Source organism: Uloborus diversus, chromosome 7 (genome assembly GCF_026930045.1).
Source record: "Uloborus diversus isolate 005 chromosome 7, Udiv.v.3.1, whole genome shotgun sequence".
Taxonomy (NCBI): Eukaryota; Metazoa; Arthropoda; class Arachnida; order Araneae; family Uloboridae; genus Uloborus; species Uloborus diversus.
The window spans coordinates 92,414,620-92,558,798 of NC_072737.1; the positions used below are offsets into that span (position 1 = coordinate 92,414,620).

At 33.3% G+C, this 144,179-nt stretch overlaps 1 protein-coding gene and 1 long non-coding RNA gene across 2 annotated transcripts; one reads left to right on the top strand and one right to left on the bottom strand.

Annotated features, from left to right (window-relative positions):
* Positions 1 to 287: 287 nt before the first annotated feature.
* Positions 288 to 14,249, bottom strand: LOC129226590 (uncharacterized). The gene is made up of 3 exons (XR_008580801.1): positions 14,215 to 14,249; positions 12,170 to 12,337; positions 288 to 441 (listed from the first exon to the last, which is right to left on the bottom strand). It is a non-coding gene; the product is annotated as an uncharacterized LOC129226590 (long non-coding RNA).
* Positions 14,250 to 17,131: 2,882 nt separating this feature from the next.
* Positions 17,132 to 86,240, top strand: LOC129225523 (serine/threonine-protein kinase N-like). The gene is made up of 23 exons (XM_054859955.1): positions 17,132 to 17,426; positions 21,805 to 22,125; positions 26,619 to 26,731; positions 30,039 to 30,234; positions 33,046 to 33,191; positions 36,091 to 36,353; positions 38,141 to 38,289; positions 38,862 to 38,971; positions 39,659 to 39,802; positions 42,674 to 42,746; positions 46,475 to 46,632; positions 48,453 to 48,569; positions 59,880 to 59,974; positions 61,709 to 61,870; positions 67,285 to 67,371; positions 67,595 to 67,664; positions 69,794 to 69,973; positions 71,013 to 71,164; positions 72,954 to 73,173; positions 77,365 to 77,472; positions 77,863 to 77,943; positions 78,990 to 79,049; positions 85,863 to 86,240. The coding sequence occupies exons 2-23, from the start codon at positions 21,807 to 21,809 to the stop codon at positions 86,004 to 86,006; spliced, it is 3,147 nt and encodes a 1,048-aa protein (XP_054715930.1). The 5' UTR covers positions 17,132 to 17,426; positions 21,805 to 21,806; the 3' UTR covers positions 86,007 to 86,240.
* Positions 86,241 to 144,179: the final 57,939 nt, after the last annotated feature.

Sequence of the window (144,179 nt, forward strand, 5' to 3'; positions counted from 1 at the left end):
ATTATTGTTAAGAGTAAGGATCAGATTTAAGCATGACAGTTCTTCCCACTGACAGTATTTCCATCATAAATGTTTTTGTTCCCTCATTCGTTCATATAAATGATATAATCAAAATCCTTATTTTTTTCTTAATATTTTGGAACAATTTATATATTTACAAGTTCATTGGAAAAAAATTTTTATTCATTTTTTTTTACATATTATCAGCTAGGTAACATGTAAAAAACATACATATTATTTATAACATAAATATGTTTCATTAAAATACATATATATCGTGTTTACATATTATCAGCTTTTTTGTCTTCGTTTCGACCATTCAGTGTCCTTTATTTGATACTGTGAGACCGATGATCCCAATCTACAGCTCCAGCAAGTATCTGCCGATTCTGCGGCTGATAGCATTTGTATTCGCAGCATCCTACTTAATTTTTACACTTGCTAAAGAGAGAGAGAGAAAAAAAAAGCAGTCACTTAAAATATAATTACACTTTTTTTTAAACTCTGCAATGTGCAAAGCAAACACATAGTAAGGATTACTACTGATAACCAACATGTAAATTGTAAACTACATACAATGGACTCTCGTTTTTTGCAGGGGTTACATTCCACAGAAACGTAAATGAAGACTTAACAGTAATGTTAAAATAGGTTAGGTTATGTTCCATTGATAAAAAATATGTACTAATTCCAATACAAATACACACTGGATATGAAGAAAATATGAATTAACTTAGGGAATATGAATAAGAGCTGTTTATGATATTCCTTTGGCAGTCATTTTTCTATGCAGGGCTTTTCCTTTGTGGGGCATGAGCACATCCATGGTCACTTGCATCATTTCCATGATGGGATCTTCCTTTATAAACACAAATCAGAAAGATCTACTGTCAAAATATGGCTCAAAATTTAAATGTGGAAGCTTTTGGTCGAGTATCATCAATGTTGGTATTGTTCTTATTTGTCACTTCTAAAAGCTTTTTTTCAAGCGAGCTATGAATTGTGTGAGTTTAATAACATTACTTCTGAAAAGAGCTCTAAAAATGTCTCCAATGGCTCAAGCTCCCTTATAAGCATGCCAAAATGCAGTTTTCATTTGTTATCTACAATCTTAGAAGTTTGAAATATGAAAATTTTGAAAAACTTTATGCATTTTAATGCTACATCTGCATAAATCAAAACTCATCCATATATAATGAAATAACGGTGTCAAATCTTAAACTGTGTGTGCTGAAATCCATGTAAAATGAGGGTATTGCAAATTAATTGGTAGTTAATCTGACATAAGTAGTGGTGCAACAAGAATGGTTTGAAGGTCAAACTCTCCCCAGAGTTCTTAGCTTCAACATATACTGCTAATTCTATTACTGTAGAAATGGTAGAGTTAGCAATTTGCTACCAATTTGATAAAATTAAACACATCAAGACTATAGACCTCCCCTCCCATTCAGGTAAAAATTCTTGCTGCTCCAGTGGAGATGATTAAAGACTATAAAATTATTTCACTGCTGATTATAGCAGTAACGAAACCTTTTCCAAATCATGTCTCACTCTTTGATAAGACTTTACTTTGGCAAATTTAATTTTTCAAAAAATTTCTCACAGATTCCTACATTTTTTTTTCTTTCTTTTCGGCTTGGGAGGAGGGAAAAGTTCAACTTGTACCCTTTCCTCAAACCGATAAATGACACCACATACAATGGAGATATTTTTTTTACAACAATTATGAGTGATGAAATCATATTGATTCCAAAAGTTTTCTTTGATAAATTTAATTTCAGCTACAAAAATGATTCTGTTCACCATCAACTAAAATGTTTGCAGATCACATGAAGATTGCTCGTGGACCACTGTGGGCTTTTAGTGGTAGCCCCCATTTACCCTTGCAATTATTAGACACTGTAAAATAACTCATATACAAATACATTATCCCTCATATTATTTTAGCAAGTATTTTTAAATTACAAAATGAAAAAATTACGCATAACTTGATTTGCGGATATAAATGATTTTCTTTGAATGGTTGTGTACTTCTGTTGTTGTAAACAGAAAGAGAGAAGACTTATAGGTTCAATATCAAACAAATTTATGTAGTACAATCCTAAGCTAGGTAGTTACAGCAGAATATTTACAGGTGATAGAAATTCAATACAGATTAAATGTATAAGAAAATCACTTTGAAGAAATTTTTATTTTAGATTTAGCTTACCACCATTAAATTTGGATTGAATTAGATAGAAAAAATCTATTTTATCATTAAGTAGTTTATTCTGCATAAATTGTTAATTTTATAACTTTCAAAAATGATCAATCAAACTACTGTTCAATCAAACTACTGTTCAGAGTATGGATTTTTGAGGATCAATACATTTCTTAAATTAAGATCAGATTCCATAAAACTTCTAATTTTTGCTCACAATTTTAATTGTTGTATTTTGCAAGCAAAAAGGAAAAGAAATCCTAGAGGCTTTAGATGCTAATTCTTCTAATTTTTTAAAAAAATTGTATTATTATTTTATAGAAATATTTTTTTATATTCTAAATTATATTAGAATATAAATAATATATTAGAATATTTAGAATATAAAGACATATTTCTAGGCTTGAATAAGTTCAAAATACAATGAGTATTAAAGCAAGTCATCTATTTTCTTTGTCATTCAAATAAAGATACTTCACAACAGGCCCGGACTGGCCATAGACTTGACCGGGACATTTCCCGGTGCGCCCTCTCGAAAGGCGCCCTTCTGTTGTTTTCTTATTTTCCAAAACAATGTTCTAGCAATATGGAAATAAATTATGTAGAATCAAGAAGTGATTTTGTATGTGAATATTTTCACATGCAAAAACAATGTTCTTCTTCTTTATATAAACGTTCCCTTTTATTACCCTCATAAAAGCAATTAGTCCCCCCTCGTTTCGTAAACGGTCTGCTCCCGTTTGTGGCTTATCTTTTGCTCCAAGGTTCAATTCTGAGGACAAAAGCGGACCCATGGTGTTTCCTCAATAAAAAAGGGATGTGAGGGTGAAAGTGACAGCACACATATCTATGGTCAAGAATGGTTTGATTTATTGACTGTCCTTAAGTTGCTGTCAGAGTGGATAGCTGGCATGACTCCCTGTTCTGATAACGATCATGAGTGCAATAGAAGCAAGTAAGATTACAAATAATGTCAATTTTTGAAATCGGCGCATTAAAAAAAGTGTTATATCGAAATAAGCCGCATAAAATCAATATTTTAGTGGATGGATGCACACAATGACAAATGTCGCATTTTTAGTCGCTTCAAAAAAAAAAAAAAGGACAGGACTGTACGGTGATTCCTATACTTTTCGAGTCAAGGCGCCCTTTTCGGAACTCGGATTTTTGCATGGCGCCCTTCCCAAAATAAAAGTATGACTCGTAACTGACAGTCAAAAATAAATATGAGTCTTGTATTTGCATTGAATAGCCCTTATTTATCCTGCAGAGGTTCTGCAAAAAGTGGAAAAACGTTTCATAAATAATAAGTCTAAATTAGTTGAGAAAAAAATAGTAAAATTTCGAAGTGGTCCTAGGAGGCACATTTGGGGAATTATCGGACTCAACACAATAACGATGCCTAAAAGTTTTAAAGGTAAAACATTTTTCGATTTTAAACCAAGTTTTGTCAATTTGTGTTCAAAGCATAATCCAGTTTTTGTAACTGGATTTAATTCCTTCACTGTCTTAGTCCTTTTAGCCAGAGGTGTGCACAAAGGAGGGTAATGGTATATATAACCTTTGGCATTGAAATTTTTAGGGGATCACTTAAGATTTTATAAATATTATGTTAAAGGTAACGTTTTCGAGGTAGGGGGGCGCTGCGTAGCTTTTGGAGGGAGTTGCCCTTATGTAAGCTACAGTACTACCTTAAAAATATTTATATGTGAGTTTCTGCATAAAATCGTTATATTATTGCATTTTAGCCCTTTAGCTCAAGCTTTTAGCCATTTAGCTCAAAATGATATAGCCTTCCTTTAGCTATATCATTTTGAGAAGTTTTTTAATCTGTGTTTTCAACTCGTATATGAAGCTCGATACCCTCTCCCCTCCTTGCGAAGTTTATTACTAATAAATTTTGCATCAATGAAACAATACAAATCATTATGTGGGAAACGAAATTTGAGTTTGAAGGAGGAATGCATAAAGATATCGGAAATAAGTAAAACGCAAAGGTATTACTAGTGGCGTCGCTAAGGGGCGCGAAGGGGGGGGGGGTCTGCCCCGGGTGTGACCTGTCTGGGGGGTGACACCCACAGTGTAATTGCAAGTTTCTGAAAAATACGAAGCTGAAATGCATTTTCAAGAGTACTAATTTGAAAATTTTCCAGGGGGTGGGACTGCCCGAACCTCAGTATTTCCCACCCCACATCATGGAATTAATATCACTATACTCAGAATTAGGTTCATATTGTCAATACTTAGGCATAGTAATGACCTCTTATACCAACAAACTGAAAACCCATTATCTTTCCCTGTGTGTGCGATACATTTAAAGTAATTATAGTGCCAACAATTTCATATAGACCCCCTTACTTTTTAGATCACTCGACGCCCACATGCGTCTGGGGCAAGTTACATAAAAAGCAGTCATAGTTTTTATTTTTCTTCTATATATTATCCCGCTTAAAACACTTTGTTTTTCACAAATGCAGTTGTTTCTGAAAATTTAAGATTTTCATATTTACATAGAATTTAAAAACTTTTTTTTTCCATTTTAAAGGGGGGGGGGGGGTGATATCAAAAATTACCGCTCCGAGTGTCACCCATGCTAGGTATGCTACTAGTATTACAAATACAGTAGACTCCCGATTATCCGCGAGCGGTTTATCCGCGGGGCGGATTATCCGCGAATCAATCAACAATCACGAACATGTATTTTCGCAGTAAAAAGCGAATACCAGTGGCTGTTTTTTTTTTTTTTTTTTTTTGAAAAATTGTAAATTTACACTCAGTTGTTTTTGCTTGATTGATTGATTTAATTTTATTATTATTATTATTCTTATTATTATTATTGTGCGTTCTTCATCGTACATACACTTGTTTGTTATTGATGTTACGTTCGGTTGTGCAAAAATACAAAACATTTGTACTGTACTCTATATATATTTTCACTGTTTGCAGAAAGTGTTATGCATCGATACAGTTAAGAATTTGAGATAGGACAATTTTTACCTGATTTGTCCCCCATTTTATCTTTTTGCGGTTATCCGCGATTTTTATTATCCGCGGCACTTGTGCCACCCAATTCCGCGGTTAATCGGGAGTTTACTGTATTAATAAGAATCACTAAAGACTATATTAGAAATCTAATGCGAGAAATATCGAAAACCTTATTCGTTTTCTATCTGCAGTTAGTTATACACATATTAGGAGAGTATATTGCCTACAAGGTCGCCCGCAAGCGGGGGCTCTAGCCCCCCCCCCCTCCTTAGAAATGAAAACTTCCTTACTTTTAGTGCATTTTTCCTTGCAAAGATGTATAAAGATTTCTTTTCCAGCCATTAATGAATACGTTATTTAAAATGTCAAATTTTAATATCTCTAATCTGAACTGAAATCGGTTTCCGTGGGGAAAATATTCTGCTAAACCATGGGGAAAATTATTGAGCCCCCCCCCCCTTAAAATTTTGCATATGGGCGCCCTTGATTGCTTAAAAAATAAAGAGCACTTTTTCTTTCACAGAATAAAAGCTTAATAAAGCATTTTATGAGGGTCTTTCGCAGCATTCTTGTACGAGAGCTTTTGACTAACTATCTTAATGATAAGTAGAAAAAAATGAGCATACATGTAGAATACACATGTTGACTTTAATGGTTTTATGGCTTTAAATGACGCCTTTTAACATGCGTTTTATGGATAAGGATTTGCAATGCTTGGGGATTCGTGGCAACAGATTTCTGCTGGATAAGGAAGGGCAATCATCATAAATTTTATCCAGTTAGATGACAGATGTCCGATTGCTGTTATTTACATGAATCGAAGAGTCATTTGGATCAGATTTTAGCGTTAGTAAACAAGTGATTTTGAAGCTGCAACAAAATTGGATACATCAAGCCAAGGATCTTTTCAACAGTAGGTTACTCGTTTCAGTTTTGATTTTCTTTTTATTGTGATAATATTTTCCTTCATGTATAACCTTAAATTATAGAATTGCAATCGATGATTCGTAAAAAAACTGTAATATGATCTATGAGCTACGAAATGACAAATAAATGATATTGCAAAATTTTCCACAATACATATAGTTAAAAAAAACAACGTACTTAGATAAGTTGAAAGATAAAATCTAAGTGACTTGTGTTATTAAATGAAAACTATTATTTTAAATAGTAAAACAGATTAAGATCAAGCGTGTCCCTGAACTTTTTTTTTCATTCTCCCTCTTTTTTTGATATCCTTGGTTTATTTCATGACGGCTCTTTCTAATTCGCGTCAGTTTTCTAAAACAAAATTTTACACTCAAAAATTTTCTAAACTTTAAGGAAACAATGACATAAAAAAAAATGAGTGGAAACGTTTTAAAACTGTTCGTTTGCTATTATGTACTTTTAAAATGTAACACTTTGGATAGCGAGAATTTCTGAAACGAATTTTCAGAAATTAGATCATGTGTTCTAAGAATGGGGGGAAAAATATCATTTGGAAAAACCCTCCTGTTTTCTTACCCTGCAGAACAAAAAACTTTAAATTTAATTTTACTTCGAAAAAATTAAGGAATTCTTAAATAAAAAAAGGAGGCAAGGGGAAAATTAGACAAGATGGTCAAAAAATTTTGTTCTTTTAAATTGAAACCGTTGAGTTTTCTTGCAAAAGTTTTATTAATTAATGAACTTATTTTGTTAACTTATTTATTCCTTCTAATGGTCACAAACAATAATAGCAATTTTAAAATGCATATCCATACATAAAAAATGATTTCAAAAAAAAAATTTAATTTTTAAGCTTTTCCCAATAGTTGCAGTGTTATCAAAATGATATTATTTATTACGTACTACAAAGAGGCAATCAGGTGCATTGGATGAGTTAAGAGTTCGATTGGTTGTATTTTCTTGTAACTTTGACCCAAGGTATTTGCTATGACATTATCATGTTAATAATCATAGTGTAATCATAGCGTAAATAAGCCGATTTCATTACAAATGCATAATTCGTATCAAAGTTGACGTTTGAGATGCAAAAAAAATAATATTATACTTTAAGTACAGAACAAATAAGTAAACATAATTCGACTTTTTTCTTTTTAAAGAGCTGAAATTAATTAATCACTAGTGTCATTTCTCATGTTATATCCGCACTAAATTCTGCATCTTAATTACTCTTTATTAATTTTCATTTCTGATAAGTTATAATATTTCTTGACTTAGCCAATTTGTAAAATCATGTTTTCCGTTCATGACTGAATGCCTTTCTTGTATTATTATTCATCCAAAAACGTACCATTTTCCTTTTTAAAGTACATTTATAGAAACTAGTAATGACCTATTTAACCTCATAACCTAAGATATTCATTACTACTCGCTCCTATTCTGAAAATAATTGCATAACTAAAATGCCTTAAGAAAGCACCATGCAGAGATGCAAAGATTTTTAACAATGCTATAATGAAATGATATTTTTAATTTATTCTTTTTGAGTTTTAAACCTTAGCACATTGAAAAAAGTGAAAAAAAAAAATTTTTTTTAACAGTCTTTGAAAACGGATAACAGTTTCAAATGTGATGTACATCTCTTTTTAATTTTGAACTGCAGAAGCATTTTGTCGAAAGTAACCAATTAGCATATGATATGTAGGAAAAATAAGTAAAAAAAAAAAAAAACTTGGACATGAATATTGATTGCACGGAGAAAAAACTCGTCTGCTTAAAGAATCAACAAATTTATGTGACAAAATGACAGCATCATGTTTTAAAACGACAGCAGATACCAGTGAAAAATATTCAATCGACAACACAAAAATAATGTATCACGGCAAGAAATGTTGTCTTCTAATGCTATTGAACTAGTGAATGATGCATTTCCAGAAGAAAGACGTACAAGCAATGAATTTTCGGAAGAAGTGCCTATTGAGAAACATTTAGCAAAACTTCTCATTCTTAGAAACTGGAAAATACCCCCCCCCCCGGCCCAGCGTTCTTCAAATTTTCAGGGGGAATTTTTTTGGGTTTTTCCTCTCTTTTTTAGGGAGGGTCTCTTTCTAGGGGGTAATCAGTAATATTTAAGGGAGTGTGCCAACACTCTTGGGGGGGGGGGGGGGGGGGGGGGGTCTCTCCTACTATTGGCGAACTTGCAAAAAATATGACTTCTCTTTTGGACATTTTCTGTAACAAAAAAAGGGCTTTATTTACTTCTCAATGATTTTTTATCCCCTTAAAATGTCCGCAATATCTCTTAAGTCCTTATATATTATAGAGGCAAAATCGGCGCCCTTCAACTCGGCTTTCCCGCGCCCTTTTGACCACCCAGTCCGGCCCTGCTTCACAATCAAAAGTTCTTAATCGTGCACTATTGTTGAATTTACTAAGACAATCTGGTACTAGTTTTACTATAAACATTATTTTTCATGAAAACAAAATCTCCTCAGGGCTACCACTGACTTCAGCTATTAAAATAATTGCTTCTAGTAGTCTATGATATAAAAGCCTTCAAAATAGTTGCCAGATGCAGAAATAAATAGATGCGGAAAATAATTTTTGAAAAAGTCATCAGATGTAGAAAATAATTTCGAAATAGAAAACAAATTTAAATGTTCAATAATCGATAAACAAACACTTTTTTAAATACATTGAAAGTTATAATTTGTACACAGTACAAAATTAATTCAGACTGTCAAAGTAATTTTAATGTAAAGGAAAATATTCAGATGTTAAATTTAAACTTTATTGTTTTTAATTCATAATTCTTGTGACCATATGCATCAGCTTTACGATTACAAACTCGTTTAAAATTGACAATAACCAGGGAAAAAAAATAATATGAACTAGAAATGAATATATATATGTCAATTCATTACTAATTAACATTAAATATAAAATATGCAGATTTGAAAAAAAAGGAAAATACTTGGCACTCTGCAACAAAGAGATGGCAAATTTACTAAAAATCTCATTGTTGTAGGTTAAGCAGATCTTTAAACATTAAAGTAAAAACCTGTTTCTTATTTTAAACACTATACCCTTCTTGAAATTAAAAAAAAAAAAAAACTAGTGCTCTTTTTCATTAAAAATATTTTCCAAGTACCAAAACTGAACTTATATAATGATAACTCCATAAGAGATAAAAATTCTTACAACAGAAATCTAAATAGAATTTAAGAGAAGAAAAATGTGCCTTTTAGTCCTCCTTTGTTTTGTTTATCTATCTGTGATAACATTTGGTTGTAACTAAAGAAACATTTGCAATTTCTTAACTTAACTATATTAAACACATATTTTTCTTATAATTTAAAACACTGCATATTCTTTCAACCTAAATATGTTTTTTCTTTTAAAATTTAACTACATAGCAAGCTTAGAAACAATTAAGTCCCCTATGTTACTTTGTTGGCTCCTGTGTTATCAAGGTAATTAAAAATTCCCCTGGTATTAATGGAAACAATGCAAAAGTATATGATTTTTTTCCCCTTTAAAACTCAACCTGAAAGTTTTAACATGGGTTAAACAATAAAATAATTAAACCCTTTCTATAATTTAATAGTAACACAGGGGACACATAAAAAAGACACCTATGTCTAAAGTTCTTTCTTCCTCACCTGGAACTCTTCAAAATAGCACATGTGAAAAAAAATGGCTACTTTACATTAATAACTTGTAGAAGTACATAGCTATCGTTGACAATATTTAAGTAACACATTCTTATTATAATAAAGTAAGGAGCCATTATCACAGGAGACAAATATCAGGAGACATAAGATTTTCTTCCATAATATTAAAATAAATTTGAAATTTTATTTTAAAAACATGTTAGTATAATATGTTAATAATGAGTTGAAAAGAAAAAGAAATATATTTTAAAAAAATTAATAACATGAAAAAAAAAAGGTTTAAAAATAAAGTGCTGTTGGGACATGGTTTTTTTATAAGACACAATTTCAATAACCCCATTCAAAAAGTAAAAAATATACTTAATATTAGTAATAAATCAATGAAAAATATGTCAGACCTATCATTTTTAATGTTTACATTTAACTTTGGAGTAAAATTTGGAAAAAGGGTTACAGGGGCAGTTCTCAAAAGGTGGGAGCAAAACACAGACCTCAACTTTTGAAGCTTCAACACAAAATAACTTTCATTTTAATTGACTCAAAAATTTTTGAATTAAATAATAATACTGTATAGAGGTAAGAATTATGGAAAAATAAAATTATGGAATATTAATGATAAATGGAAATAATTGTTAAATATATTAAAAATTATGGAAAAAATGCTCTTCAAATACCCTTAAAAATATATTTTCTTTGCTAAAAGGCACAATTTTGGACTTTCAAATTATAACTGAGCAAATTTACCATCAAAAAAAAAATTTTTTTTTAATTATTTCCAACCGTTTCAAAACAAAATTAAGGGTATGAATCTCAAACTGAATATATTTTTGATAATATTTTCTACAAATTAAAAAATTAAAGACAGATTATTTATTGTGTAAAAAATTTTAAAAAAAGAAGGAAGTTGGAAGTTTCATGTATGTCCAAAACTTACAATCGTGACAATGCTATTATTTGAGTACTAAATATATGATTTATATGTTTTAAAGGTATTTTTCGATCCTCAAAATCAATTGTTAATCATTTTAAAGTGTTTTCATATGTTTTTATGCAGTATCTTTGAAGGAAAATCACTTTTCTTAAACATATATGTGAGATGTCCAAATTGTGTTACGATCTAGACGCCGATAATTCTGTCCATTGATTCAATATTATAATATGATCTTCTGTCTTGTAACCTTACTAACTAAAGGCTATTATAATGTTAATTTCTTTAATCCATTGCTATTTTGCACAATTAATACGTTATGCATTAAACATTACATAAATAACAGTAGAAACTCAAGTTATGATGCAACGAATAGTAAACAAAGGCGGAAAAAATCGCAAAGCAAACCCCGATTGGCGACAACTCACAGCGTACAATATGCAAAGGGTTCCCAGAGAGGAATTCAGATTTTCGCCAACAGCGTCGGTTTTGGCGACTTGATCACCTGCGCTGGCAAAATGGATGTTTTTTTTTTTGGATTCTACAAAACCATAACAAAATTTTATTATTTAAAAGACCAGTATATAAGGTCACTCATGTACTTCATAAATCCTCTATTTTTCATAGCAGAATTTAAAAATAGATAACATTTTCATTGGAAAAGTTCAAAAACTGAAACTTTCATTATGATGATGTCCAAAATCTGTTACCTACCAGACAACTGTATGTCCAAAATCTGTTACCTACGGACCCATCATTAAACTTGCTATTTATTAAATTGCATAAATACTTGCTGTCTTTTTGTGTTTGTGTATGATGTTCTAGGTATGCATGCTATGCAATAAAAGCAAAATTGATTTCAAATTCCAAAATTTTAAAAATGGCTCAAAAGCAATGTTTTTGTTCCCACCTTTTGAGAACTACCCTACAACTTAAAGTCTTGGACATTAAATGTTGCATTAACTTTGGAATGACCCAAATACAAGATTCTTGATCTATGATTAATCACCTATCAAATCATGTATCAGGAAAGAAATTATCAATTTAGATGATTTGTTTCAGCTTAATAATTTTTCTAAACATAGATAAATTTACTATGTTACATGGAAATGCTTTAACATTTCCAAAAACAGATAAATGTTTTCTATTTAAAAAAACTAGAAAGCTATTTTAATTTATTATTGCCAACCAAGAAGTAAATTTGCAAAAAAATGTTAGCACAGATTCTGCTATAAGTGAAATTGTATCTAAAAACTAAAAAAAAAGGGTAAAGACTATACATTTTTCTCAATATTGGACAACAGTCTATTTTTTAACAATATGTGTACATTTTAGCCATTGCTCTAATTTTATGTTTTCCCAATTGGAAGGTTTTTATCACTGGTCCGACAGAAAATTTAAAAAATCGCGGTACAAAAACTTTTTATAATTGGCTTTACTATTGAGCAAACTTACCAAATCATGGATCAGTGAAGTGGACTAAAGGGTTGCGGGTTCGAAGCCAGACGGTCGAAGATCCTCTGTTGTGTGGACAAACAGGTATCATTCATCTCTAGAGCCTGATGAGAGAGGATTCCCTGCTGAAAAGATCAAGAGGTCATACGGGCGGCACAACTTGAACCTCTGGCAGGGAAAATCACATAGATATTAAAAAAGGCAGTAATTAAACAAACCTAAATAATAAACATTACTATTATGTTTCAAGTATGCATTTTATTTTTTACCAAATTACAGTGCATTCTATCCTAGTTTCGAAAATTAATATGAGAAATATCATATATAGATAGATATACCTATATCAGTGAACCATGGCAACATACAACTGAAAGTCTTGTACAACTATTTAAACTTTTATTAAAGTTAAGTTCCTAACCTTGAACTATAATTCTTGAGACAAAATTAAAAATTATGTAATCGAAAAAGTCAATTTTTTTAACAGATGCAAACAAATCAAACTACTGAAAGATATTAATGAGAAGTTTACATTAAACTCATATTTGCCATAATATCAAAATACTCTTTAAATTATAAATTATCTTTTTGACATTTAGATATAAAATAGCAAATATTAAAACATTTCAAATTTTGTTTTTGAAAATAAGAAAATATAATAACAACATACACTATAATATGCTATTATAGGGATTTTGTTAGTTGAAGAGATTTCTTCTTTTCCTCAAATCTATGTAGTTAGTTGAGCATTTTTCTATGCATCAAAATCTTGAAGGCATATATGCTTTTATTTAAAATACTAACAAACAATTACTACTCCAGCAAGTAGGATGATGTAATAAGTAACCTTTTAGATTATGTTATCTTTTGTGGTTATGATAATTTTTACAGATACAATTTTAAGCAATTATTATAGAATTAAATATCTTTTCACTTCCAGCCATTATATTGCAATAATCTCAAATAACTTGGATAAGCACAAATCACAAATATATCCAATTGCAAATAAATATTTAATATTACATACAACTTTGAACAATTTAGTATACAACCGCTGGAATCGCAATACAGAGAAAATACACAGCACAACAGAGATAAACATACTATTTATGTTTACTTTAATAACTCAATACCTTTACTTTCTTAAACTGATGTCAAGTGCCAACTACTGTTAAGTGCACCAGAAAAAAAAAAAAAAAAAAAAAAACCTGTGTCAGAGAGCATAAATTTACTACAACCCTCTTTTCCTACGGTACCTATTCATTTCCTGAGTTTGGATTTCCCTGAAAAGTAATATGTTATATGCACTTGAAATATTGAAAATATTTGTGAATTCATGAAATTATTTTCATCAAAACATCACTGTTTAAAAAAAAAATTTTAGTAAAGAATCAAAGTTTCCATTTTTTTTCCTCGCAGCCTCAAAATGTTCAGAAATTGTACATATCTGATTCAAAACTGAATTGTTAAATATATTAACTGGTTGTTGACATAAATTAATTACTTATATTGCCTACCAAAAAAGCGTTATACTTGACAGTAAATGACAATTATTCTAACTATATTCTAACTTATTTTTTTAAGAGCACGGGAAGAATTTTTAAGGGAAAAAAAAGAATATTTATATGTTTTTATCTTGCTCGATGCCTGAAAACAGCCTAAAATGCAATTTCCCTATACAATATGAATTCTCTGCAGGATAAGAAAATATAAAACAAAGCAAAACTTCGGGCGTCTTTTTTTTTTTTTTTTTTTGTAAGTGTTAGCGATAACGTTAATATAGCTCGATTCTCAAAACGTGAAACGGAACGACTTATAATAAAGGATAGCACATGCTAAAAAGTTTTAATTGAAATGCCTCCCCCCACGCTATTGACATCATAAAACAATCACAAACTCAGCACAAGCAACTTTGGAAGGTTTTTTCGGGTATTCAGAACACTATGTGTATTGAACAAAGAGTGGATGCAAAAAGTATAACACATTTCAAATTCTAGTTTAAAGAAATTTGCAATTATATTCAATATACAAAACGATTTCAAACTTACCCACAGAACGAGTTAAGCAAATAACAGTAATGGCGTCCTTCGACGGAGCGAAGCGAGAGAACTCCCGGCTCTGCGCATGCGTCATCAGAGAGCGCTGGCTGTACAGCACAATATCGAATGGAATCGGCTAATGTCGGCAAAAGCGAAATTCCATACATTTCTTTAAAGGGGACAATAGTTTCCTAAATTATTTCAGAATAATTTTTCTCAATTTTATCCACTTATTAGAAGCAGCAAACATCCAATAGGAAAACTATTTTGAATGTAATTCTCTAATTCAGAATACCAATACAGCACAGTATCAGATGCGATCGGCTAATGTCGGCAGAAGATAAAAACGCCGTACATTTCAGTATCGTGTATTATAGATCGATAAATTATTGTAAAATGACTTTTTTTATCGTACCTACGTATTAAAATTCAAAATGTCTTGCAAAAAGTCTGTTTTAAAAGTAATTTTCTAATTCAGAATGTCAATACAGCATAGTATTAGATACGATCGGCCAATGTCGACAGAAGTGTAACGCCGTACATTGTATCGTGGATTACATAAGTCGATAAATTATTGTAAAATGACTTTTTTTGATTGAACCTACACATTAAAATTCAAAATGCCTTTCAACAAATATGTTTTAAAAGTAATTTTCTAATTCAGACTGTCAATACAGCACAGTATCGGATAATGTCGGCAGAAGATAAACGCTGTACACTTCGGTATCGTGTATTATAGATCGATAAATTATTGTAAAATGACTTTTTTTCATTGTACCTACGTATAAAAATTTATAATGTCTTGCAAAAAATAAGTTTTAAACGTAATTTTCTAATTCAGAATACCAATACAGCGCAGCATCGGATGCGCTCGGCCAATGTCGGCAGAACCGAAACTCCTTACGTTTCGTTTTTGTGGATAATAGATTCCTAAATTATTTCAGTATCATTTTTCACATTATTATCAACACATTACAGAACAAAATATTCACTAAAAAAACTATTTTAAAAGTAATATTTTAATTCAGAATGCCAATATTGCATAGAATCGGATAAGATCGGCAAATGTTGGATGAAGCGAAAACCGTAGATTACTTTATCTGGATGATAGGTTCCGAAGTTATTGGAAAATAACTTCTCCCAATTGTACCCACGCATTAAATTTCAAAAATGCTTTGCAAGAAAAACTGTTTTGAATGCACTTAAATAATTGAGGTGGCCAATGTTGCCGAGTATCGGACAGCATTGGACATTAGACAGGAAACGTAAATTTCCAAATATACTTTTGCAGTGCTAAATTTCGTCAAAATGTCTGTTATTCATGTTATTCTTTTGGGAGGAAATTGCGAAATGTTCTGAAAAGTAACCGCTGATTAAGTTTTTCTGATTTGACCAGTATCAGTTGGCCAAGCCTATACAGTATTGGACTAGATCGGCCAATAGCGAGGTCTGTCAGTTTCTTTAATCAGAAGTTTCAAATACCAAATTTACTGGAAAAAGTCTTAGAACAGTTCTACCTTTATGTTAAACACAAAATTTCCTTTTAAAAAGCGTTTTATAAAGCCTTTTCACTTTTTCAGTATCGGGATGCCAATACTGCCCAGTATTGGCCAAAATCGGGTAAAATCGTCCGACATACGGCGACGCATGCCAGGTTTGGCCAATACTCGACCGATATTGGCCAAAATTGTTGTGCTACTGGGGCACGCCTTCAAACCTGTGCGCTTTCGTTTATTTTTTTTCACCTTTGAAACCTTCGCGCTCTTGAACCTCAGTTCTTTCGTGCCCTTTGGTAGTTAATGTTGGCGCCCTCTTAGGGGACCCCAGTCCGCCCCTGCCTGTTTGTCAATCTTTGTGATTTATAATTCTCACCAACGAGATTGTCCTCTCTTCTCGTCTTACTATGTCAGCGCCAGTGATGATGGTCCGCATGCATGTCAGTATCCAGTATTTCGTACTCGTACTTCAACGAGAAAAATTTCCTGAGAGAACTTAAAACTGAAGAGTAAAAAAAAAAAGAAAAGAAAGATTTTGATGTTGATTTTAGTAATATATCCCTAGCAAAGCGCCGTCTTAATAAAAAAAAACAAAACCTTTACGATGTTAATGTAGTATTACAGAATTTGCTGCCCCCTAGCAAAGTGCCGCCCGGGGCAAGTGCCCCCGTTGCCCTCCCTACACTACGCCACTGCATACCCTAGGGCCTAGAATCAGGCAGAGGATTATGATGATAATCGAACTGCACCCCACCCATTCTGTCTCGCTTCCCAACTAGACAATCTGACGTTGGCGACAGCAATTACGGTAATAAATGTAGGAGAGCAAAAAGACCTACAACCTTCACGTACTTTTTTGGATTCCCAAGCTATAAAAAAGGAATTATGTTTTCAAAATAGTTTTGCACAAGTTTGTACCGAATAAAAAATGTTTCAGACATTCGAACCGAAATGCCGCCCCTAAAATTTACCGTCCCGGACAGGGGTCCGCGGTTTGTCCGGCGCTAGAGCCGACCCTGAGTACCATGTTTTTAATTAAAAAGTTCTTTTCAAACCAGAGTCAGGATTTTATTACCCGAATGAAAAAAAAAAAGTTTCATTTACGGCTCTGGGAGAGAAAAAATATTTTAGTGAAAAATTTTTATTATTCTATTTTTTTTAAGGACTTAGTTTATGAAACAAGCATACTTGTGCAAATAATGGTATTTACGAAGTTTTGCTTTTTATATTTTGCACAATAAACAAATGAATACATAAACGAAAAAATACAAAATATATAAAACTCCCTAAATAAAAGAAAGTGGAGAAAAAATTCTCCGTAAAATTTTCCAACAAGCCTTTTTAGATTCAAAACTTTTTACTTTGCAATCTGGCATTGAACTAGCACGGTGTTTTGATATGCCGTGAATCGTATTTGTAATGTTAAAAATGTAGTTTTCGTGTCGTTTTATATAAATTTACTTTAGTTTGGGGATATTTTTCAGTTGAATCCTAATTTTTTAGCACAGTGAGAATGCAGCATTTCTAATTTGTTTTGTGTCATAATTGCGTTTTGCTATAATATGAAATCTTAGCCCTAATAACTGCTATGTACTCGTTGTAATTACAAAAACATATTCAACTTAAACTACAGCTGAAATGTCGAAGAAATTTATATTTTTCACGTCTGAGGCATAATTTTATGCTATTTATCGAAAGACATCTGTGATCTGTGTACTCTGTAAGGTAATAAGATTTGGTTACTGTTATTTGTTTTTATATATACAGTGAGGCATTTAAATGCTTAGTTGAATTGCATGGTTCTTCGAAAAAATTTTAATGACTGATTTATTTACGTAATCAATTTTTAAACTTGTATTTAAATGTTAAATATTCATGATTATGCATTTTAGTAGTTGATTTAAAATTCAAAATCCTTATGCCGAGGTATTTAATGACAAATTTTCCGACCAATATTTTTGCATTTGTGGATTGGTAGGAAATGTAGTTATTCTGCTGTGTAATGTCGCTTTTTGAACCTAGATCATCCTCATCTTGAAACTTATACATTTCTTCTGTAATCGTATTCATTCTTCGCTCATTATCAAGCTTTTCTACAGCATGTCTTTGCAACGTTTCCCATATTTTTCCAAGCTCACCTTTAAAGTAACCCCTTTATCGGTTCTTTCCAGCTGTGTTCAAAGAGATGACTTTTAGAAGTTGTAATAAGACTTGTACAAAAAGTTATTAAACATGAAACTGCAAGTAAAATTAAGAGTTTATTCTTTAGTCATTACATGACAGTTGGTTTGTATTGTTAAATTATCATTTACTTCAGGGCTTAAATTGCATCCGAACTCAGCTTTTTTCAAACTCATGAATATTTTTACATATTGGACCTAATTCAAGACTATTATGCATCAAAATAAGATTTGAAGACTTTAGAGCTCCTGCACTTTTATTAGAAATTAAGTACTAATTCAATTAATATTTAGTCCAAAGATGTTAAAAATAGCGTTTTTATGCAAATGGGCAAGGTGTTTAAAAAGCAATTTTCTTAAATGAAACACCTTATATTTTGATTTGTAGTACGTACATATTGAATTTTTTTTGTAAGGTTTTCTACATGAAACATGGAGTTAAACTTTCCAATTTAATTCATTAATTTATTACATAATTTTATTGAATTTTGAAACTTGATATAAAAATTTCCTGTGGTTCCTGACTTGGATATGCATACATTGTTTTTGCTACCTCTAATTTAGCAATCCTATTTTTTTTATTCAAGTGTAATTGCAGACATTTTAATTTAAGATATAGGGTAGTACGACTGGTATAATTTTTTAATTGAACATTTTATTGCTAAAATTTTTTTTAGAAACATTTTTGTGAGAAGCTTTTAAAATATTTTGTCTATAGAGGGGGGGGGGGGGGGGGGTGAGGGGGAGCTGTTAAATCCAGTACTCTTGAAGGCAAAAAAAAAAAAAACCTTATTGCTTGAATTTGTCTTTAGTGCTGTCAATGTTCCTTAGTGATAATGTGTTAATTTCTAATACCAAGTTTGTGGGCTCAAGCCTACTCAAAGTTGGGTGATTTTCAAGATGCAGTAAACCACCATTATGTCCTATGAGCATGTCCCTCACAATTTGTTGCCTATCCAAGAATTATTGCAATCTGGCTCATTCGATCGCTGATACCTGTTTAAATTTTAAAGATATTTAAATTTTATTATGGCTTAGATATTTAAATTTTTAAGATATTTAAATTTTATTATTTAAGATATTTAAATTGTATTATTATTTAAGATATTTAAATTGTATTATTATTTAAGATATTTAAATTTTATTATTATTTAAGATATTTAAATTTCATTATTATTTAAAGATATTGAAATTTTATTATGGCCAGCTTAATAATATAAATTTTATTATTAAGCTGGAATTTTATTATGAGTTGCAAGGTCCATCTGGGTTTCGGGTTATGAAAGTTTTAATTTTTCTATTTTTTGCACATGCACAGTCAAAAATTAAGTGCTTTAAACGTTCGTATTTCATTAAATTTTCATTCTTTTAATTTCAAATTTTATTATGTTTCTCTTATATGCTGTCAAAGATTCTGAAAGTTTCGTTACGTTTGACGGGAAAGTCTGCGTTTTATGAGCTGATAATCTTCAAACAAAATTTGTATTTTAAAAAGAAATGCTTATATCTCCGTGGGTATAAGAGATACTTTTATGAAATACAAAAATGAATTCTACATAGTGAAATTTATTTCTGAAATTTTTAGCTTATTCTCAGCCATTTACAATGGCGGATCAAGGATGATCAAAAACTTTTTTTTGTTTTCTCAAGTTAGTAGATTCAATTTTTATTGGAAAATGACAGCTGGAGTATACCTTTTATTTCCAAAGCAGAATACTAAATTTAGTACTAAATTTGCGACGTACGTCACAGAACAGATGCCTGAGCTGCAGAACAATTCTGTTCAATTGTGAGACGAAAACTCGCACGAATTTTCTGCAGAACTTCTACAGATTTCTGTGAAATTTTTGCCGGAAATCTGCAGAAACTACAGATTTTTTGCTTAATCTTCCATCAAGGTAGAACTAAGCACAAACTCTGTTGAACTCTTTAAAAATTATAAAAAAATCTAAAATTCTCGGAAATTACGATAATTTGGCGGAAAGCTCGCGAAAAATGTTGAATTCAATAAGTCATCTGCAGGAACTTTAGATTTACTTTGAACTTTAAGAAATCTGCAGAACTTGTACAATATTCTATCTTGAGTTGGATGATATTTGTATAAAATTGGCAGTTTCTGCAGAAATTTCATATTCTAAATCGGAAAAGATTCTGATTTTTCTAGCGTTTTCAGTTCCCCCTTTTCCTTATTTTTCCCACTCGATCTTCAGCACTGCAATTTCCTCCATAAACATACGTTTTGAAAACATACCAACCTTTTAAACACGTCCATCGCCAAAAATCTCTTGTCTTGTTTGGGATTTCAATCCATTTGCATCCTGAAAATAATTCAATTATTTTGAAAGTTTTAAAGTGTTTTATTATATGCTACCCTAACTCAACTCATTTTGTAAGTTATTTTAGTAATTTATTTATTTATTAACGTTTATCATGTCCTCCTTCATGGAATCTCCTTTATGACACGTAAAATTAATCAAAAACACGTTTGACACCTAGGTTCGGATTTTTATAAAATTTTGTATCTTTGCTCTTTCTAGGCATTTCAGTAAGCATATAAAATATTTGGGAGAATCTCAATTGGTTTAGATTCCACAGAAATGCATAGCTAGCAACAGTATAGTATTAAAAACTGCAAAAAAAAAAAAAAAAAAAACCCTCCTGTATGAAACAATTTTTTTTGAGAGCATTTGTGAGAAAGGTTACATTCTTTGCTTGTGTATGCAATGCTTGAAGTACTAACAGAACAATTTTGGTCAAATGGTTTTACATTGCAAAACATCGTCAAGTATTCTGCTTTGGGACCTTTTATGTGAAAAGAATTACAGTGCAATTGGTCTCTTATTTCTCAAGAAATCCGTAAAAATGTGAATTTTTTAAAGTGTCTCAATACTTATGGTTATATAGTGAATAATGCAGTCTCGTGCAAACATAGTTTTCACTTTCTTGTTTGAAAAGTAAGTAAGTGCTGAAGCCCACTTTTTCAACTTGGGGTTTTAGTTTTTTGATGATTTTTTGAGCTCCAGCATTGGCAATACTACATTTTATGATCATTGATAAATCTTCTGTGGCAAGTTCTGTGGTTTCAAACCTATGCTATTTCTAAAGTGCATCCCTACAAACTGTATATTTTTTATTTGTTTTATGCAATTTCAATATTTCTCATCCAAAGTTAACTTTTAACTATTCTTTGTAAATCTTTTTTATTTAGGAATGAAATTGCTTTGTTATCCGATCTGAAAATATCCACTGACGACTTAACAAGTGTATGAAAAGTAGTGGTGACTGAAAAAAAACCATTTTTTTTTCAAGCAATTTTTTTTATTGAACAAATTTTCTTTCTGCTCATATTTTTCAGCCTACAATTCATATTGTAATTATTTGCACGGAACAATATTTTTCAGCACATTATCTTTCTACTAAATACCTCTTCTCTCATTTTTACACAACACATGTGGATCAATCCAGTCAAATATAAACTTATCTATTCGAAAAGAGCTCTTCAGAAAATAATAAAATGTATTGTGAATCAAAAGTAGATGTGCTAAATTTACCGGATGTCATCAATGATTAGCAAAAATGCAATGAGTGGAACATGTAAAAGCCAAATGTGAATGAGTTTCAACATTTAAATTTAAAGTAAGAGAAATACGAAGTTTTTTCAAAATGGAGCACTGTTAATTTCCCCCCCCTCAGGCGGTAGTTACCTAAAGAGCAGTTAATATTTTTTGATAAAATTTATCTCAAAAAACCAAAAAGTGGCTCTTGAAAAGAATCTGTGAACCATTGACTTGTTATGTTTGTGAAAAAAGTGACAAGTAAACCATAAAAGTGTCTACTGGCCACTGGCTACTGACTAAAAATTTTCAGGTCTGCTTTTTATCCTATACTTATATGGACTCATCTCGCATTACATTTCTTTACAGCCATGAATCGTAGCCAATCCTCGCACAGTGACTCGTCAGGTAGATATGGACTTAATCCAGGTGCTGATGTGTCCCTGCCTCCAAAGTTAGAGGATCTGAAGCGCCGATTAAAGGAGGAGATTCGGAAGGAGTTGAAGATTAAAGAAGGGGCCGAAAATCTTCGCAAGGCTACTACAGATAAGAAGAGCTTGGCCAATATCAACTCCATTGTCAAGAAAGCCAACCTCAAGCTGCACGAGTTGCAGCAAGAGCTTCAGGATCTCAATGCATATATGCTTGTAATGCAAGGTCAGAGTTCTACTGATCCCCTCAATTTCAGTGGTGAGTAGCCAGGTGTCTGTTTGTAGTTTTCTTAGATTTAATTGTGAAACTCGAGTAATTTTTGGGAAAATGCCATTATTTTTGTATTTTAAAAATTTTCTTGTATTTTAATTTTTATAAAAGTAGAAGACATTGGCAGAGGGGTGTGCAAAGCTTTAGTAATGGGGGTACCACTATACCAGTGAACCTGTCATTTAGATAACCACCAGAAGAGGGCGCAGGGCCGCCGCAAGGTCAAAAATTTAGACAAAGTATAAAATTGGTGACATCTGATTTTTTTTAAGCATCTTAAATATAGAAAGATAATTTAATTTCTGGTTTTGAATGAATTTAGGCAGTCAAAACGAAATCTTTGGTATTAGGAATATAAACCTAATTGTAAACATAATATTCACTCTGAAATGAGAGGGTCTGAGAATGTTTAGAAATTGCAGTCTTAAAATTGCATTTTAGACTATTTTAGGTTATGTTAGGGGAAAAAGGTTCGGGAAAAAACGCTTCCTCCATCCATATTTCAAAATTGAAACTTATAAAAATGCAATTATTATCACCGACTATGTTGGAAAGCTCTATTCGAGAAATTGCTTGAAATTGTAGCCCGAACTGTGCCATTTTAGGCGATCTTTGAATGATGTAAGGAAGAGAGATTTGGTGGCTCTCTCTTGGAGAGCTTTCGAAATTTGGCTATTAAAAAGTAATTAAAGTTTGCTACTATAACGAAGTTTTTAGAGCATCTTTGGTAATGTTAGTGCTAGGAAAGTTCATGAACTTTTCCTCGGTATTTTCCGAAATAGAAATTCCAGAAATGCAATTGTAGATAATCTTCAGTGATGTTATCAAGGAGTTCCGGTGCTCTTCCCCGGAAATGTTTTCAACATTGAAGCCCTAAAATCGAAATTTTTGACAATCTTTGATAATATTAAGTTGAAGGGTCATTCAGTGGATCTCAGAAAAATTTTACAAGGTAATGTTAGAAAAACAGAAGTTTAGACAATCATTAATGATGGATAAGGTGCGCTTCTCACGGATTTAGGTTGATCGTTTGTTGGGGATTTTAGTGTTAGGCACTCTCTTTGAAGTTTTTCAGAATTGCAATAGTCCTAAATCAGGCCCGTGTCCAGATTTTCATAAAGGGAGGGGTTTTAAAGCTACCAAAGTTTTACTCGAGGGGGGGGAGTTCAATTCTTCAATCCCTCACAAACTTTAGTTGCACGTAAAATTACGTAATCTCAGTATGGCATTTCTATTCCTGTAAGGACTGATGTGCCCCCTCCCTACTCCCCCCCCCAAAGGATAATTCTGGCTGCACAAATGACCGCAATATACCTTCATTTTACTGCTTCTTTTTAATCAAACATTTTTGTTTCGAAAAAAACCCATGCTTCTTTTTAATGATAACTGGTTACTCTGCGGTATATTGCAATTAGTATTACAAAATGTCCACAGATTCTTTTATAATCCAGCATGGCATCATAATATATAAGTTTCATATTCTGAAATAATGCTTAATAAACGTTAAACGAAACAACAAATAACTTATTGCAGATGCAAGTTACATTACCAAACACAATCACTAATGCATCTTCATAACTGCAACATAAGCTAAATCCTTCATAACCTCCTTAAGTAATATTAACTTTGGCAAGCAATTTTGGCTTTATACTGACAAATCATTGAGCGCTTCTTCCACCACAGTTTTTCCGAAATATTGTTCCAGTTGGTAAAGTTCTAACAGTCGTATATTGCAGATTTTTTTTTCTTTATTTTTCCTTTTATTAAAGAAACGCTGCACACAAACTTTTACTTTAAAACTAGTCAAATGTACATTTTCTTATTTTGGCTTATTTTTTTTACCCCAATGGGAGGGGTTAACCCCTAAAACCCTCCCCTTGGACACGGCCCTGTCCTAAATATATGTGATTGTAGGCCATCTCTGACTACCAGAGGGGAAAGGATGGGACTTGGGAACTCTCCATCGGACTTCTTTTATAAATCAAAGTTTCAAAAACCCTCTTCTATACTACCTTTGCTAATGTAAAATGAAAGGATAAATTTCGGGAACTTCCCTCCCTTCACTTTCTTTGCTATGTCTCCATATTCTTTTTTGTGTCAACTATTGATATGAATATTATAAAAACCCTTTCCCGAGTTTTTCTTCTCCAAAACCATTTGAGTGCTCTCGTTTTAAATAGTAAAATTTTCTATTTCCAGCCTGATATTTTTTATTTGTTTGAAATACTAGCATTTGCGATCTCAGTAAAAATACTTTTACCATTTTTGACTTATGTTGTACCTTTTAGTTATACAGGAGTGACTCTCGCCAAAGATGCAAGAGGGGCCGTAATTTGCCAAGATTATTCAGAAAAAATATGAGTTTAAAGTTAATTACTTTAATATGTTTTCAAAGAAAATTAGTTACAATAGAGCTGGCAGTATAAAAAAGGCAATCCCTAATGCCACTCCAAAAAAAAGGAAAAATTTTGCGTGCATGGCACATTTTTCCTGTGTCTTCTTCATATTTCTTCACTGCAGTAGAGTATCTGAGAAGGGTGAGGGGCGGCTAATCCCTCTTTTTCGAAAAGGGGGCAGCATTTTAAATCTGATTGGGGAAAAGAAATATTTTGAAACATTACTCAAATAAGATACAATATGTATTACAAGTTAAAAGAGAAGCAAACTCCTCCCAGAAATATTGTAAAAGATTGACTTAACCTGCGTTTTTAAAGCAACAACTTCAAAAATATATTCCTGGGGATTGTTTCCCCTTCCCACGCCAAAAACATTCAAGATAGTATTAAATTTTGGCTTCAATTTCATAAATGTTCCAAATGAAAGTCCTTGAAAACTCCTCATATAACATCATAAAAGGCTAAAAAAACAATTTTGGTGCTTTAGTTTCGAAAAGTTTCCAGAGAGGACCTTGAATCTCTCCTCTCTATATAGATCACCTGAAATCGTCTAAAACTGCGTTTTTCGAACTTTAATTTCAAAAATTAGGGTTAGAACCTCCCCGTAGTCTCCTCTCTCAAAAAATATCGAAAATGATCTACTACAGCGTTTTTAGAAATTCAATTGCAAAAATTGCCAGGGGGAGGAGATCCCAAACCTCTCATTCCCCAAGAACTGCGTTTTTACAAAAATTTCAAGACTTTTCTCAGGGAGAAATCTCTGGATACCCCTACTTCTACGTGAATATTTTACTTACAAATGTTTTATAATAAATTGCTACATGTAATTTTCATTAATGAATTTCCATGAAACGGTGTGGGGAAAGGGCACCATCCTTAGATGCGGAGGAGCTATAGACTCCATAGGTACGCCACTGAGCACCATAAATTTTCCCATAAGCATCTTTATTTTTCTTTCATGAAAAGCATAATATTCCTTGATATTTTTACTAAATGTTAAAATGTTATGAACTACATGTTAAAAAGGGTTAAAAATCAGTTTGAAGGGTTTCAAAAAGAGCTTAAATTTTAGAACCTGAATTGATATCGAGAAACATAGACGCACAGCACCGTTTCATAAAAACAATTTTTTCTTTTTTTATCATAACATAAATGAAATGCGTATACAAGAAGACGAAATGATGACAGTTGAGTGTGTGATGTGGAAGCTGAAGCTGGTTTGTAGAAGCTGCCTTGCCCGTCAGCCACAGCCACCTGTCTCATTCTCATTTCAGCCACTTGCACATTACAGAAAACATTATGGCTCTCCCAACTTTTATTGTGCTAATGGGAGTACCGTGGTACCCCGGTGACCTTTGTGTGCAAGCCTCCATTGGTTTGATATATAAGTTCATTTTGTCCCCAATTTATGGAAAAAAAGGTGGCAAGGTGACTACCGTCAAATTCGGTAGATAATCCACAGCTAAGAAACGAGAAACAAACATTAGGAAAACTTAAAAGAAACTGAAACAAAAGTTCAGCATAAAAATTCTTTTAAGTCATTTTGATTGGTACATAATGTAAACATCAAGCTATGATTTCATTGACAATATCCTTAAAAGTGTACAAAAAGCTGGTTAAGTCATCCTCTTCGCGTTAAACTACTCTTTAAAATTTTTTAACAGCATCAGTCACAAAGTGATGCACAATTCTTATGCATTTTCTCAGCATGATTTATATATACTCTTTCAACAATTATGTGCTTCTTTTTTTACACCATAAATTTTTGTCATAAAATAAAGATTGACTGGATGAAACAAAAAATTGATACAAAATGCCTCATTCTTTATGCTAAAAATTCTAATGAATTGGTCAAAGATTTTTTTTTTGTGCTCACTTCTTGATATGTTTCAACTTTATTTTAAGTACCATCTGATTATCAAGAACCAAAACTAGCCTTATCATCATGCTTTGTTATTTATCTCAGTATTTTAGTAATATTTTAAATTATGTTGTGTATGATTTCAAGACTTAATTTAGCATTTCGTCTTTGTGAAATAACTATTCTTTGCTTGTGTGATCTAACGTTTTTTTTTACCATCCCAGAGAGCTGTGTAATCTCTCCAGACAAATATGAACAACAGCAACCAGAAGCCCCCCTCTCGACATCCGACCAAAGACTGAAGTCGCTGGAAAAGCAGCTTGATATCGAACAAAAGGTGAGATGCTTTTGCAGGCAGGGAGTGATTATGACCACATCTTTTCGTTTATTGTTCATTGTTGTATGTCATTGCATACCTTCATTGTTCTTTGAAAATAAATTGTTTAGGTTGATACATAAAAATTCTATTTTTTCTCCTTTCGGAACCAATCTATGAAGAAACTTTCATTTAATTACTGTAGAACCTCGATTAACCGAGCTTCTATTAATCGAGGTTTCTGTTAACCGAGCCGATAATGAAGTCTATTTTTTGTAGATAGGTAAGCCCTGAGAAAGATGAGAGGTTTTATTTCTCTGTTTAGGTGTTTTATGCCTGTTTTTAAAAAACAATTTACATTTAATAAAATAATGAATTTTTAATTTGAAAAAAAAAATTGCTTTTCGGAAATTTATGTTTTTTAAGCATTTTTTGTATTAAACTTGATTTTGTAAAAATATTTAATTAACGTTTTAAAACTTACTACAAGTTATATCCACTTACAGTTTTTTAACTGTAAAACATTCCGTTTTATATGTTCATTTTCATCCTTTAAAAATATTCTATTGTGTTTTTTATTGATACATTTTAAAATTTGCGATCCTGACAATTTTTTGTACAAAGTTCCTATTAACCGAGATTTCCGACATCCGAAGCGCTAGCAGTCCCAATTAGTTCAGTTATCCAGGTCCTACTGTACATAGGAACACAATATAAAATAGGAACACAATAATGCAATTCCGTAGAGAGAGAAAAGGCATTAAGTGATGTATCCATGAAGGAAGCTAAGGAATGTAAGCATTTAAAAAAAAATTTTTTTTTTTAATGCTTTTAATTATACGCACTAGAATTTTGTCAAACAAAAGGAGTGACTTTTAATGTCTTTTTAATTAAACCTTAGTAAAAATGGTAAGAATTTTTTCAGAAGCTATTTTCAATTTCTGCTGAGTAATTCACATTACTTGGATAAGTTAACTATATTCTGTTCACAAAGTACACATACCGAAAGAAAGTAATTGGATTGGCAGAAGATTATCACTTTTCAGGGATTTACTTGGCAATAAATGAAAAAAAAAAAAAAAAAAAAAAAAAAAAAAATCTGCCTGCTTGGCACAGATTTAATGTTGTCAGCACCAAACACATGGTTGACTACATTGAATGGCATATTCATGCCTGCCCAATCTACTGCCTAAAAATCATTTTCAAAATAAAATCTACTGTTTGGGTCATTCTTCAAAAAGTAACTTTTCCGTCACACACTTTTTACAGTAAAAACTTTAAGAAACAATTCATTCAACAATGATTTTTAATTTCATCAAAAATATATCAATTTAAACCTGCCAACAATTTTTTACTAATTTTTGTTTAAGTATATTTTTGGTTCACAACATTTGAATTCTCACCTCCATGGCATGTCACACACCTTGTGTGTCTGTTTGTTGCTTAATAACTTGTTTAATTAAAAATGTATATTTATTGGTTATTTCTTTAACAGTCTCAAATACTAATTGTTTAAGTATATTTAATTTTTTAATATGGTGTTTTAGTTCGTTTTAGTAGGACAAGAAGTCATGTTTCACAATAAATTCTCACCTCCTTTACCTAAACACGAAATGCCATTCCTCATTAATACATGGCAGTAATGACATCAAATTTTATTTTCCATGATACAAGGGAGCATCCTTGTTTATTTTCAGCTATTAAAAAGTTGTGAGATTTTCGTCGAAAAACAAGAAAATGGATTTTGCTTTAAAAACTAAGTGTGGTTATTTTGACTTCTCACCTCCGTGAACTTGAATTTCAGGTGTGTAAATAATTGTAAAAAAAGAAGTGAACATGTTTTCATATGCTTAACATGTGCAGATTGTAGCAACGAAGGAAAAAAAAATCCCTGAAAAATGTATCTATTAGGCGTATATTAATGGAAAATTCCTCACCTCCGTGATAGACCTTATCAATGTTATTATTCCTGAGGTGAAAATAAATGATGGAGGGGAAATACATCAATAATAGGCATTCTACTAAAATTATAAATTGTCCGTATATCCTCTAATTTACTAAAGACTATTTTTTAACATACATCTGAAACTACTAATTAAGTAGTACTTTAAGAGAGCTTAATATTATATTCCCACTAACCATTAAAGTAGCCGATTGTTTGCACAATTAACAATTTTACTATTTTGATATTAAATTGGCCTTTATTTTTAAACATTATAAGATTTTTCTTTTTTCTTTTTATTTCTGTGAACAAGGCATTATTTTTATTTATTTTTATTTATGAGTAAAGTAATAGTAACTTAACTGGGCCATTGTTTATGATTACTTCTAGTAGGCAGCACTTACACGTAAGAATGAAACAGAAAACAAAAGGTTTCGAAATTGAAAAATATTTGCGTTCAAAAGTTACGTTTTCTGGAGAATGACCCGTTTGTGTTTCTTGCAAAAACCGTAGGTATATTTATGCATAGTGTTTTATTTGAATTCAGTCTATCTTTTCTTTGAATACGGAATAGTAAGTAGTATTTTCCAGAGATTAAAAATGGCACAAGGAGCTTACTAGTTGTTGCTAGTTTTTTAAAAAAAAGTGTTTCTTCCACTTGTAAAGAAAATTTCTCATTTACTTATAGCTCAAAAAGTTTTTGTGGTTTATTAATTTCATTTGAAAAATCTAATAAAAAATGTGCACTTTAATTTTTGCTCATTTTTTACTATTTCAGAGTGTAAAAATAATATTTGCTGCAAAAGAGAAAAATGAAAGTACTGATGCCAAATAATCATTGGCTCATAAATACCAAAAATCTGCCAGTTTGAGAACACGAAAAGTGTTAAAATTATCGTATCTAAAACCACTGCTCTAAGTTTAATGTTTTGTTTCATATTGAAACTTTTCTTTTTTGACTGATCATAACTAAGACCCATGATTCACTCAAAGTAATTTTAAAATGCAAATCATTTTCTTTTGTATATTTTACATCATTTTAAATATATGCTTTCAGCAGTGCCTAGCATTTCCATTATTATTATTATTTTTTAAATCTTCAGGTATATATATATTTAATTAAAATGGCTCCTAGGTCATTCATTTTGACTCCTAGAAACTTGTACTAATTATCATCATGACACCTAAATTTAAATTCTTATTTTTTACGGATTCAGGTTCTGATACTATGTAATTCATTCTACTAGCTATTACTACCCTATGACTACCTTCTTATCAGCTAAATTTCATTCTCTTTGTTCAACAACATATCTGTGTTTAATTTCTGCCATCGCACTGTAAACGGAGTATTTTATTTTAATGATATTATGTTTCACTCCTTTATAGGTAAAACTGGGTGCAGAGAACTTGATCGCCATGTACCGTGGCTGTGGTTCTTCAAAAGACAAGAAACTCTTGGGAGAAGCACAACAGATGCTTGCAGACTCAAAGGCCAAAATTGAGTTTTTACGCATGATGATCGGGAAGGTTAGGAGTAGTGCAGGACAAGATGGCAGTGGTCAGGGATATGATGGAGCACAAGGTGACAAATGATTATTATAAAAATTTTATTAATTTTTTTACGTAATCGTTTTTTTTTTTTTAAAGTAATAACTGAAACAGGGTGGTCTTATATGCCTAGAGTTTAAATTTTGCATTTGACTATGTCGAGAAATAAAGTGCATGGTTTGTACACTTTTAAAAATTTGCTTGAAATAAAAAAGTTTTGTTTTCAAGTGCTTGCAAAGCTTGAAAAAGATCAAAATGTGCTTTCTGTCCTTGTAGTTCTTTGGTTTATTTTTTAAAAATGCATTGAAAAAACTCTAATGTATCTCAATTGCCGTTTTTGCAGTTTCTCCAACTTTATTTGTAAAATACAAAAACTCATTTTTTTTCCCGTTTTTTTTTTTGTAATTTTTGGATTTTTAATTTTTGTTTTTGTAAAACAGGGTTTATTACACTGAAAGTATAGATTCATTTAAGAATTCCAACAGACTTTTCGCAATTAATTGCTCATTCAATTCAAAAATCTTATTTTGGAAACTTGTCAACATCATCAAGCTTGCGCTTTGCCAAAAATTGCAATATCTATATATATAATTCTCTTACGTGCCGGCAAATGAAGGGGTGAATTTCTAAACCTCTGTTGGCAACACTTCGCCGATAAATCATGTAAACAAACTTCTACGTTGTTTTGAAATCTTGAATCACAGAATACTCAACGAACTTTTTTTTTTTTTGAGATGAGTTTGAGTCGGGCTGTGGCCCATTTCAACCTTAATCAGCAAAGAAAAGCTCAAAGAAGGCAGGAAACCGTTCTTGAATCCAATTTAAGACGAGCCATTTCCAGAGTTGTATTCTCTGATTCGCTGCCGATAATTTTTAGCGGCTGGGGAATTTTCAGTCAGCAGTTCCTTCAACAGATCAGGTGCGTCACACAATGCCGGTAACCGCACCTTTCCGTCATGGCAACATTTAGTATATTTATTTGCAGTATTACGCTCTTTCTGCCAATAAAGAGCACCACAAAATTCGCATTCTTCACACATTGCTCCACAATCATGTTCATCGGCAATGTTGTTTTGAACGCGTAGGCGCTTTGAGCGTCGTCTATTCTCTGCTTCAGTACGACAGTTCAGTTCAAAATGAATAACCGAGAAAGAATTTACTTTATTCCTTTTATTCTCAGCTGAAGGGTTTCGCCAAATTTGTTTAGGGTTATAGTAGTTTTAGTATTGTGCAAGCAAAGTAGCCTTGGCGAGTTTTCGCGTTTTTAGTTAAACCATTTTTTGTTCGTGACGTGGCAAGGATTCAGAATAACAACAAGAAGGACAAACGTTTGAGAAAATATGTTTGGTGCTCTCTGAGCCTGTTTTTAGTCATGGCCAGCTCTATGTGGCATTATCAAGAACAAGATCTTTTGAAGCAGTGTCAGTTGTGGCTCCCAAACGGGACATTTTTAATTGTGTATATGAGGAAGTTTTCTCAGATTAGAATATATAAGAGTGTAAATATGTAAATATATAAGAGTGTAAATAATGTAAATACATCCCTCGGGGGAGCCTGTAACCCCTAGAGGGCGCGTCCCCAGGTGGCGGATAGGGGAATGCCTTCATTGGTTTTCCAATGGGTGGTAGAAGGGAAATAAAATACCTTCTGCGGACCAACAGGTAGAAGTGCAATCTCTCCAAAGCAATGACAGACACTTTTGTATCTATAATGGTAAAGTTGTGCACATTGCCAAGGCAGTCATCTTACATACAGCAAAGTTAAACTGTCGAAAATCTGGCTAAAGCAGACAAATTAACATTATGAACGTAATTTTCATATTGGTTAAATGGATGGTGACCTAAATGCAATTACCAACTTTAATTTTTACGGAAAATTTTAGCTAGGCTAATGTATTGGCATACAGCGAGCGAGCGAAGCGAGCATGGATCGCGAAGCGATCCACAGGGAACTGCGTAAGCAGTTCCGGGGGTTGGCGAGCGATAGCGAGCAGGGGGCGATAGCCCCCTAGTAATATATATTTCTTTTCTTATGGGGAGTTAATATATTGCCCCCTCCTGAAAAAGAGTTGATTGTCCAGGTTGTATAACCATTTCTTTCCTCTCCCAGACACACCACTGCTGTCTGGAAGTATTATTTGAGCTAATCCAGGGAATGTACATGTATTTTCTTTTGAGCAATTGGGGTTGTTTCTATTTCCAATCAAGCTCTATTCTTACTAATTTTTCTACAAAAAAAAAGTATTTATTTAAAATCATAATATTCTTTTTGAAATAATCTTACCAAATTGCCACCCTTCTTGCTCTCCTGCTAACCCCTAAGTACGCCACTCTGGTTGAGATTAAGATGACATCAACCTATAGGTTATTAAATTAACTTGTGTCTCACTGTAGTTACAGTTGGGTATTTAAAATGATTTGATTTTAATATTAGGGTAGTTAGAGTATTGTGTTAATGCTGCTGGTTCGTTGTCCCACACCCTAAAATTTTAAAGTGTTTAAAACTAAGATGGCATCAACCTATATAGGTTATTAAATTAACTTGTGTCACATTGTAGTTACAGAGTTGTGTATTTAAAATGATTTAATTTTAAAATTAGGGCAATTAAAGTATTGTTTTAATGCTGTTGGTTCGTTGCCATACACCTTAAAATTTTTAAGTGTTATGTACATTTTTCATTTTTTAGATTATTTTTTATATATGAAAATGATTCAATATGTTAACTCTTTCAAAGTCTTCATTCTGGCACAAAACCACTTCTGAATTTTTTGAGTTTTAACCGCATTTTCTCCTGACTACTATTTGAAGAGTGTCTATTAAAATACCTTTTTTATTATTTTAGGAGCCAAACTTCCCGAGATCATGAGTCCCCTTGAGCTGCGAGTGGAGGAGTTACGTCATCGTCTCAAAGTAGAGTGCGCGGTCGTAGAAGGTGCAAAGAACGTCATACGCCTTCTCCAAGGAGGTTCAGACAGGAAGGCTCTTCATGAGGTAAGCTTTACTCTTTACATTTTTGTTCATATCTTTTTAAAATTTTTTTATTGCTTGAAATGGCTCCACCAAGAAGGTTTGGTTCGTAAAGAAATGCTGAGTAAGAGAACTTTTAGTGCCCCTAAAAATGGGGCCCCTACACACTGAAAAAAAAAATGCTAATCATACATTTAGTCAAACATATTTTCCCATTTTGTATTTCAAATAAAAAATTAACATTACTTAAAGTCCCCCCCCCCTCGCCCAAAAAAAAAAAAAAGAAACAGTTTCATTTTTAAAAACATTCCAATTTGAATGTTCTGTTGTTTTTTTAAAAACAAAAAGTCAAACATTCTGTATGTTATAGTACATGTCTTTTCTTTCCTTGCCCATTTCCTTCCCCCCCCCTTTTTTTTTTGCAGAAGAAAGTTTTTCAGGAAATTAATCTAAATAATAGTTAATATTTTTTCCCGAATATTTAACTCTTCTAAATATTTTTGAGGAGTATTTTCACCACTTGAAAACTGACTATAGTATTTCTGTCACTGGTACTAATTATGAAATTTTGAAATTGAGGTTGTGAGAAGCAAAGGGATGTATGTGGACAGTTTCAAGTTTTGAGTAAAACACGTTTGAAGTTGTGTCCCTAGGTAGACTTTCATTGAAAAGTTTTTCGAAATCATGCTGTATAGCAGCACCTACAAAGGCTACTAGTACTATCTCTTGCCCCAAGACAGATGAGAGGTTCATCTACCATTTGTACTGGTTATCTCCAAATTTTTGATTTTGCACTTGCATCTCTTTGCTTCTCACTTCCTCAATTGTGCTAAACTTTGGTGATTCACTTCTATTCCTAATAAGTTACCGTCTGTTTTCTTTTGCCGAAACCTCCGGCAAACTTGTGCATGGGTCAGGTCTGCTCTGATTTTATCAAAATAGGGTTGGAAACACTGAAGTAAAAAAATGCAAATTAACATGTTCAGCAGTTCTTCCTAAGTAGCATCGAAAAAGAGAGATAACAAGTGCAAGCCGAAAAGATCCATCTTCAACTGCCGCTCCTTTTGAAATGGAGTCTTTCCCAAGTGATAGTCTTCACTTTGAGAACGGACAGTAACTTTGACTATTTTGTACCAACATTATGATATGGCAATAAATCAGCTTCTGCTTGGATAATGCATCATCTATATAGCCAGTAATTCCCCTCTGGTAATCTTGCACCATCATTGCTCAGTTATCAAGTCGGAGACAATAGCAAATGAAAAAAAAAAATTGAATTTTGTCATCTTGAATTCAAATTATGTTTTTCGCAATCACGAGTGTGTGTGTATATGTAAGCGTGTGTGTTTGTGTGTGTGTGTGGGGGGGGGGGGGGGTATGTGTGTGTGTAGGCATGTGTGTTTGTGTCTGTGTGCAGGCATGAGTGTGTGGGTAGTTGTGTGTATGTGAATGTGTAGGTGTGTGTGTGTATGTGTTTGTGAGTTTGTGTGTGTATGTGTTTGTGAATGTGTGTAGGTGTATGTATGTGTGTAGGTGTATATATGTATATGTGTGTAGGTGCGTGTGTGTATGCGTGTAAGTGTAGGATATCGATGAAACCTGGAGACGGTTTTCGCTAGAGTTGCAGCATCGTGAGGAGCCAGTCGACTGTGATGCTGCGGAGGGTACTGGTGGGAAAAATCAAAGGAACGTCAAAAACAGTCAAATGAAAGCAATAAGCAAACGTGATCGCTCAAAAAAAAAAAAAACCCTTATGATGTTTTTGTTTCCAATGGTTTTTTTTAAATAAAATTTTAAAATGTATGGTTTTGAGAGTTTTTTGCAACAATAAGGAAATCAATTAGTTACGATTAGAATATGATACTTTGTTATGAAAGGAATTCACATTTACTAAAGTTGCATCTTTAGGCAATAACTATTTTGATTGCTTGCCAGGCGCTGATGTTTTACATTAAAAATTGTGATACTTCACTAAGTGGTTCACATTGATATGTAAATATATTCTGAATGTAATTCACTGGGTGCATTAATGAATTAGCAAAGCACAGATATTTTTTTATAAATATTATGTAGCTCCTCTTCAAGTTCCTTTCTCTTACAAAAAATATGGCTACGAAACTTTCCAAAACTGAAAAAAAAGAGGGACGTGATGAAATAAAACAGTGGTCATTTTTAGATTAAAGGGGTCATTTCATTTAAGAATAAACAAGAATGGTGTCAGAAGCATTTTGATGGGTATATTTTTCGTTTGCAGTGTAATTAGAACTAGAATGGGGTAAATTACTCGACATCTAAGGCACAAAAATTTTCTTAAGTATTTACAAACAATTTTTTATGTATTTTTTGCTAAAAGGGATGCGGGGAATTTTGATCATAAAGAAAAGCAACCTATACAGCAGATTTAGGGAGGTATTTGAATCTCCAAATTTTCCTATCAGTTATAATCTTGGAGATGCAAAAGACTTTTTAAAGTGAAATTTTATATCTTTCATCTGATCAAGATCTTTAGTAAATCACAATAATTTTGTTTTATTTTTTCATGTTTTTCTTATGGATTGACATCATATATGTGTAAAGTTTTAAAGCTAGAAAAAGTCTTAAAATACTAAACTGATTATTTTAATTTTTTATAATTGAATTTAAGAGATTACCTCTTTGCATGCAATGTTTTTTGGCAGGGCAACAAGTCTAAAGTGAAATTTTGCAATGCTTTTGTTGAAAAGTTGCTTTTCACAATATTACATCGTATGTAATTTATATGTATAACTTTCTATCAGCAGTATAGTAGAAATAAAATGACATTTCATAAGGTCGTATACGCATCTCAAACACTTTTTGATTGCCTTTGCCTTGTTTACTGAGTTGATTTGAAAAGCAATTCAAAGAAAGAGTTTCTTTTTAAAGCTGTTGTATATATTTGTAGGCACAGTCCAACCTACAGGAATGCAGTCAGAAATTGGATTTGATCCGACGCTCCATGGAATTACGACGCATGGAACTTCCTGCAGGATCCCCCCAGATGGAGCTAGTTGGCAGGGAATTGCGTAGTTCCTTGGCAACCAGTCCCCAACTGTATCCTTCAGCCATTAGGACAGGGGGTCAAGAGAAAAGTAGTGGAACTTATGATAGAGGAGCTGCCTGTGTGCTTTCTAAACCTGCAACAGTTACAGGAAAACTGGAAGTGAGGTATATCCTTTACTCATTTGTTGTATTTTTTTACAGAAATGTTTTGAGTTTTGAGTCTTCATAGTGCAGAAGTGCCAAACCTACAGCCCGCGGGCCATGTGTGGCCTGCAAAACTGGTCCTTGTGGCCTGTTGTGTTCAGTCTTAAGAGTTGAAAAAATGTTTTGGAACCTTCCAAAACAACTGATCATTTATATTTGGTACAGTAGACCCTCATTTTAGGCGGGTTTATTTTATGTGGTTTCGATTATACACATTTTAAGATTTGGCTCCTTTATTTTATTTTAGGCGGATGAGTTTTGGTTTTATGCAGATGCAGCATTGCAAACAGATAAAATTTCCTCCTCTTTCAAAATCCAACTGTTAAAGATTGCAGATTACAAGTAATAAACTTCATTTTGGCATGCTAATAATTGAGCTTGGGCCATTGGTGAAATTTTATGCAAATGGTTCCAGAACAGAACTCACTGGAAGAAGAGCTTTTAGGAGTAACATAGGAGGACAAAACCAACAAGGATACTGACGTCGATGACACACAACCAAAAACTTTCACATTGAAAGTTTTGAGCCATTCCTAGAAATGATCTTTCTGACTTGTTAGTAAAGGAAAATTCTATCATGAAAATGATGCAAGTGATCATGAATGCGTTAATGCGCTGCAATGAACTACAGAGAAAAAATTCTTAATGACTGCTATAATGAAGCCTAGAGTTTGCTTCATTGAGAGATTTTAATGGTTTTTAGAGGTTACTTGGTAATTTACTGAATATACCTGCCTTGCCTTCAATATTCGAGTTGAACCAAACCATTGTTTCGGTCACTCATCTGGTCAGTGCTAATTCTGAATTAGCTACCAGTTCGTTTGGCACTCTAGTCTTCATTAAGAGGTTTTCCACCTCCAGCTCAGTCACTCCTATGCCGGGCTGATGAGTGCTAATAAGCACGAAACTGCAGTCCTCGGCTGGAATTGACTGAGCTGGCGGTGTATTTCATGTATGAAATTAATTTTTTTTTTTTATGCATGTTGTGCATAGAAATCGATATTCGTGCACATTAAACTTATTAAATAATTAGACATCACTAAAATGAAGTTTTTTTTTTAATCTACGGAACCTAACCCCTATTTTAACACTAATATGAAGCCTTAATTTTTGTGGTTTTGATTCACGTGGCATTTCCATGGAACATAACTCCTGCATAAAACGAGGGTCTACTGTATTATGCAATGGGTGAGTTGGACGTCTGTCTCACCCACTGAGGACAGATTCTCTTATGATTAAGTTGTTAATAATACTTATTGTATTTATAAGTAAGATACTGACAGCTAAAATTTTGGGAACCAAATATACTTTTGTCAAATTGGTCATAGTTTATTGTTGAAATTAGAATATGTTCTTTCAATAGTCTGCATACAAGGTTTTTGATAAAATGAATCTAAGAGGCATTTAATCTTTAATAGAGTTCAATTGAAAAATGACACCCAGAGTGAAACTGGAAAGCAAATGCATGTTAGTTTTTGTATTGTATGTGTGTGGAACTTTTTACTGCTTAAAGCTCAGTTTCTTTCATTATTATCACAGTAGTTTTTGATTTTAATTTACCAATATTCAAAAGAGCTCTTTATTGCAATATTAATAACCATGATATTACTGTTACTTATTTATTGATAGGCCCTTAAATTTTGTAATTTGTTTTTGCTAAAAACGAAGAAATTTGTTTTGGTATTTGTTGATTGAACAGTTACTTCTGTGACTCTAGTTTATAATGTATTTATTCTCGTCTTTATTAGGTTGATGGGTTGCCAAGGTCTTCTGGAGGAAGTACCAGGCAGAGTCCAGGTCCCTGTGGGTGGAGGTGGTTCTGGGGGGAGTCTAAAAGGACTAATGCTGGCTGGAAGGTCCTCATCTCGGTCGTACTCAGTCAAAGAGGATACTTCTAGTGAGTGATCTAATAAATCATTTGCATTGAATTACTATTCTTTTTACATTTGAAGCATCTAAAAGCAAAGGAGTGTAAGGGCAAAAAAGGAAAAATTTATCAATATCTAGTGCGAATGGTAGAAGCATGAACTGTTTCAGGGGCAAGATATGGTAGTTGTTTCCTCAGTAGGGGGTGGGGGTCTATTTTAAAGCATAATTTTTATTTTTTCCCCAATAAAAGGATACCTTCAGTTGAGGCAAACCTAACCTAGCAGCGTCATAATGCTGTGATTAGGGTCTGGGTAGCCTTAACAATACTGTCAGGTTAGGCATGCCCCCAACTATTAGATTTTAATCTTGCATGTTTTTTTGCAAAACTAAAGAACTTATATTCTTTTATTTCTCTGTGCCTTATTTATAGACTAAAAAAGAAAAAGAAAATAAACCGTACATTTTTTTTTCATATTGTTTTTTAAAATGTTGTTAAATTTCGTAATAGTGAACTTCAAGAGACCAAACATTCACTAAACACTAAAATCATGAAAAGCTCGCATTTATTCCTTTGCATTACTTATTCTATTTTATTTCCAGATGAAATCATGGCTGTGCTAAAGTTGGACAATGTGAATGTAGGTCAGACTGCTTGGAGACAGTGTAGTCAACAAGCTTGGGATCAAAGATTTTCGATAGACCTAGATCGGGTAAGAATCTTTTTTTTCCTGCTGCAACCTTATTACTAGTAATTTTTTGATTACAATGATTTCAATGATTGCCTTTTCTGTTTAGATCATTAAATTAAGGTAGTTTTCTGTCAGTTTTGAAACAGGAAGTGTGTCACTATTAGTTTAAATATGTTGTAACAATTTGCAAATTTAATATAATATACAATGTTCTGTTACTGGAAAAGGGCAGTTCTTACTAATTTGTATCATGTTCAAAGAAGGAAGGTATACCTTAGACCTATTAGCTTATGTTGCAAACTTGCTGTTTTTATCAGTAAACATGCGCAGTCTGGTAAACTTCTTGTTTATTAATATATATAATTTTTTTACTTATATGTGATCATTATTAATGAGAGAATAAAATAACTTTTATATTGTAATAAAATAATTGTGATTTTATATTTTATTTATTGAGCTAAGCAAGTATTTGCACTATTTATTTTTTATTTAAGTGACAAACTGAGCTATTGTACTATCTTGTATGGCTTTCTAGATGACTATAAAAAAGAGATTTGACTATTAAATTATTATTTGCATTAAGAAAATCAATTTCAGTCTGCTCTCAAACTTTCAAAAATATTGTAACAAATAAAATTGTTGCCATCAAAATATATTGTTTAATGAAACAATAATTTATAGAGTATTATCCTTATTTTCTTTTTGAAGTCGAGGGAGCTTGAGATTCAAGTGTACTGGAAGGACTGGCGGGGCATGTGTGCTGTGAAATTCCTTCGGTTAGAAGAATTCATTGATGATCACCGCAGTGGTATCGCCCTCCACATGGAGCCTCAGGGACTTCTCTTTGCAGAGGTAATATTTTAACTTGTCAGGTTTTATTCAGTTTTAAAGCATTTTTGAGAATTTATTTTGACCCTTTTAAATCCTTGATAGCTCAAAAATTGTGCTAATGTATCTTATTTTGTTGTAATTATCATTAAATTATTTTTGTTTAAACTCTTTTTTTTTTTGAGTTATCATTTCTTCTAATCACTGGTTCATCTGATCAACCTGCCATATATTCTATGTATTAGAAATATCATTTACTTCTTTTTACTTTCTTGATTCTGTATGCAACAATTTCATTTCAGGTAGCATTGATTTATATTTTGAAAATCTCTCAGTACCGTATTTTCGGGAATAAGCGCCGCACCCGTTATAAGCGCCGCTCCCGCCATTAAACAACTTAAAAGCACAGTTATTAGTAAAAAAAGGCTGGAATGAAATGTAAATAAAAGAAATATTTTTAATTAACCTAACAATAGAAATTTTTACTATTAATATAATCTAAATACCTGGGGAGGAGACATTGGTTGGTTATCCAGAGCGCGGGACACGGACCCTTCTCCTCATAGCGCTCCACGTTTTTTTAAGTGGTTGGGGCCACTATAGGCACGCTTTGATCAGTGGGTCGCATCCACTATAGCACGCTTTGATAAGTGGGTCGCATCCACTACGGATCGGCGATTCAGAATCCGTCGAATTCACTCTCCTCGCTGTCCGACGCAAACAGCCACAAGAAGCCTTTATCTAACTCCGGACTATTTTCTCCATCGTCGGAATCGCCATCTTCCTCCGCTACATCCGGGACTGGGGGAATTATTCCTGCCTGCGCGAAGCCGGAAATGATGGTGCTAGGCTTCACAGCATTCCAAGCTCCATCCACCCACTTGGCCACTTCTCCGAACGATGCTTTCCTGAGGTTGCCGCCCTTTGTGTAGTCGTGAAGACCGTTTGCCATCCATGACTCCCATTGTTGCTGCATGTGGCACTTGAAGGCATGATTGGGAGCCAAATCCAATGGCTGCAATTTCTTTGTCAGCCCACCCGGGATGACGGCTAGGGAAGCCGAACATGTCCGAGCGCCCTCCTTCACAGCGTCGGTCTTGTGTGCCGCCATGGAGTCGAAAATTAGCATGCCACTCGGCTGGAAGAAAGAGCCTTTTCTCTTGCGCCAAACTTCGTTGAGCCAGTCCAGCATCAGAGGCTCATTCATCCAGCCCTTCTCGTTGCAGCGTATAACGAGGGTTGATGGAAAGGTGTCCTTGGGGAGCGTTTTTCGCTTAAAGATAAGCATAGGTTTTAACTTCTCCCCGTTGGCCGTACATGCTAAAACACAGGTAAACGAAGTCTTTTCGTTTCCTGTGGTCGTAATGGGGACGCTCCTTTCCCCATCAGAAGTTACTGTTCTTGTCGGCGGGCAGTCGAATGTCAAGGGGACTTCATCCATGTTCACAAGTTGTGATGGCTGGAAGTTCTTTTCAATCTTCAGCCTTTCGACGTAGGCCAGAAACTTCTGCTTCTTTTCCTCCCAATCGGCCGGAAGGCTTTGCCCCACAGTTGTCCGGAACCTGACAGACAATTTGTTTCTCTTCATGAAGCATGTTTTGCCTTCGGCAGTGCTTCAATAGTGGACTTTTCTGTCCTCCAACGGCGAACGCATCTCTCATCGATTCCAAATTCTCTGGCCGCAGGACGATTTCCTATTGATTCTGCCTTCGAAACTACTTCTAACTTGAAGGCTGCAGTATAGCTTCTCAGTCGTTTAGGAGCCATTTCAAAGTAACTCGGTGAAAAAAAGATAAGCAAGAAACGCACGAACGACAGCAAAAAAAGGGACGATGTGAGTGACTAAAATTAGAGCTAGGAGACGGAGAAACAAGTTTCCAATTAGGTCACTTGACCACTCCGAGCAATTCACTTTTGTAACAAGGGTAAATCCCCTTTAGAGAACTGGAACGGCTACCCCCCTCCGTAATAGAACTTTTGCTAACAATGCTCCTCCCCTGACCCACTGTCCCCCCTTCGCTCCGATGGTGCTTGCTCGCCCACGTGATTCTGCGTTTCTCTCCTCAGTGAAACACGTGCAATCGCTGACTCACCTCCTCTCCCTCCCCGTTTCGACCTCGTCGCCTTAGGTTGAAGGGCAAAGGATTTCGCAAAATAAAAGGAATCAATGTGGCGGCATCTATTGGCAGCATTTTCAACTTTTTGACAAAAACTCAGATTTTTTTTTTACTTGAAAAAAATAACGACACTGTACCCTCCGCACCCATTATATGCGCCGCACAGGCATTATTTTTACTTTTTTTCTTGTATGCGCCGCGGCGCTTATTCCCGAAAATACGGTAGTTTTCCGTGAAAAATTAAAAACTGACAAGAAACACAAATTATTTTTTTTTGCAGTAGTCTGTTTAATTTTATCAACATATTGATAAAAATAAACAAATCAGGCAATTAGATGAATTTATAAGTTTAAGACACATTCTGGGTTTCAAAATAAAATGATGAAACCTATATTTATATATGATATATTTCCTTTAAAATATGAAACTTAAGCACAAGACACAAGTTAATAAAGAAAATCATTACCGAGTGATTTTGGAAACAATAACCGTAAAGCAGCTGGTTTCATCATCCGTGATCACTTTGATCAGAGACTACTGTATAATTTTTTGTTAAATCTCAAAATTGTTGAGTTTTGCATTAATAATAGCATGATAATTAAAGATGAGACTTGTAGATCCTTATAAAATGTGCACTAGCCATTACAAAATTTAGTTGCAGCTGGTGGATTAAAATCAAACTCGGCCATTAAAATTTAAGAGTAATTTTTCTTGATAAAAAAGTACTGGAATACCCATGCCTTTTCTGCTAATACTATTTCCTTTTGACTTTTTGTAGGTGAAATTCCTCAATCCTATGATCTCAAGAAAACCTCGACTACAACGTCAGCGAAAGCTTTTTAGGCATAAAGGTATATTTTTCTTCGAACAGTATTTTATTTCAGAAAAAGAATATGAAAAGATAAATCTTCTGTTCTTTTTTATGATTATGCAACTTATTTGCAAGTAAATAGCACATTAGAAAGTAGTAAATCAAGTGAGGAAATAAAGATATTTATTCATTTATCTGACAAAAAATTAGGACGGTCAACCTCGTTAAAACTAACTCAAAGTGACCTTTAAAATCAATTTGTCTTTACCGTAATTCATCTTATCCGAACAACCAATAGGATGGGTATCACAAATTTAGTTCGTCCTGGCAGTTATTCGTTTTAAGTATGTTCAAATTAATGAGGTTTGATTATCTTACTGTTATACATACTTAATGCACAAATTTAAACAAAGCGTGTAATTGTGACTTTTTCAATATCTGCATTGGTAGGATATAACTGGATATGAGTGTAAAAATTTCTAAGAACATAAAAGAAACATTTGCTTTTTTAATATCAAAGCATTAAAATGTTAGATTCAAAATAAAATCATCTAAGAGTTTCATAGTTCAAGAGATTCACTGTAACTCAAAACCTATGCAAGCAATATTATTCTTATTTGTGCTTTAATAAGGTTGTTCATATATTTAATTTATTTACTTATTTTTGTTTTTATTAACTGTTGAGCTTTAGTTAAAACATTGTCTCGCAAAGTTTTTCCAAATGGTACAACTGTATATTTGTTTGTCATTATTTTTCAAAAATTACTGATTATAAATACTGTTTAAACAACACACCAGCAGATACGTGCTGTATTTATCCAGTAATTGTCAATGGTCAAGTTAGCGAGCCTGTCAAGTCGTTTCTAACCTGACAGGTTTTACTTTATGAAATTTATTTTACTTTAAACAACCATATCCTTTTTACATTAAAAAAAAAAGCTTAACCTTTGTTTAAATGGATGATTTTTCTTTGATATTTTACTAATTATTGCATTGTTAAATATGTTTTTGTTTATTTAAATGTTGAACCGAAGTTCAATAATTTCTCTGCAATTTTTTTTCTATTTTCACTCATATACTCATGTTTACACTAGCTGCCTTCGTCAGCTAGATGGTTCACCTTTTTGTGCTTTGCACTTTTTATGCCATTCACCTTTTCACACTTTGACAGCCTTTAATGGCTGCTCAAATAATTTTTTCAAGGTTATAAGAGTTATTTCAATCGGTTTCTATATCTCTGTTCATCTATTAGATATCTATATTATTTTTCTCTGTATCTGCCTACCTCTTTATCTCACTCTGTATCTATATTTATCTTTCTCTCTATATATTTATCAGTCTATATCTTTTATTAATTTCAAGAAATCCATCTGTGTACATTTATCTTTATATTTATCTGTATAAGAGTAAAAATTTTAGGCTCTTTCAACATTGTTGCTCATTACATTCCCCAACAATTGCACCGGGGGTTACATAGCTAACTCCCAGCAATGTTTATTTATTTCAAGTTTGAACTTAATTCTTGGAGAAAATTTCATTTTTACCAACTCATAACACTTAGAAGGCAGTAATACTGTTTCAATATTTTTGCAACAATGCATTAACGCAACAACTAGCTCTGACTCTAGTGGATAAAAAATAGCAGTAACATGAAATAACTTTAAGAATAAATAATATACCTAAAATCTAGCTCCGAGGTACAAATTGTTCACGAATACTACATCTGTATGCCAAATTTTCCTCGAAGCATGTCAAACAGAAACACACAAGCATGTTATTTTATAATATGTATCACGCTTGGAGTCAATAACGAGAAAATGTAATTGATTATGATTACGAGCCTGAAAAATCCTCAGCCAAAACCTAATTACAATTACAGGGACGATTAGATTATGTTAAAAATGTAATTGATTACACTTATGATATGCCAATTACGATTTTGATTACAGTTAGAGACTCGTGGGAAAAAATACATATACACAGACACACATATATATCATTATCATTGTTCTTATTACACATTTGTGGTAACAACATCATAGTTGAAAAATAATGATTTTAAATTTACAAATGTTATAGAGATGACCAGGTTCTATTTTTCGCACGGGAACCTGGACTCATGCCCAATGCAGGAAAATAAAATTTTCAAGGAGCAGAAAAATGTTCCATAATGCAGTGAAAATCTGACTTTACATTTTCTGCTAGACTTGTGATAAAAGGCGTACCAGGCGGGAAAACGTAAAATAGGGGCGCAGCTAAAACTCTGTGTATTCTTTAAAAATTAATCCCTACCCATGAACTTGTGAAAGAAATTTGTAATCTTTTTTTTATTTTTAGACTTTATTTCCTTAAAAGCACATTCTATATTAACACTTTTTCGTAAACTAGATTTTTAATTTAATTGCAAATTTGCTTCTAGGTTTGCATTCGCAAATAAAAATTGATTTCAAGTTTTTATCCTTTGAATTGCTTGATTAGCTGTGGGGACATCTTGCATTATTTGTTCATTAACTTCATTACCCTTCAGGAACTGGTGTTAAATGGAATACCTAAGTAAGTTGTGAATAGATAAAATGATAATGTGTTATTAACTTCTGGATGATTTTCAAGACGAAAAGTGTCGGAAACTCGTGTCCTCACTTTATGTGAAGGAAGATTGTCTGTAAGCAGGTTTCCTCTGATCATTCAACGACAATAAGATAGAGTAGAAAGAGTTTCAGGGTAGCTTCTGACAGCTATAAAGCAAATTTATCTTCAAAAAAAAAAAAAGAAAGAACGTTTGTGTGAAATTTATAAGTTAAAAGGAATTTTGATCTGTTGGTAGAAAAATGTATTAAGCTGAAATTTGAAAAAGGGTTACGTTAAATACAAAGGAATATTTTAGCATTATTAATATTGAAATTTTCAGAGACCAGCAGAAAATGACATAGGAAGCGTGATAATGTATTAAACAGACAATGTAAAATCAGGTATCCACTGTATTGTTTTTTTTTTTTTTTAAATCCATACCAACATACATAACCCTTTTAGAAGATGATGATATACTAACCTTTAATTCTTAATTTCGTATGTCTTAAATTGACGTTGTCCTAAAATGCCAAAAGGATTAAAAAAAAGTTAGTACAATCAAATGCATAAGAGCACTAGCACGCTGTGGCTTCTGACCCACACCACTTCGATTCTAAAAATCTAAGTGCGAAAGGACCCGAAAACATGTTTGTACTTTTGATATTGTTCTCTTTCTCAGACAGCAACTTCGTTTGTTTGCCTGCCATTGACAGATAAAAAGGAAAATTGATGACCAATCCAAATCTGAGGAGACGTTCCTGCCATAGGCACCTATAGCGCGGTACAAACTTGTTTACAAGGCTTGTTTATGACCCTCATTTACAAACAGCCCTTAATGACCCCTAAACAGCAGCGCTCAGATTTAGGCTCTGAGTAAAAAGCTTCATCTCCTTCATTTACAGAATCGCAACTTAAAATGTTTCGCTTTCAACAAGTCAAGATTACACCATTACAAGTCTGAATTACGATTAATTGAATTTAGATTACAATTACGATTATGCAAGAAACACTTGAGTAAAATTACGATTACAAGATTACAAGCATCCCAATGCCAGATTATGACTATGATTACACAAAAATGTAACCGATTACACGGATTACGATAACGTAATCGACGATTACTCCATGTCTGATATGTATGGAATATTTTGTTGATGTAAAATGAAAGACATATATGAATGCATACAAATGTTTTTTTAGGAAAGAACTTTCTCCGTCCTGGGCAAATGAATATCAATGTTGCCACTTGGGGCCGTCTGATGAAGAGGGCCATGCCACAAGCCTGCTCAGACCAGGCAACCACCATCAGTCCGCCTACCTGCTTGATGGTTGCACAGCCGCCCAATACTAATGGTAAAGTGAGGCTTCTATTGTATGAGACGTATATTGAATTGAATCATTTATTTTAAAAACAACCAAATTGCTAATTTTAGGAAAACATCTATATCACCATCTTATATAATTGAAAACTGAGCGTATGTACCTATGTATGTCCAAGTTACTTCTCCCGAACAACAGCGAACTGACCATAGAACCAGGTACCGATGGATTCGTAATGTTCCTGTCTTTATGTTTGGCTATTGAGCATAATCCTCTAATAATTATTAGCGGAGACATCAATTAAAAACCATTGAATATGACACATAGATTTTGACATTAAATCCCAATTTTTCTAATTATTATTCAGTGCTTCATCTCAACTTTCTGCAACTATGCTTTTATTAAAATTTATAGCGGTGAAGAATTTCATTCAGACAAAAGCTCTGTTGCCATTTTTGTTTCTTGAATATGAACAAGTAAAATTCTTGCTTTTGTTTCAAAGGCTTTTCCTGTAATCAGGGGATTTAAAATGTTTACTTTTTGGTTATTTTTCCGCAATATGCCTCAAAATTATACTGATTTTTTTTTTTGTTTAAGCCTGAGTGTTGAACATGCGTCACTTGACATAACTTTTATTTTCGAGGTGGACCGTGCAAAGCCAGGCGACGCAACTAGTATTAAATTATTCAATGATGATTACAACATTGTTTATTGAAAGGAATGTGCCGTAATCTGTACCCCTTTTAGATTAACCCATTGTAATCCTTACAGAATATTTTTATACGAAGGTAAAAATGCTTCTTCAAAATTTTTGAGCTTGTCGCTTGACTGATTTTTGAAATAAATGGTTCAATTCTGCCTCTCTCTTTGCTATCACTGTTCAACAGAGTTTTTTTTAACAGAGGATGCTAGTGTTGCAGTATTTTATATTGCTTTCATGAAAATGTAAGTTTATAGGGAACACCGATCAGTGGAGGAACCCACCTCTGTAAATAACAGCTTGTAATTAAAATAAATAAGGTTTTAAAAGTTTTTTCTTAGATGAATCGGCAGCAACTTCCTTCTATACATCTCTAAAAAGAAAGTTAGAAAATGCTGTGATTGTCCCCTGGTTGGGATGATGATTCACTGGGACGGTTGGTGCACTTTTGTCATTTAATTCCTTAAAAACCCGACATAGAACCGATTTACTGTCATGTACCAAAAGCTAGTTTTCAAAGATGTTTTGAAAATGAAATTATGTTTATGTGTTTATTCACTATCCGGTGTACCGTTCAATCATTGTATTATTAATACGTTGTTCAGAATGAGCCAAAAATTTGTTCATATTTTTAAAATATTTTAAGGTAAAACTTGCATGAAAAAGATCAGTTTTTTAATGCTTATAATTTTGATCAATATAAAGCATATGATAAACCTTTAAACATACTTATATATTTCAGTGCTGTATTTGTGATTGTATAAGATCTCAGTATATTGTTGCTTTGAGTGAATTTTACAAGTATTTTAAAAATACTTTTTAAAACCAAACTGGATACTCTTTTGTTTTTGAAATTTAAATACAAATTTTTATGAGCTTTAAATTTTATGCTGTAAATATTGAACAAAGGTTGCTTGATGCTGTTGATCATTGATAATTTGTTTCTTCATATATGAAATTTATTCTTCAGTTGAAAATATGTTTAACAATTATTACCAAATTTTCTGACTTTAGCATTGGCTCTTTTGAGACATAACTTTTAAAAGGTTAAATACTAGATTAAGAAAATTACATTAAATCTTAAAGTTTCATATGCAGTTATTGCATTCTCTCATTATTTTTTCATTGTTACTGTTTATCTTCACAGCTGCCAACAAGAGTCGTGTCCTAGACAATGTCGTAGGTAAGTTAGACTTTGAAGGAGATGGACAATTGGACCGAAAGGAACTTAACAACCATGATCGGGGAGGAGCCCTGTTAGAACTGGACATTAAAGTGAGTTCGTAATCGGATGATATTCAAACTAAAGCCCTAGATTGTAATTTAAGTAGACGCCTTCGCCATCATGAGGCTAAATGCTGCTTTGTTCCTATGTCTGTATGATGAAGTAATGTGCTTTGCTTCTTGATTATAAATTGACATGGAGTTAATATGAAATGACAAACAAGAAGCAAAACACGCTGCAACACACTACTTCTCTATAGTGGACATAGGAAAAAGTGGCATTCAGACCCAAGAGGGAAGACATGTCAATACTTCAGCGGCGTACGCAGACAAATCAGTTCGGGGGAGGGGGGGGGGGCTGAGCTCGAAAGTCTTTGAGCTGGGGGGGGGATACTTATGAACTGTAGCTAAGAAAAGTTCATGTATCGCTTTTCTGATATCAATACGAATGTAAGATTTCAAAAATACATCATAAAAAAAAACTTGTTCTTTATTATAATTATTGTTACATGTGCTATAATGAATTCTGAAGATTTTTATAATGATAAAAAAACATCTAAAACTTACATGTTACAATATTAGATCCAGCTTCCTAGATTTTTTCGAAAATTCATCTAAAATTATGTCGTCGGAAATGTTTATATCCCTGTGTATGGAGAGAAGTGCAAGTCCGTTTAGTCTTGTTTCACTAATAGAGTTCCTTAAGTATGTTTTTAATGAACGCAAAGTCGAAAAACTTCGTTCAGCTGTTGCAATTGTCACTGGTAAGATGCACAGAATTTTTAAAAGAGTATAAATGTTTGGAAACATATCTTTTGGGCACTTAGTGATTGCGTCGATTCCCGAAGAAGGTCTAAGGGATGGATCGATGGCGCACCACTTTTTTTTCCAAAGCTCAAACTCTGCTTCTATAACTTCTTGATAACCAGACATATCACTCCGGTACAGCTTAATCAAACTTTCAATTGATGAAAAGTTTTCTTTGTGTACATTCTGTGGAAGTATATTTTTAAACGCTTTCAAAATTTCCTGGTGAGACAAAAACCGCTCGTCCAGGGAAAGGATGATGTCGTCTAAGAATGGAATGAATACGGCTCTCCTGAAATACTCCTCTGTCGTCGTGTAAGGCACATTTTTTCTGTATAGTTGCGAGTTGCAAAGTCTTGGAATGCTTTCAGCCACGTTTAAATCTTCAGCAAGACTTTGTACTTTTTCAAAAATATTTTTAAATCTCATTTCTGCATCTTCTCTCATTTTTTGTAACGGATTGCTAACGCTAGCAACCATGTCTAGAGCATTAACTATGTCTAGATTTTTCAACTGCAAGTATTCTGAGAGATTATACGTATAAGAAAGAAGTTTGGAGGCTACAAACAAGGATAATAAAAAACTAAAATTGCACACATTATTAAGTAGACTCTGTGCTTTGCTGCTATCTTTTGTTGAAGATTCCTCTCCAATTTCTTCTAAAGCAGAGACGACTGCGCACACATTCTCCTTGAACAATACGATTGCTTCGTGTCTCAAGACCCATCGCGTCTCACACATTCTCTTCAATTTTGTAACATTTGTTTCAGGATTTTTCCTTTTAATCCACTTCTTTAAAATTTCTGATCGTTTACTTGATGATTTGAAAAAAGTGCATATTTCTTTCAAAATTGCGAACATATTCCGAATATCTCGACTTTTGCAACCGTCAGATAAACATAAATTTAAAGAGTGGGACGTGCAATGCGTGTATAAAGCCTTTGGGTACGTTCGCTTCATTATGGCTTGAACTCCGCGGAACTCTCCTCGCATTGCTAAAGCACCATCATAGCCTTGGCCACGGAGATTGTGCAAATCAATTCCGAGATTACTTAAAGTATCCTTAATCGTCGTGCAAAATCCTTTTCCGGTAACATCGTTGACAGGAACAAAGCATAGGAAATCCTCCCTGACACTCGCAGTCGCATCTTCTAAGTATCTTACACACAGAGAAAATTGTTGAATACCAGCAATATCTGTTGTTTCATCGGCTAGAACTGAAAATAATCCAGATTTGTGTACTCTGTCTCTGATTTGCATCTGAATCATTTCCCCAAATGTGTTAATAATTTCGTTTTGTATACGTGGGCTAGTATACATTGCTTTTCCCGCACTCATCACTAAATGTTGCCTTAAATCAACATCACCACCAGCTGCCCGATACCGCAAAAGAGCACGAAAATTACCGTCGTTCTTTTCAGGATCTTCTAGTGTGATGCGACCAGAATCTTGGTGGCCTCTCAAAGCTATCTGCTGCTTCCCGCAAAGTCTGATAGTTTGAACAATTGGAACGAGTGCTGCTCGGTTTTTTCTTGCAGTAACTTTCTTTTGGTTGTCAACTTGAACAGCAATATCTTCCGTCTCTTTTTCTGATATCGATCGAATGCTATCTGCAGTAAGCATACAGTTTTGATGGTAGCTTGTGCGTTCATGACTTCGGAATATTTCCAAACTATCTTTTAAATTTTTGCACGGTTTGGATACAAGTTTTCCAATCATGACATGTTTCCCTTTACCAACTGTATCCTGGCTACGGAAAAGCACACAGAACTTGCAGAATGTTCCTTTTTCATGATCAGAATAGGCCAACCATTTGAACTGCATTAGCCAATTCGTTTGAAAATGTCGTTTAAAGCGACTACAGTCCTCAGCTGGAAAAACGTATTTTTTATCTGGCTCCCACAATCCCGCAAGAGCTTTGAGTTTTTCCTCGTTTGACAATTTTCGATTGACATAGCTGGAAATGTCATTGAAACGTTTTTCCTCCATAGGAACTGGTAGGGGCTCTAGTCCTTCCTCCATAGGAAACTGGTCGGAAATTTTCTCTATAGGAAGCTGGTCTTTCCCTCCGTAAGAAACATCTTCATTTGTTTTCTGTTCTTCGATAACAGTAATTTGTGAGTCATTTGATAATTTAGGTTTTTTAAAAAAATCTCTCAAACTGGTTTGATTCCGCTTCGTAATTTTCGGTTTCTCGTTCTCCATCCTTTCCATGTTTGCCTCGCTAAAACTAACTATTACTCTGAGCGCCGAGCTGCTAAACTGCGGAAAGACCAAAGGCTTCAGAATTGTCATTGTGTTTCTTATTGCAGTCAAATTTCTAGTAATTCTACTCAAAGGAAGTGTCCCTGTATTAACTGTCGGATCACTATAGCAATTCTACGTTAATGTACTTCACTCTGCAGTCTGCAGTAGATAGTCGGACTTTGTTACTGTCCGAGATCATAAAACCCATTTTTCACCTGTCACTAGAAGCACACAAGCGCAGCTCAAATAATAAGATTAAGTAAGTCCCCGAAACCTTAACTACCTACCCCTTTCTTTTACTGACCAGAACAAACCGCCCCAAGGGAATGACACCAGGTGCAGCAAAATAGAGTCACTCGCTTCCCTTTTCCTTTATCTCGACAAAGGAACAGAGCTGCTGTGTGTGATACAAGAAAATAAATAAAAAGGCGAAAAGGTGGAAATATTTTTTCCCCTTTCTTTTAATTTGTACAAGCCGTGATTACAAAAAAAAAAAAAAAAAAAACTATGTTGACTTTATTTTTATAATTAATTTTGAAAAATTCGGGGGGGGGGGGGGCTGTAGCCCTATCAGCCCACCCCCTGGGTACGCCACTGCAATACTTAAGCTACGATCCAGGGTTTTAATTTAAACAAATTTATAACTGATCATTTAAAATAAAGAAAATATCCATTTACAGTTGTCAAACTATTTTTTTTTTAAAATTGAAGTTCTGAGCATGTGTTCTAACTCATGGTAGCATAAATTAGAAAATATCTTTTTATGTTTTCTGTTTGTAGTGTTGAAAGATTGTTTCTGTGTTATTGATATTTGCTTGCAGTTTGGAACTGAAAGTTTCTTGGATTAAAGTTGCAATTTTTGAAAGAAGCAATATTGATAGTAGTGGTCTTTTTGTTGATGTATACAAAAATGGACCGAATCTTTTTCAAAGAATTCATTTACTAATATTTTTTCAAGAATGTCAGATGCCTATTTACATTTTTGGGTTTTGAGGGGAAATTTTCATAATTGTTATTAAGGCAATATTAGCTAAATATAGTTTTTTTTCTCTGCAGTGAAAATAGTTGAAAAATAAGGGCATATTGTGACAAATTTTATGAATAAATATACATGCACTCATTCATAATCTTTTTATAAAAAGCACTGTAGAAATATTTCAAAAGCTTTCTTGTCTCTACATAGGATATGATTACAAAGCTTTAGATTTCATTCCAAGCTGTGTTGCTTGAATCTTAAAAGGCATTTGAAATTCTGTGTACAGAATAAATTTGATTAGATTTTGTTGTAATTCTATTTTTCTTCCCTTACTGTTTTTTTTTTTGTCTTACCAATTTTTTCTCCCTTACTGATTATTTTTAAATTCATCAAAGTCAAGTCAAGTTTTTATTTCAAGTAAATTATTTTCAAAATATGTTTGAAAAATACAGCAATTTAAGAGGTAAAGTAGTATTTTTTCTTTTCTATAATTTACCCATTTTATGTCGGTGCGGCATGATGTCAAATGCCTTTAAAAGTAGCTTATGTCTCAGTATGCGAAGGTCTTTGACTAGACACACTTTCAGTTAGGCAGGGGTGCCCACCTAGGGGGGGGGGAGTCATGGCACAGACTGCACCATTGAAAATTTTAGGGGGGGTTGTTTTGAGGGGATATTTTTCTCATTTTGGGGGGATCTTTTCAATCTCTAGGGAGGGGGTGCGCCCTTGCTCTTAGGGGGGTTGGTACCCGCTGAATTAGGAATTTATTTATTGATCAATATAGAGTATACATGTTAATATTTGTACAAAAAAATATTTAAATGAAGTTTGCGGAAAAGAAATGGCTTGCATGCCATGTTTCACTCTTGCAGTAGTTATTAATCAAATTGATACCAATTGTTTGAGATGGCCGAAATTCATGAAGCTTTTGGAATATGTTTCACCATCAAAAGAAAGTGCATTATTCTGCACTTCTGCTAGCTTCATGGCTCGCATAACACAGGGGTGATTGTGTTCCGGTATTTTACCGGATTTCCGGTTTTTTCATCTTGATTCCGGTATCTTCCTCTTCGAAAATACCGGATCTCCTATATTTTCAGAAAACCCCACTTTTGTAAAATTTAGGTTGATGTTTAATGAAAAGCCGAAAGTCCAAATTGAAGACGTTTTGTTTGGTATAAAGCGTAAGCTACCGTCATATTTTACAATCTCTATGGTAATTATTGAAGAACAGCTGGTTTTGGAGATGGTATAAAGGCTAGATAAGAAGAGGAAGGAGAGTTACTTGATATTTTCCCCCTTAATATTTTCTTTTCAAGATGTCTAATAGCGTTTCTGTGTTGCATATCTTAATATGCAGATGATGTAACTAGGAGTGCCCATCCCTCCCCCCCCAACTGCGATGGCACCCCTCAATTTTACCGAGCCCCTTTTTCCTCAAAAATTGCCATCCACTAATTAAAAGACTTAAATTCTTCTAAATTCATTTCTCCAAAAGTTTCTGTGGTATAATCTGCCTCATGATCCCCCCCCCCCCCCCGACACAAACACACGAAAATCCTTGCAGTAGCTATATTAGAATAAATTGCTAAAATATTTATTCACCAAGATGGCCTATGGCTTTTCTCTGTTGCAGATGCTTATGTAACAGGCTTTGCAGTCCCCCCTCCCCCATAAAATGAATTTAACGACCTATATATATCGAAAATATCGATATTTGGAGAGCGATATATCATGGTATTAAAATTCGGATATCGCCCAGCCCTATTGCACAGTGATCATAGTACATGCTGCCCCTTTTGCCCCAAACTTATTTAATTCTGAAATCTTTATGCCAGGGTTGGCAAGGTTTTGGACACTACGGTAAAAACCACGGTAAAAACCCTGGTTTTTACCGTCCTGTCCAAAACCCTTGTGTCCAAAACTGTCCGAAAGTGTCCAAAACTCTATTTTTAGAAAAAACGGATTCTGTGAAAAAACATCAAAAATAAATAATAAAATGTTTTATATTGAACATTAATTCAATGATAACATTCAACTTATTTATGCAGATGATTTTAATCTAGTTACATAGAAGTTGAATTATTTATTAAAATTTCAATTTGCATGCATGAGTTTATTTATTTTGATAATAGTAACCAAATTTCCCTATGTTTACGCATGTGTGCAAATGAAAGCAGGTTTGGCAAGGTTTTTACCATCCTGTTCAAACCCCTTGAGCATAAAAGTGTCCAAAACTATTTTTGAGAAACTATATTTTGTGGGAAAATATCAAAAACAGAACAAAATGTGTCGAAATTATTTTTTTGACTGTAAAATATATTCATTTAATGTGAACATTCAAGTATAAGTATACTATATGTAACTTATTCATGCAGCTGATTTTAGTATAGTTAAGTAAAAATTAAATTTTTCATTGAATATTTCAATTTGTATGCAGGAGTTTTTTTGCCTCCATAAACCAAATTTTTCGACATTTATGCAAGTGTGCAAAGGAAAGATTTCAAAATGTAGTGCAATAATTGACTTAAATGCAATAAATTACAATTTTTTGTAGTTACAGAATGTATTATATTAAAAATATGAACTAAAAAAGGACTAGCACAGGTTCTATAACATAAGTGTAGTCATCAATTTCTTGTTCTTTAATCAATAATTTAAAAAATAAATTTTGTTAAAACATCATGTAAAACTTATTTGCAAAAACCATTTAAAAAAAAAAGTTTTTTTTTCTTTTTCCTAAATATTGCACATTTAATAACATTCCTTTGTGTTATAAATGGAACTGACATTAGTTGTCTTGGTAGTGTTGTGAATTTCCTTTGATAACTCTGCCAACTGTTACATAAGGATGTTTTTACGCAATAGCTATTAGCAATTTTTTTAAGTAAAATATTTTTTAAATGAACATTTTTGAGAATTTTTTTTATTAAATACCATTAATTAAACCTGATTAATATCTATATTTATACATTGCGAATATTGCAGTAAATACGAGTTGATTAGAGTACACCCCTTTAGCTTTAGCATAGTTTTGGACAGTTTAAGACAGTTTCAGACACTTTTGGACAGTTTTAGACAGTTTTGGACGGTAAAAACCACCTGTCCTGTCCAAAACCGGTTTTGGACAGTCTAAAACCCAACCCTGCTTTATGCACTTTTAGTAAATGAATAATTTTTAAGGATTCAGATACAGTGAAGGAAAATTAAACATTCCTTGAAAAATTTTTAAAAATGAAAAATATTAAAAGAATTTACTTCCCTTCATGCACATGGACGTATTAAGTCCAATTAAAACTAGGACTCGACCGCTGCATCGGCGCCGATGGTTCAACAATTTAGCCATCGGCATCGGCGGCCGATGCTAACTTGCAGGAAACATCGGCCCATCGGCCTTAAAAAACATCGAAAAGCCGATGGAATTGGCCGATGTTTTTGAAAATAAAGGAGCTTTGCTGTTTTATTTTTTAATACAAAGTAAGGGGAGTTATTGTTTTCATATAAAATTGTTTACTTAAGTTTCAGTATGAATTTCTATTTTAGTCAACCATGAATGAGTTTTTAATACTGCATTCAGGTACCAAACAAGTTAATTATTGCGTTGTTTCTAGCAGCTGGATGTACGTATGTATATCTCATAAGTAATAACTCAAAAATGGTAAGCTGTAGAAGGATCAAGTTTTGCATGTGGGTTGTGCGTACGTTCTAGTTGTGCACTTCCCTTTTTGTTTTCAATCGGGTGTTCTGAAAAGCCTGTTTATTCATTTTTTTGGCTATTAATTACTTATTTCAATGCAAAACTAATATAGCGTCTCATATTGACGATCATTTGGTGATATATTGCCGAATTGGAGACCATGCAAACAAATATGAGATGGCGCAACCGGTTTTTGTGTCATTTTGTTACATTCCCGTTGAACCGACGGTAATTTTTAATTTTTCGATATTTGTAATATGAATCATAGTAATGCAGTCTTTTCTGTATCGCTTCGGCGGAGTTACAAGTTTGGGGCCCTATTTCTCTATCACAGAAGTTGTAAAACATTTATCATAAGCATTTTTGTAACTCCTACGGCCTCTCGCGCAATTGTAACATTTGCTATATTTTAAATCCGCCACTGCACGTCAAAACAAACTCGGGTGCAAGTTTTGAAAGGTTTTTTTCTGCTCAATGTTTGTAATGATTTTGAACTCTATTTTTTACGAATATTTCTTGAACTTCCGAGCACACTTGCATGCCTTCCCTCCCACTCCCTCAATTTCTAAAATTAAACTCTAGTTATACTTCTGAGTTGTTTAAAACTAACACCATTCATAAAATTAGAGATTTTTTCTTTCAAACTTTATCTATTGTTTAGAAAGAATTTAGAGCATTAACGTAAGAAATTGTATAAAGACGTTTTGAATGGTGACATAATTCGGAAATCAAAGAGATTTTTGAATTTTTTTTTCGGAAGTGCTGAAGTAGATTCAGAAATTCTTCCGAGGCGTTGGTGGTCGCGGATCTGTACTAAAAAAACGCGATTATTTATTTTGGTCAAGAAATGTAATTTTGCGTATTTCTCATATTTGTTTCATCTATATTTCGTAATGCGCCATCTTTTTTGCATTAATAATAGCGATCGATTTTTTTTCTGTTGTAAGTTATACGATTTTGATGTATTTATATAAAATCAATGAATAAGGTTTTTTCGTTTTTATAGAAAAGTTTCAAGGATTTTCTATTATGCAATTTTTTAAATTTCAGAAAATTATTGTTAAATTTAAAAAAATAATAATAATTTGAACTTGTTTGTAAAGCTTCATAAAAGATCAAACAATCAAATGGTTCAATATTATGTGTGCAAACATCAGATCAAGTAGTATATGTGTCCAGTTATTAACTTGATGTAAATATTGAGTTTGTTTGTTGTAGCTGCGTTTTAAGAACTTCACTCTTTTAATAACTATTTCTTTTTTCAGCAAAATTTATGTCACTGTTATAGCTTTTAGGAAAAATGGAAACTTTTCTATTCATAAATTTTAAATAAGTATAAAAATATTCCTATTATGATTTAATATTGCAATTTATCTGTTACCTTTTTTGTTTAATTTGATGACTAAAAATGTCTATGTGCAATCTTTCCACTTTAATTCCATAATTTGTGGACGGTTTCATAGTTTTATTCTTAATGTTTTTTTTTTGAATGATTAAACAACATAGTTTAATGTTTTTTAACTATGTTTAGTGTACCTAAATCCATGCATTATTACAATATTACTGAAATCTTAGTTATATGTTCAATTTAAAAAAAAAATCAATTGGTTATTAATCAGTCTCTTTGTTTTTCTTCCTTTTCTTTCTTTCTTTTTTTCTTTTTTTGGCTGTTGTTCTTTCTCTTTCATCATACAGCAGTCAAAAAAGGAGAAGCATAACTACACCCTATACAGATTGAACGCAGTACGACCCAAAAGTTCGAGGACAAGCTGTATAAAACTTTACCCAGAATAGTTCGCATTACCGAAGCACATCCACCTTCAAAAGGTCACTTTGAGGGACTATGTACTTCTGCCAGTGTTCATATAACGTTTGGAAACACTCCTGGAAGTCATTTTTCGCTACCTTCTATGATGCAGCTTTATCTTCTCCTGAAGGAAGATTGCGGTGTCCATGCAAATGTTTTTTTTTTGCTTGGAACAGGTAAAAGTCACACGGAGCTAAGTCCGACGAAACGTTATGTTATTTCTTTGTCATATCAGAGTATTGACAAATCAAACCTTGCTTCCTCAACATGAAAGTTTCCTTCTTCCTCACGATGAAGTTAAAGCAGCAGTACAAGACAGGAGGTGCTTACAGGAGGTTGCAAAAAATGTCTTCCAGGAGTGCTTCTAAGGCTATACGAACGTTGGCCTGGTGCATAGTTGTTCAAGGTGACTATTTTGTAGATAGATGTGCTTCAGCAATGTGAATTATTAGGATAAGGTTTTATACAACTTGTCCTTGAACTTTTAAATCATACTACGTACGTATGAGTTTTCAACTTACTATTTCATAACGTTTTTGAGTGATGCAAGTTTACGCGCATGAAGACATCACAAGAGAATTTGCGATAATTAACTGAGGAGGCGTTAAAAATGGATATTTCGGTCATCTACATGTTCTTAGGTACATATGCATATACAGATGTGCCGGTAAAACTTGTAAAGTTTAAATTGGGTTATCGTAAAATAGAAATTTAGGTCGAAATCTGATTTTTTTTTTTGTGATTACAATTTCTTATTCGTAGAAAGTAAGTAAAGTGAAATGAATCAATCATCCTTTAAATCCCTGACAATCTTATCAATTTATTTCTGTTTGATTTTTTTTTTCCCATCGGCCAACGGCATCGGCCATCGGCAATCGGCCATTTGGAGGAAAACAATCGGCCATCTTTGAACAATCGGCCAACAATCGGCATCGGCCCATCGGCCAAAAAATACCATCGGTCGAGCCCTAATTAAAACTTCGAGTTTTAGCCCCAGCAAATAATAATGTATATAAATAATGTGTACATACACGTAATGTGTATATATATGCCCATCAAAACACTTTTTCTTCTTGGGGAAAAAAAGTTCAGGTTTTTTTTTTATGGAGTCACAATCACCCCTGATAACAGCTGCATTTTCAAGAGCCATCTGTATTTTCTGTTTACTATGAGTACAAATTTTTAATTTAAAAGCTTTGAATTAAGGTGGAAAGATGAAAAACTTGCAACATTTAATTTGCTTAACCATTTTTATGTTTGCAAAGCAAAACAGAGGGATTTTTTAAGCTTCCAAAACCTATTGTTTACTTCTGAAAAGTTGTGCGGTTTGTAGAGAATTGCATTATATAGGTCAGCGTTATAATGGTCTTCTACTGTATTTATTTTTGATCAATATATATTGTAATTTTAAACTTGATCAGCAACCTTTGAGAGCCACCAAATTCATTTAAAAATCTTTCAAATGCATCGTATCTGGAAGCCAAAATTCTACATTCTGGTTTTGTAAGGTGGTTCAATTGACTGCCAAAGTCTTCGTTAAAGATGTAAAAGTGGAATTAATGCCTCATGTTTTCATTAAGGGACAAATTGCAGTGTAACTATTTTACTACTTATATGTTTTCTGAACTGGTTTCTTATATATTGTGGATTGAGTGGATGTGACTTGAAAAGTTGGGAATACGTGTAGTGGATGCTAACACTTGAGATTAAGCTACTTCATCACCAAAGTGTCTGTGTGTTTCTCAGTTATTCATTATGAATTATGTTTTGTAGGAATTTTCATAATTTGTTCTGAAATTGATTTTGCTGAATGTAAATTTTTATTAGAGTGCCTTAGGAGAATTTGACTTTTTGGGGTCTGAAATGTTCCCTACTGGAAGTGAAGATGGTTATTCCAAGAACGATTCAGAAGTCAATGAAAGGTGAGCCAAATAAATATGATGCTTGTGTAGTTGCAAGCTACTTCTTGGAAAGTTTTCTTTTTGTATGGTTTGTAATCTACTAAAAACGAATGCAGCAAAGGGGTTTTGAGGTTTGGTTTAAAACCCATTTGCATTCAAATTTTCTGATAAATCTTTCTAACTCAAGTTCTATCAAGAAAATTCCTACTCTCCTAGAAGCTGAATTTTTGACATCAATAGTTGTCCTAGTATTTAAAAGCTAAAAATATGTCTACTGTTTGGCACTCATGTATTGATTCATGAAAACGTCATTGAAATTGAAATAAAGCAGTTTTATACTTGAAATAACTATTAATAATATAATAGTTTGAAAAACTAAATAAAGACGTTCTTGTAGCAAAGTTAACTAAAAAGTAAACAATAATCTTTGAATGTCAAGTATGTTTAGCAGTAGGAAGATACCCGTCAGCTAACTTATTTTTTCTTATATTTTTACCGCAATTTTCTAAACTTTATTGTTAAAGGTGGTGCCAAATGGTCATCAAGATACCTGGATCTTGCCCTGTGTAATTTATTTTTGCATAAAGACCTTGTTTAGGTGCCAACATTTCCGAAAAAGCTCTATGAATATTAGGAAAACTTTTTTCTGTAACTTGCCATGTTCCAAGCCATGTTAGAATAATTCGCCTAAAACATGTATTCTAGTTTGTTATTTGAAAGCCTAAAAATGATTTAATATGATCCAGAATTAAATAAATCACAATGTTTTAAACACAGTGTCAAGTTTTCGAAAATCTTGGTGCCTCATTGGTTTGAAAAAAGTTCTATTAAAGTGAAGAAAATTCCACCAATACAAAAAAGTTTTTTTACATTTTAAGATAATCTATCAAATAAATAAAAATCCCATAAATTCCACTAAAAAAGCCTTTAAAATGTAAAATACTCTTCCAAGTCCATTATTTATCACCAATCTTGACAAGGGATTGCATTACAATTTCTTTGAATAACTGCAGAACAAATTGAGAACTTGAATTTGTGGATTGATTGAAATTACGTAAATTTTTTTAGTTATGTATTTTTGGATGGTTTTATGGTGAAAAGTATATTGTAGATGAATTAGGGGTGAGTTTTATCCGAATTTTGACCATAAAAATAAGGCTGTGTGATTATTTTTGTATTAATTATTCAACAAAATTAAAAATAATCATGTGACAGGTCTGGCCAATCACAAAGACAATAGAAATTGGGACAGCAAGAAATTTCCTTTTCATGTTTTTGCAAAATAATAAAAATAATTAATGCATGGATTACTGACTGTAATGTTTTTAATAGTTTTGAATATATGTATATATGCCAAGGGCGTCCATATGCAAAATTGTAAGGAGGGGGGGGGGGGGGGGGGGCTCAGATATTTTCCCCATGGGAACCGATTTCAGGACAGATTAGAATCATTAAAATTTGATATTTTTAATAACTTATTCATTAATGACTGAGGAAGAAATGTTTTTACATTTTTAAAAAGAAAAAAGTACTAAAAGCAAGGAAGTTCTAATTTCTAAGGGGGGGGGGGAGAGCGTTCGAGCCCCCCTTACCCCCCTATATAGGCACCCATGATATATGCTATCCTGTCATTCATTTATGCTAACCTCATACAAGTACAAATATATTTTATTTAGTATAGAAAAAGTTAGTGTAGAAAAAAATATTTCCAATTTCAATGCCACTTTGAAATGAGCTTTTCTGTTTGGTGCGCAGATATGTTACAAATCATGCACGAGTGACTGAGTGCCTGACTGAGACAGATGCCATTATCAAAGGGGTGTGCACTCGACGATCTCCCACTCCTGAGCCCCTCGTTGAGATGCCAGATGAGGAGCGTGTCACTTGCTCTGAGCTGATCATAGGGGAAACTGTAAGGTGAGCTATTCACATGCAATGCTTGCTTACTTTACAGAAAGTTTTTTCAAATTTTGGAATTAAACAAAACTTATTTAAGTAAGAACTAGTTAAGGTTGGGAACTTTTAAGAATTTTGTAATTCTTCATAAGGAGGCTGACAAAATCTTAATCATCCAAAATACTTTGAAAAGTTCTGCTTTCAAACTTATACTGTCATTTCAGTACTGTGTATGAAGTATTCTTTTTAGGAAAACAAAATAAAATTGTGTTTTGTGATTTTTGCACTTGAAACTAATTAAATGCTACTAGCTCCAATTGTGTTGCATATCATTGCACAGCGTGAAATATTCTGTAAAATGGCATTTTCACCATTACATTAGCTCAGTTAAGATAGATTTTGAGTCTTAAAAATTAGATCATTTGTTGTTGTTGTTGCTTATATCCTCCAGTAGTCTGACGAATTCCATCAGACCGTTAACCCTGAAAAAGTCGAGGACCAGAAGGGGAGATGAATAAATGTCCTTACTAGAAAGTCCCAAAAAGTCTAGGATATGTTAAGGAGAGGCCTGTTCAGTTTTACATTTAGTGCAGATCTTGTAGATTTTATTGCCCTCTAAAAACGAGAGACCCTTTATGTGGCCGCTCGCTAGTGTTGAGATTGCAGTTCTAGAAGCTCTGTCACAATTGATGGTCAAGAAAGAGCCTGCCTTTTCACTTGCATAGCAGTGATGGCAGGTAGGAATCTTCCACGCATTTGAGATTTCAGTATTTATTCTGGACTGATGTTCAAGATAGGTGAGTTATGAAGAGAAAGAATAGTCGTAATTTGCAGTCTTCCTTGACCAGTTCGTTTGCTCTCTCATTGCCAAAAATGTCTACATGAGAAGTAATCCATTGAAAATAAATTTCATGAGACTCAGAAATAAGCTTGAGTTTCTGAATGATAGAAATACTGGTTTGATCTCCTATTGCAATCAGTAGCATAGGTGCTGAAGTGAGCTCCTACTGTCCGAAAGGATCTAGAGATTTCCAAAATCATTGTCATCAAGAACAGCTTCAAGACCTCGCTCAATTGCAATTAATTCACTTTTAAAGACTGATGATGAATTAGGGTTACAAAGGCTGAAAGACAGTTTCCCCTCCGGTTTCTCTATGATGATGCCACTGCCAGCTTGGTCATCTAGTTTACTGCCGTCCGTGTAAATTTTTATAGCATTGTCGGGGATCCCATTTATGATCCCTAAGGCCAACTGTCTGAGATGATCAGGAATGAAATCCCTCTTGATGATCGGAGTAGCTAGGTTGAATTGAAATTTGACACTGGGAAGGCCTTCTGAGAGACTCAGACAGTATTTTAAGGAGTGGGGCTCAACTTGTTTATGAGGCAGCTGTAGAAGTTAGCTTAGCTGAAGGGACCATTCTTCTTTAGTCGTTGATTGTAGTTCCAGTTATTTAAGTATGCGGATGTTCTATTATGCTCACCATAGCTGGAACATTAATTGAAGTACTTGATAAGGTTTGCCTTTCTTCTAGCTGAAGTGGTTGCAAGTCAGCCTCAAAAAGAGCTACCTCCTTAGGGCAGTTGCGTTTAAGTTTAGTAATGATTCTTGTTGCACTGAGTTGTACCCTTTCTAGTTCATCTAAGTTGGTGGCAGAGACACAACTATAGATAGGGAATCCATACTCCGATAGGGGCCTAACTAATGTCATGTACGTATCTCTTAGAGTGTTAGCATCGGCTCCCCAGTCCTTACTAGCTGTAAATTTAAGGATAATTATCCTTTTCTGCTCTTTGAGACGATATGTTCTATATGTTTGTTGCTTGTCCATTCGGGATCCAAAATATATCCCAAATACTTTGGTTGTTTCTTGTAAGCTAAATCTTGATTGTTCATTATTAATTTTGGTTGGTAGTTGTATAATTTTTTGTTGGTAGTAAAAAATGTAACAATGGATTTCGCTGGGTTGAAGCAGAATTTAAAATCCGAAGCAAAGTTTGACAATACAGAGAGAGTGTTGTTAAGGGTTCTCTCTATATCTATTAAGTTGGTTCCAGAACACCAGAGAACTATGTCGTTGGCAAGCATACCGACTCCTATCCCTGTGGGTGGTAATTTCTCTATGCCAGCCAAAAACAGAGACAAAAGCATTGAGCTGAGTACTGAGCCTTGGGGTACCCCCTGACTAAGTCTAGCTCGGTCAGAAAAGGTCCTGTTAAATTTTACTTTTATAGTCCTGTGGTGTAGGAAATCTGAGATCCAAGCCAAGGTGTTGCCGCGAATGTTGAAGGTGTCATGCAATTTAATTATCAATTTATGTTTCCTCACAAATGCTTTTGTAAAATCTAATAGCACCCCAATTGTGTGATGGGTAGGTTTTTTGTTTTGAGCGTCTCTGACATTCTGGAAGAAAAATAGGACTTGATCGATGGTACTGTGTCCTCTCCTGTAGCCATATTGTTCACGTGGCATTAAGTTCTCACTGTCTAGAAAGTTTTAAATTCTATGTAAGACCATTTTCTCCATGATTTTGCAAACTGTGCTAGTGAGTGCAATAGGTTGAAAATACCCAATTGTCCAAGTCTTTCTGCAAGGTTTTTTCATGGGGATCACCATCGTCGTTTTCCAGTCAGGTGGAAGGCGCCCGATTTTCCAAGAGAGATTGATGATGTCTAATAGTCTTTGTTTCCTTTGGTGGCCGAGGGCTTTCCAGCATTTGGCCAAAGATTCCGTCTGGGCCAGGAGATTTAGTCAAGTGTAGGCTATTGCCAAAAGCAGTTCCTGCATTGAGAAGTTTTTTGTTGAAATGTTATTGCCTAAATCAGAGCTTCTACAGCCATGAATGATGTTTTTAGCTTTTATTAAAATAGGTTTATTTTCTCTTGTTAAATCCAGCTTGCTGGTTCTCTGGTAGTAAGCTGCCAGACCATTTGCTTCAGCTCTGTCGTCAGCATAAACCTGATCATTATTGTCAGTAACCAAGTTACTTTCCTCAAATTGTTCTTGTTCTCAATTGATGTTCTTAAAGATCTTTCATAGTTTAGAATTACTTGTTCTTGAATCAAGATTTCTACACATTTTTCTCCATCGAGCTCTCTTCAGTTGAGCATATATTTTCTTTATTTATGCATTTATTTTGTTAATTTCAGCTCTAGAGCCATTTTTGCTGTTGTTTAAAGACTTATAAAGAAGTTTTCTCTTCTCAAGGAGAGGTTTTAGGCTTGGAGTGTAATGAGTGAAGTAGGGAGTGTGGTGCTTAAAATTGTACTTAGGAATGAAGGCTCTGGTATTGGCCAGAATGACGCTCTTGAAGTCCTTCCAGTTATTGTTCAGATCATTTGAGTAAGGGAATGAGGCCATATGGTTATCTACTGCTTCTTTGAATGAGGTCCAGTCCGCCTTTTTAAAATTCCAGAACTTTTCACGCATAATACATACTCTCTGTCTTTGAGTTCCTTAAGTACCGGTAAATGATCACTTTCAATAGTGTCTAAGACACTCCACGGACATTGAGGGAATATTTCTGAGCTCGTGATTGCAATATCCAGTGCTTTGGAGGTGTCATAGCTATAGGATTTGTAGGTGTGAGAACCATCATTTCGAATCATTGCCTCCGTATCATCTATTAACTGAAGTAATTCCTCTCCTCTGAGAAAATTACTGGAACATCCCCAAGCGGAGTGTTTGGTGTTTAAATCCCCTAAGATAATGGTATTTCTGTCTAAGACATTGGAGAGACTTACTGGAAGCTGTTTTTGATTTGGTGGGTGATAAACATTAATTATGTTGAGCGGTTTGCCTCTCCAAAGAAATCTTATATCCTGGATTTCCAGGTCAGAGGTCGGATCCTAAGGAAAGTCAATACTTTGATAATTGACATCTCTGATGAAGGCTAGACCTACTCCACCTTTGGACATACGATCAGCTCTATAGATGTTGAAACACTTCACATTTAATAAAGTTAGTCTTTAGTTTGGTTTCCTGAACAGCTATCACCTGGACTCCTTTTTTAATAGCAATGTCAAGTAGTTAATCAAGTTTTATTTTAGTTGCTGAGGTAGTCAAGCCATTAATGTTGCACTGTAGGATCTTCAATGATTGTGAGGATTGTGGAGACCATAATTTACTTAACACTTGCAGCTCTCTGCCTGAACCACAAGCGCGTCCCTGATTAGTCTGTGCGACGGACGATGCAGCATGAAGGATCTAGGTCAACTTTGTCATGAGGCGGAGGTGAGATGCGGCTTCTGTTATCCAGGTATCTGAGCGCCATATTGAAAGAAGTCCGTCTTGGCTCGGGTTGGTGTTCTTTTTCGTCTGGCACCTACCCTTCAGCCTGTCTGGCTTGGGAGACCCTCCCGGTAGCAAGCTACCACCAGCTTAGCCCTCCGGGTCATTGGTGCACACAAGCCTCACCGAATCTTCAAGACAGGAGCACTGTCAGAAGGATTAGATTATTTAAAAGTTTTAACTATTTTTTTTAAACTTCTACTGTGCTGTATATTCAGAAAAAAAAGATGTCTATGTAAGCATTACCTCTCTACCTACCAGATATTGATGACTCATTGTACCAAAATGCTTTTGATATGCACAAAAACTGGAAACTTTTTTGAAGGAAAAGGTACAAATTGAGATGTTTTCTGGACCATGAGTATTATAAATAAAACAGAAAAGAAAATAATAACACAACAGAAAATATGATGTTTCAAAGTAAATTAACCAACTTTAGTGGTACTTCGCAAAAACAAAAAACTTAACTCCTGATTTTCCACTGAATAGGGTGGCACAGTAGCTGCAGATATCAGAATATGCACATAATTTGCAAAGTAAAAAATGATATTAGTGTATGCAATTGTTTTTGAAAGATCGGTAACACTCACATACATTTAAATTATAGCTAAAATGATAAGTGTATAAACAAGTATGTATAAGCTAAGAAAGGTTCGCTCATTTTTGCCAATGGATTACTTCTACTAAATGGTCTTTACAGATTTCTTGAAACAGATCAAATTAGGTTACATAAAAAACACATAAGGAAGGGGATAGGATTTTTTTTCCAACCGAAACTATGGAGAGTTTGGTGTCATGGGAAGGTAAGGGGAAGAAAGAAATAGGAATGTCTAGAAATATATTTTGGTACTTGTTAAGTTAAAGTATGTGCATTTATCTACATCAGGTAATCATAGTCGGAATTTTTTTTTTGAATGTGAACCACCACAGATATTGGGTTTCGTGGAAAATCCTCTTCCACCTATAACTGGGAGTTTACTGTGTGAATTTTTATAATTCTTTTCACAAACCCAATTTATACCAGTGCTTGGTTATAACGAGCAAATATAGAGTTTCCTTTGTGTCTTTTTTAGCAAGTTGGATTGTAATATCTTTTTCAATTTTTCCATCCAACTATTCAAAGTTGTTTTTCTGAAATTTTTAGTGAGGATGCGAGAAGGCGGCGGCAAGTAGATGACTTTCCGAAGAGTCAGAAGCAGCGGCAGCGTCCTGGAACTGTGCAAACCCCTAGGTAAGAGCGCTGCAATTTATTAGTTATCAAGCTCTTTCTATTTTCCAAAGTTGAAATTTTGGAATTTGTCTTCGGTTATCTCAATATAAATTATTGCTGAAATGAAAGAGCGTTCACCTTAATAACTGCCCGAAAATGGAGTGGCGATTTTTTGAAATTTTAATTTATTTGATTTGTGGATTTTGTATTATTGTATTGGAATGATTTTCTTTTTAAATTTCAGTGTTAAAGTTGGGCTTTCATTGGATGATTTTCAATTCATCAGTCTGTTGGGCCGTGGGCATTTTGGGAAGGTAAAATCAACTTTTTGTTTGATGTTTTATTTTCCATTTCACAAAACTTGAATACCCAGTTTAAGACATTCAAAAAATCCCCTAAATAGACGAAAATGATAATCATTCTCATTGATTGTACTGTAGTCCTTCGTTTTACATGGATTTGATTATATGCGGTTCAAGATTTGTTGTATTTATTTTGTTTTACATGGATAAATTTTGATTTTACGTGAATGTGGCATTGCAATCGGATAAAATATTCCTTGCTTTCAAAATCCAAATTTCTGAAATTGTAGATAACATGAAATAAACTGCATTTTGACTTGCTAATATTTGAGCTTGTACTACTGGGCTTAGAGTACAGTTTTCGGGATTGGTCCCAGAGATCTTTCCAGAAATTTAGGTTTTAAACTCACACAATTGAGAAATCACTGGAAGAAAAGCTTTCAGAATGAAATCAACAATGATACTGACATTGATGACACACAACCAAAATTTTTCACATTGAAAATTTTGAACCATTCCTTGGTAAGGGCAATTGATCTTTCTGATCTGTTAGTGAACTAAGATCCCGCCATTGATATAACATAAGTTATCATAGATGCATTAATTTCCTAAAAATAATAACAGAAAAATAATGACTGCCATAACAAACTCGTTTTTATAAACTTCAAGTTAATTGATATTTTCTTCATGCACACTCTGCATATGTATCAAATTAAGTACACATTAAACTTATTATGTGTTTTTTTTTATTTGTGGAACTTAACCCATATATTTTAACTGAACCATTAAGTCTTAATTAGCATGGTTTTGATTTAAGCAGCCTTTGTCATGAAACATAAACCCATGTAAAACGAGGGTCTATTGTGTAATGATGAATGTACAAATGCTTAAAAGTGTTTGGTTTCTTAAAACTTACCATATTTTCCTGCTTATAATCTGCTTATTATCTGTTGAAAAAGGCAAAGTTTATGAGGTGCAGATTATACGCTGCCTCAGATTATCTGTGATTTTTTTTTCTTCCAACGCATTGAACCTCAATATTTACAGTAGGATTCACTTATAGAGACCGTACGCTTACTGAATGTTGTTTATTTTACAAAGCTTGCATGTTCTTTCTCGCTGCCTGCTTGTATATTTGTTATTTTATGTTGGCTTGAATGTACCTTTTAGGTGATTCAGACCATGTAAAATAAACAAGAATACCGTGAAGGTGGAAGCCATTTGCACCAATATTAGACCGTTTGCTCCTTTGTCTTGACTCTTTGTTTTTTAAGTAATTAGCTTACAATAATCGTGATTTCAAGAAGAAATCATTATATTTTAGATAATATATTAGATTAATTTCGATTATGCCTTCAAAGTAATTATTTTCACTTGTTGCTTAAATGGTATGTTAAGTTCAAACTTTATTTTTGTACATCGTATTATCTGCAGATTATACGCGGCTGCGGATTATACAAAGCTTCGGGCCCATTTTAGGACCTGCAGACTATAGGCCGCCCGCAGATAATACGCAGGAAAATACGGTATGAGTAAGTTGTCTTTTAATAATGGGGTGGTTTCCTTCAGTCAAAAGTACTACTTTTAGTCATTGAAATGGATAGAATGAGCAGAAAAAATTACATGGACCTAGAAAATACTTTCATTTTCCCAACAGTTTTTTTTTAAATTATTTTTTTAAACGTCTGATTTTTCAAACAAGACGTGATCTTTATGACGTCACAAATGATGCAATTTGGCGCATCTTTCTACTACGTTTCCACGTTATGATAATCAAGCAGCGAATTAAAATTGCGCTCTACACTTGCTATCAACCATTGCCAATACACGTGAGTAAAGATGCGAATTAAATATTTTGTTGTGTGAACGGCAACATTGAATGGCATTTCATATCATTTGTGATGTCACACGGCAGAAGAGTGAACAATGAAAGCGCACCAATTTAAGTAATTTTTTAAAAATATTAAATTTAAATAAATTATTTAAAAAATGGTCAGATCCTTTGTTTTTAAGCATGCTCTTTCAGAAAAATTGGAGACGACCCCATTGCTGTGTCACTCTTTTTGAAACTACATAAAAAGCAAATGCCAGTTCTGTATTATGTTTGAAACAACACTATATTGTTTGCTTTCTGTCTGCAGGTGATCTTGAGCCGATTGCAGAGCACTGGTGAGCTGTTTGCCATCAAGGCCCTGAAGAAGGGAGACATTGTTGCGAGGGAGGAAATAGAGAGTCTCATGGCCGAAAGGAGGATTTTTGCCGTAGCCAATTCCGTCCGACATCCTTTCCTGGTCAACTTGTTTGCCTGTTTCCAAACTCCAGTTAGTTCTAACTTTTCAAATTTAGGTTCAAGCTTTAAAGTCCTTGAGTATTTTAAGGCCTTGTATTAAGAAAACCAAATTAAATCATTAAAAACCAAAAAATTTTAAATATTTCAAAAAAGAAAAAAAAATCTATTGGTTTACTTAAAAACATCCTTCTGTAGATGTAAGAATACTATTGTAGTCCTATTGAACTAAACTGAAGTATAATTGTTTTTTTCTGATGCTAAGTCGAAAATTTTGTTTTTACAATTTATTAGTGGATTTCCTTCTTGGAAAATTTTAATTGTGAGTATTCATATAAAAACAAACTGAAAAAAAAAAAAAAGCTGTAATAATAAAGTAAAATCGATCAACTTAAAGGTTATAATTGCTATTTATGTATTGATTTATTTGTTATTTCTGTGTTTTTCACTGAGAAAAACTTTCTTAACAGGGAAAAACTGCAGCAAAACAGATATGAAGTTTGTGTTTTCTTTATTTATTTATTTGTTTTTTAGCTTTTTAAACAAAAACCAAATAGTCAAACTTCGTTAAACCCTTGTTTTAACAAGGTTTGACTGTATATATCTCTATTTATTTGATGCAATAATATCAAAAATAAGGGTGGCTAGTACCACTACAGTTTCATCAATTGGTATCTAAAACTTTATGAAATTTAGTTTCAAACATAACTGGAAGCAGTGTACAAATTTTTAGCCTGATTGGAGATATTTTGGTGTGAATGACTTAAAAAAAAAAATGGTTTAGTTGACTTGGAATGAGGCTCAGCAATCTTATGCAGTGTAAAATTATGTATTCTTATTTAATTATGTATTATTTTAATCAATGTTTAATCTCATGTTCATCCCTCAAAATGCTGATATGCTTGACAAATATGAAGCTGGCAAAAAGTTTCATTGAAACTACAGCTTTCAGCATCCAATATTTATGCTTCAAATTAGTATTATTTGATAATTGTTGCAAATAAAAAAAATATCTTCTGTTAAGTACTGTCTTGGTTATCAATTATTGAAAGTATGACTTCTTTCTATTACAGAACCATGTGTGTTTTGTGATGGAGTATGCTTGTGGCGGTGACCTAATGATGCACATCCATGCAGACATATTCCCAGAGCCAAGGGCTGCCTTCTATGCTGCCTGTGTTGTCCTTGGGCTTCAGTACTTACATCAGAATAAGATTATATACAGGTAAGTACTATCCTTTAGGAAAAAAGAACCTGGGTTGTAATTTTGAACTTGTCAAAATTAACGTTGATGAAGATGCTGATTAAAAATGGTTTTCTTTCTCCAAAATTAACAAAAACTATTAAGGATGATAACAGTTGTTGAAAACTTACTGTATGTACTTAATTTATGATAATGGCTCAGCTGTAACTTTAATTTTTCTCATGACACTGTTTTACCCTGTGACAGAAAACCACGGAAATGTCACATAATGTGAAGAATGTGTGTGAAAAATGTTTGAGTTTGATAAATGAAATAAAAAGCATTAAGGGGGGGGGGGGAGGAAACAGCTTGCAGTAAAGCCATGCAGTAGATAATTTCAATCTTACAAAACAGTAGCGAATTATTGCTATTTTTTGAAAAATCCTCCCACCTTGGTGCCTTGATGAAATTTGTCCAAACAGTTTTCCTGTTGAAGAAAGTTTTGTTGACTCTTTTCCCCCTCTCCTATACTGCTGTGCCAAGCACAGATGTGGTATCCGCAGCAGAGCTCGAAATGAGAAATTGATGTAGTCGCTTCGTAAATAATCCATCTAACCGAAAAAAAGGTAAGCGCGTATTTTTATAAAAGTCTTTATTTAAAATTATTAAATGCAGTTAGGACAAATTTTCTCTTCAAAAACTTTTCATATGCTAAGTTAATTTCACTGTAAGTGACTATTACTAGTCGTTTTTCGGAGTTTCTGCACAGATACGACTAAAATAGCTTAGTTAAATGCACTTAATGTATCATTAAATAATACTGAAAGCATCTGCTTCATTTGAATTTTGCTTTTGCATTAGTTTGTTAATACAAATCTATCAGAATTTGCTTCTGAAAAGTACGATTTTCAATGTTTTGGACATTTAAAACTGTAAACCATAATAATTTTCTGTTATTTATGTTCAAAGAATGTGTTGCTATCATTTTTGATGTTTTATTTTTTAGATTCATTTTTACCAAGCATGAGGATAATTTTGACAGGAGATGATGCTTAAACAAAAATAAATCTGGCCGTAAAATGAAATGCTTTTTTTTTTCTTTTATGTATAACAGAATTAAATATGAAAATTTTACATGCATTTCATTTTTAAGAATTTGCATTTTAAATAAAATTTTAAATAGAAAAAGCTGAATATTTATTTGAACATTTATGCAAAGTTTTATTAGTTTTTATTATCGACCTATCTCAACTATTCAAAGGTAAACTAATTTTAGTACTCTGTTGCTATAAACTGCTACATTATTAGATATGCTGCTTTACTAAGGTATAAAAGTTGTATCTGCATAACTTCTAAGGAAAAAATGGGTAACTGCTCAGATACCACTTTAAAGGCTTAGTATTTGTCACTTACATTCAAATTGCTTTAGCAAACTACGCAAAATATGCTGATGACACTTTTTTGCCACAGCTTTGTTTAATATTTCACGTTCACGAATTGCCAAAAAACTTGATTTAGGTAAACTAAATTACTAATGACCACCCGGTGACAATAACTCAATTTTGACAAAATATACAGATACCACATCTGTGCTTAGCACGGCAGTATCCTGAGGAGCATTAGGAATTGCTCGTTCAAAAATTTTCTCCTCAAAATCAAGCAAGGAAACTAGTTATTGCTTGTAAATGAATGTATACCGCTGTGAATATGAAATGTTTTAAATATTTTTTTAAATAAATTGTTTTTAAATGAAAGCTAAAAAAAATTTTTTTTTTGAGATAATTAGTGTGATATATATTTTTTTCATGCATTATATTCTTGGTGTTTACAGAGACTTGAAGTTGGATAACCTCCTCTTGGATGCTGAGGGATATGTTAAGCTTGCAGACTTTGGTCTATGCAAGGAGGGCATTGGGCCAGGAGATCGCACCGGTACATTCTGTGGCACTCCCGAGTTCCTGGCACCTGAAGTTTTAACAGAGACATCCTACGGCAGGCAAGTGGACTGGTGGGGCCTGGGTGTCCTGGTCTATGAGATGCTGGTTGGAGAGGTGAGGTTCCACGAACTTTTTAATTTCACCATGAAAAGCAATCACATTATTGATTGAAAGTAAATAACGTATGTAAACTTTGTTTGTACCTTTGTCAATGAAATGTTTTTAAATAATTTTTTGGAGATAATTAGTATAATACCTGACTGGGTTAACTTTGTAACTCATTGATAATTTAACTAAACATATGCAAATCATCTGACTGAAGAAATTATTTGGATATAAGAAGTTCATCTCTTACATTTATTAAATGCAATCAATGTACCAGGGCTCCCAAATCGTTCGCTTTTCCCGGCAATGTCCGTTTTTAAGGGTAAAGTCCGCTTTTGACCGCTTTTTAATATTTTAGTCCGTTTAGCCCTCTTTTATATTGTTTTTACTAAAAAATCAGATTTTAAAAGTTTTCATTGCATTAAAAGATAGTGTGTGCTGATGTTTATTACGCCCAAATACGCGGCTGCTACGCCTTGTTTCTATTCAACCCTATCTTTCCCGTATTATTTCTGTTTCGCTTCAGATTGACGTCATTACTCCTCCTCCAATTGCTGCAGCATGGAAATCTAGCAAACAGAGGGGTTTGGGGGAGGAGTTATGATGTCTTCGTACGCCCTTGAAAAACCTTGGAAAAGTTCTTCAAAAAAAAAAAAAAAAAATTCAAGTGCTTGTAAACCTTAGAAAAAAAAAGTGAAAGTTTTTTTTTAGTGCTTGAAATCGGTAGAAAATCATTGAATTTTACTTAAATATTTTTCAAAAACATTTCATCAGTGCAATATTCTGAACCTGAGTTCGACATGCAGCATTGCGAAAAAAAGCTTCCTGTGTTTGCGAGTTCAATCTTTCTGCTTCTTGTTAATATTTTGATATTTTAGACAATCAGAAGTTATTTTAACATACATTACCTGAAATTAGCTTATTTTATGTTAAATTTCAATTAATAATGAAGTACTTTTTTTTTCGGAACCATGGCATCACAAATTTGGACCTCGCCGAAAATTGCTTGTCGAGTTTGAGATTTCAATCTCTTTGCATCTTGTAAACATTTTATTATTTTTGGCAATCGAAAGTTATTTTGACATACACCACCTTAGATTAGCTTACTTTATGTTTAATTTTAGTAAATAATAAACTTTCTTATTTTTGGAACCGTGGCAACAATGGCACTTGCATGGACTTTGCGGGAAAATTGCTTGTCATATTTGAGATTTCCATCTTTTTGCATCTTGTAAATATTTTGACATTTTGGGCAATCGGGAGTTATTTTGACTTACGCCATCTTAGATTAACTCACTTTATGTTTAATTTTGATAGATAATAAACGTTCTTATTTTTGGAACCCGCGGCAACATTGCACTTACTCGGACTTCTTGGAAAATTGCTCGTCGTGTTTGAGATTTCAATCTTTTTGCATCTTGTAAGTAATTTGATATTTTTGGCAATCCGAAATTATTTCGACATACGCCACCATAGAGTAGCTTTTTTTTAAAAATATTAATAGACAATAAACTTTCTAATTTTTGAAACATGGCAGCATTGTACTTAGTCAAACTTCGGCGAAAAATTGCTTCTTGTGTTTGAGATTTCAATTTTTTTTCATCTTGTAAATATCTTAATATTTTGGGCAGTCGAATGTTATTTTCACATCTGCTATCTTGGACTAACATATTTTAAGTTTGATTTTAGTAAATAATAAATTAATGACATTTTTGGAAAACATCCCAACAGTGATTGTACTTGATTAAAGTGAAAAAACAACGTAAATAAAGCACAAATATTGGAGAAGATATTGTGCTTTATTTACGTTGTTTTTTCACTTTAATCATATTGTAGCACAAAGCTTATGATAATTTTTCATATAGTGATTGTACTTCACGAAAAATTGATTCTCATTTTCGAGATTTCAATCATTTTGCATCTTGGAATTATTTTAATATTTTTGGAAACTGAAAGCTATTTTGACATGTGCTACCTCAGATTATAATACTTAATTTTATTTAAAAAAACTAAGAACTGAATTACTTTGTATGTCTTTGTATCCTTATTTTTTATTGAAAATACTCATAGTGAGTTTGAAAATATAGCTCTATGAATTTGAACTTGCACATTACTTGATTACATTAAGTTATTCAGTAAATCATGCTCAAATTTACGTTCAGTGTATTTATCACTTAAGCAGCATTTGCATATATTTGGATATGGCAACTTCAATATTTTCTTTCTTAGTAATTTTTATATATACTTGAAAACAGTTACAATGCCTTGGTAACAACTAATACATACATATGAAGAACTGATTTGGATACTTATCATACTAATAAATGATTTGCAAACCTCTAGTATTTTTGAGCTTAAGCAGTAGCATAGTCAGAAATTACCTCCTGGGTTGGGTGTTTGGTCATAAACACTCATGTGTATATAAGCTACCATATTAGGGTTGGAAATATGTGTTAAAAACGAGGGCTCCAGGGGGGGGGGGGGTTGTTGCTCCCTCATGTCTCTTAAACTAGATCTTCTTGTCTTGCAGTACCTTATATCAAAATAAATTCTGTTTAAACTGTTACGTGAAAATTTTTGTAAAGGACTATGTGCTAATATGTTTATTTCAAAAACTGTATCTAAAAGGTCTGAACTAGGTATGCACTGATTCATCAGTCACTTAACTGATTATTTATAATCAACCAATTTTCAGTTGTTAATTAGTAGAAAATTTACTTTTCAGTCAATATTACTCTGTAAAATCGTTAATTACATGCTTGCTAGTCACCCCCCCCCCCCATCCAAATGTTTGTAAATTATATAATTCAATGGATAAAAAGTTCAGTTGTACAGAAGGTGATAAGGAAAAATCCTAATTATGGTTAATTAACGAATTATCTTCACTGATTTAGCAGCAGGCAGCTAGTTTGTCTTTTGGTGCTTCCCTGGGTTTACTATGAATGGTCCTCCCAAGGTCCTCTTTTTGATTGAAAGTGGTCCTCTTTTACCCTTTTCTATGGCTAAAATGTGTTAGGAGCCATGATGTACATATTTTTATAAAATTATGTATATTTCATTATTTGGGACCTCGGTTTAAAAAACCAGGGCTTTGGAGTCGGACTGATTTTGAGGTAAAGGAGTCGGAGCTGTTAGAAAACAGGCTGACTCCGGGCTTTTAATATTTACTGACTCGCCTAGTATTTTTTAAAAAACTGATTAGCCATTGGTTTGATTACATGTATAAAGGCTGACTAATAAGAAAATAACTGTCATTGGCATCCAGCTGGCTTGATAGTTTATCGAACTTTCTGTAACAGCTACCTACGCCACTTCCTAGTTTGCTTCTTTTTAACTACCTTTTACTAATAGCAACTGCCAACAAAGTAGTTTTGTTGCCTAACATTTTCTAAGTAATCACTTTCAAATTAAAAAAAAAATATATTTTTCACTTTGATCTCAGTTATAAAATAGTAAAAAAAAATGTATCCCTTGAGCTAGTCAGGTTCCGTTGCTCGGGAGGAAACTTCTTAGGGTATTCGGTACATTCAAATGAGTGCCAGCAAATCTAGAAGATCCAATAAAATATGCCTGTTTTTTAAATCTAAAAGTAATATCTATAAACTTGGTTCTTACTAAACAGTAAGAAATAAAATAAGAACCTGATTTCTTGGTTACAACACTCAATAATTGCAGCTAATCTTAAAACCTTTAGCTTAAGGTTAATTCTAATTCAGCCAATACAATTTAAATTAAAAATTGAACGAAGAAGACATATAGGTATAGTAAAAGCTGTATACCACCGCATTTTGTGTAAAATTAGATTCTCATTACAAATTTATTGATAAAATGTAATTTTCGTTTTATTGGGGAGATTTTCAGAATTAAAGAACCTTTCCTTTAAAAGTTTCAGGTATTTTTTCATAACCTCATAATCACCCCCTGACAGGAGTAAAGAGTAGTTGACTTTGAAGTCTGTTAACAAATTATTTCAACTAGTAAGTAAATACTTGACTCCAGACAATATGAAAATAAAATTATGTGCATTAAGCTAAATTAAGGTGCAACAAATGTTTTGTTACAATAGTCATATTTCATTTCAAGTTTGGGCCACAAAAGTTGTGACTACAGTCATTGAACTTATCTTTCCAATGATTGCTTACAACTTTAATATAAACTTTTGATGACTCTTATTTTGATGGTTTGTTATCTTTTCTACAGTCCCCTTTCCCTGGAGATGATGAAGAAGAAGTATTCGACAGCATCGTGAATGATGAAGTCCGTTACCCCACCTTTCTCTCCCTGGAAGCCATTGCCCTTATGCGAAGGGTAAGTAGTTTTACTTCAAACTTAATGGGTATTTTCTCAAGTATTGTTATTCATATTTGGGCCACCAATTCTGTTTTGTCGTGTGCATACTCTATACAAATTGACTCACTTAGTTCTGGATGAACTTCCTGCCTGCAGAGTTGTGCATGCAATGCTGCTTTTGGAATATGAATTTATGGTTTGAGTGCCACCACTGCAGTATGTTTTGTAGTAATTCTAGCTGTGGCAATGCTTTGTGCTCTACTTAACAAATGCTTACCAGAAAGTCATCCCGAAGGAGCTTATTACATAGACTTGAGTTTATTTGAAATATTGTCTTTGAACAATTAAAAGGGTTTCTGCTTTTACGGTATCTAAAATGAGATCAACATCATTTTTCTCTTTTTCCAGTTGCTACGTAAGAATCCTGAGAGGCGCCTGGGTGCAAGTGAGAGAGATGCAGAAGATGTGAAGAAGCAGGCCTTCTTTAGGGTGAATATAATTTCTAAAGCTGCTAAATATAAATTCCTGTTTAATCTCATCAACACAAAGAGCTTTTTAGTACATTTTTGTGTTCAGTTTGATGTGTTTAGTGAGTGCTTAGAATGTGTACTCTCATTATTAATGTATTAAATACATAAAATTTATAACTACAACTTGTTATTCATATACCTACTGTTATTCTTTTACTCTTTTACTGTTATTTTTTTACTCTTTAGAGTAAAAAACTACATTACAATAGCACCCCAATTTAACAAACCTCTATTTAACGAATTTTGCGATTTAGTGAATTTTTCTTTTTCCCTGACAAAAATGAAGGCAAAAACCCTGAATTAACAAATTATTTTGACAGCCGAATTTGTTTTTGTTTCAGTTTGGTAGGTGTTTTCCAAATGTTATATCCATATTGTCCGAAGCAGAAAAAGGCTTTTCTTAGAATCAGCAATTTTTGACAGGAGAGGGGCCAACCAATTTATCGTGATTCTGATGCAGAAAGCAATAATGAAACTGCCATCAAAACTTAATTTTTCAAATGCTTTTTTACATGGCCTGGAAACTAAAAACATATCACTGCAGCAGGCTGCAAATGACACAGTATTTTCTTCTCTGCATAAAGTCAAAAGAAAACTATTTCGAGTCAAGTATCAAGAAAATTGTTAAACATCTATTACTCAGTAGTTTAAAATAAATCAACTAGTGGATAATAAATCGTGGAATGCTGAATAAAAAGTGTACACTTTCTAATTATGGATATTCTTGCACAGTTGCTTATTAGGAGTTTTAGGTAAGGTAAGTGCAATTAAAAAAAAAAAAAACATTTTCACACCCCGATATTACGAATAACCCCAATTTAGCATATAAAAGTCCCGATGAATTCATTAAATCGGGGGTTCGACTGTAATAAGTTATTCTACATTAATTTTTTTTTTGCGGTTTGCAATTGATGTTTTTCAATCACTATCAAAATTAGATGCATTTTATTATTATTTTCCAATGTTGAAATTCTATTTTTTTAAAAGATATATATTTGTTCACAGAATATTCGCTGGGATGATCTTCTGATGCGAAAGATTAAACCCCCTTTTGTACCAGTGGTGGTGAGTGTTCACTTTTCCTCTTTGCATTCGCTTCATAAATTTGTAAATGGTAATGACAAAAAATGACCACAAAATATACGAGTATATTTTAACTCCTTGCTAATCTTGCCCAAACAAAGTTTGGAAAATTTTAATGTAATTTATATCAGACTACACTGGCATGGAGTGAAATGCAATTCATAATGATTTAAAAAATTTATTTTATTTTTTAAAGCATTTTTAATAATTTAGATTAAATTTTTTTTTATTGGAAGAGTAACAAAGCTGCATTTTGCTTTCAAGTGTTTTCTGTCTTCTCCAAGAAGATCTTATGCAGAACAAATTTCCAGTTGCATTTTACTTGGAAAGTTTGTGATTTTGTAACTGAAAAAGAATTCACAATGATTCCTCAAGTTTTGATCAATCTCTGTGAGATGAATACAAATACGGTAGGCGCAGCTTAATTTGATCAATTTGTGACATATATAATTTGATAACAATAAGGGATTGATAACAATAACCGAAAAGAATCCTAGCTATACCGATGCGATTCCTCCACTTGTTTGCTATTTTGATTCAATGTGTGGGGTCGGTCCTAGAAATTCTTTTCCAGACCACACTCATCGTGAGAAAAACATGTTACGCGGGTGTTTTTATATCTGTCACCAGTATGGGAGCTGGATAAGTATGACCACACGTAAATACGGTTTTTGCTCCCCTTTTCTGAGAAATGTTCGAAATTAGATCTTCAGAATAGCTGAATTCTATCCGAAGCTGGACATTTGTTGTGCACATAAACTTTCTCCGTTTTGGTGTGATATGATGTCTGTGACACTATAGGGAACATTTTTCAGCCATCTTGTCAACGCAGTTGAGACCCCAGACAGCAGAAGGAAAATGTTTTTACCCATTTTGTCAACATCGTCTGACTGTTGTAAACAGGGGTGCATTCCCCGCCAAACGAATCCCCGTATATAAGAGAAAGTAAAGAGGTCAAAGGGGGAGACTCGTAGAGCAAAGATGCTGGTGAGTCGCGGAGTGGCTGACGCAGTTCAAAATATCTTTGTAACATTAAATAATCTGTAATTTGTAATATAGCTGTAAATATTGATATGTTGATTAAACGTCTCTAAAAGACCATGCATTCTCTTGTCGTCTTTACACAAGAGGTGGAAACGGTACAACAATGATTCCTCAAGTTTTGATCAATCTCTGTGAGGTGAATACAAAAACGGTAGGCGCAGCTTAATTTGATCAATTTGTGACATATATAATTTGATAACAATAAGGGATTGATAACAATAACCGAAAAGATTCCTGTCGACACAAAATAAGGATTTTTTCAAATTAAGAAACATATATTTTTGCAACTATGAATTACAATTACAATGACTCAACAAAACGCAGTTTTAAATTATAAATTAACTTAGTTTTAGAACGGTAATACCTGAATTATAAAAGAGAAAATTAAAATATGCAATTGTTTAACGCATAGTAATTGGTGAAATAAAAAAATATGACTCTTGATCAAAAAAAGTCTTTCAATGAGGTTCATGAATTTTTGCAATGAATTTTTGCATAGCAAACAAAAGGCATCTTAGCGGGAGTCAGTGGTGACTGAGAACAAAATTCTTGTAGTTCCACTCCTAGAAAAAGATAGCATTGCTATTGAAATCTACAAAATGCCACACAGAAAGTAAGTCTTGTCAATGTTTGCCTTTGTATTTCTGTTGATTGAGGACCAAAAATGGGAAAAAAAAAATTGAATGTTTTATGAATAAATTATAACAATAGACGAAGACACTGATTACAATATCTGACTTTTTTTTAACACGTGTTAATGCACAAGTGTTCCGTGACTTAGTGATTCTGATAACATTAAGCGAATGATAACATTAACCTTGATCACATTAAACGGCGCCTACCATATGAAACATGAATGCGGAAACTTTTTGCTACTTCTGTAGAAAATGTATTGCAAGCATATAATTCCCTTGGGATAACTGATTAATTAAAACAAAAGAAAAAAGTTGAAAGAACAATATATTTAGTATTTGATAAGACTTCCACTACTGATGAGTTTATTCTTATTTTGAATTTCATTCTTTCTATTCTTTTAATAGTTTTTAATATATATTTTTTCCAATAAATATGTTTGTTTGTTTTCAATTCTACCAATAATTTCTAACTGAATGGAAGCTTCTTGAATTTTCATAAAGTGATCCTTTGTACTTCTTTAATCAGTTGTGTATAAACCTCTTAAGAGATTAAACCATGTGGATAGCATGACAGTAATGGCCAACATTTTAATATAAAAATGGTAAAGTTCTTTATTTCTCTTAACCACTTTTACGTGACTAGTGCAATTCCATGTACAGTATGCACTCAATATCTGAAAAACCTGGATGTGACGAAAATTTATTTCCCCCCTTGATTTTGAAACGTTACCTAATAGAAGCAGGGTTGGCAAAAACCCGGGTTTTTTTAAAAAAAGCCATGGACCCAGGGTTTTTTGGGTTTTTTTAAATAAAACCCAAAAAAACCCAACTAAAGTTGGGTTTTTTATAAGAAATGTGGTTTTTTTTTTTGTCTTTTTTTAGGGAAAATGTGGGGTACTTGTAGAATATTGGAGCGTAAGTATATGGACAAAGTGCAAAAATTGTCTTCGGGTAAAAAAAAGCTGGAAAACTAGTTGAAATTCAGCATTTTCTGGAGAAAAATATAAAAGACGAAAAAACCAAAGAATGGTGAAGTTTCAGATTTTTTAATTTTCATTATTACCAACAGTTAAGGTAAAGTTACTTCTCGAGTGATAAAATCTATTGTACGTTTTTAATTATTACATTTTTTTTTTGCATTTTACTTAAATGTATTTTATTTCGTTATGTAAAACTACTGTAGAACCTCAAGTAGTTTAAATCCCTTTTTACTGAATTCCAGCTTAATCAAGATATTTCTTTGAACTTTATGTTGCATGTTTTTCTATTTCTGTGTACAGAATAAGAAATATTAAACTTTTTCGTAAGATAATGAAAATACTGTACCTGTTCTGTTTTCTGTCGACCGTTTGAAAAATCTGTTTATTTCTAAAAAATATACCTTGTGTTTATTCGAGATTTGTGACATGTTGGTAAGCAGAAAATAATTCACATGAAAGCCTTTTAACTAGATTAGTTTCCTCTGTACAATCTACAAAAATTGAGAAAATCAGACTGACAGGACTTGGTTAATATAATTTGAGTTATTTATTGACCAGTTAAAGAAAAAAGTTAAAGACATTTATTTAAAATCTGAAGTATTTTTTTAATGCCGTTAAGAGTTAAGAAGTACTATTCAAGTTCAAAATTCATTTTTTATGTTCATCGTCTGTGGTGAAGAACAAATAAAAAAGAAGTTTAAATTGTAAAAGTATTTAAATTAATTAATTTTTTAAAAAACTTCTCAGAAAATTAAAAAAAAAACAAAAGTGGGTTAAATAATGGGTTTTTTTAAATGGTTTTTTTCAAAAAAACCCATTGTGTCCAACCCAATTGGGTCCAATTCGGCCAACCCTGAATAGAAGTTTTTATTCACATTTAATAGTTTTTCAGACAGAGCCATGTTATGCTGAACATTTGTCATAGTAAAAATTGTTCTTTTGGGAAAAAGAACAATATATATATATATATATATATATATATATATATATATATATATATATATATATATATATATATATGTTTAAAAATTAGTTTTTAAATGGTCCCCAAAATTCAAAAATTTCTGTAATTCAGAATTGCTACAGACCCATTTATTGAAAGAAATTGTCTCACACCTTTTGAAATTCAAGAGCCTTATGATGAAGAACCCACATGATTTGACAACTTTTCGGTACCATTACAATGTCAGGGCTCGTACGCTCCTTCAAAACTCCTCCAATACTCCTTCATTCAGCAAATTTTTTTGAAGGGTCCTTTAAACTCCTTCATTTTGGTTTTAACCCTTCAAAACTCCATCTTTTTTACTTCAAGACTACATAATTTTCCTCTATGACAGTAGCGTAAAATACTTAAATCGACAATTTAACATCATTACAAGGACAAATTACATAAAAATTGTTTTTATACCTAATTTCGTATATTTATTTTTTTCATAACGTGATTTACAAATCAATAATAGAAGTCAAAAAGTTGAAGGCGAAAATATAATTAGATGACAAAGACATAAGTAAAGTAAAACACGCTTAAATGGTGCTTGGATATTTTTTCAAGTTTTAGGTTTATTGCTTTTCCCTCCACTACACTCTCAGCAGCCAGCAGCAAAAGTTGGTTTGGCTAATTATTATTTAAATATTTAAAAATGCGGAAGTAGATGAACTATATTAAGACAATATTTACAACAAACAATTGTTTAGTAAATCACAGTTATGATATTGTAAAAAGGGTCATCTGCATCCACAAGTGATGTCATGCCTTGAGGGGGAGACGGGTTCATGAAATTGTGACAAGAGGACAGAGAGGGTGACAAAAAGTACCAGCACACAGTTATTATAAAATTTATTTACAAAACATATGACGTGACAAAAGGAGTAGTAAGGTGAAGTGTGACACTTTGTGACAAAGGGGAAGCAGGGTGGCGACAGATCAGGGAAATCAGGGAGATCAGGGAAAAGTCAGGGAACTTTATTAATCAGGGAAAAATCAGGGAAATATCAGGGAATTTCGAAAAAATAACAAAAAATCAGGGAAAATTGATTTTATGAAGAAATTTTTTTTTGCTTTACAAAATTAAGTATTTTAATTCCCTACGCATTTTTCGCCAATTATCTGTTCAAAAAAAAAAAAAAAAAAAGTAAAATTAATGAAGTGCGATTATACACTGCCGCATATTTTTGCATCTTATTTATTAATTACAGGATGAATTTCCTAAGATTGCTTCTGTGTCTGTTAGATTGTTTATTTTACGTAGCTTGAAATTTCCTTTCAGGCTTTCAATGAGACGTAAAATAAACAAACATACAGGCTAAGAGGAAGCCTTCATTAATGCCTTAGCTCCTTTGCCTTTATTCCATTGTCTCAAAGTGATTAGCGTACTGCAATCATGATTTCAAGAAGAAATCTGGTTTTTGTACTAATACTGATGAAAGCTTAAAAGTTATTACTTCTTCGCATTTTTAATTTAATTGCTAAAATTGAACTTTCAATTTAAAAAAAAACTTTTTTGCCGTTATACTATTTGCTGTAGCCGCAGATTATAGAGGCTTTCTTTTCTTCAGACTTAAATGATTCTTTTATTTTATAACCAAGTTGTATTCTCCTTTTATATATTTTGAAATTAACTAATTGCTTTTTTTTCTTGCATTTCAAAGTTATTTTTGACAAAAGCAATCTAAGATTTTTTTCGTTACATACTGAAATCATTTGAAATAGAGTTAACTTGTGTACTTAAGTAAATATCTTTATTTTTTTTAATTGTTAAAATGCTGTATTCATTTATTATAACCTATGTTCTTGATTAGAGAAAAGCTCCCTATGAATAGATGTCAAAAGGTTTCATCTGTTTTGCATAAATACGTCAATTAGTTATATAAGAATAACTACATTACTTCTATTCTTTCACTATTACTTGTTATTCTTGCAACAATCATTATACTGTTTGAAAATTTAGTTCAAAATAATTTCAATTACTTTTCAGTTCTACCATAAATACACATATGTCTTTAAGAGTGAATTTAATTGTTTCTTAAAATTCTTATGCTAATAATTATTTTGGAAGTAAAGTTTTTTTTTTTTTTTTAAATTTTCTATAATTTTTCCATGTAGAAAAAATTAATATACTGTTTTGTAGTTTTTTTTTCCCCAAAAAAATTGACTTGATATGTTTTTTTTTTACCATTTCATTAAAAAAGTAGCATCTTTTTAAAATATATCTCTAGTTCAACAACTTTAAACAACTTAAAATGTTTAAAATACTGCAATTTATAGAAACATACAATAGATTTCAAGTAGAGCAAAGAAAGAAACCATTATCATTGGTAACGTAAATCAGGGAAATTTGGTGAACTTAATCAGGGAAATCAGGGAAAAGTCAGGGAACTTTTTTTCACAGTTCCTGTCGCCACCCTGGGAAGGAAATTAAATATTTTGAAAAACAGTTTGACATCATTTAAGGACGTCCCATTAGTACTCCTTCAAAATCTCATTTTACTCCTTCCAAACTCCTGCATTTTATTTCTGAAATGAGTACAAACCCTGAATGTGATTGAAAAAAATATTGTTTTTCCTTTCCATCTTAATTGGCATGTAGACACACGCAAGAAAAATTTTTAAATGAATTCTACACAAAAAATCTAAGAAGAGCCACATTGGCTTCTTCCAAACGTCCTAGGTATTTCTCAGTTTTCAGTTTTATAGTGCACATAGTAGAAAATTAAAAGATCATTTGATTCGCCTGTATGTTTACAAATAATGGATGATGAATTTCTCGCCAATTTGCTATGTTCAGTCTGATCGCCCATGTTACAGTTCCATGTTATGGTAATTTACTCGTCCACATTATGATAATTTGCTCGGTAAAATTTTCTTAAAATTGAAATAGAAAAAGAACAAATTCGAATTTTTGAAATATCGCTTTGAGGTGCACACCCCCATGCTTCAAACTAATTCTGTGCCAAATTTCGTGAAAACCGACTGAACGATTTAGGTGCTATTCGCATCACAGAGAGACATCCGGACAGATATCCAGACAAACTTAGAGTTTATTAGTAGTAAAGATAAAAAGATTGTGTATACATGTGTTATGCAAATGAGTGAACTTTATTTTTTTTAATTATTGAAATGTGTACATGAATTTCAGAAAAGCCCAGAGGATGTGAGCAACTTTGATGAGGAGTTCACCTCTGAAAAGCCTTGCCTCACTCCCCCTAAGGATCCGAGGCCGCTGACGAGTGATGAAGAAGCAATGTTTCATGGGTTTGAGTACATCGCTGACTGGTGCTGATGATGTCCACCCTGCACCGAAGTCCACCGGTGATCGACTATTTTGTGCCCGCGTATCTTTACTGACTAGCATGTATCATCTCTGATGGGGTATTGCTTCTCTCGTCATTTCATCGTCATCAAGGCCAATCCCACGATGATGTCTAGAAGTGTCTTCTACCCATTGGAGTGCGTAGAAGACAATTTGCCATCGCAAAACAGCCCCAACACTGATCCAGGGAACTGTTTCTCGAGTCTCTTGGATCTGATGCAGTGATATGGCTTTTTCATCTGTGAAGAGGTTCATGTTTAGAAGCTATTTTCTCTCATTCAAGTAATGCGGATGTCAGTGTGCCACAACTACGCTGATTTATCACCAGGGGGTACGGGTTTCGCAAGTCTCTGGCTACATCAGTGTCATCAGTGGCAATGTGCTTCTTGCATACACACAAGTTTTCTTGGTTTTGTTGTGTGTTGTCCGTCCAGATGATCCCGCCCAGTGTTTAAATTTTTAGTCTGTGAAATGTTTCATAGTTGTACAGTTCTATATAAACTGAACTTGTTTATCTCCGTGCCCGTACTGATTCATGTTTCTTCTCGGGTGACACAAAAAGTGCCTCTGCTCTTGAAGCTTAGCATTATTAAAGAATTAAAGAAACTAAGTAGAACATATAAAATGTTCTGTCATTTGAACACTTTTTGATGTCTCTAATGAGTTTTGTGATCAAAAGATTTGTAGCATTGATAGATATTCAGTTTTTAAAAAAGATATGAGTTTGCTGTATTGTATTCATTTTTAAGCAGCTTCATCCTTGAAGTATTGGACTGTTCTCAAAAAAATTTTTGATTTGGTGAATCAATATGCTTGTTATCCATCGTTTTCACACAGGATTTTAAATACAACTTTAGATTTTTACTATATCCTACAGACAACATGAGGCAGTGAGAAGCAAAAGGATGTAAGTGCCAAAATTTAAAATTTGGAGATGACCAGTACAAATTTAAGGTGAACCTGTCCTCAGTTTTGGGGCAAGAGAGGTGGTAGTTGTCCTGGTACTGCTGCTACATAGCATGATTTAGAAAAAAATTTCAAAGAAAGCCTTCCTAGGACCACAACTTTAAACCGGTTTTACTCAAGACTTGAAAATGTCCTCTTACATCCCTTTGCTTCTCACTGCCTCATATTGTGTTAACCTTTTAATATGGTCTCACTGGTGTAGATTTTTAATTTCTGCTGATTTTGTGCAAACTATATATTTTTCTCAAGTAAAATAACAAATCAGCAACTTTTAATTTTTTTACAAGGGAGAACCTATTTTGAATTCTGTCAAAAATGTCCAATACCTCAAGGATTTATTCGTCCTTCAGAGCTTGTTCATTCGATCCATGTTTTTAAGTGTGTGCAACTCTCATCCTGAATGATAGTGATAGTGTCCAGGAACGTCCAAAAGAAAAAAGAAATATTGGCAAGTTCCTATCTACTTTAATTGAGTGTACAAATAATTATTAAATTACTTCAGATCATGGTTCAGATGGGATTGGTGCCAAATCTGTTTCGGTTTGTAGTAAAGTTTAATATCTTTATCTCACCTGGGACTTATTCAGAAGACAGTTATTATACTTTGTGGGTGTTTTGTATTCTTTATTATGTACAGGGCGAGTCTAAACTCTTGGGCAAATACTTTAAGAGGTGTTAAATGGGACAATAAGAAGTAAAAATCATAGGAAAATATAGTCGCAAACACAATGCTGATGAGCTACATGCACACAAAACCAGAAACTGATGCATGCAAAACAGGTCACAAATTTATTATACAAAGATGATTTTAGTTTTTAAGAAAATTTAGAGCAGTTTTTAAAAGTTACGGTCTGTAGTAGCTCTAATACTCACATCGCAACATAGACGCAGTGATCGATAAAAGTTTCAAAGTGGCTCGTTTTTAAGATTGTGAGTGCTTTGTTATTGCAACGCCTGTATTACAATTGCAGGCCTCAAATTTCAACCACCGCTTCTAACCTCTCTTTCAACTAAAATGTTGTGTAAGATCGTCTTAGTCTAATAAATTTGTGACCTGTTTTGCATCCATCAGTTTCCGGCTTTGTGTGCATGTAGTGTGTCAGTATTGCGTTTGCGAGCTTATTTTCCTTTATTATTCTTCCTTCTTATCTTCCCTTTAACACCCTTTAAAGTTTTTCCCAAGAATTGAGACTCTCCCCGCATCTGCACTACTTCCCAATGTCATAAGAAGCATTATTCAAGGACTCTGTAGTTTTCAGAAACCCATGGTTTTGCTTTGAACAGGTTTTAATTTTTGGTTAGCATGAATAATTAAATTAATGATTTAACTGGGTCAAACTTTTATTTTCTTCGTATAAAAAATCGAGTTTTCTCCAACATCGAGTTTTCTTACATTAACTATCTTAATTTTGCTTGAAGACCTAACAACTTAATTTTTCAATTGCATATTTTGTTTAATTACAAGGGTGAGTAATCTTTTCCCCATTTTATTAAATATATATCTTGTTATTTGTGACATTGTTGGTTCAATATGCTAGTCAACAAAAAAGTACTTTTTGTCTGCATCCTGGTTTTAGAAAGTCAATTTCTATTAACTTTGTGTCGAGAAAAACGAATATGGTAGTGGATTTTCTTTATTAGTTCTTGGTTTCAAGATACATAAAAGCCCACTGAAGAAAGATACACAGCAATCACACATTGATTTAAAGGTAATGTTAAAAATGAAAAAAAAAATAATAATCATGTGCAATAAATGTTATTAAATAGATCCTGTTTTATTAAGCAACTAGTGATACCCGCACGGCTTTGCCCGTAATATAAAAATTAAAAGGTCTTTTGGTTTACCTGTATATTTACAAGTAATGTATGGTGAATTTTCTCGCCAATTGGCTTGTACCCATGTTACGGTTCCACGTTATGATAATTTCTTATCTCTCCAATTGGCTTGTGCCCATGTTACGGTTCCACCTTATGATAATTTCGTAATTTACTCGTCATCTTAAGATATTTTTGTTCTTAAAATTGGAATGGAAAAAGAACCACATCGAATTTTCGAAAAATCGCTTCGAGGTGCACACCCCCATGCTACAAACTAACTTTGTGCCAAATTTCATGAAAATCAACCGAACGGTCTAGGCACTATGCGCGTCACAGAGATCCAGACATCCTCCGGACAGAGAGACTTTCAGCTTTATTATTATTAAAGATGCTTATTTTTTGGAAAACAGTTGCATTTGAGTTGTTGCTGTAAACGCTTCATTTTCGATTGCTCTTTGTGCATCAAAGAAGGACCATCAATTGTAATAGTTCAGCAGCATTTAATGAGCATTAACTCAGCCCAATGACCCTGATACCCGCGTTCCATTGTAAAGATATTTTGGTGAAACCTTTACTCATGCTCACTGCTCATAGCTTTAGTTTTTAAACATCCTGGAAGAAGTGAACAAAATAGAGTTTCAGAGACACATCATTCATCAATGGTCACAGAACTGCCGCAGGGATTGTTTGACAAACTAGTTTTTAGTTTTCGTCTTCTCTGCTGCTAAGAAATACTTGTAATATACCCTTAAAGGACACTTGGTGTTTTTTTCTCCCGTAGCAATTAATATTTTTTCCAAAAACACCAATTTTCATAATTGCGCGTATTTGAAGGGACGCTATGAATTCTCTCCTTAACCTTAGCTTCAATATAGCTTGGAAATTTCTCTCTAAGGTAATGGAAAATTGTATTTGTTCACAGATTCCACTAAGTTCTTCATTATTCCCCGCAGAATGAGCATGGGCTGATTTTGGGCAGGAGTGCCTGTCCCCCCCCCCAAATTCAATGGTGCAAATTCCCCCCAAAAGTTTTCTCAACCCTCTTTCCCTTTTTTATTTTTTATTTTATTTTATTTTTAATTTTATTTATTTTTTAGTTTTTTTTTAAATTTATTTTTTAAATATTTTTTATGTATTTTTAAATTTTTTTTTATTTATATTATTTTAAAAGAAAAGTTGTGTGCTACATCAAAAACATATACACATGGCACACACAAACTAAATAAATGAATGAATTAAAATATAAACAGAATAAAATAAATAAAAAAATTAAATAAAAAATAAATCAATACATAAATTGAAATTTTTTCCATTAATATAAATAAATAAATAACTTTTAAAATCCCCTCCCCCCCTCGAAAATTTTGATGGCGCAACTTGTGCCATAACCCCCCCCCCCCTGTGGGCACCCCTGATTTTGGGCATTTCTCTTCCCAGAATTTAAATTTCTTGTAGTCCATTTCGATTTTTATGTAGTGAGATTTTCTATACCAACCTAGGGTCGAAGTTAGAGAACAGTCAGTCCCATGGGAGGTGTTTCTATCTGCCAGGAAAAAAGAGCATTAGTGAGAATTAACTATCCTAGTTTGTCCTGCATCTAGTCCACCCTGTATCTTGAAAACTAGGGCTAATCTCAACTTTTTATGGTGATTTTCAGGTTTAGCGAGGCAAAATACTTTGGAAATGGCTATTTTTGAGCCGGATGCATTTTTGTTGTTGACTAGTGTATCAGGTTTTCCGCCAGTTGCAATTTTTGCTAAAATACTATTTGAATTCCGAAAATGAAGCAAGCCATTTTTACCTTTTTTGCTTAAATAAGAATAAAAAGAAAGATAAACAAAACTATGCACAATCAGAGAGAGGAAGCAAGCATGGCAATAGTAAAACTCTAACATGTTTAATCTGCTATTAAATTGAACAGTACTTTGTCTTAATGGGTATTATGTCACCACAATATATGCATTATTGGCATTTTAAAAATCAAACTTGTGTTCCTTCAATGTTAAGTACAATTCTAAGTTTATTTCGAAATTGAAAAAAATAAAATTAGCTGCTGTCTATTCTTTCTTTAAAGATGTTTTGGCTGAACATAGAATTTCGCTTTCGATTGGAAATTAAACACACAGGGGCAGTTAAAAGGATGTGCAAATGTATTCTTTCATCATTGACATTTTAGCTTTTTGCTAAAGAGCCTTTGAACTCAGCTTAAATCCTGTTCAATATATATGCTTATATAATGAACCCATTCATAACTGTTTTGTATTTATAGTATTTCACATCACAGATTGATTTATATTGGTGCACAATATATCATGAATTGGGGATCAAAATAATACTTTACAAGTAATGACTTAAGAAGTCTCAGCTTCATAAAACTATGATTTGTAAATTTTCCCCATTTAATGGACTGGGGAAAATATACAAGTTGACAACGTTGTTCTGGGAAATTCCTGGTTTTTTAAGTCAGTGTTGTATGCATTTGATAAACTCTCAGGTTCAAGCTATGTTGTATTTAACCATGTAAAGATTCATTTGTTAGCTTCAGAAGTATCAACAAAGTCAGTTGACAGTATAATTAGTGCTTTTATGGGTTTTGTAATGAGTTTTTTTTGGGGGGGGGGAGGAGGTGGGGGGAGGGACTAATGCGGTCTTTCATATCAACTGACTGTATGAATAGCATAAGAGTGGAATGAAAGAACAACAACATGTCGACATTTTATAATGCAACTGTTAATTTCTATACCACTGTGAAAAGGTTTTAAAATAAATTTTTAACTGGGAAAAAACATATCTAGAAATATATTTTTAAGAAGAGTTTTAATGTGTAGCTTGCATAAATGATGAACTGAGCCAAGAAATGAACTACAATATGGCTTTTGTGACATCTTATAATTGATAATGATGGACTTCCCTCTCACCAAGTAATTTGCCAATCAGGGCCCGATTAAGACATCGAGGGGCCCTAGACCAAACCCTTTTTCAGGGGCCCCTGTAATCAAACATTACTGGTTTTTCGTTAGGTAAAGCATTTTTAGCAATTTGGGGGCCCCTAAAGAGCGGGGGGCCCTAGGCCAAGGCCTAGTTGGCCTATTCAGTAATCAAGCTCTGTTGCCAATCAATATAATTTGCTAATCCAGTAACCCATCTTTATATCATGCAAAATTTCGCTTATCTTAGTTTTTCAGAAGACTGAAAAATCGCAATACATATCCAAATGAGCAATATAATGGCATGATGTAGCAAGGAGTTGCTGCGTCCTGAAACATCATTTTTTAAAATTCTCTCATTTAAGAAAGATTTGTAAACCAAGTTTGCACTATCTGATGTCTTTTTTATTCAGTTTACTGAGATCATTGGAAGGTAATAGCAATAATTAAGAATAATAATGTTGTTTTGTGTATTATGAAATACCATTGTTTGTATAGCTTTTAATGTGATCTCTTATAGTGTTTTGAATTTAAAAATCATTTGCAGCTAAATGCCTTAGGAATTCTGTTTTGAATAATCAGGTAAATTAAGATACTGAGAATGCATGTTACTAATGAGCATATTCTCCCCCCCCCCCCGTTTTTTTGAGCTATTTGTTTTTATTTAAATATTTAAGAATCAGGAGTTAATACAAAACAAAATGCCAATAGCATGTTCTTACAAATTTTAAACTTGTATCACCTGAGAATTGTAATTTTGCTCCTGTTTACACATATATTTTGACAAATTTACTGTTTGAAGAACTGAATATAGTCTGAATAATATAAGAATGTTCAAAGCTACTGATATTTTAGTTTTTTTTCTTTTTGGCCATGAAGTACACTTTATTAAAAAGGACTTGGGCTGTTTTTGCTTATTAGAGGCATTTTATAACGCTTCTACTACTGTTTTTCACTTATTGAAAATCGGAAATATGATTCAAATATTTGTCAAGCATGTTTCCACACTTTGTATTTTAACTAAAAATTTAGCATCATGGGAAACATGGAAAAAAACAATTGTCATTCTAAATGTTAAAAATCAACATAGTACATATCATTTCCTGCCATTTTCCATTGAAACCTTAGGAAGTTAGGATTTTATGGAATTGATCTCTCTATTATAATGCACCCCTGCTATGAAAGTGACAACTGAAAAAAAAAAAAAAAAAACAGCATTTGAGAAAATCAAGGTTTTATGCAATGAAGTGGTTTCTTCTCATACACTGTAGTACATGCAAAAAGAAATTATGTTATAATGTTTCCTGGTTTCTTTTTGTTGTCTAAATAATGCATACTTAAAGTTTGAAATTTTTTTTTCTAAATTATGAAAATTACAATGATATGTCACTATTGATTACATAAATATCACACTCAATTATGTAAGCTAACTTTGTGCAAGTTTTGCAGCAAAAAAGAGGATTTAGGTTTTAAATAAATAGTAAGCTTTTCCAAAATTTTGAGCAGGCCATGATGCAAGCCCCCGCCCTTCTCCCTCCACATCTCCAGAAAAAAATGCCCATTGGTTCTGGGACATTCAATAGTAAAATTCTAAAAATGGAGTTATTTCTTTGGGAGGAAAGAGGAAATTTCCAAAATGCCACCAGTTTCTTTGATTGTTCTCATTCTTGATCTCTGACCGAAGTTTAGTAACAAGGTATAGATATCAGATTAAAAAAAAAAAAAAAAAACTTCATTATAACACAAGTGCTGCCTTAAAAAAAGTTCAATTAGTTAATGACTTCAGAGTCTTGAGGCATTAGTAGACATTGAAGATTGTAGTTACTTTGTGTATGTACATATTTATTTTTATACGTAAATTCTATGGCTCTTGGAGAAAATGTTGGTGTAAATGTAGAGAGTTATAAATTTTGATATGTGCTGAGAACAATAAGTTGCATTTGAGACTCTGCTTTTTACACTGCCTGTTGATAATTTTAGGAGTTTGCTTATTAAAAAGTGACGTATCTTCATTGTTTTGTTCATTCTAACATTCGAAAGCGTCACTAAAGTTGTGTTTTTGTTAGGTTTTTAATAGCTTGAATTTTATTGTGTCCATTTGAATCTGATCTGTGCACTGAGTGTATCGAACGGTTGCAGTCTTTATTGTGATTTTTGCTTCATGACGACTTTTTTTGTATTGTTAATAAAAACTGAATATTCTTTGTTTTTAATGCAAAATGTGATCGTTCATTGTCTTAAATCAGCATGGAATTACTTTGTGGTCGTTGAGTTGAACTTGCTATGGTCTTTCTACAGGAAAATCAATTTATGAGGACTGAGGACAGGTTAACAAAAAGCAATTCACATACATAAATATCTGTACATAGTTGTAGTACAGTATACTCTCAATGTCTCGAACTTAGATATCTGGAAAATCTCGATATGACGAAAAATTATTTTTCCCTTGATTTTGTGTATTAATCTGTTATTTTTCATTCTTATTTCGAAAAGTTTTTAATCAAAACCTTGTTATGTCGAATATTTTTCGAAGTCGAATATAATTTTTCCGGAAAAGCAACTCGAGGAATGTTTCCAAAAATTTTTCACACCCTTCATTGTTTCTCTCAGAGGTTATGAATGATTCGGAGAAGCTTATCTACTGTCTCTTTCATTCTAGAGCCCGGGGGTGTCAGAAAACTTAGAAGTCCAAAAAACCTACCTAATACTATTCACCCCTTCTCACGCCATTTTGTTCTACCTTTTGACTCGATTTCCACCTTCATAAAAAGGGATATGAACGGGAAAACTCCTTTAGAGACACAGGGAATGGTGCAATCCTTTGTCCAAATTATTTTGTTTTGGGGCGCTCGAAACTCGTTTGAAACCGTTCTGCAACTTTGGAAATCCAAATCTTTGATAAGTTTAGTCGTGGTAAATTACTATATTTTACTACTTCACTAGTCGAGTGATCTTTTTTATTATTTTTTCTCCATTACTTTTGCCTCATTATAAAAGTTAAAAATTTTGTTACTGTATTAAGACTTTTTTTCAATTATCATTATATCTTTCCACTTATTTTTAACTAACGTGTATTATGATTATGACTGTTATCTCGAAAATCGATATCTCGAATTTTTTTTACCGTCCCTTCGACTTTGTGTTATCGAGAGTATATTGTACTTGGATTACACCCACGGCATGCAACCCTTGCAGTCGTTGATTTGTCTGCTGCACGCAAATGAACTTCCATTGAGGCATTTAATGAAATAACTGGATGAAACAATGCATGGACCAGCAATTTTTTCAGGAATTATCGGAAAATCTACCTCTTGTGAAATTCAAAGCAATAACCTTAGATCATTTTCCTTCAATTTTGACTGGAACAGATATTAGCTCAGATCAACAATATTTGTATGATATTTGCCAAGTAGTTTATCTGGACATTGTTCAACCAATCTTGCCAATAAAAAACTTGGTCCTGTAGTGCATTCTAGATGGGTAACAACTGTCCCTCGACTTTAAGATTATGTGTTCCGACTGAAAATATGATTGCGTTGTTATCATACGTCATGAAATTTTACGCTCCTGTCTGGTACTTCGTAAAGGCACACTCTTCTTGTTTAGAAGGTGCACATCATATCTATAGAATGATCGCATTTTTCAGATACTTGCCAAACAGCTTAAGAACGAACGATGTAATTCGATGTAATTTATTTTTTGCTCACTCAGTGAACATATTATTATCAATGCTAACTGATAAAAGAAGACATTCAAGTTCTGGCTTACCGCAGGATTTTGTCAATAAGAGACCAGCTAAGTGAACATTCAGCTACATCAGTTAGACAGTGCCCAAACTAACTTCAACTGTCGAGATTACATCGAACTAATAAACTGGCAAATAAAAACATATGAGCCTTCACTAACAAAAGAAGTACCCACGTCTGCCATTAAGTCTTTCTTAAAACAATTACTTTAAGGTGAAATGAATTTAGAGGAACCAATTTGTACTTCGGACATTCATAAATACCCATATCACAGCAGCCAAGAGACAGAAAGCTGTGTTAGATTGGCAACAGAGGCTTCAGAAGCTGTTTATGGAGAAAAAAGACATGATGGTTTCATCCTGAGCAAACAAGAGTCTGAATCAAAACTGCCTAAGTTCGACACTAAATCAAAATTTCATGCCTAAACTATTGTTGTTCATTAGGGTGGAGTGAAAAAAAACGAAATTGAGAAATATATTTAGCCTGTATATGGAAAAGTTGCCTCTTACCAAGCCTATTTATCATACAAATTTTCAGCTAAATCAAATAATATCTTTAGCTGCCCATTTGAGGTTCAATTTCAAGAATTTAGCCTCATTTTTCACCAAACTCGCGAAAATGAGGTGATAAAATATAATATCTCACATTTGAATCTACGAATGGTTGAAATTAAACTCTGGAGAATTAAATACCTAATGTATAGTTAGTTGAATGACCTTGGTAATTGCGAAATGGCCTTCAAATGTGCATCAAGAGCGCACATCGCATACACTATCTCAAAGCTCTGGTTTATCCTTTCTTTGCTATCACCACTATCAACGGGGTTCTTTCTTCTAGTTTGTTGTCTTTCTTATTTATCCCGTTGATAGTGGTGATCGCAAAGAAAGGACAAACCAGAGCTGAGATAGTATATGCGTTGTGCGCTCTTGATGCACATTTGAAGGCCATTTCGCAATTAGCAAGGTCATTCAACTAACTATACATTAGGTATTTAATTCTCCAGACTTTAATTTCAACCATTCGTAGATTCAAATGGGAAATAATTATATTTTATCACCTCATTTTCGCGAATTTAATGAAAAATGAGGCTAAATTCTTGAAATTGAACCTCAAATGGGCAGCTAAAGATATTGTTTGATTTAGCCGAAATTTTGTATGATAAATAGGCTTGGTAAGAGGCAACTTTCCCACACACAGGCTAAACATATTGCTCAATTTCGTTTTTTTCACTCCACCCTATTATTCATTAGGGTGGGCCGAAATAAGCCGAAAAATTTTTTTTTTCGAAATCAATTTTTGGATAACGCGCAAAAGTTGCGTAGTGAGTTAGTTAGCACTCACAAGAAATTTCTTGGATATTAAAAAATATCTAGCCGGCGCTATTTGACACTGAAAAACCGAAAAAAAAGAGAAAAATGAATTTTTGTCGAAATTTTTTTTAAAAAACTAAATTTCAAATATTTTGCTGGAATGCACCGAAAATGTTATATAATGAGCCAGTTTGAACCCATAAAATGTTTCATTGATTTTAATGAGCATTTAACCGCTCCTTTCCGACATCAAAAATTGGAGAAAAATGAAAAAATATTGAATTTCTTTAAAAACCAGTGTGAAAATTATTTTTCAAAATTAAATCATAGACATTAATTAAATAGCGCCATTAATCATAGTAATTATTATCACGCAATAGTATCATACATTTTCGAGAACTACATATATAGATAATAAAATTTTAAAAAAGAAATCTTCAAATTTGATTTATAATACCTCATGCATAATGAATATTATATTTTGGAATAATATTGTCCCTTGTTATCAAATGATGGAAGTTCTTTCCTAGCTTGAAGTTTAGCACGAATATATCCATCTCATGCACTTTCACCACGAACTTTTTTTGCAGCTTCGGTTATTAGTTTCACACAACGTTTCACAGCTTGCGTGTGACAGGGAAATTTCTCGAAAGTAAACTCTGTCGAATGTTCTTTGCACATTTCTTTCCATTGTTGGTCTTTTAGATGCATTGTAAGAGATGGCTCTGTTACAATACAGTTTGCCCAATCAACTAAATCAACGGCTTCAAAATTGAGTTTAGGACGCTCAAAAAATCGTACACCATCCGAGCTCTTCTTCTTCTTCATATTTCTAGAGTTCAGAATGCGCCTAACAGCTAATTCCCGAATGTATTTTCTTGAGTCAAACAACATTGTCAACAGTAGCTGTTCAGGATGAGCGAAATATGCATTACTTGAGAGAACTTTGAAAATTATCTCCTTAACGTTGTCTGGAAACTGCCTTGCAAGAGAAATCATTTTCCAAAAATGTTGGGCGCGGTACTGGCAGTTCGGTTTCATTTTTATTTCAAACCACATTGGAGCATAACCTAAAATTACATACTTTACAAGCATTGTAAGGTTTTCTGATGGAGTTGGAGTGCCTATATACAAGCTTAACAAACGGTTTGTAGTTGTCAGCCATCGCGCATGACTGACTGAGTTTGCCTGGGCTACTGTCAGCCACGCTTGAAGGACAACTACCATCTTTTACGGCAAGACAGATTCTATACAAATATTGTTGTTCAGTACTTAAATTTTTTATATCTTCCATGTCCAAAACCAGAAGATTGCAGTCAATTTTATCAAATTTGACCACCGGATTTTTTTTACAATCTCTAAGAAGTTGTTCGATAGCTCCAGAATATGAATGTGGCCACTTTGTGCAACCGTCCAATTCCAGTATAAGATACCTCAGTGGCAACTCATTGTGGACATTGGACACAAGAGAGGACCCCTTTAATTGCTTAATTCCCAGCTGTGGAGGTGTAGAATTACAGCATTTCCTGTCGGGGGATTTTGTCTCTTAAGTGGGTCATAAAGTCGAGAAAAAGAAATGGCTTGAGAAAAACAAGAATACTTGCGTTCAATTCCTTAATCAGTTAAAAGGACTTCAGAGGATTCACATTTTTTAATACTCAAGGGCTCTATTTGTCAAATATATATAAAATAGTTATAAAATAATCTTAGGAATAATAGAAGTAGTTGAGCGCTGTTTATTATCCAGGAGAAACAATTGGAACCGAAGATTAAAAAATTAGCATCTTATGTAACTATTTTTTATTTGAGTGTGTGCATTTTTTAAAATTGGCGTACAAATGTCACATAAAATTGATTGAATTTTCACTGTTTTTTCTAAGTAACGTATTGCGTAACATTTCAGTACTTACTTATTTCGAAACTACTTTATTTTTTTTTTTTTTCATTTTTCCAATGTTTCAGTCATAAAGGAGCGTAGCTAAATATTCTACGAAATGTATAGAAGTCTTTGAGGATTTCAACTAATTCACTGACAGATACTTCCAATGTTTGCTGAAACTAGCTTCAAACTTTTATTTTCGACCCCCCCCCTTTTTTTTTTTGAAAAAAGTGCATTTTTGCCTTTTTTTTTTCAGTTTTTCAAGGTCAAATAGCGCCGGCTAAATATTAAACAAATTTAGCGAAATTTTTTATGGGTAATAACGGGCCCATATAGCAACTTTTCCGCACTATCCAAAAACAGATTTCCAAAAAAAGTTTTTTCGGCCCACCCTATTATTCATGTTGGGTGTTTGTTAAGTAGTTTTGAGGGTTTTTTCGAACGTATATTCATGAATGATGAAGTACCCAATTTCTGTGTTTTTATTTCCAAAATACTATTTTTTTTTCTATTTATAATGTTACAATAAATTATCTAAAGAAGAAATTAAATTTATAATTTGTAAAAAAGTTTAGATTTCGCGTTTAGATATTTATATTTTGTGCATTTAACCTAATTTTGCTTTGGAAGATCGTGTAAATTAGGAAGAAAAACAGGTCGATTTTTGGTTTATTTTGCTGCTTTTTGGAAATTTAAAGAAATTTCTCTATTGAAGCAAAATTTTTTTGATATATTAATGTTACCAAAAGTTAACATTTACTCCCTCAAAAAAATTTTAAATCATATATTTTTAATTTTGTAAATTTTTTTCCAAAATATTGTTATTTTTGCATTTTTGGGGCGATTTTGGAACCTAAAAAAATTATCCTAAGAGGCTAATATTTCAGGGATGATTTATTGATGATGAAAGGCAGCTTTTAAGACCCCAGGCGTTTCGAAAATCGAAAAAAAAATTCTTTCACTCCACTCTAGTAAACAGTGTGTTGTTCTGCAAAAATTGAGAAAATTAGAATAAACTTCATCTTCAGCAGAAAAAAAGCTCTTTCAAATTACTTAGAACGTTAAGAAGCATTTCTTTTGGTGCTTAATTGCACAGGTTTGTTTTTTGATGAGGACTACAATCTGAGTGTTTTGCCTCCCTTACGCATGATATATATTTTTTATTAGACATATAAACAACACATGAAAGAATTTACATCACAAAGAGGGGAAAGTACAACCGGAGCGAGGGTGGGAGTCGAACCCACCGCCTCAAAGTGTGCCAATATCAAGCGGTCACTCAGACCGCTCGGCCACTGAGGCCCCTAAGAAGCATTTGAGATCTTTCATCCCATCAAGAATGTGTAATCTGAATTCATTGCGGGATTTTGAACTACATTTGTGTTTTTGCATTAAAACCAGAAAAGAAAACGTTCATTTTCACATGGTAAATCGCAGTATCGTAAATTTATAGTTCTGAAGTTTTTTTTTTTTTTTTGTGACTGCATCCTTAATCTATGTTAAATAAAACAAAGAATGTGTGTGTACAGTATATTATCGCTTCAGAGCAACAGTAAGATATCTAATCCCGGAAATAACGCTCTGAGGCGACGATATGTGTATATATGTGAATGTTTATATGTTCCCTATACAAATCCACAGTTTTCGTCAGATCTGGACCAAATTTCGCTGGGTTGTATTTGGGCACCCGAGAAGGAACGTAGGGAAGTTTCCGAATACCAAGAGAGACCGAACCGTTTGAACTTTAATTTTAGGGCCCGAAAATAGCATTAAATGTCTCTTTCTACCCAAAATAATTATCCGACCAGTTCGATTTTGGCGCTATTCGAACGCCTGTGACAAATACACGTAGTGTTCATTCGATTACTTCGAATTTCAAAAAAAAAAAAAAAAAAAAGCTGTGAAGTCACCGGAAAAAAATTCAAAAGCACTGTTAAGCCAAACGGAACTTTAGAATCATATCGGAAATTCATCGTTTGCGCGATCTCATTTTAAATTAGAGCGAATAAAACCAATCAGAAGGTTGCCATTTTTTTTTCGACAATCTTCTTTTTTTTACTACTAATAAAGCTGAAAGTCTCTGTCTGTCAGGATCTCTGTGACGCGCTTAGCGCCTAAACCGTTCAGCCGATTTTCATGAAATTTGGCGCAAAGTTAGCTTGTAGCATGAGGGTGTGCACCTCGAAGCGATTTTGTGAAAATTCGATTTTGATCATTTTCTATTCCAATTTTAAGAACAAAATTATCATAAGATGGACGAGTAAATTGCGAAATTATCATAACGTGGAACCGTAACATGGGCACAAGCCAATTGGCAAGACACGAAATTATCATAACGTGGAACCGTAACATGGGTACAAGCCAATTGGTGAGAAAATTCGCCATACATTATTCGTAAATATACAGGCAAACCAAAAGATCCTTTATTTTTTTCTATTACGGGCAAAGCTGTGCGGGTACCACTAGTGACTAAATAAAATTGTTATGTTTCGAGGTAAAAATTTCTCATTTTCGTTATTATTTGGCGATTTATCCTCTTGCTTTTTTTTAAGGATTTAATCGTATTTATAGAGGGTTTTTAAAAATTTATTCGGGAATTTTTGATTTGACGTTTTCTTTATTTGAGAATGATTATTTTGACGGGAAATTTTAGATTTTTTTTTCTTTAATTGAAGCTTAATTATGATTGGATATTGATTGAAGCCTGACGCACATGCATCACTTGACACAACTTTTATTTTCGTGGTAGAACGTGCAAAGCCGGGCAATGCAGCTAGTACTTTATAAAACTTCAAAAGTGAATTTGAAGTCTTTTATCTTTTCTCCTCCACCGGCGAAAAATAAACATGATTCACATATTGATTGTTTTACGAAAAATGACCATTTAAAATTAAAATTTTTGAATCACCGAATGCTTTGCACAGATCAGCTTTTTAAAAAAAAATGTTTTGTGTTGCTCCACCAGAAAAGGCATATTTTAAGTTCGTTCTAATAACTCCTTTTCTTAAATTTACGTGGCTAATGGATACTTTTTTCCAGTCAGAAAGGCCTGTAAGCGTATTTCCCTGCCGATAGACCATCGCCGCTGAAGAACGTCCTTTACATGTAGTTAGGTCACTCATTAGGAGTGATTCATTTTCTGAAAAGGAAAAAAAGCAAATGAAATAAATTCATATTCGTTTTTGTAATCAAGTGTTTTCGAATTAAAATTCCAGCCTAGTGATTATCCGGCGTTTCTATAACTATATATAACTATGAAAATGTAACTATACTTTTGGAAAAAGAAAGATTTGAAAATTAATTAATTTAAAATGGAATTTGGGTGTTATTAGTGTATGTTTTCACTTTAAAATAACTGCAGAACAAGTTGAGGCATTTATTTGAACCGTAAATGTGATGATAGATAGAAGTTTTGCATTTTTTTTTTTTGAGTCATCGTGTATTAGATGGTTTCATGGTAAAAATGTATCATAAACTGGAGCTTAGTTTCAGAAATATCGCGAGAATTATTGCTCCAATGAGAACTTAGTTGCTATTTAGTATTTTTGAGGGGAAGTTATTCTAACCTCGAACATGCCAAATTGGCGAAAAAATTTCCCATTCCTGAAACTGCTGTAGTTATTTTTATTTTATTTTGCATTGTTCTTTTTAATGACTCATTTCAATTGTTTGGGGATTTATTTTCATTTTAATTTAACTTATAATCTTGGTTCATGGTTTGTTTCGTTTCAAGACTAAAAATCTTACATAATTAAAAACTGAGCGTATGTATCTTATGTATGTATCTAAGTCCGGTTTACTTCTCCCGAACGTCAGTGAACTGACCATCGAACCAGGTATCGATAGATTCGTAATTTTTCCGTCTTTATATTTGGCTATTTAATATAATCCTCTAAAAATAATTAGCGGAAATATCAATTAAAAACTATTAATTATGACACTTAGAATTTCGACATAAAATCCCTGCTTTTCGAAGGCTTTCCTCCATTTAAATTTTTAGTGCTTTATCTCAACTTGCCGTAACAATGCTTTTATTAAAATTTGTAGCGTGAAGAAAATCATTGAGAAGAATGATCTGTTGCCATTTTTTAATTTCCTTTTACAAAAAAGGAAGTATTGTATTCGCGAAAACATTTTCACTAAAAAATCGCCCTTAATTTCCATTTTATTCACCCCCGAATGAATTTTGAGTTTTTTTTTCGACTCGACCACACGTGGATAAGTGCCTAAGAACGTTTAGACCCCCGAAATATCCATTTTGACGATTCCCGAGTTAATTACAACGAGTTTTCTCGTGGCGTTTGTATGTACGTATGTATGCATGTCTGTGTGTATGTGCGTGTGTATGTCGCATAACTCAAGAACGGTACATCCTAGAAAGTTGAAATTCTTTACGTTGACTCCTAGTGGGATCTAGTTGTGCACCTCCCCTTTGGTTGCATTCCGGTGTTTCTAAAGGGGTCTTTTGCCCTTTTTGGGGGGAAATCATTGTTAATTTCGATGTTAACTCAAGTGGTGTTATAATTTGGCGGACACTTGGAGATATATCGCCAGTATTTTGGTCGCCAAGTTTGTCGCCAACTTGGCGACAAACTTGGCAATTTAATTTTTTTTTTAAAATCTAGTTTCGATTTGCCCATTGTTGGTGATATTTAGAGAGTAAACTATTGAATCACATTAAAAATGCCAATAATGGGGAACTGACATTAAATTGGAGTAAAAGGAGGTCATGTGATGCACACCTCTGCTCGTTTCTCGCATATGAACAAATAAACTTGTCGCTTTTGTTTTGAGGCTTTTCCTGTAATCGGGGTATTTAAAATGTTTCCTTTTTGGTTATTTTTCCGCAATGTGCCGCAAAATTTTACTGATTTTTTTTTTGTTCAAGCCCAATTGTTGAACACGCGTCATTTGACATATCTTTTATTTTCGCGTTAGACCGTAGAAAGCCGGGCGACGCAGCTAGTTCCATTTTTTAAATTTCAACAACTTTGTTTTGGGACTAATAAGCGCTTCATTTTAATTATTCTTACGAAACACTTTGAAAACACTTTGAGCGTTTCACATGAAAATAATTTCCCCACTCCCCTTTTGGTGTTGAACTGAGAATTGGTTTCCGTTAACTTAATTTTCTTTTTATGCCGGTGTTGAGGAAAACTTAGTGAATAAAAATTAGGTACCAAAGGGGAAGATGCTGTTGTAAAAAGACCTTGCATTTGGCCGCCATTTTTTCGGATGACTCGAGATGCAAAAATTTGCAATATTCCTTCGACCAAACCACCCGGGGTTCGAGCGAGGCCATAAAACGGAGTGCAGAAGAACGCTATCTGGGGAGGGAGGAGGCACACCCGAGCGGGGGCGGAGAAATACGGAAGGGTGGAAGAGCCGTGTCACGTTCATGAATATAAATTCGAGTTCCGACGTAAGGGAATGTTCTTCATTTAGAAGCCGCGTGAAGCAACATCTCCTCCCCCCTCCTTCACAACTTGACCGAGATTTCGAAGGATCGGTGAGGGTCATGGCGAAGAAAGATGACGTTTCATCAGTCTGAAGCCTAAAGCTTTCAAACCTATATCCACTGAACTTCAACTGCCGTGAGCAGGTAGGCAGTAAATGATTTTTTTTTTTTTTTTTGCAGTTTTGTCACCTATTTTACGTTAACTTTATTGTACAAGTTTGCTTATTTGGCTTCCACTGGGAAAAAAAAAAAATGAATCCAAACCACATTTCTTCAAATATCTCGAAAACTCATTTCTGCAGATACTGCCGTTTACCTGCCCATGGCAGTGTATAACGTAGAAACAGTTTGCCGTGGTCAGTGCAGTGGTGCCCAACCTACTATCCGCGGGCCTTATGATGTCCCGCAAAACTGATCAATGTGGCCCTTTCATATGTTTAATGTTACGGTTCAAAAAATACTTGCCGGAACCATGCAAAACAATCGACCATCTTGATTGGGTACTAGTGGTGCCTAAAGCACTGAATCGTAGCTTAAGTAGCGACACGTCCGCCATCTTGGGGCCAAACGATGCTTTCTTCTATGTGTGCTATGGTGAAGTAGCGTGTTTTGCTACTTGAATGTTGTGTTTCTTGATTGCGGATTAACATGGAGTTAATAAGAAACCCCAATTAAGAATCAAAACACGCTACTTCACCACAGCAGACATAGAAGAAAGCACCGTTTGGGCCCAAGATGGCGGGCGTGTCGCTACTTAAGTTGCGATTCAGGGCTTTAGTATGGTACCCGCACGGCTTTGGCCGTAGTAGAAAATTAAAAGGTCTTTTGGTTCGCCTGTATATTTACAAATAATGGACGATGAAATTCTCGCCAATATGCTATATCCATTTGCTTGCCCAAGTTACTGTTCCACGTTATGATAATTTTGTAGTTTATTCGTCCACGTTGTGATGATTTGCTCGGTAAAATGTTCTTAAAATTGGAATAGAAAAAGAACAAAATCGAATTTTCGAAAAATCGCTTCGAGGTGCACACCCTCATGCTACAAACTTATTTTGTACCAAATTTCATGAAAATCGACCGAACGGTCTTGGCGTTATGCGCTTCACAGAGATCCTGACAGAGAGAGATCCAGACAGAGAGACTTTCAGCTTTATTATTAGTAAAGATTATGTATGATTGTAGTGAACTTTGCAATGAAAAGCCAAAATAAACAGAAATTGGTTTCTGAAAATAAGATGGAAACTTCGTATCAATAAAATAAGCATGTAATAACGATACTAATACACTATAATAAAAGAAAAATAATTTAAAACAATTGATTCCCCTCTGCGCATGAGCAAAAGATAACAATGTATAACCTTCATTCTATTGAACCCAAGTAGATCCCTCACCTCATAATGAAATTCCAGTTCAATATCTTAAAAATTTAGAAACATATCTGAAAACTAAGGAGCCGAAATTTTATTATTCTTGGATAGGCGATGAATCGTGAGGGACCTAAAATTTGCATTTCTAGGACTTCAAGTATCCTATTACAGGAAAGCGTTGCAAACTTGCCTGCAGTTAGAAATTGAAGTCCTAAAAATTCAATTTTTATTAATATTTGGTGCCATTGGTGAGAGAGGTAGGGATAGTTTGCCCACACCCGGAAACTTTTGCAACTAAAGGTTTAGAGCAAAATGTTAGGATATTTTTAGTCTCGTCAAAGGGTCATGTTCCCCTTTTTGCATCTGTGCTTAGCGTTACACTTGAACTTGCTGCTCTCTGAAGTTGTCGCCCGGGACACGGACCCCGACTATCTGCCCTAAATCCGACCCGGGGCACCTAGTCTTTCTTTACGCCATTGGTGAAGAGATTAAAAGTTACCGCTTAGCACGTCCAGACGCCGGGCCGGCATCTTTTGTTTCGTGAGGTATTTCCCCCCCCCTTTCTTTTGAAGTTAAAAGTTCTAAAATTATTTGTGAATGTAAGTCAACGAACTGAGTTTTAGTTTTATTTATTTTCCTGATTTTAGAAGGGACCCACTGCCCCCCTATATATACGCCCTTGTACTACAGCACAGAACGTGTCGCATGCATTATATTTAGCCCCACGGTCCACTTTATATGATTCCTACCTACAACGCTTTTCGATACCTTCTTCACTTCAAGTGACTAATATACCTGTTACAATTTATTACAGTTTCAACATGTAACGTTTTTCAATAGATGACTTCTTCACTCCAAGGTTGCGTTCGACGAACCTCACCGGTCGACCGGTAAGTAACCGGTTACAAACCGCAGCGGTCTATCATCTATCGGTTACCTTACCGGTTACCATTTTAAGCTGTTGATTGGTGGATTGGAGCATGTGATCATTAGCGGTCACGTGATTAACTAACCGGGCGCTACCGGTCGAGCTCGTCGAACGTCAGCCAAATAACAAATCCCTTTGTTATCCAAGGGTCATTCCTCGGAAAACGGTCATTTTGTCCCGCACGTGACGCTTCGCATATTTCATAAAAAATAATAGTTTAAAAGGATGATGAACAAAATTTTAATGCTTAAAAAATCACAAACGCATGTGTGACTTCTTAAGTAAAAACTTTCTTCAAAAATTATTTCCTTTTTGTAAAATATAAGAACAGTCACGTGCGGGACAAAATGACCATTTTCAATGGAATGGGCAAAAACATATTTTTTTAATGGTTTAAATAATTATTTCTGAGCTAATGAGATATGTTTCCTTTACGTTGGAGCCATAGCTTTCAAAATCTACTAGAGAAAAAATATTAGCTTATTCATAAGCAAGTTACCAGCATTGAGAAGGAATAGATGAAGAGAGTGCAACCCTACTATCTCGATACGGCAACAGTACCATGTAACCTGGGGAGCAATTTCGAGTTGACCGTAACCACTGAAGAAGTTTTCGTTAGCTGAAGCCATGCATGATAACAACTTTTAACTGTAGAAGGGAAAAATTAGATTTACAGCAACAGTGCAGTATTCTAGCATTGTAAACTGTGAGGAAAAAGCCACACCAGGAGGTCCAGTAACTTTTCCCTAGCATGTACGAATGTTTTTTACTTCTAAATCAAGAAAAAATAACATTTATATGCATTCAACGAGTACATATTCCACAGTTGCCTATAATATTTAAATTTTTGTACTTATTTTACCTATAAATGTTATAAAACATTGTATATCTTGAGTGCAAATAACATTTTAGTTCCATAAAAACACTTTTTACTTAACTAGTAATTATTTTAACGGCTCCTAAGCATTTTGTGTACATTTGCTTTGCTGGCGAGTATCTTCTCGCCAAGCTCCTGTGAACAGCAGATGTGCAAGAATAAAGATTTGCTATTTTTATGCTTCAATTTAAATACTAGTATGCCTGCGTATGAAATCATTTCAAAACATTGATTACAATACATATGAATCCATAAATTTTCAGTCAATAACAGAACACTTTAAACTATTTGTACATGCCCGTCATTTCAGGGAATAAACATCAAAATACATGAAAAATGCAATTACATTATATTTTTAAATCTGGAAAGAAGTGGGAAGAGGTAGTTTGAATGATAGGCCTGTATTTGTATCCGTTATTTATTTATTATTATGCGGTAAAGGAGTTGGAGCCAGAGTTGCTCTGATTTGTAGCCCTGACTTTATAATAAGCGCCGTAGCGTCGTCTGAAAAATATTTAATGCTAAAAGAGCGATTGCGGGCCAAAACGCGACAACTTCCCAGCCAAACAAGTCACCTGACCTGGGAAACATTGGGTCCCAAGCTTATTTCACTGAGACATTTGCTATGGCTTCCTCCATTAGTATTCCTTCTCAATGGTTCCCAGAGGTTGACTTTGGATGTCCCGCACGTGACGCATGTAAATAAATCTTATTTTAAGTAACAAAATTGTTTAATTAAAATCTAATTGTGTCACGAGTATCTTTGTATCAAATGTAAAGATTAAAAAATTTCTTACCCCTGTTTCACTAAAATAATAAGAGATATGACAAAATGTTAATGAAAGTTAAGCGTATTTTTGTCTCGCACGTGACGGCGGAATGGCCCCAATTTATTATTATTTCAACATGCAATACTTGTCAATAAATGCCTTCTTCATTTCAAGTGACCAATCCACCTGTTATCCGATCTAATATCACGGTGCTAGTGCTTGAACTCCTCCGAAACGGCTCGACCGATTTTTATGAATTTTTTTAAGTGTATTTGGTAGGTATGAGAAAAGATCATTAAGTATAATTCATACCGCCAGGAAATCAGGGTGTCTTTATGCAGAACTTTTTTTTTGAAAACCATTGTTGAAATTCATTGTAAAAACCATTGTTGAAATTCATAGTAAAAACCATTGTTGAAATTCATTGTAAAAACCACTGTTGAAATTCATTGTAAAAACCATTGTTGAAAATCATAGTAAAAAAACATTGTTGAAATTCATTGTAAAAACCATTGTTGAAATTCATTGTAAAACCATTGTTGAAAATCATAGTAAAAACCTTTTTTGAAAATCATAGTAAAAACCTTTTTTGAAAATCATTGTAAAAACCATTGAAATTCATTGTAAAAACCACTGTTGAAAATCATAGTAAAAACCATTGTTGAAAATCATTGTAAAAGCCTTGCTTAAATTAATTACATACATTTTATTTGTAAACAAACAGAAGGTGGGTCATTTCACAGTGACGAACGTAACATTCAGAGACTCTGTTTTGTTGCATATCACGAGTTTAAAACATCGAACAATCGTTTACTTGTAGTTTTGTGGAATTTTGTGAAAGAATAAAATTTCTGTAATATTCATGCAATAAAACACAGTATAAATCACATACATTGGTTTTTGAAACTAAGTATATAACTATAGTGTGACGAACATAACATTTTGGCAACCTTGAATTTGCAACATGAAATTCAGCTCTCAATTTCTCTAAATTTTAGGCAGATATTATTGTAAAAACAGTGCAATACGTTATTTTCATTCCTCAACTTTAATGTACATGTAGAATAATACAAATTTTTCTTATAATGTAACAGAAATGAATATTTCTTTAAAATATGACGTGTGACGAGCGTAACATTGAAGAGCGCAACTCTGAAGTTACGTTCGTCACGGTGATGACTCGTGTAGTTTTTTTAGACCGTTGTGTGTTTAAATATTAATTAATAAGTAAGCACTGATACTTTGTCTTAAAAGTAACACTTATATCAAGAATTTTTCAACATAGATTAAATAAATGCTTTTTTATTGGCTTTGTGCAAATTTTACTTTTTTCTCCTCTGTTTTGAAGTGAAACTTTTTGTGCGAGAGCTTTGCTTATCAGATCCCCAACATTTTTGTGTGACGGAAGTTATGTAGTTATTTTTTAATTGTTTCCGGAAAAAATTAAAAATGATAGCGTTTAAAATAAATTTTGTTAATAAAATTAGTAATTTAGTTTCAAGTCTTAAGTAACCATACATCTGTGAATTTTAGTCACTTTAAACGTTTCAAATAATGCAGGTTTTCGAGGATTTCTTTGATTCAAGTTCAAGAGCGTAATCCACATCGTTAAGGTTTAGCCTTGAATTTAGTTTATTAACTTTTATTATCAAAATTAACTTGATTATTACTATTATTTTTCATTTCTCTGCCACAGTAATTCCAATATTAATATTATTATTCAGTAAGATAACATATAAAAGCCTATTTTTTCCTGGTACTACATGGAAGAGCGTGCTTTTTAAATCTTTCCGTAAACTTAGCAGGTTGAGAAAGGCGAAGTTGCATTGGTTTACAACTCTATACAAAGCTAGCTTACTAACTTCTCTACAATTGATTCTCATCTCCTGATTTCTCATTTTCGATTCCTCAGTCTTCTTGATTTTTTTTATTATTTTATTTTTTTAATCGTTGTGTGTGTGTGTGTGTGTGTGTTTTGCCGTAATATTCGTATACGCTCTGCTGCTTTTTTTCTTGTCATTTTCTTTTTGTTTACCTGCCATTTTTACTCTGTTTAACTCTCTCTCTTTCTCTTTTTTTGAGCTGCCGATTTTTTTTTATAAAATGCAACCCAAGAAAATTCCACAAATATGTGTTGAAAATCGAGTTAATTGTTGCAAAAATTACAAAATATTACAGAGTAACATTGAAAAAACAACTATTTCAAAATATACATTTCATTTATTTTTTTGTTGAACTAAACGTTCGAAAGATGCGGTGTTTGTTTCAAGCGATTACGTTCGTCACAATCAATACGTAACGTTCGTCACGTTGATAGCTAATTGTGTAAATAATTTAATGAAAATTCAACATTTTAAATGAATTCCAAGAAGCTCTTGGGAAGTGAATAAAGTAAAAATTTTATTTTTATAACCCTATAAAAAGTGCGGAAGGGAAAATACGACGTTTTGTGACGAACGTAACAGGCCGTTTAACACAGAATTCAAATGAGGCTCAACGGGATAAAATTAAAATTCGATGAAAGAAATTAAAGAAACTGAAATCTCAAAATGTAACCAATAACTGAAAAAAATATTTACATCGAATGTATGCTAAAAATTACAGGTCGTATTTCTTGAATGCTTTATAGTTAAAATTAACATGTTATTGTTGAAGATTTTCAAGCAGTAATTACTCTACACACGGCATCCATCTTGAAAAACCTTTTACGAGGTTCGAAAATTTGAGAATGTTATCTCTAAAATTATGTATAGCACATTAATATTGATTGAGTTTGAAATTTTGGCCTGCAGGTTGACATTTTCGTGGAATTACCCCCCCCCCCCAAAAAAAAAAATCATTGAGAGTTTACCGACGTTTTCCCCGAGCGTCGCGTCATTTTGATATTTTATTCTGCATTTGTTTAGTATTACAAAGCAGTGCGTGCCAAATTTTGAACGATACAAAAATTTTGTCTGTGTGTGTGTATTACTGTCTTGAGAAAATAAATGTTTTTTTTTTGTTTGTTTTTATCGGTGATCATCGTCTACATACAGCTTTCCACCCCTCTTTCTGTCAAAGATCTCATTCCCACAAACTTACAATACATTCGTTATTTTTTAATTAACAACCAAAACATTCACTAGAAAATATTTATATGGCAGAATAACGTTTGCTGGGTCAGCTAGTTTATTACAATTTTAGCATGAAAAGCTTTTTAACAAATGCTTCTTTACTTCAAGGGACCAATTCACCAATTTATTATAATTTTAACGTGCAACGCTTTTCTTCAAGTGACCAATTCACCTGCTATCCAAGAACATTCGAGTGCAACAAGATGGATGCTTCATGATGGATATTAATGAAGAAAGTCCTAGGCAGAAGTGGAAAATAATCCGATCGATCTGTCCAATTATGGCCAGTCTAAATCATCCTTCATCGTCTCCGAATCACAGATCCTATATCCGTCGGAACTTCTCGGCCGTTATTCATTCGACGAAAACGATCTCTGGTTCGTTTTATGATAAATATCGCTCGATTATGGAAATCCACACGACACCGTTTCCTGGAGACAAAAGTGGATCAGGGTCCGTCATCTCCTTAAGAGTCCTTAAATATTCCAATTGTTCGGAAAAAGTAATATAGCACGAAAAAATCTTAAATTTTCTCAAAATTTCTTATGAGTTCTACATTTAGAGTAACGACACCAGTAACAGACAAGTTTAAGACATCGCTCTAAGGTTAACTTACTTTTCTGAGCCTTTTAATGTAAGTACACTTTTATGTTTCTCTCATGCAACTCATCTGCTTCTGGATCCCATGAATTAGTCAATTCTATTTTAATTTGCTCAATTTTGGAAAAAGGTCCGACCCCCCGTAACAGACACCGAAAAATCAGATGATGCGCAGTAACATATAGGGTAAGGTAAGGATGAGTAATGGACAGAATTCCCCTTTTCTCTTCCAAGTGTGAAAAAATTCTTATTTTTAAGCCTAAAACTTTATTGAATTCAAATGAATTTGAAACACCGGGGCACCTCGTGGTGGCTGTTCATAACCTTCCACCACTGCCTGGTAAATACCAATTGGCTCATAAAGTTCACTTTGAACAACACTAGTTGGTTGCACTGTATTCATGGGCCACAGCCAGGGTTTGAAAATATTATGATATTTTAGAAAATATCGAAAATATCCGATATTTTGATATATATCGGATATTTTGATAAATATCCGAAATTTTCATTCAGCACAAACTGAAGTCCTCAAAATAGTAAATGCATCCTCAAATCACTCTTTATTTCCTTACGTTGTTATTACAATATGTTTAAGGTTTCTTTCATTGCTTATATCTAATATTTCATTTAACATTTTTATCAGTTTTAATGGAGTTCATTTAGCATTAGCTGTTTTACTCATTTTTTTTTCTGTTAGCTACTTTTACACAGTTATATAATTCAGAAATAAATAATATGGATTAGTCGGTGCACAGTCATAAAACATTTTCCTTTTTCGGACCAACGTTTAATATTTAATTAGGCATTTTTACTATGCTTTAAAAGTGTTACATTACTAATAATTTACTGAATATAAAATAAAAAAGGAAAACTATATTATTCTGTTATATTAACTCTGTATTAATACATCAAATCAATATAGTACAGAACTTTTTGATTATTTTAATAATAAATGAACAATATTGCTCTAAGTAATATAATTTGTATATTGAAAATATGGTAGTTGAAAAATAAATATCAAAAATATCAAAATATCATGATATTTTCAAAATAAATATCGGATATATATCCTGATACATATCATGATATATATCGACTGATATATATAGGCGAACCCTGGCCACAGCAACATTAGTTTTACCCGCCTAAAATTCTTATTATTTATATCCAAACTTAGCGTTCGGATTTCTTTTAAGAAATGGTATACTGCCTACAAGATGGGACAAGTATACAGAATGTTAATGAAGTCTTGCACTGAGAAAGAGAATTCATAAAAAAATGCGTTTGAATATTAAAAGAAAGTTTTGTCAAAGGTAGTAGTATTTGTGGTTGTCCCATATTCAGAGATCCCAACAGCACCGACAGCCTTGAAATTTCGCACACAATTACTTATACTCGCATCCAGGGAGTTCGCACCTCGAAGTGTTATATATATATACATTTCGAATTTGTGTTCTTGGAATTAGTTTTTGAAACTAAAATTTCACATAAATAGCAAGGGATGAAATATTTTCTACACCCTAAAACATTCAAAGTCGAATGAAAGAGCTTTCTTCTATGCATAAGATGAAGTTTGTCCCAGTTCTATCACTTGATGAGAAAATGAGATGTAAAGGTTTTTAATTTATCAAAAGTCCTAGTCTAAACTCAATTCTATCCTGAAGCTAAATAGCAAAGTGTTACTTGATACCATTAATTTGAAAACGACTATTGAAATGTACACACAATGACAGAAAACACATCAATGCTCGTACTGGCCACAAATACCGATATTTCCCTTAAAAATCGCAAAAGGAGTGTAGTCCGTCTTACTTACGAATGAACAGGGCATTGAAGTTTCCACCAGGACTGTCCAGAGGCGAGTGGTCGTAGAGTAAAAAAAACCACGCAGCACCGAAGCTGAGAAAAAGCTTATACAAAGTGGGTAAAATAATAATAATAAAAAAAAGCCTGTTGAGGACTGGAATCGTGCAAGAACTATTTGTACGTGGTGCTGTTAACAAATAATTATATTATTTTGATTAGTTATGTGTTTTATAGGCATGCTTCTCCGACGACTCCCACTTTTAGCATTTTGGTCGAAAAAAGTTTCTTTTGTCAGCGAAGCTGTTAAATCAAGAATGTTATTTAGAGAATGTTAAATGTCCGAAAAGCATATATCTCTGCTTCTACGGCCGCAGAAGCAGAGCGCAGTGAAGCGTATTCTGTTACATTTATCTACGCGATCTGCTTTTAGTGACTTGTTTTGGTCAATTTTAAGCTTTTGATGACTACTAACTACTGACTTAGAAACACCCATTAAATTTGCTATACCTTTCTAGAAATGTAAGGAGGGGAGGAGTAATGCTTTTATTTCCCTAAATTTTCTAGAAGACGTGTCTGAAGCATTGAGGAGAGATAAAATGGAGGGAGTGAAAACTTTCATTCGTGAAGCTAAGACCCCAAATCACATGATATATTTTAAAGCAAAGCATTGGAAGAAAAGGTTTTTCTTTCGAAAGCGTCATGCATAACATTCAACCATTCGTCGTTGTTGAGTCACGTGACTTGGGGTCTTTTGCCAAAGCTTTAGCTTTGCCAATGATTGGACTAGGCTCCCTCCATTTACTTATTCCTGCTCTAAGGTCTGAAGCATTGCCCGCTCTTAAAAAAACAGTTTTGACAATATCAAACAAGAATATAAATCAAATATTGAAATTTAATCACGAAATGTAGCAACATTGCTTTATTAATAAGTGTTACTTACGTATTAACTATAGCAGACACCAAAACTTTCGAAAAAATAATTCTAGAATACTTTATATAACCTCACGGCAACAGCAGTTTTATTTCCACTAGAGACTAAAATTGGAATAACCTCAGATATTTGTAAACTGACGCAGTCTGGTATAGTTACTACTTCTAAAAACAGTAATAATGATACCAAATGCTATGCAGGGTTAAAAAAAAATATGGTTCGGGATTTATTTCTAAAAAAAATGAGTGTAAACGTGAAAATACGAGAATTTGAGTAGTGTACATAATAATTTGGCCACCCACTGTAATAAGGCTTTAGTTCTGAAAATAAAGAACTTTTGAACATTTTGAAAAGAAAAGGGGAATTCTGTCCATTACTCATCCTTTCCTCATCCTATCTGTTATTGGGTATCATCAGAATTGTCGGTGCCTGTTACTGAGGGTTGGACCTTTTTTTTCCGAAATTGAGCAAATAAAAATAGTATTAACTAATTCAGAGGATCCAGAAGCAACCGAACGTTAGATGAGATGTAGTTGCATGCGAGAAAAATAGTTTAAATAGTCTAAACAAAAGGTTGGGAAAATTGGGTTAACCTGAGAGCGATGTCTTAAGCATGTCTATTACTGGGGTCGTTACCCTACTGTTCAATGCGCACTTTTAATTCGAAGCATCTGAGAAAATTTTAGATTCTTGAATCCATTAACGATTACCTTTGCGGAAAGGAGAAAGACAGAATCAAATATGAGTGACCAAATGTTTCTCGCATCAGTAAAATGTTTCCAAATTTACTTTTGAAACGACGGTTCATTAAACAGTTATCGAATGAATTCCTGTCTCTTTATGGCCCTGGGAGGTCGTTATTGTGAATTTTTGATGAGGTCTGGAAAGAATGGATACTTCGGGATATTGATTTTAATAAACAGATGGTAGACGATGGAATGACCTGGCATTTATTTTGAATCGTGGCTGGACTCAAAATGAAAAACTTTTTAAAGCAATAATGATAATGTAATAGTCCTGGGAAACGATACGTTCTCTATCTCTTTGAATGAATGTGTGAATATGTTGCGGTGAAAGTCCGAAACCTGTTCAACTAGCTGGTGAATATCAACATTCATATGCTGAAGACATCGTGGAAAACGGAATATTTCCGAATCACCGGTAAAAGTCGACAATCACAAATTTCGGTCTTATGCGGTAACATATACACTGCCGTGCTAAGCATAGAAGTCGTATCTGCAGTTAAGATCAAAATAAGAATCTGATTTTTATAGTATTACGCAGCCATAGTTTGATTCCTATGCCACTTTTTCACGTTAAAAAAAACAAAAAAAACTTCCCATTTACAAATGACCCCCAAAACATTGTATAAGGTAAAATATATTATAAAGAAGCACCTAACAACAATAACTCAATTTTGATGAAAAGTGCAAAACCGACTTCTGTGCTTGTCATCAGCAGTATATAAGCAACGAATAAAACAAGATAACCTGAATAAAAAGTACTAGTGAAAGAGATAAATAGAGTCAAAAACTAAGCAAGCAGCTGTTTCGTGGCTATAAAAACAAGCCCTTTCATCAGTGCATAAAAGGCTGGTTCACAACAACCCAAACACAAACCAAGTAAAACCAAACATTTGCATTTTTGAATCTTCCATGGGTCTTTCTCAGAGACTTTTTAAGGAGAAGTTCTGAAAAAATTTGGCATGAATTCCACCGTCTCGCCATGAATATACTGTTGATATCTCTCAATATGACCACGGTGCAAAATCAAGGATAAAACGATCATTTTGTTAGTTAAGTTTGGTTATTATTTAATTACATTAAAAATTTCACGCATTTTACGAACGTGGAAATGATTTTTCGGCTAAGACGGGCAAAACTTTCTGACCTTTCCATTGGAGTTTAGCAATTGAATGCTATAGGGAAGACTGGAGATACTTGATCCCCACTTTACTTTTCAATTTTTTTCTCGACTGTAAATTATCAGTATTTTTCCAAAAAAACAGGTCAAGAAAGATAATTTTTTCTCTATCTGACAGTATTTTTTTTTAGTTGAAATCAAACAGATAGTTTTGGTAAAATAATTTTTTTTCAATAACTTTATAAAGGGATCATGTATCCCCACATCAAGGGATACACGATTCCTTCATGGGGGATACTTGATCCCACTGAGAAAATACAAAAACTTTTCTTTAGATCAACTTTATTTACGGATTTTAGTTTTCTACATAATGTTTCTAAAAAATAACACTAGTTCTAATTTTTTAATTAAATTATAATAAAGCTAACACAAAATAACAGTGTTTTAAACTCCACTAGGACCATTTGTAAAAAAAATGTACACAACTTAAATGAACTTATGATGCTTTTGATCAGTAACTTATTCTCTTATACAGTTGTGAACAGTATATTTCTTAGATAAAACTAACAATTTTTTTAAAGTAGCGTAATTAAACTCAAATTACAACAAATAAAAAAAGAAAAAGGACAACAAGCACAAAGATCAACTTATTTGCTTTTTGTCTTGCAATAGGAAAATTAAGTGTTTTATCAATTGAATTAATTTTAAAAAAGAGGGATAGAAAAATGTAAGTATCAGCATACTTATAGAAAAGAATAGAAAGCCTAGCTTATATTTTCAGAACCTGAAAAGTCAAATGCGAACAATTCGTTTGCTGTAGTTCTTAAAGTTCAACTCAACCAATCTGGATGTGTGCAACGTAACACATTCATTCTCATTTACTACACTTCTGTCAAATTTTCAGGAAAAATAGATTGATTAAGCATGTTACCTTATCGCTTTAGAAAACTTATTTCAAACTCTAGAAATCCAATTTAGTATTCTATCCGCTAATGGGTCTACATAATGGGCAACTAACTGTTTTGATGTAAATCTAACGATAGCAAAATCATTTTTTTTTCATTCTAACAAGGATTTGACATCTATTTCAACTTTTTCAAGCTCATTTGGCTGATCAAAACATAACTCATCAGTAGAGTTAGTTTATGTTGAGATGTTTGAAAGGGGTTATGTGGGTTACAAGTGCGAACTGATATTTTTATTGTTTAGCATTTTTACTGCAATGATTATATAAATCTATTACTCATACTATGACAAATTTTTTTTATGTTAATATGTTTTTGAATGTTTATAAGTTAATATCAACTAAATAAACAACAGTTATACTGTTTTCATTGTGTTTATATTGTCATATGGATACTTGATTAATGGGATCATGCATCCCTCTAAACGAAGGGATCAAGTATCCCTAATATGCGATTTTTACAAACATACTTGTTATATTATTAACAATCAGTGGCAATTTGCTAAAAATATGTCAGTCAATTATAAAAGACTGTATATACTTTAAAATTACACTTCAGTATTTTTTTAAGTTGTATATATATTGGACAATGTAAACTTCAGAATGCTTTCCTAAAACAATATTTCCCTTGACATATTCAGACAATCATTTCTTGAGCTAAAACAAAATGGCTGAAAAGAAGAAAGTGTCGCCAGATTTTATGAACAAGTATAACTTTAACACAATTCTCAGGTTTCAAATCTCTATTTAATGATTTTAGTACATTTTTGGCTATGGGATCATGTATCCCCAGTCTTCCCTATTTTTTTTAAAGATATTGTTCAATATTTTGTGAGGTTGGAAAAGTCTACCGAAAAAGAAATTCTTGAGACTTTTAGTATACAGAATAAATCCCACAGATCGGTCTAATTGAGAACATAGCAGTTTGCTTGGGGGATTAAATAATCTATCTTTTATTTAGGATTACCACCTGTCCCTCTATTGTAAATTTTATCATCCTTCTTTTCCAAAAACTTTAAATTTTAAGAAGTCAGTTTAATATTTCTTAATGGGGGGTACTGGTAATATGGTTACAATGTATGTATTAGTAGTAATAAGTATTAATTCTTTTTGAATGTGCGTTTCGCATTGTTTTTTTTTTTTAATTTTAATTTTTACAACGTTATATATAAATGGTTAATACGAGTAACGGCTAACACGAACAAATTCGTGGGTTTTTGGAATTTCATATTAACCGTGTTCAACTAGATATTTAAAAGTGAAGTAAGAAAAAAAAACTCAAATAATCTAAAAAATTAAATGGAGAATTTATATAAAAAAAGTGTCTAATTTTTGGTAGTAATTATTAAAAATGGATTTAAAAATGTCAAATGTGTGGACATGATTTGTGCTATTTTCGTGAGATTGAATAGCAAAATAATCGACTTGCATTGAACATCTCGGCTCTAGTTTATGTCTGAATATGTTATTCGAAGTCCTCGTTTCAATTTTTTGTGTATTAATGTTTAGTTAATACGCTTTCATAGTCTTAATTCAGAGTTTTTTATCGTCTCTTTCTCGCGATTCTTTTAGCGTTCACTTTTTCAATCACTCTGTAAACAGAGAGAAAATTTCCAACATACTCGTACGTTCAATTCTTTTCGTCAAATTTACCTTAAGATTATTACCAGAGCGATGCTGCATTTTTATTGTGAAAATAAAAGCCTGTGCCTCATCCGGGAACTAATTTTAAATATAATTTGTAGAGCTACCGGAACAACAGCCCTCAGAATTAGTTGGTCTTCTATCACGGAAGTGGTGGTTTGCCTTCTCAAGGGATTCATTTGTGTGAGGGTCATTTGGCATTTCATTTTTAATCCACGTGAATCGGCACGCAAGTGCTCGGCTCCTGCGGGACAGCCACTACTTCGTTTGTATTCCGCTGTCCGGTTACCGGATTGGGCGGGGCGGACCGTTTTGCATGTACTACCGGATTCATTACAGCAACACATTCCGCTCAACGGGCGGGAATTCACGTCATCTGAAGCTATGTTCCGGCAGTTCCTGACTTGAATCACGTCGGTCCTTTCGGGGTCAAAAAGTAACGAAAAATAGTGTACACACACCAGTGAATGAATAGTCAGTGAACAGCTTCTATCATTTTTTTTTTTTTAAGTTCACAATGTTTTTTCTTAGCAGAACTGGAAGTAGTAACTTCTTTTCCAAAATGAAAGCGACTATATCAGGGTTGCCAACCCTGAAGAAACTATTTGAGGAGCGTCTGTGGTGATTTTGAGGAGCATTTTGAAATTTTTTCGAAGCAGCTCGGTTTCTTGCATAAAAATAAATACCAAAAAATTAAACCTTTTATCTGAAATTGTTTTTGAGGGTTGATAATCATTTTAAATGCTAGAAAAAAAATAATTTTTTAAAATTAATAAAACAGCTTTAAACACTATGTCATACTTTGAGTATAAGCATCTTTAATTCCCCACATTTACATGCTTGTTGTAATAAATAGCCAAACATAATAAAAATAAATTTATTAAAATCTTTGGTAAGCTTGCTTGTAATTGAGACCAAATGGAAATTGCGGAGCAAAATAACTTCTTCGCGGAGTTGCGGAGTTTCGTTACGTTTGCGGAGCAACTCCGCGAAATGCGGAGCAGTTGGCAAACCCTGCTTAGCTCTAGACTAGGAATTCTTCATAGAAGCCGCTGGCTACTAAAGTAACAAAAAATGGTGGCCACTTTTGACAGCCATTTAATAATAATAAATAAAATTAAAAAAAAAAAAAAAAAAAAAACGTATATTGAGCCCAAAAAATAAATAATCTTAAGGGAGTCTGCTCCAAATTACGATGCCAAGGTAGAGTCGACTGGCACGCTAACGACTCAGGATCGGAAACGTATTGTCGTAGCACGATATAAAATATGACTTTTCACGAATAAAGAAACACATGGTCGCCACTTTTGGCGAGTGAGGCTTGATTTTTTGGTAGCCATTTTCAATTGATGATTGGCGAGTGCTAATCTTGTAATCTTGAGCTTTACGACTATCGTTGGGGCAATCCAAACCTGGCAGTGGCAGAGGAGTAATGCTGTGATTAGGACCAGCGTGACTTTCACGATGCTGCCAGGTTAGGTTTGCTCGAATAATAGAAAATGCTGTGTTTGTCCAGTGGTTGGTCATTCACTGACAAATATATATATATATATATATATATATATATATATATATATATATTAGGGTGGTCCTTATTTTTGAAGTTGCAGATATTTTACGCGACGCCCCCTCAATTTGTTCCATTGTACAAATAAATGATCCTTGCAAAATTTAAAGTCAATCCATTAATATTAACACGTGCCCCTAGGGCCCCCTTCTTTGAGTTTCGAAGAAAAAATTGCGGATTTTCTCATTTTTATGTAAAAATATTCTAACGTTTTATATTTAGAGTAATTTTGAACCTCAATAGGTGCTGCTACTTCCAGACCGACCATTCTCTCACTTTCATCCTGTAAAATTTAACACGTTACAGAGAATAAAATGTACACCAATGGCCTTGGGTCAAGCGTACCGCTGTTCTGCGCTTGTTCAAACCAAGCGGCATGGGAACGTTTCTTCCCATCAAGATGGACACAAGGGATTCGATAGGCCATTAGTGAATGGCCTAGGCCATTAATGAACGGCCTTTGACAACAAAAAATTGCCTCCTCCAGGCTTTGGGGGTGTTGATTTACAAAATTCCCTGTGTATGTAATAGGTGTGGCAAATAGAGGTAGGTATTGCCACATAGGTGTGGCAATAGGTGTCGCAAGTTTTCAATGCTGTAAATATAAGTAATTGCAATTATATTTTGATTTGCTGTTGTTTAGTTATAAACATACCTAAATGCTTATGCAATTTTTAATTTTTAAAATATAATTTCGAAAAATCCTCGATTACTCCTAACATAACTAGTATGTTGTGGCCATCACGAAACTTTCTTCTATATTTTTCCTTTTTCTGATCCCTCCCCATGCTTGACGAGGAAGCAATATTCCTAACAAAAACAAAATTACATATGCAAAAACTTGACGACCATCCCAATGTCTGAATTATTGTAAAAACAAAACAAAGAGCGAAAATTGAAAGTTACTTTAAAAGCCTTACTTGAATTAATTACGAATATTTTATTTATTAACAAACATAAGATGGCAACAGTTAAAAATTTTAAATCATTGAGATAATATTTCCGATCATTTCCATACAATTAAAATCACGAGAAATACGCAGACGACAATCTATTACGATTTATCTTTCTTATTGTTGCATTAATAAAACTATTTTTATTCGCAAAAAAAAAAAAAAAAAAAAAAAAAAAAAAAAAAAAAAAAATCAACACCTCTTGGAGCGATTGGAGTCAAAATTGAACCAAAGCCTGTTTACGTATGGATTCACATATATTCCAAATTTCAACTAGAACGTAGCATTACTTCTTGAGATAGGGCACTCACAATGGAAAAAAAAAACGGGCGATTGCGCTACCCCCTTTTTAGCTGTTGACACCAAAATAAAATCAGCTCTTATACCCACTAAGGGCTACTTGTCAAAAAATTTTTGTTTGATTCCATTCGTTATTTCTTGAGATACAGCAGTCACAATTGACGACAAAAAGCGTTCTATAACTCAACCCCCGTTTGAGCTATTGACACCAAAATTGAATCAGCACCTGCTCCTGTTAGGGGCAACATATGGACCAAATTTTGTTTGATTCCGCCAGTTACTTCCTGAGGAATAGCAAGCACGCGTAACTCAAAAAAGTCCCATTGCTCCACCCCCCTTGGAGGAATTCGCGCCAATAACCAATGGGCAAAAGTTCACATAGGGGCACATATGTGTACCGAATTTCGTTCAATTTCATGCGGCAGTTTTTGCTGTAGAGCGGCCACAAAAAACTGGTCACACACAGACGTGACACACACACACATACACACACACATACACACACACACACACACATACACACACACATACAGACAGACATTTTCCAAAAATAGTCGGAATGGACTCAGCACACCTCAAAACGTTCGAATCCGTCAAAATTCGAAATTCGAAAATTTGCACGAATCCAATACTTTCTTCTATATATTAGATAGAGAAGATAGTAAAAATATACTGTATTTTCCATAACTAAAATATAAATTTAAAAAACCTCCAGATCGGAACATTGTAGAAATCTATACTTTAAATTAATTTTCTTCTATTTCTGCACATAGTAGTAACACTGTCTTATTATCATCAAATTCTTACGATTCACAAGATTTAGAAACCGAAATGGGTATCTATTTTAACATGTTGAACTTTTGTTTTCTACAGCTGGTCTACCACAATGCAAAAAAGCTTGACAACTATTGATATCTGCTCGACTTTCAATCACTGTTAGAAAAATGCCATATTAGGGATAAAGATGTTGTTCATTTATTTACAGCCTATGTAGATGCAGTAAATTTAAATCCAAATGACATAGTGATCAATGGTACATTCCTTAATAGAGCAAAAAAAAAAAAAAAAAAAAAAAAAAAAAAAAAAAAGCTTCGAGAGGTAAAATTAAATTTCATGAATGTAAATTTAGATTTTGTAGTTATTCACTGGGATACAAAGCTACATCCAGATGTAACTAGGAATAGAACCCCGACAGGATTACCGTGACAGCTTCAGGTCCTAATATTGAACAGCTACTCGGAATGTCTTAGATATTTCTTCAGTTGTATATGATGTCTTGGATGATAGCTCTTTATTGCTAACTGTTCTAGCTGTAGTGTTTGATACAACGACTTGCAATACCAACCGTATAAATTGTGCATGCAATTTTTTAGAGCAAAAACTGAACGGTGATATATGACATTTGGATTGCCATCATCACGCACTTGAAATCGTACTGCAGAGTATGTCCTTAAAGAAGTTCTTGCCTTTCTTAGTTCTAGATCAGATATTCAATTATTTAAGCACTTCAAAATTTTGTGGAAAGATCTCCATCATTCAGAACTTATAACATTTCAATCAAGTACACATACCACTTAAATTCCAAAAGACGAAGTTGATGACATATTATTGTTCGTAAAAAGCGGAATTAAGAAAGATTACAGAGAATTCTCATAACTTGTAATAATATTTCCTGGTGAATTTCCTCCTACAGGGATATGTTTTTGGCAACTTGGAGCTTATCCCTGAGCCACATGGGTGGCAAAAGGAATTTTTGTTTGAAAATTTTTATATTTAGGAAACAATTTAAATTGACCTTACATGAAAAGAAAGCCCTTCAATGCTGTTTTACAAAGCTGTTTTACGATTAAATGCCGTATGAAGATATGGTTTTTCGCAGCAACCCAATCGAGGCTCCTTTGAATAATATAATATGTCTGAAAAACTAGCAGCGTACAAAATGACGACAAACATGCAGCAGAAGCAGTGATTGGAAAATTCATAAATCACTTATGGTATTTAGGGGATAAACTAGTAGCTTTGTCCATATTGGATGAAGGAATTAACTTTGAAGATAGGAAAAGACTAATCCAAAAAATGCTTGTGATAAGGAAGATTACAGAGAATTCTCATAACTTGTAATAATATTTCCTGGTGAATTTAATCCTATAGGGATATGTTTTTGGCAACTTGGAGCTTATCCCTGAGCCACATGGGTGGCAAAAGGAATTTTTGTTTGAAAATTTTTATATTTAGGAAACAATTTAAATTGACCTTACATGAAAAGAAAGCCCTTCAATGCTGTTTTACAAAGCTGTTTTACGATTAAATGCCGTATGAAGATATGGTTTTTCGCAGCAACCCAATCGAGGCTCCTTTGAATAATATAATATGTCTGAAAACCTAGCAGCGTACAAAATGACGACAAACATGCAGCAGAAGCAGTGATTGGAAAATTCATAAATCACTTATGGTATTTAGGGGATAAACTAGTAGCTTTGTCCGTATTGGATGAAGGAATTAACTTTGAAGATAGGAAAAGACTAATCCAAAAAATGCTTGTGATAAGGAAGACATGTCTGATGACTGTTTAACAAATTTCAGATAACAGTAGATGATTTGGAATACTTTCTTAGTAAAGATCTTCCTCTTTATAGAATCAGTTAGGAGTAATAAAACCGTTTGATAAGTTACAAATGCTAAAAGATTTTTTCCTATTTGATCCTGATTCACGACAAAATGAAGGAAGCTATTTAAAGGGAAGAGAGATTGTTAAAATACTGAAAATTGTGAATGATACAACTGAAAGAGGAGCACAATTAATTAATCGAAGAATTTCACAACTAATTTACCAAATATAAGTCACATAGCAATTTATTTTACAGACCGTTCAAGACTATCGGAAAAAAATACACACTATCGAGATACATTGAGAAAAGCGTACGATTAAGAAAAGTTTCTAAAGCATTATTTCATTCTTATTCACCGCAAAATCTTTAGATGATATAATGCAATTAAAAAGATTAATTTTAGTGCTACCTCACTAAAATTATTTTGCAAACCTAGGAGAAACGATGCCTGGGTCTGAAGCAAAAACACTAAGATTTGTGAGAAAATTATCAAAAGTGTTAAAGTTCAACGGCCCAGGGGCACGTGTTATTATTGACCGATCGAGTTCAAATTTTGCACACGTTACTTTTTATTATAGTGTCACAAAACTAGGGGGCGTCATTTGTTGAATTCCAAAAAAAAAAAAAAATATACTTCCAATTGCAAAAAAAAGTCCAAAATTAGCTGCAGAGTTAAGATAGCGAAAGTTTGAAGTAAAAATAAAAAAGTCAAAAAGTACAAAATTTAAACTTTTTATACGGGCCCCAGGTCCCTAACTTATCTTTAGGGAAATAATCTCCATTGAAAACTATTACTGACACAAAAAATTTGACATTTGTGCGACCAAAACTCAAGGAGATATTCATTTTCAACGTTTTAAGGGAACATGCAGAAGATGAGATTGGAACTTATCGCCCTTTCAGAAGAATGACAGGTCACCAAAGTAAGAAAAACTAGATACTTATATTTTTCATTGTTATTCAAAAAATAAATGCAAATGTTATGCCGTGATATGCAAAAAATACACTATAAAACCTCGAACAAATTAAAAAACCACACTCTCTGCTCACATATAATTTTAAACACTTGTTGCCAGCTGTATTTTTCCCCATAAGGTGTTATTGACGGCAAGTAAAAAGTGGTGTAAGTCACGAAACGCTGCTTTTCATATCTCGGTACATATTGGTCGCATTAATTTCAAACTTTTTCTGTTGGAATGGTTTTTCAATGGTTAAAATTTTCCTAAACATAAGTAAGGGGACCTGGGACCATATAAAAAGTTACATTTTGTATTTTTTGACTCATTTTAATTTTTACTTCAAACTTACAACGTCTTAACTCTGCTGATTTTGCACATATTTTGCAAGTGGAAGTATACATCTAGGAATAACGGTTGCGAAAATAAAGGTCTTGCAGGTTAAAACGGAACACCCTGTGTGTGTGTGTGTATATATATATATATATATATATATATATATATATATACACGTACGTATGCATTATTGAGATAGATTATGGTGATGTGAGAAAATTCTAATTCTACAGAAGGGTGCTGTGAGGCAGAAAAGTTTGGGAACCCCTGACTTAACTAAAATAAAAGCAATAAAGGAGCTAAAAATGGGCCGTTAAAGAGTTAAAGATTCTAAATAAAATAGTGGGCATGTTTGATATATTTTCTTAATCAGGACCATAGCTGCATTGTTTTTCTGTTTTATATTAATTTTTGTTATTGTTTCTTTTATAGGTGATGGTGTAATGGAAATTTTAGCTTCACAAAAGAAGCGACATTTCTTCGATTGCTTTTGTTTAGAAAATTCTATTTTCGTAGTTTGAAAAAAAAAATGTTTTTTGCGTCATTATTTATGCAAAAAAAATATTTTCAAGAATTTAAAATATTTTTTTTCCGATACTGAGAAATATGTGCGACAGTAGAGGGGGCAGAGATAGCCTCCTTTAGACATAGGCACTGTCATTTTTTTAATTTAAGTTTGAGAGAAAATATGTAGAGCACTTCAACATAAAAAATGTTGATGGTTAATGATGGTTATTAAAACCTTCCTTACTTTAAAATTCTTCTAATTTTAATCTGCATTGGTTTTGCTTTTAGAGTTCAACAATGCATAACAAATTCCTACCTGTCTTCTGAGGAAAACAAAAAGATGAATTCTCCTTAAAAAGGTGAAAGGTCAAGCTAATTTTAAAATAGAAAATCATCACTAATGCATTTTTCTTTTATTACTTTGTAAAAAGAAAAAGAAAGTAAACTTTTTTCCTTTTTAAATTAGAGCTTTAAAGACTATACATTTTCTTAGCCCCTCTAAAATTACTTGAATTGATTATTTCAGAAAGGGTGTAAGTTCTACGGAAATTCATTGGACTTGTACCCTTTCTGAAACAATCGATTCACTTATGTGGGCGCCATTGCTGAGAAAGTTTAGCTACCATACGACAGTTGAATTAATTCCAACTATAAATGCATAAATCGAATCTTTAAATACATTGCCTTAAAGGTATTTCTCATAGAAATACCTTGAAAATGTATGGTTATCTCTCCATTTTTAAGATTAAATGTATCAAACGCATGTACTGAATTTCAGTCATTTTTCTTTGCATAGGTTAGTTCTTGCAAACACGCATTCATTTCTCTAGAAACTATTCTGGACATAAAATAAAACAAAAACTGAAGTTTCAAATGTTGTTATTGCGAAACCCAAGAATACAAATTCGAAAACGGTTGCACTGCAGTCATCCATTTTTAGACTTCCCAAGGGGAAACTTTTATGTCGTGCGGTTTAACTTCCTTGAGAAATAAAGATTGTATTCACAAAATTTTGTTTTACCAAAATTTCAACTAAATTTCCATTTTAATCATCCATTAGCGAATTTTCATTAGATTTTTCGTCATAAACGTACGTTTATGTTTACGTACGTTACGTACGTTATGTGGACAGTCAAAAAATTCATTTTGACCATCCCCGAGTTTATTTTTACGTGTTTCGTTGAAATTTAGGCATGGAAACGGCTTAAATTTTAAAAATCAGCTCTAGTTCCTCATCAGGGTTGTTATTAAATTTCATTAGAGTTCTTTTACTACTTGCTCTCGCATACACACACACACACACACACACACACACAGTGCCTGATTACCCAAAAGGCTCGGGAAGCTTGAGCTTCCCCTCAGAATTTTGAGGGGGCCCAAATTTGACTGTAAAACTGTGCTTAACAATTCCTGTTTCTGCTTTCAATTCCGTTTTTTAAAGATATTTCAAATATTAGAACCAGGCCCGGATCTATAAACTTTAGGCCCCCTGCAAGAAAGTCTGTTGAGCCCCTTCCCAGAAATCAGCAGTGTATATTTGCAACGTTGATAAGTCTTGATGCTAGTTTTTTTTTCAATTTTTTTCTATCAATTTCTTAAGCCGCTGGGCCTCTTAAGACCTTGGGTCCCCCACACTGCGGGGGTCTGCGAGTACGCAGATCCGGGCCTGATTAGAACTTGCTGAACAAAAATGTTTGCAAGAATTAAGTAATTATAGAAAGGGGGGATACATATGATAAAATGTAGATATAAACAAGCTTTTCAAATGAGAGACTTGATTCAACTCTGTTTCAATGCACTTTTATGACATTCAATTTACTTTATAAAGTGTCAAATATGATTCATCATTTTACCACCCATATTTGTCGAGAATTCAAGTGCAACATAAGTAATAAACAAAATTTCTGTCAGTCGGTATTTTGGAATAAACCTAAATGTGAATTCTGCTGGGTCACTTACCAATAGTTAGTGCTGTATCAATTTGCACAGAATGTTTAGAAAAATTTCCCTCGAAAAAGTGGGGGTGGGGGGGGGATCCAAAATTAGACCGAGCTTTCTCTAATTTCAGAGGTTAATCAGTCCCTGCACCCACCACACCAGTCACTCACAACCACACACACACACACAAAGAGAGAGAGAGAGAGAGAGAGAGAGAGAGAGAGAGAGAGATGAATGTTAAGTAATCAAAATGTGTGCAAGAAGTTAGTGTCCTTTGTCAAAAGCCACATTTCTAATCCTAGAATGATATTATATGTACTCGTGAGGACGTTTATGGACCAACTGCCCCTCCTCCAGGAGAAAACTTTAATAACTTAAGTAAAGACTCCTTAAAACGTTTAAATTAACAAAAATTCAATAACCTTCACTTTACGATTACTCTATGCAAATATTTTGGTAATTGATGAAAGTAAAAGTACCAAAAGAATTTGAATAAATTTATTTAAGTGATTCAAAAATACGTTGTGTGAAATTCAATTGAAGGGCTCGGGGCAAGAATGTGACATGCTTGATGTGAATTTTTAATAGGCCAATTTCCAACTTATAAAAAATATTTGCAGACTTTTTCAAAAGTATTATACACTCTTTATTCTGCAATACTGAAACCAGTTATGTTTTTCATTAAATGACGTGATCCCTTGTCATGTTTATTTCAATTTTAGTTATGAGAAACAAAAATTTTGATCGAAAAGTCTCTCCTGGTGGCTTGTCACATTTCTGCTCCGAGCCCTTCAATTCAATAGGGCTCTTGAATATGGATCAAGAATTTCTCTCTCCCTCATTACTTACAACCCGGTTAGACAGTATTTTATTCCAATTTTCATTTTATATTTTCTAAAATTACGCGTTTTATATCAATAATGTTTTAACGGGAATCATTTTAAATAGAATGAAAAACGGTTTTTGCTAACGTGTCATTTTTTTTAATCGTTAAATTATTTTGCAGATGTTTTGTTTAATTCCAGTATTTATCATGAAATTATAATTACTGATACATTAGGAGACGCTAGATCTTTAACCACTTGCGTACCAGACGTTATGTAACGTAATGTAACATTTTGTAATTTAAGTTTTCCAATTTTGTACATTCCCAATAAACGAAATTCTATCCTACAATGATTCATATGCTGATTGTACTGGGTTGTACACGTAAATAAGCCATGTATTCATATGAGGTTACAATGGGATTTAAACAGACCATGTATCCACTAGTAAGAAAAATGGCAAAAGAAGTTATAAGAACCTTTCTTTAGCATTAATTTCAATTTTAGATCGAGAGCAGTAAAGGGAAAGAAAGAAGAAAGTAAAAACACCGGGCCCACAGTCTAAAAACTCATACTATGTTAAAAAAAAAAAACCAAATAAATATGGACCAAGTTGAATGTTTTTTGCTATGTCCAAGCCAGCTTTAATAACTTTTTCCCTCGCACGACAGTGACCGATGTCGGCACTGTCCAATAACTTTTCCCTACGGTCTAGGGGTTTTCCTTTTTGAGAGCGGTGCAGATTAAGGATTAAATTCGCGAATTTTGTCCAACCAATCTGGTTCATTTCATCGTGATATTTTCTGCTACAAATTTAGAAAACTTTGGTCTACTGTTCATGGATTCAGACGATAAATATCGCAAACTATCACTCGATATTTAATTTTTCCCAATTATTTTATCTAAACGCATTTGACCACGTTTTAAAGTTAACAACAACATAGCAAATTTTTTCATTCTTGAAAATGTTTTGCCTTAACTGTCATTCATGTGTAAAAAATTATCAAAAAATAAGTCAAAGAGAAAGTAATCCCGCTGCATATGAATAGCACAGAAGAGGATGATTACTGGTCGGCTGTTACGCTTCGATTTCCTTTTTCAAAGGAATTATTCTATGAAACCATCATTAGTAAAAATAATAGTCCTTTACCATCCCTTTAAACGTTACCTGCGCTATAATTTAGCTGCGCTTTGTACACATCTTCCCTGATTATTGGTACAGAAAAATGTTGATCATTTTAAAACTCATCTATGTCTAAAACCCCCACCCCAACCAACAAAGTACGCACTTTCATTGAAACTATAACACATTTTCTGCAGATTTATTTTTGACCCAAATTAGCCTAAAATCCTGTTTTTTAGAATAACATTTCCCCTTAAAAGAGAGGCAGCGGATGACCCCTTTTTGGTTGCCATGGAATACATTACTTCCCCTCCTTTAATTTGCTGGTTTATGTTTAAATTCTATTCAAATCTCGATTGCTCGAAGTTCCCCATGGATCAGCTAAAACGCTAAAACAATCGAGTTATTATTAGTACGAGTTGTGGGAAGCTTCCACAACAATCTCAAGAGTTTGAGACCTGATGAAGACTTCGAGATAAAGGATTTTTCAAGTTATAAGCTTTGACTTATCGAGATTCAACTGTAATGATCTTCCCAAAACCAGAAACTGGATCACCTTTTTTTAAGCACACTGAGAACATACACCTCCTATAGTGTTACTAGACACTACTTTTGAGGCAGTATCATATGAGGCAGTGAGAAGCAAAGGGATGTAAGTGGCAAAATTTAAATAGTGGAGATAATCAGTAAAAATAGTAGGAGAATATCTCCTCTGTCTTGGGGCAAGAGATAGGACTAGTAGCCCTGGTTGGTGCTGCTGCATAGCATGATTTAGATAAAACATTCAAAGAAAGCCTGCCTAGGACGTTATCTTTAAACGCGTTTTACTCAAAACTTGAAAATGTCCACTTAAATTCCTTTGCTTCTCATTGTCTCATATACATTCACAAAACTTCTAATTCTGACTAGATCACTTCATTGAGTAGCTACAGATAAAATTTCCTAGCTGCAATCCAGTGTCAAGCGGTCTACAGTTTGAAAAATGATTCCTTTTATGATAACGCTTTTAATCAATCTAAAATGGATCAAAGACAATCTTTTACAACTAAAACTAGCTATTGACCAATGTTCACCAAACCTTAGTAAGTATATCACCGAGAAAAATGAAGTCTCCCATTTACAGAAAAATGTTGCTTTATTTTTCAGAAAAAAAAACAAGTAATATTTTTACGCTCGTTATTATTGCAAAAACGTAGTGTTATTCTATGAAGCCAAAAAATCTCATGTGGAAGCCATATGATATCTTTTGTGCGCCAATTTATGTCGACATTTTAGAAAGTTTGCATTCCGTTTCGTAACAGCCCGTTTCATGTTAAAACTTTCCCTATCGCGCCAAAAGAAATATATGCATACTGAAACCTTTAGTGATTATGAAACTTCTTTCTTCACAATAAAGCAGTAGAAAAGTAAATAATAGCCATGTGTCACTAACACTCGTAAAATGGTGCAAAAATGTAGAGATGGATTGAACGATTAGTTGGAGAAAATATCGTTCAATGGTGGCAACGCATCAAAGGAAAAAAAAAAAAAAAACGGTGTTGGGAAAAAAAATTAAGGAAAATTACTATTAACTGATTTATATATATTCTCAAATGCTGCAACACGCGTAGAACAATTATGATGTTATCTTTACTGCTTTTTTTCTTTTTTTTTTTTTTTGTAGTCCAGATTAATAGCACATAGTTCAATTTTGAAAAAAAAAGTCTTCTAAATTGTGAAATTTTAACCATAATTCACGACTCATCGTCTATACGCCACCACGCAACGAGCTACGTAAGCTAACTTTGCGCTAAAAAGTGGCTGAAAAGAGGTTTGTGGCTAAAAGAAAGCGTTGAAATTAGCTTTTAAATCAATAACAAGCACGTATTTTTTTTTTAATTTTTCTGAAAGGATTGAAGTTGAATTCCACAAAGTGTATATTGTGCAAAATACATGAATGTACAAAGAAAGCACAGTACCTGGCACAAACAAGCATCAGGGCAATGTTACTAAAGGACGTGGCCACTCTGTGATGGGAAGCAATTCACTCAATGGCTTGGCATATTTAGGCCAGCATGATCCAGAAGCTCTTGATTGAGGGGTCCCACTGCTCTCTCAGCTCACAGATAAGAATTCCCCAATGGCATCTCCAATAAAACCTGTAATGTTTAACACATGACCACCCTTGTACGTTGACCACTATTGTCAGATACAGAATTCATATATGCCAACATCTATAAGTTGATTACTTGTCTAAGTTGATCATCAAGCAATACCCTGCAGGCGGTCAATTTACACAGTTTTCACTGTATTACATTTTCAATGGTATTCAGCCATTGGAAATGTGCTGGCCAAGCTATTGATATATCTTTTAGGCTCTAAGACACTCTTGTACTATCTGCAAGCAAAGTCAAGTCGCATTAACTTCAGTTAAACGATACCTTTCGTTGAAAAACTTTCGAAAAAGTTTTGCTGGTTTCAGAAGAACTTTATCAATGTACCGTCAACTGGTTACACATCCTTGATCTAGCACATAGAGATCTGTATGACCATTAATCATGACGAGTGGCCAGATCATGATTCTGCAAGTAGAATATCGATTTTGGAACTTCAGAGAGTTTGAGCTGGTCTCAGAAGAACTTTATCAATGAACTGTCAGCTGGTAATACATACTTGGTCTAGCGTATAGACATCCGTACGATTATTAATCATGATGTGTGGCCAGATCATGATTCTTCAAGTCAAATATCGATCTCCTTATGGACTATTTTCCTGAAAATAATCATGGTCAGCTTATGCCACATCTGTTTACGTGTGCAGTCATACGATAGACCGAATCAGCTCTCATCTGGGATCAGTACGATAGACTGAATCTACTCTCATCTGGGCAGAAGCGATGTAGATGGGACATTTTCAAGCGAAAACTACGATGAAATCTCGAGCACGGGACACACACAACAGGTCTTCAGTCGGAAAGTTCATCCTTTTGCAACAGTTTTCCGAGATGTTTGGGGTTCTGTGGCAGCGCAAAGCTGGTTTTCCAGTGACCAGCTGCGTTGCATCGGTTCGTTTTTGCTGAAATATGAATACATCGATTTTCTTGGGGTGTAGATCTGCTAGGATGAACTCCCTCGATGTGTTTCCGCACATTCCACTCGTTTGAAATAGTCCTCTTAGCCTGGAAATGATACTGCGCGTTATGTTGAAATTACGGACAAAATCTTATTTTGGTGCTCGTTTTTCAACTTTCCAATTGTTCTTCTACCAGTAAAGTTATCTAAACCAGTATTTTTCAACCTTTTTTTGACCCGCTGACCGGTGAAGTTTTTTTTTTTTTTTTTTTTTTTTTTTTTTTTTAAAGCAAAACAAGTTTTTCATTCGCTGACAATTAAATCTTATAAATAATGTTTTGGACCAGTGAGGTTTCTCCCTTTTTTCTTTTCTTGCAAAGTAATAATAATAATAATAATAATATTTATAATAATAAATCGACTCGTAAACCACTAAAAACTCGTAAAAACGCAACAAATCAACAAAAGGTTTTTCAACAAAAACAAATAAATAAATAAATAAATAAAACTTTGTGTGGCGTTAAAGATTTATCACAAAAAATACTCTTACGAATCCAGTCACTTCAAGAAATTCTTTAAATGACGACACAGTTCTTGAGAAAACACAGAAGATTTATTGACAACTAGTGGTACCCGCACGGTTTTAACCGTAGTAGAAAATTAAAAGCTCTTTTGGTTCACCTCTATATTTACAAATATTGGATGATGATTTTCTCGCCAATTTGCTATATTCATTTGCTGGTCCATGTTACGGTTCCATGTTATGATAATTTCGTAATTTAGTCGTCCACGTTGTTATAATTTGGACGGTAAAATTTTCTTAAAATTGGAATGAAAAAAGAACAAAATCGAATTTTCGAAAAATCACTTGGAGGTGCACACCCCCATGCTACAAACTAACTTTCTGCCAAACTTCTAGAAAATCGGCCGAACGGTCTAGGCGCTATGCGCGTCACAGACATCCAGACAGACTTTCAGTTTTATTATTAGTAAAGACTATGTACAAGAAATATCGTTAGCAACTGCTAAATTAACCATAGCAATGAGGCAAATATCAATTAACACCGGAAACTCAACGGTCACACACTTATTTACATCAAAATACGCAAAATCACAGCGCAAAGGCTAATACACACTTTCGAGAGCAACGACTAAAACGAGACTAACTTTGATGACGCCGCCATTTCTATTTAGAACTCTCGAAAGAGAGCTCTCAAACATTCCACGTGATTCCCAAAGTTTCATTTCATTTTCTTTTTATTCATTCACAGATCTTATCTCTTAGAAATGAAGGGACCATATCCTTCATTCGAATGTAAAAGGGTTGTATATTAATTACAAGAAACTATTTACAGGTTAAATTGCTACGATAATTTTATATGACAATTAGTGGTATAAACGCCCAATTTAGCCAGATTACAAGAAATTAATCATAAAAATAAATATTATTTACAGAATTTGCAACAATACTTAAGTGTAAATATAAGTAATCATTGTAGCAATTTAAATAAATAAACATTGGTGAAATATCACAGAAAAAAAAAGAATAACCACAAAATGCACGTAAAAAATGTGATATAGGATATTACCATGCTGTTTTTCCCCCTTTCTTTTTCAGTAGGATTTTTTATTTATTTATTTATTTATTTTTTTTATTTTACGTGACCAACAAAAAAACACTGAAGACCGGTGAACTATTTCAGAGGACTGGTACCGGACTACGGTATCTTATTTATGCGCATGTATTTGAAATATATGGGGGGGGGGGGGGGTGCATGATTTCAGTACTTACTGACTTCAGACTTACTGACTTACTGATTTCAGACTTTACTCCCTATATTTTGGTTTTCACATCCAAAGAGAATTCACGCTAATCGATGATCGCTTAAGTTTGTTGGATTTTTTTCGCGTCATACATAAAAGTAAAATACAAAATTCTCATAAGTTTCACAAATCAGTATGCGTCTCACGTTCTTACAAGTTCACGCATGCTGCCGCGGCGTTATTTTTGAACATAATCGATAAAAACAACATCCATTCATAAGTTTTATCCATCAGTGTAATACAATTTATACCAAATACATGACTAATTGGAGTAAACAGGGAATAAAAATGTGTGCTGTAACTACCTGACAGAAAAGAGCGAAAGGAAAGATGCAAAATCATAAACTGATTAAAAGTAAAAACGTATTTTGAATACCAAAGTTGTTTGACATTCTTTTGATTCAAAAGCAATTTTTGGAATTTCAACGCCACTAGTTTTTTCTTCCTTGCCCACAACTTTTATTTCCACTATTTGCGTAATAATTTAATTCTTAATAATACTGTTTTATGCAGTGACATCTTTTGTTTAATATTGTTCGTCAAACTCATTTGAAACCTAGGCGGTTTATCAATCAGAATAAAAGGCTGTCGACAAATGATGCCACGCTTTAAGGGGGGGGGGGAGGGTTCGCGAAATTTCGACAGTTTGTGACTTCACTGCATTGCTGTTTTTCCTAAACGATCAGAAAAATACCAATTATGAGGTTTCCATATTTGATATCACACTTTTTTTTAACTTCTTGACCCCACTCCCCTTTTTTTTGTCACAAAGTGTTCCACTTTACAGTATCAGCCCCCACCCCTTGACAAATGTTACGCTTATTTTCATATGTCTGTTTCTTTGATATCATTGATGGACAGCCCCTAATTGGTTTCTTTCCGATAGTTTAGGAAAAACAGCAATGCAGTGATGTAATATCTATAAATTACTTTTAAATAAAAAAACAACCGCCTTCAAAAAATACACATGAACTGAAAAGCAAAAAATAACTGATTGACTAACTAATTATATACGATCTCTCAATTTTTAATAACCTTTTGAAGTCGGGGCCCCCTATAAAAAACTACATAACGTAACTGACAACCCACCGAATCTTGAATTAAACAATAATTTAACAATACGCGAAATTAGTCTTTAAAACTAAACCTACTCAGTTACGTTGGGTAGTAGCTTATAGGAAGCCCGGACTTCAAAAGGTTATTAAAAATTAAGAGATGGTATACAATTAGTTAGGTATTTAAAATAATTCATCGTATAGTAATTAAAATCAGTGTTTATTTCAAAATGCAGTGTTTAGTTTAGTCGATTTTTGTACTAGAATTGTAAAATAAATTTCATTTCTAGGTTTGGGTAGGAAATAGAATGTAAGTGTAATCAGTTATTTTTTGCTTTTTTGTTCCTGGGTATTTTTTGAAGGCGGTTTTTTTTTTAAATTTAAAAGTAATTTTTTTTTTGCTTTTTAGTGATGTAAATAACACGGCGAGCGTCCGGGAGACTTCCGACGACAGTGAAGAAAGGCTTTTTCAAATGCGTAACTATGTACAAAAAAAATTGTCTTCATCATTAGTTACACTTTATCAAGTTTAAATTTGTAAGATTGTAAATTTTAAAATTGTAATATTGTAAATTGTAATTTATGTTTCGCAATACGTGTCATGTAACTCGCGATAAAAGCCCCACTATAGATGAAGATTAAAAAATTCCACTAGAATGAATTTTATGTTACTTCAGAGAATTTCTTGATTCAAAATTTTCATTATCATTACTTTTAATAATATATTTTTTAGTACTTTCTTTAACTATAGGTAAAGAAAATATATACCTTTGTTTATCAATGGGTTTTATATTTAATCGTTTGTGAGGGAAATTGCATGAAATTTATTGTTTCTTACCCTTAACTTTTCCCTAAAGAACAAATAGGGTAAATCAAAAATTTGGAACCTAAGTTAGACCACCCCTAAACAAAACCACCACTAAGCAAAAAAAAGCATAAAAACGGTTCACTAAGTGAGACGATATACAAAGTTAATAAAGAACAAATCGGTTTAAATATGAGTACGATATTTGAAGAGTTCCCTCAATTTCATCAAACCTGAACTTGATTACCATTAGATCGCCGAGGAAGTACACCGTTTCAAACAAAAAAAAAAAGAATTTTCCTTATCGTTACAGGCAGGGGCGTGCACAGAAATTTTGGAGCCCATCACAAATGAATCTTCCGGGCCCATCTCCATACTGTTTACCTCTATATTTCACCCCTAGTTATAAAAATATTGGGCCCCCTTAAGGCTCGGGCCCCAGGCCAAAAGGTGTCCCTCCCCCCTCCCTGTGCACGCCCCTGGGTACAGTTGTCTTCGAGTATTTATGAAACATTGTACAAAGGAAAAACAAATTCGACGAGCTCAGAACCTCCTCCTTTTTTTGAAGCCTTGTAAATAATATAATCCTAATTTCAAATTGAACTGGCGGCATCGTGAAATAGTAAATCTAGAGTATTGGTCAAACTTCAGAAATGACACAGTTATAATGCATATTATTAAAGAATATAAATTAAATCGAGGGGGAGGGGGTGTTCTGTATTCAATCCCCCCTCAATTGAACACTAAATATATTTGAAAACTGAAATATTAAATAAAGAACTTTATATTTTAGTGCCTAAATAAAGTTATTTATTAGTAAATAAAATATTAAGGTAATTGATTCAACTATTAAAGTAGCAAAATATATTTAATTTACTGCTTTGCTACGCAGTAATAAATACATTAGTAACACCTATAATAAAAAATTAACAGGCGACGCAGCGTTGCGAAAATTAATCACCCATGTGCTGCGAGAATTAAGTATTGTTCAAGAGAAAGCCAAAACCTTAGGTGTGAAAATACACCGATCACAGCAAAACCAGGTGACCGTGACGTATGAAATTTAAAGTTTCTTGGATTTCTGCAGGAACCCTTATCAGATCCAGTCCAAATTACAATGGGACCATCTGAGAAGTATACCCTTCCAAACGAATTTTTTTTTCAAATCGGTCCAGTAGTCTTGGTATAATTCGAAAGCATACATAAAAAGCGCAATGCGAAATCATAATCTCCTTCTTTGAAGTCGGTTAAAAAGGAAGAATAGTTAAGGATCCTAAGAAAGAATAATTCTGTCGAACAAGATCATTTACCCAAAAAATCAACTGCGTTAAAATCAGTCGAATGCTCTGACTGAAATAGCATAAATATATCTCTTATTTGAATTCAATAAATAGTCTCAATAATTCCAACATCTTTTTCAAAATATAATTTTGCGGTGTGTTACTCTTTTAAGAATAGATAATTAAATTACGAAATAATGAGGATTTCGATGTGAGCTATCTCAGTCATTTTATTTCTCCTAATTTTACTCGCTCCAACGTGCCTCTGAAGACCTTGAAAAATTTGTTAATTTGTAACGTTAAATAAAATTAAAAGTTATGAAACTGAAACTGAAAATTAAGTTAATGGACAAAATTTTTATTTTTGCTTCGATGAATGATGTATCGGTAATGCCTTAAGATTGAAAAAGTATCTAAAGAGCAAAAAATTTGAAAGCATATTTTTAAAATACGCATTGAATGTTTTTTTAACTTTGCTTTGAGATGAATATAAGAATGTCAAATCATTCACCCTTATGATTTATTTTTGTTTATATATGTATTTTAAACTTAATTTTCTCCTTAGCTATTACGCGCTCACATTTTTTTTTTTTTAGATAGGAGAGAGACAAAAACGTCACTGTCTGCAACAGTTTGCTGTTTTTCTAACTTTCTGTGTCTGACCTGTCTGTGTTAGGTCAAACTGAGAAGTAATATCCCAGTTAAACTACTAAGGAAAAAAGAACTAATTTTCTTAATAGGAAAATTTGCATTCAGTTGAAATATGCTAACATATTCACTGTTAAAGACATATGAATTTTATTGAAGGGCAGAAGCATTCTTCATTTTGAATGGACATTTTTTTCAAATTTTAGTTCTAATGTTTCTTTTTCTTTTACAAGTACCTAACACGTACATAAAAAATGTGGTAATTACAAGCACGACAATTTTTCAGAGGGTCTTACACAAGCCAAAACTGAAAGAACTGAATTTTCAAAAAAATACTGAGCACTTTTCATAATGCAAGTCAAAAGGACAAAAAAAAAACAACCTTTTCTGGGTCAGAAAGGACAATTTAAGTGTTCATAGAGTTATCGAAAATTCCAAGAAAATGACACCACAAACGAAGAAAAGTGCGGCTGAAGTCAGTTCACACCAAACTTTCCCAATAAGAAAAATATGCATGTTTCAACACTCAAAGTTATGATTGAAAGCTAGATAATGATAAGAAATTCCCTTCATGACTTCAGCCGCACTTTTCTTCGTTTATGGTGTCATTTTCTTGGTATTTTAAAAAACTACAGGAATTCTTAAATTGTCCTTTCAGACCCAGAAAAGTTTTTTTTGTCCTTTTGAGTGCATTACAAAAAGTATTATATTTAGAATATTTTTAAAAATTCTGTTACTTTATTCTTTTTAGTGTAAATGTATTTCAGAAATAGAATAATGTTACCATCACCAAACTTCTCCTTACTTTTTCATATAAATGCTCCGTACTAAAGGAGAAAAAAACCTATCGACACGTCTAAAACTTTAAGCACTAATAAAAAATATTGAAAAAAAAAAAAAAAAATAGAACCGACTTCAAAATTGCTCTAAAAAGTAAAAATAATTTTATTCTTTAAACACCATCGATAATGCTTTTAAACATAATTTTTGAAGTTGGCGCAAAAACGATAGATAAAATCATTCACAGCCATAACTCAACTACAACTATAAATTTGACCAGGCCCAGTTTCTTCACTATCACATACATTATGCATTGATGACAGCATATTTGAATAAGATATAAATGTTTCGTTCGTAACTTTGGATGCTTTTCTGAAAAAAATATGAACGAAGCATGGTACACTGGATTTTACGTTTTGTTTTTGCGCCAACTTCAAAAATTATGTTTAAAAGCATTATCAATGGTGTTTAAAGAATAAAATTATTTTTCACTTTTTAGAGCAATATTGAAATCAGTTCTATTTTTTTTTCAAAATTTTTTATTTCATTCTTTTTAATGTAAATGTAAGTATTTCAGAAATAGTAAGCAGTAACCATCATGAAACTTCACCTTATTTTTTTCATAAAAATGCTCCATACTAAAAAAAAAAAAACCCTATAAACACGCGTTAAACTTTTAGCGATTGGCACTAAAAACTTATCTTTGTTCATCTCTGGAATTCATATGTAGTTAATTTAATTATAACCTTTTAAGTATTACGTTTTCCCTAACTAATTTATATTTCACAGCATCTAAGTTGCTCATGATGCAATCCTGTATTTTCTTACTTAGCCCCGATCATCTGTTATTGGCATAAATGATAACGATAAAAATACTACTGTAGTTGAAGTAAACTTAATGGTAGCATTATGAAGGCTAAGCAGATCCTAATCACTGCACTACCTCGCTTTCAGGTTAGGTGTACCCCCACTATAGATCAATGACACTGAAGAAGGGAAGATTTAGATAATTTACATAAGGTTACTATAAATCAGCAGAGTTACCAAAATAAAATTATTTATGCCAAAAATGAGACGACAGCGCCAGATTCCCGATTATCGAAATATCCCCCTGAAGCTACTTGATGCTTGCTTCAGAAAAGCCTTCATTCAAAATTATCATTACAATTACTATTAATGTTACTGTCGTATGGCACCAAACTTTCATAACAATGGGTTTTAAATTTAATCATTTAGTAGGGAAATTGCATGAAATTTATTGTTTTTTGCCCATAACTTTTTTCTAAAGGACAAATATGGTCAAACAAAGTAATGGGACCTAAGTTGAGCCATCCCCTATCCATTAAAAAATAAACATCAAAATCGGTTCATTAGATGAGATGCTGTGAGTGGACAAAAGAAAAAAAAAAGAAAAAAAAAACATACATACGGTATGAACTGATAACCGCCTCCTTTTTGAAGTCGGTTAAAAATGAATCCTTGTTCCTCTTGGATTTATTTGTTTGCTAATTTAATTACAACCATTTAAGTATTAAAGGTTTCCCAAATTAATTTGTTTCAAAACATATAAGTTACTCGTGATAAAGATCCTAATATGACTCTTAGCCCTGTCATCGATTATTGGCATAGATGAAAGCAATGATAGGAGCAAGCATTTCATGCTTGCTCCCGAGAAGTCATCATTCAAAAGTTTCAATATGATCACTATTAATATTACTGTTCTAAGGCAATGAATTTTTGTAACAACGGGTTTTATGGTTAATCATTTAATGGGAAAACTACATGAAATTTGTTGTTTTCAATTCTAACTGAAATAATAATTTTATTTTAGAATTTTAATTTTTTAGCGCTAAGTTGTACCTTAAGATTAAACAAATCATTTAGTGAAATCCAGAAGTCTCTAAGTAATCTAGTTGCTGAAATATAAGCAGAAGCAAGCCTCAGATTACTCTGTGACAATCAGGCCAAGTATAAAAAAGTGCTTAATAACACGATACCGGCGGTTAACTTTACGCCAGTTGGAAAGAGGATTCAGGAGAATCTCAGAACTTCAATCCTGAAAAACAGTTTTATAGGATATCTTTGGACATTTGAATATCATGACCTTTCCCTTATTTTTGATCCTATGTGAGCCTCGCACGACTTGAATGACACCAATCCGTTTTAAATTTACGTTCGGTTTTCTTTCTGCATTTTAAGAGCGACACTTCGTTTCTTTATGTTACACTTGAGTTAATATTTTATTTCTAACCAATTTTCCGTTTATTACCTTTAAAAAATGTGTACCGGATACATGTTAATACGAAGTGTTATTTGATGCATAAAAAATGAGAATTGATTTCGTTCAAGCAAATTTTAAAATTGAAATTACATAACTTTCGGATTTATGTGGAATCCCCTCTTCTGCGTGAAACAAAGGAAGATGAATAACAGAAACTATTCCTACCTTTGTATCACTGGTCCGTGGTTCTTTTTCAACATGGAAGTCCTTGAAACTCTAAATCATCGTTCGAATTACCCTAGTAGGAACATCGTTGGATTTTTTCTCTATGATTCTAATTGAAAAATGATCAAATTAGCTTTGTGCAAAAGTATGACTGAGGTGAAAAAACAACGCAAATAAAGTACAAATTATCAAGAAAAAATGTTTTATCTCTGTTTTGCTATTTTCTTGATACTTCATGCTTTATTTATGTACTAGCTGTGTCGCCCGGCTTCAAAATGAGATTGCGCAAACGATAATTTTCCCATATAAAATTGCTGTTCCATGAGGCTTAATAATGCTTTAAAATTTTTTTTCCCGGTGATTTCACATCCTTTTTTTTTTTTTTGAAATTTGAAGGAAGTGAATGAACTTCATGGGTATTTTTCGCGGGCTTTCGATTGGCGTTAAAATTGAACTGATCGGATAATTATTTTGGGTAGAAAGAGCCATTTAATGCCATGTTCGGGTCCTAAAATTAAAATTCGAACGGTTCGGTTCTTTTGTGGCGTTCGAAACTCCCCTCTACGTTCCTTTTCGAGTGCTCAAATACCTCCCTGCCAAATGTGGTCGAGATCCGACGAAAACTGTGGATTTCTATAGGGAACAAACACACACATAGATATGTTCTCTGTTTTATTTATATAGATGTTTTTCATTTTAATTTTCTCATTGCTAGGTACCGTACCATAATTAGAATTTTCTCCTGCGAGGAGTTGAGGTCATTGCAGTTCTAATCTGTAGACACCCAAACCTGTTTTTATACGGTAAATAGAGACCGCACAAAAAAAAGGTTTTGGTTTGTATTAACATACCAGGCTTAGTGATGTGGCCTAAAAAATCAAGGGTGTTGGATGATCCACCTCACTCTTTATTGCACATGTGGCTAGGCATATTGAACATATCGGTTGATCATATCGCACCTCGACAACGAAAGTGACACAAATTCAAAAAAAAAAAAAAAAAAAAAAAAAGATAATTGAATTTTGACATCTTGAATTCAAATTATGTCTTTCGCAATCACGAATGTGTATGTGCGCGCGTGTGTGTGTGTGTGGGTATGTGTATTTGTGTGCAGGCATGATTGGGTGGGTATGTGTGTGTAGGATATGGAGGCAACCTGGAGACGGTTTTCGCTAGAGGAGCAGCATCAGGAGGGGCCGGTTAACGGTAATGCTGCAGAGGAAGGCGGGGAGAGGGGGGGGGGGTGAATAAAAAGCACGGACATCAAAACCGTCAAGTGAGAACAATAAGTAATGTGATTGCTCAGGAAAAAAAAACAGCATAGGAGAAAATCAAGGTTTTACGCAACAGTAGTTTAAGAGATTTAGTCTCACATACTGCAATGCGCGCAAAAAAAAAAGTGATGTTTGCTGGTACCTTTTACTGTCTAAATTAATGATGCTTACTTCAATTTCGAAAATATTTCTTTTACATTACGAAATTTTACTGATAATATCAGTAAAATTAGTAACATATTATGTTAGTTGCATATTAGTAACATATAAATAGTAACATATTATATTAGTTGCATATTAGTAACATATAAATAGTAACATATTATGTTGCTATTGATTATATAATTTTTGCGCCACCATGCACCAGTTATGTAAGCTAACTCAGCGCGAGTTTTGTGGCATGAGTATTAAATTGTGATTCTAAATCGATAGGTTGTATGCTTTCTATAACAAGCTCCTATGTTATTTTCCTTGAGGGGTGCGATATTAAATCTGGAACAAATCTATGCATACTCACTTTTAGGCAACTATTTTTGTTCTGTCTTACATAAAATATTATTCTTAAAACTATTAAACCTTTTGAGTATTTCAACTTCTTGCACGTGTGGATGTGCAAGTAGTGGGGGGAAGGGGGACAGTCCAGGGTCCCTAGGTCCCAGGTAAGCTGTGACGTCACGACAGGTAGGTCAGACCTCAGGGACCGGCGTCCCCTCCCCCCTTCCAAAACCGAAACCGCGGCCTTCCCTGCGCCTGCGCACCGCTGTCTCCATGGTTACGGCGAGCGGGGAGGGTTCGATTTATAGGCGGCCGTAGTACGAAAGGTGAGAGTAGTACGGACGCTGTCAGCTGGCTACGAGCTGCAGATGGAGTGCATCTCCACGGAGGGATACCCTGTCCC

What these genes read in the sequence shown, in the direction of transcription:
- LOC129225523 (XM_054859955.1), top strand. Translation starts at nt 21,807, where the DNA reads ATGAATCGTAGCCAATCCTCGCACAGTGACTCGTCAGGTAGATATGGA. An exon ending in AGCTTGATATCGAACAAAAG is followed by an intron (nt 26,732 to 30,038) that starts GTGAGATGCTTT and finishes ACTCCTTTATAG; the next exon opens with GTAAAACTGGGTGCAGAGAA. An exon ending in GGAACTGTGCAAACCCCTAG is followed by an intron (nt 67,372 to 67,594) that starts GTAAGAGCGCTG and finishes TTTAAATTTCAG; the next exon opens with TGTTAAAGTTGGGCTTTCAT.